The sequence below is a fragment of the Cupressus sempervirens genome, chromosome 3 (assembly GCF_028749045.1).
Source record: "Cupressus sempervirens isolate cs-2001-9-10 chromosome 3, ASM2874904v1, whole genome shotgun sequence".
Lineage (NCBI taxonomy): Eukaryota > Viridiplantae > Streptophyta > Pinopsida > Cupressales > Cupressaceae > Cupressus > Cupressus sempervirens.
This window is the reverse complement of record NC_143120.1, coordinates 331,837,104-331,981,282: the sequence shown is the minus strand read 5'-3', so window position 1 is coordinate 331,981,282 and position 144,179 is coordinate 331,837,104. Positions and strand designations below refer to the sequence as shown.

The 144,179-nt window shown below is 34.4% G+C and overlaps 2 protein-coding genes across 3 annotated transcripts; both read left to right on the top strand.

The window, feature by feature from the left end:
- The first annotated feature begins 35,938 nt into the window (after positions 1-35,938).
- On the top strand, positions 35,939-87,190 carry LOC149566335 (uncharacterized). 2 transcript variants are annotated; one of them, XM_089819741.1, is made up of 6 exons: positions 36,102-36,235; positions 37,669-37,814; positions 85,534-85,672; positions 85,825-85,941; positions 86,041-86,146; positions 86,344-87,190. In XM_089819741.1, exons 2-6 carry the CDS (start codon positions 37,804-37,806, stop codon positions 86,499-86,501), a joined length of 531 nt encoding a protein of 176 aa, XP_089675867.1. In that variant the 5' UTR covers positions 36,102-36,235; positions 37,669-37,803; the 3' UTR covers positions 86,502-87,190. The 2 variants fall into 2 exon arrangements, with proteins under 2 accessions (XP_089675866.1, XP_089675867.1); XM_089819740.1 differs by lacking the exon at positions 37,669-37,814 and having other exon boundaries at positions 35,939-36,235.
- Positions 73,763-75,261, top strand: LOC149566336 (uncharacterized). Its single transcript, XM_089819739.1, has 3 exons — positions 73,763-74,103; positions 74,226-74,624; positions 74,751-75,261. Exons 1-3 carry the CDS (start codon positions 73,882-73,884, stop codon positions 75,135-75,137), a joined length of 1,008 nt encoding a protein of 335 aa, XP_089675865.1. The 5' UTR covers positions 73,763-73,881; the 3' UTR covers positions 75,138-75,261.
- Positions 87,191-144,179: the final 56,989 nt, after the last annotated feature.

Genomic DNA, 144,179 nt, shown 5'->3' with positions numbered 1-144,179 from the left:
GTGAATTGTATAAATGAAAGGTCAAGTTGAGGATTGAAGTGTGGAATTCAAGAAGATGAATTAAGGAAGCAAATTTGGAAGGATATTTGTAAAAGGGCAAAGTGTCCAAGTTGACCAAGTTACAAAGAATATTTTGATCAAGGAGGATCAAGTAATCAAGCCAGAATAGAGATATGAATCAGTAAATTTAGTTGCATTAATAATCAATTCAATTCATTTTTACTCTCTAATAATTGTAGCAGTGAATCAAATCTCCTAATAGAGTTAGCCTAACATCTATTCAGTAAATCCTCTAACAAGGTGGCATTTCTAGATTGAAGTGTCTAAAGACCTCTAACAAGGTCAATCCTAATAGAGTGAATTAAATCCTCTAATAGGGTCACACATAATAGTGTGTTTTGTAACCTTTAATAGGGCTGGCTCCTAACACGGTTCACTTCAGAAGAGTGAAAAATAGTAACTAGTTGCAATTAGTGGTTTTCCCAAATTGGGTTTCCACATTAAATCTTGGTGTCTCTTATGTTCATGTTATTTCTTTTATATTTCTACAACTAAGTTATTAAAGGATAAGCACATTAAATATCTTAAGATCTAATTATCTCTATACTAACCAAGTGATAATAGAATATTCAATGTTAATCGAGTTTCAGCAAGGATTTGGTTTAAAGTTTTGTTGACATCTTAAGAGACTTGGATTTTTTAATTGTAGTAACCGATTCACCCCTCCCCTCTCAGTTACTCCTTTCCATTTCCAACAATTCACTCTTTTTATTCTTGTATTCTTGAACTAGTGTAATCTTCAATGTTGACTATTTTTAAATTACCAAATTCATAATCCTTTTGTATTGAAAAGGGGTCATTTATGGTACTTGAAAAAGGATCTTCACTAGTATCAATAGTAATTGTTGCTCTCCCTATCATCATGGTGTCATCTTGCGCATTGGGTGCATCTTCAAAGTCCATCACTATATCATATCAGGGTTCATCTTCTGTTGTTTCTGCCATTGATTATGTCATCACTTTTGCTATTGCCTCCTTTGTTTCTTTGATTACTTCTTCATAAAATCATCTCATTATTTGAATTTCTCTTGTTTTATTTTTCAATAGGGGCTCCAACTTGTTCATAATATCCTCCATTTAATTATCACTACCTAAAGTACATAATTTATGAATTACATTTTCTTGTATTTTCTTCTCTTCCTCGTTATCTCTTCTTCTTCCTTATTTTCAATCTTTCATATAAATCATTTGGTATTGTTCCATGCATATGTATAAAATGTTGCTTAAAATCAATCATATACCTTGTAAGTGCATTCTTCAATTGTCTCTTCTATAATGGGTCGTATAAATGATAATATTTCTTTAGTTGTGATAGATTTCCATCTTTGATTACCATTTGATTCACTCTAGCAATCTCTAATTTCCACATCTTTCTTTTCCTCATACTAATCTCTGCTTTTTGTGGTTGTGGTTGTGGCTACGACTAAGATTATGGTGGGGTAATCTGCCCTCTCATATTCTTTGGTGTGCTTGCTTTTCTTCTTTTGTGGTCTTCCTTCAGATATATGTCATTAACACCTTTGGTTTCTTCCTAGGTCCTGGCTCACTAGCCATTGCCTTGATCCTTTTAGATCTCTTAGGTGTTATTTCTTCATTTTTCTCTTCCTCCTTCACTTGGTTAACAAATGCAAAAGTCACTCATGGTGAGGTCCTTATATACATTCTTAAAATTGTAGGGGTGCTAATCTCATTGATTACTCTCGCATCTTCCTCTTCCTCAACTAGTTAAGCTTCTAAAATATATGGTATAGAACTAATAGGTGTCATAGGGGTAGGTTCTATTCAAGATGGACTGCTAGGTGCAACAGATAAAGGTTGTACTAGCAAGATAACTTACTCTAACCTCCTACCTTCATTTCAACTATTTTTTCTTAGCTTTTGCATACTATTCTTTTATCATTCTAGTATCATGCAACATCTTCTTTACAACATTATATACTTCCTTTTCAGCTGCCTAGGAATTCTTTGATTATTTTGCTTCATCCAATCTCTCTTTTTTTGTTCCCCATTTCTCACTCTCATCATCAAAATCTACCTTCAATAACTCTTTAGCATGCTCAATTATTTCTGCCTTAGTAACTACATAACCCAAGGGGTCAACAAACATGACTCTAGGAACAAATGTCTCCATACATGTCTTCTTAGTTTCCTCCATAAAACATATTTTATTCTTATATCTCTCAACAACTAACTTTGGTACCCTTACTCTTCTCTTAATGTCAGATTGGAATGTTCTTATAAAGTTGTTTATAATACTAGTCATGTAGTCTTCAAAGGTTTTCCTATAATAGTAGCTTATTAGTTCCATTGAACACTTTTTAAATTTCTATTTTGACAGTGGCATATTTGGGAATCTTTTCATGACATAAAATAATAGATATGTAATCAGAGATCCAAATATAAAGGTTGCATACATTTTCTTCTTGATTCTTTCTAGGTTATCAAAAAGTTGTTGTACATTAACTTCAATTATATCAACACACATCTTATATATTTCATTTATGAAACCTATAGAGACTTCACCTACTCTAGAACTTGAACTCATCTTGTAAGCTAAAATTTTATTGATAAATATGGCATCATCTTGTTCAATCAGGCTCAACTTCATGCCTCTACCATTCCACTTGATTTTAGTGTTTTCTTAAACTATTTTCTTCACATTCTTCTCATTTATCGATATTTTTCCCTTTTTGCTTAATCTATTCACCTCATGAAATAGGTCACTTGTTATGTTAGCTACTTATTCTCCTATCCAAATTTATTATCGTGGATTCTGCTTAGAATGATGCTTACCCACTCTTCATTGTCAAATTCATGGAAGAACAAAAATTGTCCAATATTTAGTTGACCTAAATGGTTGAATTCATCCTTAAAGTTCTTTTTTTTTTTTTGTAAACTAAGTCAAATTCCTTAGAAATATTTGAATCTCTGAGGGTTTCAAATTTACAATGTATGTATGATTACACATCTTCTACAATTACCACTCCATCCAAAATTTGTGAGAATTCCCTATTAGGGTCACCTCTTAATTGTGCAATTGAACTTCTCTTGAACTTATATCTAGATTTCTCCATAATATCATGAAACAAAGAGGGATCCATCTTAAAAATTTCAAATGAATTCACAATAAACTCTCAAGCTAATGCAAATAATTACCTTGAAATTGCAATATTAGGGCTTGTGCATAAACCTTGCTAAATTCACTTCTCAAACACTTAAAATGTCCTTCAAAATACTCTTCAATTTAATCTAGAAGTTTATCTTGGCTCCAAACACTCAAAATATGGCTCATTAGTTTGGTTTTAGTCCTTTTATTCACCTCAAATCTATTTAACATTAATTGTATTGGTATGCAAACTCAAAAAGTTGATTCTATAACCAAAAGGCTAAGTTCCTTTCTAAAGTTCACATATGATCTCATACATTTACATGCTCTTAATTGTAGCTTCTAAACATAATTTCCATGCTCCTCCTAAGTGCACAAAACTTTATGTCACCATTTAAGGGTCTAATGAATTTCTAGTGTGATATCCACTATTTCCTCTAATGAATTGATTGCTTAAATTGATAAGGGTTTATTGGCTACTATAATTGATTTCAACTTCTTCTTAGATGTGTCATTTGTCTTCTCAACCAATACCTATGTGCTTGTAGGTGTCTTATGTTTACCAAATATTTCATTGAAGTTTTCTACTTGTTCTTTCACATTTTTTTTATGCCTTTCATTACTATTTTCATTACTTCTTACATTGTTATTTGTATTACTTCTATAGTTCATGTTCCGCAATCTCGTACATGTTGTTCTCATGTTGTTCACTCTACAAAATCTTGTTGCATGTCCCAATTTTTTGCAAATCTAACATGATATCACATTGTTTCCATATCTAGGTCCAAATTGATTAGTTTGTAATCTACAATCCCTAGCAATATGTCCAAAATTGTTGCACCTATAACACATATCATCATTTCTTATCACATTTGTTTCTCCCAATGGTCTATTAGCTTCAAGGTTAGTACCTCCATATATTTCATTATTATTATTCTATCTAGGTTTCCCACATTCATTATCTTTATGTCCATAGTCAAAACAATTATAACAATAACCAGAAAAGGGTTTAGAATACTTATTTGAGCAATCCTTCATGTCCAAGTTGATTACATGCAAAGCATCTTCCATTAAATTGTTACTTCACTTCTTTAGGTTGTTTAGATTGATTGGGTTGATTAGGTACTTCTTTGTTCATTTATTATTGTTGCTCAGGTTGTTGGTTCACTAGAGTTGTTCCTTAGTAACCTCTAATTCTTTAGATGATTCTCCTTCAACATATCCAATCCCTATCTTGTTATAAATATTTCTTTGTGCCATAATCTTCTCATCAAGCTTCTCAATGTTGGAATACAATTTCTTAGTATGTTTCTTTGTTTGTGTAAGTTATTCTTTAACAATAGTGTTATACTTCTCTAGGTTAGTATATTGTAACTTTGTAGTCTCAAGTTTAGATGTCACCTTGGTAAGTTTGGATTTTATATTTGCATTCTCAGATCTAAAATTCGATTAACTTTTCTTCTCATCTTCTATCATGCTCATCTTAAGATTGGTAACCTAAAGTTCATGCTTTAGAATCTCATTCTCCTTCTTAACCTTTGAAGGTTCATTACTATCCTTGATATGATCATGTGACTCTTTTTTCTCAAATTTAGTTGATTCAATCCGCCCCTTCAATTTTTGAATGTAGTATTGTGCATCTCTAAGTTTGATCTTCATTTTGTTTCTTGCTTCTGTCACTACATCAAGTTCTCCAAGAGCTTCTACCAGTTATTTTGTAAATGATCCATATTCATAGAGATCTTACTCAAGTTGTTAGGCCTCCTCTAAGTAACTATTCTTTAATACCAATTGTTAGAAATAGGGAATATTGAGGGGGGTGGGGGAGGGGGGTGAATCAATTTTCTACAAACTTTTTCCCAACTATGGATATTTTTAACAATCTTCAAACTTGCATATATAATCAAACTAAAAATTAAACATAATAGTAACATAATCCAATTCATAACACCATTATTTGTTAATTAGGGAAAACCCTAGTGGGGATGGTACCCACAAAATGATTCAATAATCAAAAGTATCTTGTGAAATATATTGACCCTAATAGGAGTCTATTACATCTATATAGTGTTATTAGAAGCCTCAATCCTATTAAGAGTTGGGATTACAATAAAGTAGCAAGTTGAACCCACTGCTCAAATATGCATGTATACAATAATATAATCCATATACAAAAAAGGTATAGATACAAAAACCTTTCTAATTGTGTTGATATCTTCAATTTCTATTTTTCCTTTGTAGCTTTATTTACAAAACTGATCATATATCTATAATGTATTGTACTATCATCAAGTTCACATCAATATTGATTATACAAAGTGTGCATTCAACTATTACATCATTACAATACAATGCCACACTAATTACAAACACAAGTGTCTTATTTTATACCAAATTGCTTAACCAGTTAACCTTCAAAATCTTGCATGTTTCCCAAAACTTGAAATAACTTTGTGCTATCTGAGGATTAGCATCTAGGATGGCATCCCTACCTTGGTAAGTTGTTGTTTTGGTAAACCAAAACAATCCCTTGACTGAAATGTCTTTACTTTGTTATCTATTATGTTTTGTGTATAACCTAGACCTAGAAAACTTGCGATAACTCTATCCATACATCGAATATTCTTAAGTAATTTTACCCACATGCTTATAACCTTGTGTAATTCCTTCCCTCAACTATGCATAGTGTGAAGTGCCTCCAGTGAACCACACTAAAAAAATAGTATAATTGTTCCCTATTTTCCTAAATAATACTTAGATAATTATCTAAGTCCAAGCACCCAAAGCTTGGTATCATGTCTTTCCTTCTTCATAGTTGGTATATGTTTCCATAAATGACAACCCTATATCATCCTTATATATTCTCCTAGCTAAATTTCTAACATAATTGTGTATGAATGAATGAAATCAACAAAGACATAATTAATAAACAAAGAGGGAATTAAAAGCCCATCAATCAATTTGTATGCATGTGTACTCAAAAAAATGAATTTTAAATAGGAGAAAATATTTTTAATCACAATCTAGTAGTTGTGAGTGTTGTCTTCATCACAATTTTACCATGACAATCTATTAGTTGGAGGTGACATCTTCATCACAAGTTTTCCATGATAGTATATTAGTTGGAGGTTACATCTTCACCACAAGTTTTCCATGACAACCTAGTAGTTTTAGATGTCATCTTTATCACAAGTTTCCATGATAGTCTAGTAGTTATTGGTGTCATCTTCATCACAAGTTTTCCAAGACAATCTAGTAGTTTCAGGTGCCATCTTCATCAAAAGTTTTCAATGACAGTCTACTAGTTGTAGGTGTCATCTTCATCACAAGTTTTCCATGATAGTCTAGTAGATACTATAAAAGTACAAGGTGGTCTAGTTGAGAGAAAGATTTAGAACCGGTGACATCAATTGAGGTGAGATATCTAAGATTTTTTCCTTCTTGATTTATGAGCTAGGGTGATCCCTTCTATCCAAATTATACCATTACTTTTTATTAGGGTTTTTCCCTTTTCTCTCTCTCTCTCTCTCTCTCTCTCTCTCTCTCTCTCTCTCTCTCTCTCTCTCTCCCTTTGTCACTCCCCTGTACCCCTACCCCTAATTTTAATCTCTTCTTCCTTACCCCTATCATTCCTCTCTCTCTCTCTCTCTAGATACAAAGTCATTACAGATCCAATGTGTTTTTCTCATCTATTGACAAATATAAGTACTTCCAAAGACTTGTTGGTTCTGATGTGTCGAAAAAGGTCATGAGGGATCCTAGTGTGTCAAAAGGGACATTAGGACCCCTTAAGATCCCTTAAGATCCCATACAATCTCTTAAAAAATTATTTCTATGTGCATGTGCAATGAAGACCTTCTGTCACTACTTGTGCTACTAGTAGATGGTGAGTATTCATCATCATCATCTGGCATAGGATAACATGCATATCTTACTTCTTTCCATTACTAACATTCATATCTCACCCCTTAAGGCACACTTGATGGTCATAATGTGTTCTAAGGGGTCATAAGGGGTTAGGTAATATCCCTTTTGAGAAGTTATAGGGCCCCTTATGGCCCCTTTTGACATGTTATAGCCATCAAGTGTGCCATAAGGGGTTTTAGGACCCCTCAAGACACACTTGATGGATCTAATACTATTCTTCCACCAAATCTAGATCACAGTCCTTTAATGGATCTATAGGTTCAATCACAAGCTTAAAGGATTGGCCAAGAGAAATTTGTGATTGTATATCAATTGATTACAAAATGTTCAATTGAGAAGAAAATATTTTAGCAATCAAGAAGAAAACTAGCTATGGAGAATTTAGTTATGAATATTGTTAAGAATAAAACTATTGACGAATTACTTAGGATTAAGAGACAAAGCCCACCTGGTTTATGGGAAAGAGTGGGAAGTACTTCTTGGAACCATGATAAAAGATACAAATAAGGACCTGGAGAGCTAGGAAGTGGAAAACAACAAATGAAAGAAGATATGCATGTGAACCTATGTTAGATGATGATGATGAATACTCACCATCTACTAGTAGATCAAGTAGTGACAAAAGGTCTTCGATATACATGTACTCAAAAAAAAATGTTTTGCTAGAGAAGTGACAAGTGTTGTGGAATTATCTATAGAGCAATGTGAATGCTATCATTCCCCTCACCCTCACTCTCCCTCTCTCTACCCCCCACCCCTCCCCCCTCCCTCCCTCCCACCCTCTCCCTCTTTTTCTCTCACTCCTCCCTTGTATCTCCCCCCTCTCTCTATATCTCACTCTCAATCTCTCTCATTGAGCTTTTGGTTCTACATAACCTAATGGGGTCATGGAGAACTAGATGCAATGCTTCTAGTTCTTATTAACACGATCACATTTTATTAAGAAAAATATGATCACGTTATGTCTAATAGCTAATTTTTTAATAATATTTTCTTGGCTTGTTACTGATCCGAGCCCCATTTTGAAATTTGATGAAAAGTACACATAACATAATTGCATTATGTGTAGTTTTGACTTTTTTCACGATGTCCACTTTTTTGCACATCATCTTGGTGCAAATGCCCACATACACACACATAATTCAATCAATCTCTCTCTCCTCTCTCTCTCTCTCTCTCAATCTCTCTCTCACTCTATACATACATATTTTCACCTTCATATTTTCTAAATATGATGTTAGGTGACATATTACTAAAGAGACACATAACATAATTTTTTCTCAATAATGTTGATAGCTAAGTTTATACACACACATGTATGTACGTACATACATACATATTTTCACCTTCATATTTTCTCAATATGATGTTAGGTGACATATTACTAAGGAGACACATAACATAATTTTGTCTCAATAATGTTGATAACTAAGTTAATATTCATATATATATATATATATATATATGCACACACACACACACACATGTATGTATGTATGTACACACATGTATGTATGTATGTACATACATGTATATATGTATGTACATACATACATACATATATGTATGTGCATACACATACATATATATATACATGTGTATATACACATATATAGATACACACACACACACACACACACACACACACACACACATATATATATGCATATGTGTGTGTATGTATGTATATGTGTGTGTGTATGTATAAATATATAGATATACATGTATATATAGATATACAATATGTAATGCCCCACTCGAGAACCCAAAAGAAATAAATCTAATATGTTACAAAGTTTACTGATATATATATATATATATATATATATATATATATATATATAATTTAAACAACATCAAAGTAACAATAATGTGGAAGTAATATATACGTACACATCAAGTACACATTAGCAAATTATAATACAATTTACATTCTTCAAAGGTTCCTTCACATTGAGTCACATCATGAAGTTTGTATTAATTAGTTTAAGTCTCAAGTACAAATTCATCCAATCATAAAGAAATAATAGATACATCATCTCATAATAAAATGCATAAATACATCTAACACAATACATCTAATGAATAACATCCACTACACGTCATAGGGTATGCAAGAATAGATACAAGTACATCAATATACAATACAATATCCTGTAGGATCTCAAAACACATGATACATAGAAACCTCAAACAAATAGAAGTCTCCAAGATAAGAATATGAATGATAATGGTACAACTATATCAACAAGAATCAAACATATATCGATCTCAGGGGGACCCAAATGGTAAGAAGATACTACCTCTCGACCGCATGGTCATTTAATCAGGCTTCCACTCCCATCGTGCAGGATAGATAATGTACGATCCACACACAGATAGTCAAATCATAAAATAATCTTAGGTAAGGAATCCTTATAGCCAAATCTACCTCAAGGGTAACACAAACTACACAAGAAGAAGAGATAATCAAAATTTAAAGGACACTCATTCCAATACCAAAACCAAGTACAAATCAAATACCAAAACCAAAAGATACAACCACCTCCAAAACAATGTCAAGTGCCATAAGCACAATCACCAACAGATAATAACTATCATCAATAAAAGTAAACCACTAATCACTACCTCCAACAATAAAAACACCACCAACAAATAATTGATCATTCATTAATTAAAAGTCAATTGTCAACAATTAATGACATCCACTCAATGAGTAATAACTCATAATAAATACACCATCAAAAGTAATATCCAACAATTACACCACTAGAAAAAAATATTTTAAAAAAAAAACATAAAGGAGGTCCTTAGGCTACATACTATGGAGTGTCATCACATGAGCCAACTTTAAGGTTACCCTAGCAGTCTCTTAGGATCTTGGCCCCCTAGTGACTCTATGCAGAACCAGAATACCCTCTTATGAAGACAAGCAAACTAGTCATACCTCTCAAGGTATCTTCTCATTCTCATCCTTGGTCTATACAAGCACTCAAGGCATGCACAAGTAAACATATCTAACTTGTCTTAATTTATGATGCAGTGCAAGGTAGGAGAATCCCCAAAGGAAATGTCCTACCCCCAGCAAATAACCACACAATAGAAACACAACAATAAAGTAAGATTTGATACCAAACCACAACACTTTATTCATAAATATAACTATTTACATGTAATATGCCCAGTTTTATGGCCTCCCGGGTTACGGCCAATACAATAGAAATTACAATAACAATTTTGTAAGATCTCACAAGATCCAATCCCAACTCTAGCTAGTCTAGATCTATAACACAATAACACTCTAGAGTAGAAACCTCCAAGATCTCAACTTGTGCCCGCAAGTCACCAAGCAACTTCATTATTTCTAAACTGCAACCACTAGCTCTTCAAAGTTTGCTCCTACACTTCATCCTTTTCCCTAAGTTGAATGACCATGAGTAAACACTCCACAAAACAACTTACTTATACCCAACTAAGCCACAAGTCAGCCTAGTATGTTACAAACTTAAATAAACCCTTACATTAAATGCATGTTTAAGCCACAATTCGACTTACAAAAAACATTAAATACAAAGTTTTAACCCTCGTTTTAACCTACAATAACCACACGAAAATACTTAGGACAAGCCCCCAAGTTCGCAACCATGATTAAATGTACATAGGAGAGATAACCAAGATCACACATAGGTCCAAAAAACTCCTAGATCATTTATGCTATGATCACATGCTATATGCATAAAATGCACCAAAATGATTGAGAAAATCCATGAGAACTCTAGTCGGCACCAACACATTGCCAAGTGTCAACAAACTCCCAATGATCACCAAGATCCCACAAGAATAATTGAGAAACCAATAGATGTTGAGAAACCAATATATGTCAAGCACAATAGTGAGTGTCAAGCACAATAGTGAGTGTCAAGCAACAATATCTATCAAGCTCCTTCAGTGACCAATCCCCTTCAATGATTGAGCACCTCGGCCAACACTACTTTCAACAGCGACTGAGCACCACTCTTTGGTGACCGAGTCCACAATTCCAAAGCCAAACACCTCCAACATGTATGATTGCAAGTAAGTCTAGGATGCTCCTAAATTAGACACCCTAGGTTTGAAAAGATGTTCTAGTAGCTGGAAGAACATCTTCTTGGATTTAACACATAAATCCCAAACCAGTTCTTCACATACATATTCTCCAAGTCTTCAACTTGTACACTCTTTCCTTTTCTCTTCTTTTTCTTCTTCGCATCCATCTTCAATGTGCCACAGGTCTTCTTTCCATGTTGATTTCCAACCTTCTTAGAATCCTTCAACTCAATGCAACTACCAATACTCAGGTTCCTTCTACTAAGATCTTCATTATGTAAGGGAATCAAGGAATGCTTCCTGTCACCTTTCACAACATTAAACACATTCTTGACAAAATCATGTAGAACCCTACAATCATACCTGCTAAGGTCTACTAAGCAATACATGACAACTATTCATGTTCACAATCACACAACACTTGATCCCTATACTACCCAATCTGGAAATCAACAAGGCCTTGCTCCCTTACTTCCAAAACATGCTCACCTTACAACCGGTCAATCCTATAAGGACAAGGATGTCTCACTCTCTTCAAACCAATTTTTTGAACCATCTCCTTAGCAACAAGGTTATCGGTACTACCACCATCTACAATCACATTGCAAACTTTACCACCAAACTTACATCAAATTTTTAACAAACTAGTCTTTTGACAAGATTCTAGTGTCCTCTGACCAACAAGTACTCGTTGAGCTAGCATACTCTCTCCTTACTCAGGTTGACAGCCCTAATGCTCAACTTCATTCACAATAACAATTCTTTTGTCACCAACCTTAGGACTTCCATAAAATCTATGCCCTACATCTCCACATTTGTAGCAAGTACCCTTAAAATCACCTCTACATGTCCTTCTCTTCTGATCGAAAGGATTTGGTTCATCTTCATCACCAAGTTTAGCTTTTGTTGAGCTATCCTACTTCTCTTTCTCTCTAGCATTACCTTGAATTTTCCTTTTCAACTTATCTTCTACCTTCAAGGTATACTGATAAGCATCCTCAACTGTATCAATCTTCAATATACCAACTTCATCTTGGATATTGAATCCTAAACAATTAATGTACTGAGCTACCTTCTCCTTTGAAAATTCTCTATGCCCAGACTGAATAGTCAACTTGTAGAACTCCTCGATACCAGCTAATGATCTTCATTTCATCTTCCTCCTCTTTATCTCTTTGTAGTTCTTTCCACCAAAGAGTAGCATGTCCTTTCAATGTAGTTTGTGCCAACCTTACTCTGAGTGGATCCTCAATATCCTCAAGCTCAAAGTAGTTTTCTAATTCACCAATCCAATCAATCAAGTCTTCAGGATTAAAAGTACCTAAGAAATTAGAAACCTCTATCTTATGCTTCAACTTCAACTGAGATCCAAGTCTAGAAAATTCACCAACCCTAATTCCAATAGGTCTCCACACAATCAGTTTTGTCCTCACCACTAGATCTAGCAACTTCCTCATAACTACTTTCAGTACCCACATGCCTAGGTGCACCACCCAAAGCACTCACAATTCAGCAATCATGTCACTCCTCATCAATGCTATTTGAGATCTAAAATTGGCTTTAACCTCCTCCATTTCAAATCTAAAATCTACTTTAACCTTCTTTGAGATTCTTTCTTCCACATCATCACTAAGATCATCAATTTCCCTAGGGTTCAATCTTCTTGGAGGCATCTTCCAAGATCCTTTGCAAACCCAAAGCAATAGATCCCAAAATCCAAAAGATCAAACAACTCTACTAGATCAACCTTCTCTTCCAACTTTCACCCAAGTCCTAGTGCAAACTACCTCAACTTCGACGATTTGTCTACATGCTCAAGAAAACCATCTGATGTAGTGCAAGGTAGGAGAATCCCTGAAGGAGATGTCATAGCCCCCAACAAATAACCACACAACAAAAACACAATAATAAAGCAAGATCTAATACAAAATCACAATACTTTATTTATAAATATAATTGTTTACATGCAATATGCTTGGTTGTAATTAAGGCCTTTCGGGTTACGACCAATACAATAACAATTACAATAACACTTATGCAAGATCCAATCCCAACTCTAGCTAGTCCAAGTTTGTAACACAACAACACTCTGGTAGAAACCTCCAAGATCTCAACTTGTGCTCACAAGCCACCAAACAACCTCCTTGTTTCTAAACCACAACCATTAGCTCTTCAAAGTGTGCTCCTACACTTCATCCTTTTCCCCAAGCTGGATGACCATGACTAAAAACTCCACAAAACTCCTTACTTCTACCCAACTAAGCCAAGTTGGCCTACTATGTTACAAAATTAAATAAACCCTTACGTCAAATGCATATTTAAGGCACACGTCAGCTTACAACAAATATTAAATACAAAGTGCTAACCCTCATGTTAACCCATGATAACCATATGAATATACTTAGGACAAGCCCCCAGGTTTATAACCATGATTAAATGTATATAGGAGAGATAACCAAGACCACACATAGGTCCAAAAAACTTCCAAATCGATCCACATCATGATCACACACTACATGAATAAAATGCACCAAAATGATCGAGAAAACCTACAAGATCTCCAATCGGCACCAACACACTATCGAGTGTCAGCAAACTCCCAAGTATAGCCAAGCTCCCACAAGCATTGTCGTGAAACCAATATGTGTCGAGCAACCAATACATGTTGAGCACAATAATGAGTGCTGAGCAATAGTATCTGTCAAGCTCCTTCAGCGACCAAGCCCCTTCAATGATCGAGCACCTCGGCCAACACTACTTTGAACAACGACTATGCACCACTCTTTGGTGACCGATTCCACAACTCCAAAGCCAAACACCTCCAACATGTAGGATTGCAAACAAGCCCATGATGCTCTTACATCAATTTATCTCAAAGTATGGGGGAGGAAAGTATTTTAAAATCACTATGTTATGACTTGTTACACAACTTACAATGAGTTACCCTAACAGCCACTTTGGGCCCTAGCCCCCATTGCAAGTCACTCCCATAGACATGCACCTAGACTACCTTCCCAAAACTCACAAACCACAATTGTGTCCCATACCACAAAAGTAATATTGATTGAATTTTTTTTTTTAGCAGGAAACTCGAAAATAACATTGGTTCTCAAGACCCAAGTTCTCATAAATGCTCAATAGCATAAAGCTCATAAAACATAAATCTCAATTCAAATCATAAAGTTCATCATGGCATCCAGTCAAATAATCATAAAAGAATTCTCAAAAATACCTCTAGTTCACATCCTAACTTGGCCAACTAAACAACCCACAAAGAAAAACCATCACGAAAATAAATATCACAAGACTATCAATAGAATATTAGAAAACACATAATTTTCAGCCACATGATTTAATTCCATCAATTTCTCTTGTTTAGTTGGGTCATAAGGATGTGTTTAGAAATAAAGTAAGAATATACATGTTAATATAAATTATTATGCTCGTATACTTATTTAAATCAATAAGTATTTAAATGTCAAAACTATTTGTGCATATAAAATATCATGCAACATTATCATGTTTTTAATTTAAATAATCTTAAATCATAAATAATTTAATTAATAACATAATTGTATATTATTAGATTAAAAATTAATATCAATTTCATTTCTAAAATATTAATTTGACTTATACTAAGTCCATTATTAATATTTACTTTTCATTTAATTCGTGATGAAACTAGAGATAACTTAAATTTGCAATTATAATTTTAATTAAGTTATTTACAATTTCTCCTATAATATTAAATATTCATAACTAGAAGATTATATGATGAACTCCACTATAACTTATCTTAAAATATTACTAAATCACAATTATATATTTATTAATTTCCCACTTGCATTAATAAATATAAAATCATTTATATGCAACTAATAGTTTAACTAAACTTAAGAATTCTTTAATACCAACATCCACTTTATAACTAAATGAGCATTTTAAATTTTATTTTTGAAATTAATAAATAATAATAATTTTTATTTTTAATTAATATTTTCTAATTTTTAGAATTAATAAATAATTCCAATTTTAATTTTTTTTAAATAAAGCTAAAAATTGAATTTTTGAAATTAATAAATAATCATTAATTTTTAAATTTTTTTAAAAATATTTAAATAAATCTAAAAAATTGAATTTTCCTAAAAAGAATAGAATTACATAATTTTTATGTTTTCGCATGGCTAAGATCTTCTAAAGCATGCAATCATAATTTTATTTTAATTAATTCTCTCTGAAATGCATTTGTTTTCTAGAAAGATTCTCAACCAACAATTTTGTTTAAATTGGAGGCAATTGTACGTTTTGCTTGATGAATCTTTGTGAGGGTTTCTATTGAAGTTTTTAGAAAATTCTCTTTCAAACCCGAACTAATAATAATCATTGTTCTTTAAATTTTAATGTTGAATTCTCTTTGGTTTCTCGGATCTTGATTTTCTAGATTAATTTTCAATAGCATGATTCTATAGTTTACATCTGGCTGTGGTTTTAAAACAATGCATGAATCAATTCTATTTCTTAATTCCAAATCAAAATTCTCTTCCATATTTTATCTTATAAATTTCAACAAATAAATTTGAGCTATATGGAAGTCATGAGGTAAACAAATCTTCCAAAATAATTTCAACAAATGAGTTCTCAGACCCTACCTCAATCTGACAATTGAACTTTTGGACAATCTGGTAAATGCATGCAAACCCAAACCCTCTGAAACTTTCAAAAATTCTTTTACTTCAATTCTAATTTTTCCTCCTCAAAATATCTATGTGTAGAAATGAGCTCGAATCTCCTAATGAAGAGTCTAACTCTACCTAGGGTTTCTAGTTCTTGAACATACAAAGACCTATCCTTACAATAAAATTTTATTATTTAATCCTTTCATGCACACTTAAAGAACTTTTTAATTAAAATATTTGTTTATATTTTCTTTTATTCCAATTTATTAATTAGTACAAGCACTATTTAAAACATAGTCTATTATTTAAATTGATAATAATAACTAAAGCTCATTACTTAAATGCAACTCTAATTTAATTATTATTAATTAAATAATTATAACAAAATAATATCAAATCTTTTATAATTCTCGTTTTATCCAACTTCTTAAATTAGACTTTTAATTAAATCTTTTAAATTGAAGTACATATTTAATTAAGTTTTAATTAATTAAATATCATCATATTCTAATTTATCTTTAACCAGCTTTCCAAATTAGACTTTCAAATTAAGTCTTTCAAATTAAAATATATATTTAATTAGCTTTTAATTAATTAAATATTAACATATTTTAATATCTTGATTTTAATCAAATAATATTTATTAATTCTCAATATTATATGATTAACTCAGATATTATAATTAAATCATTTACCAAGTAAATCACATAGTCAAACCCACATAAAAGCAACATTACCAAAACATACCAAAACTTAAAATCAAACAACACATGCAAAGATAAACTTATGGGTTTAAAAATGGTGGAAAGTCAAATACATGTCCTTCTTAGGACAAGTAATTAGTTCAAATACATGTCCTTCTTAGGACAAGTAATTAGACTATGGTTGAGATTGGACCTGAATATTATCTCTCCATTCTAACCATTGAGTTATTGTGATAGGGCATGCTCATCGTAAAAATTCAAGGATGTCGATGCCCAGTACTTGTAATCTACATAAAAAATGAGCATGTATGTATACATATATGTCTAAGCTAAACAAGCAATGGAAGGGAGTGGTACATCGTGTAGATCCTGACTAGCAGGTAACTACGACTCCCTCCCTTAACCACATCAAATACGTTAGCCAGAAAAGTAAAACAAATATGCACACCATACACATGCAAGTACGAGGTAAGTACTATAATAAGTCTTGAGTGCAAATCATCATATATTCAAACATGGAAACTCATCATTGTGAACATAAAATACTCATCATTTGATATCATCAAACCACATTTACTAACTAAGAACCATTAAAGCATCATTAATGCACTAGTAATCATAATCATCAATCAACATGTGAAATATAATAAACTAAGTAATTCATTATTGATATGTATGTAATCCAAGTCATGAAATAATGTCATAATTATAAATCCAATATCCTTGAGACTAACACATGCATGAAATAGACATAAAAGAGTTTGGTAAATATAATGGAAAACAAACTATGGGTGGGCATTACACAATAATATAGATATATATGTACACACACACACACATGTATGTTTATGTATATGTATATGTATATATACATATATCTATATTATTATATATATATATACACACACAATAATATAGATATATGTATATACATATACATATATATCTATATATAGATAGATATGTATATATTTATATACATGTATATATACATACTTACATACATACATATATATATACATAATATATATATATATGTATATATATATACATAATATATATATATATATATGTATATATATATATATATTATGTATATGTATATATGTATATATCTATATATGCATTCATATACATATATTTGAATATATATACATATATAGGTAGATATGTATATATAAATACATATATAGATATACATACATATATATATATATATACATCTATATATATGTGTATATGTGTACATATTTATATATACATACATATATATGTATATATACATCTATATATATGTATATATGTACATTTATATGTATATGTATATGTATATGTATATATGCATATGTGTGTGTGTGTAGCGATGGAGATTAACTTAGTTATCAACATTATTGAGAAAAAATTATGTTATGTGTCTTCTTAGTAATATTTCACCTAACTTCATATTGAGAAAATGGAGGTGAAAATAATGGTGAAATTCATAATAACAACCTAATGAAAGGGGATTGTTTTACCTCCCAAATGGACATCAATGATTTAATATAGATTTGTATCCTCCAATAAGGATCAATATTGTTAGTTGTATTCATTTAATTCTTAGTTTTATTAACAAATTAACAACCAATAGCTAGGAGGTTGAATGTTGCTTGGACACAATTGGAGAATGTACATGAGGATGATTAATGGTCTTTGATCAAATGTCATTGTTGTTGATGAATTTTTGGAAGTAATTAATGATCTTGTTTTGTTAAAATATTTCTTTCTCCCTTGTATTTAGATTGTTCTTCGTGTCTTAGGAATTACCTCAAACTCAGAGGAATGTTAGATTTCCATGTATTGAAGTAATACATACATTCCAAAGATATATAATATCCAAGAATGAATACATACATACATACATATATACATATATATATATATATATATATATATATATATATATATATATATATATATATATATATATATAATTGTCTAATTGTGTGTTGTCTTTGATGTTACACAAATGTCATATTAGTTGTTAGTCAGTGCTTACTGAGCTCACTTGGTCAGTAAGATAGTTTTCCTTGTCTACCGAGCATTCCTGAAGATTACTTTGCGAAGACAGTGTCTATCGAGCTCACTCGGGTGTCGAAGGAATTCAGGCAGGAAATAGTGTTAACCGAGTTCACATGGTTAGCAAAGAAAAGTTTGACAGAGTCAGTGTTCACCGAGTTCACTCAGTTGCCAAAGGATATTTTTGTAAGTTCGCAGTGTTAACCAAGCTTCTTTTGGTTAACACGAGAAATCGTCTTGGAACCAGTGTTTACCAAGCAAGGTCGGCCAATGAAGGATTTTGACATAAGAAGCTTACTTATTTTAAGTATTATTTCTAGCCAACTATGGTGATAATGATTGGTTATTGTAATTTGAATTTGAGTCGACTTGACAATCTGGATGGTATAAATGAAAGGTCAAGTTGAGAATTTTAGTGTGTGTGCAAGTGTGTTGTTTGAATTGAGAAGGAAAGAGCGAGAACGAACTTGAAGGATAAGCAGCTATCCTTGTGGAGCAGAAAAGTGTTACTCGATCAGGAAGGATCAAGTATGAAGCAAAATAGAGATTTGTAATTAGCAATTCAGTTGCATCACAATCAAATCAGTTCATTGTTACTCTCTAACCATTGTAGCAGTGATCTAAAATCTCTTAACAAAGTTGGTTTAATAGCCAGTTGTAAGTCCTCTAACAAGGTGACAATTCCATTGAACTTTTTTAAGACCTCTGGCAAGGCCACTCCTAGCAGGGTGATTAAATCCTCTAACAAGGTCACACCTAGCAGTGTGTTTTGTAATATTTAACTAGGTTGGCTCCTAACAGGGCTCACTTCAGAAGAGTGAAAATAATAACTAGTTAGATTGGTGGTTTTTTCCATATTGAATTTCCACGTTAAATCTTGGTGTCTCATGTGTTCATGTTATTTCTCTTATGCTTGCAAATTAATCAATGTGAATCTTTTAAGATTAACTAAAAGTAAATCACACTCTGCATTTACCAAGTTACAACATTTTGTGTGTTTACCAAATAACAACAACAATCAGTTTTATTAGTCTAAATTTTTTTGTTGACATCTAAGGGATCTTAGATTTATTTTAGTAGTAACTGATTCATAGCCCCTCTCAGTTACTCCTTCTATATTTCCAACATATATATATATATATATATATATATATATATATATATATATATATATATATATATATATATATATATATATATATATATATATATATATATATATATATATATATATATATATATATATAGAGAGAGAGAGAGAGAGAGAGAGAGAGAGAGAGAGAGAGAGAGAGAGAGAGAGAGAGAGTTTTGCACAAAATGTGGCACATGCCACCCAAAAATCTACATATCTATATACAATATGACATACACCATTTCAAAATGTCCTATATGGTATTTCAAAACAAGAAAAAACTACAAATATTTCTAGGACATCATATTCTATATATGAATCATCAAAATGGAGCCTCTTCAAAGTATTGTTTGGTTTTGATGGACCTGGATGAAGACAAAACTGAAATCCTAAGTTAGATTACTTAGTTTATACGATTTTGATAAAATAAAAAATTCAAATTCATAGTCAACAATAATAAATAAACAAATGCATGGTGTAACTATGAATTTGATTGAGGAGTTCATTGCGGAGATCACTAGTTTTCTTTTGGGAGGGCTAAAATTCATAAAGGAAACCAACATTTCGAATTCAATGTTCAAGAAATTTTCAATAAATGATGTAGAGGAGAAAAGACTTGCTAAGATTGGGGATTTTTATGACCTAGACCAAATCAAGGCAATATGGAAGGATGTCTTATCCTACATTTGTGAATACTTCATACTGGATGGAAGATCTAAAAGGGTACATAAATTTCATTTGGTTTTTTAAAACCATTTTGAGAGTAAAGGTAGGATGTATTTTCCTTTTTATTTGAAGTTCTCTTTGCTTTATAGTCTTCAAGACCATAGGAAGGAGTCTAGACCTGTGCTCCATGAGGGACTTATTTTATTAATTGAAAACCACTGTAAAAATAATGTAGTAAAACGCTCTCCTATCACATAAATGAAGTGTAAATTGCTTGGTAGTGAGCCCCATCAAAATAGGAGTTCTGAGAGGATTAAGGTCAAATCTGAGGAGGGTTGTATTAACAGCAAGGGCTCTAAGAATGAGCTTAGGAGGGAGAAAAAGAAGACAATTATTGAGGAAGAAATGGAGTCTGAAAATACTGGAGATTAAGAGGATAAAATGGAAATAGGGGATTTTAGGTCCAATCTAGATGGGCACTCTGGAAGCAAGGGTATTTTTGTGGTTAAGCTTGAGGGGGAAGTAGTAAAGAAAGGAATGTGGATTCTAGAACTATTTATGAAGCCTCGAGGTAGAATGATGGGAACCCAAGTGATCAGTCACACAAAAATGAATATTATTGAGGTTAAGGGTCTAAGAACATGGAAATAGAGCAGTATGATGAAGGCAAAGCCCTAGTCATTAAAGATCAATGCCTAAATATGGAGAATCCAAAGGAGATATTGGATCAAAAGGGTTCAAATTTTTAGAATCAGCTCCATCTCAAGGAAACCTAGGAAATCACCAACGATTCTGGGAAAAAGTTTGGTGAAAAGACTAGAGGGGATTTAGTGAAGTTATCTTTCTTTCACAAAGCCAAGTTGAAAGTAGATGCCTCCCTCTAAGTAGAATCTCGGCTCTATAATGAAATTATGGTGCTAAAGAAAAAGATGGGTGACATGCAAAAAGAACTAGATCAAGAAAAAATTAAGAGAACCCAACAGGAAAATCAAATTGGGAACATTCTTGAGAAATTCAAAGAGTATGAAATAAAACTTTGACAACTGATTAAAGAAAGTGGGCAAAAATTGGAGATGGCGACTTCCATCTTATGTGTCACGATTGCCAATTTAGGGAAAAAGAGCAATAAGGAGATCATGTCTCCAGATGTTGTTGTGGCCAAAATCCCAGGTGGTCCCAGTAAATGAACGAGATAGAGTACTAAGAAGGAATTTTTTGAGGCTTCTGATTCTACTATGGAAGATATCCTTCAGAGTATAATGGACACTAGCAAGGATTTAGCTAAGGTCATTAAAGAGCTAGTTTAGTTGTCGATCTGGTCTATAGGTGTCTAGTCTCTAGTCGATTTGCTAGATTTGGTTTCCTATTTTTTGTTGTTTCTAGTTTTTTCTATCTTAACTCTAGGTTCCAGGTCCTTGTAAAACCTGGGTTTGAAGTTTTTTTAAAACCTTTCTGGTTTTAGTTCCCTATAAAACTTGGCTTTTTGATGTTGTGTTGTTAACTTCAGGTTTGAGGTCCTTGTAAAACCTGGTGATCCTTCTTGTTTATCTTTTGTGTTTGTAAGGGGTTTGAGGTCCCCTCAAAACCTATTTTTGCCTTAATCTAAAAATAAATAAACAAATTCTAGAATTGAACTCTTATGTACCTCACCTCTATACCTCCTCATGCAGTTTGAAACCCTAACATGTGACCTAGGAAATGAAGGGACAATGCCACCAATGTCTCCTCTGACCTATATATGTTTGCAACCGAGAGATTTATTTATGATTTAAACTATTAAATTTAAAATACTTGGTATGAAAATATATTTACAAAAAAATGAATTAACATTAAAATTTACCTATGGTGAACTTTTTTAGGCAATGTGGGTTGTGGAACCTATTTCTAGGGGTTACCTACAAAAGTAAAAATTTACTTGATTCATTCATGACTTTATTATGTATATACTTGATAGTAAAATAAAACCAAATAAAATTAGAAATATATATACCATGGGTCATCACTATGAATTGATATTTTTTTAACTCTCTCATGGTGAGCCAGTGTCATGACATAGTCAGATGTCACCCTCTAACAAATAAACCATGAAAATAAAAATGAGTACACACAAGTAAAAAGTATACATTTTCATAAATAATATAATACTCAATTACCTTCCCATTGTCAATGCATGACACATCAACCACTTCACATTTCCCTCTAGTGAAATCTGGTATAATTGGCAATAATATGTAATAACACAACCATAAAAATTAGAAAACATATGTATATTCTATTATAAAAAAGGAAAGAAATTAGTATATTATATCATATGTACCATAGAAGTTTCAAGGCCAAATGAAATGGCCAAAATCATGGAACCTATTGGCTCCTAATTTAACATTTTGTTAATAACCCAATGATAAGAACAAATATGTCTAGGGTGTAGCTAATTCCCATGCTCAACACATTTATTCAAACATCGGGGCCAACTATAAGGTTGAACTCCTTCTTCACTTTAGGCTCTACAAAACCTAGGTAGGTAGATCTTAGATTCTATTATGTGACCAATGCAAAAACCATAAATTAGAATCTATACAAAGTAGAATAAAACCCCCAAATCCTTCTATAGTTATGTAATAACAGAGGCATGAAACAAATAATAACATGACTTGTGCATTCACAAGCCAAGTGAGGGTTGACCTTTTCAGCTCTTACAACATGAAAGGGAAAAGATATTGATTATAAAATGATATCAGCATAACCCATATATGAGACAACAAAATCATAACCTCCAACTGAGATTAGTGCCTGATCCATTGGGAATCTCACAAAATTACAACATACATCATGATATTCAGATCTATCCTTTCACTTTGTGAATCAGACATTAATGTTCACAATGAATCTCCTACTTATCAAGATCCTTCTAAGAAATTTGCAACCTTGTCAAGATATATCAAGCATTTACTTGATTCTTTGAATCAATGGAAAAACATATCAAAACATACAACCCAAAGGAGTTGCAATTGAAATTTATGTTTTATGTTCATAAATTACAAAAGATTACAAACAACAAAGACAAGAATCATAATGAAACTAAGTTCACTTGTTGCTTTTGTATTCATTTCTTTGAGACAAATACATTCAAAATGCATGAAGATAACTCAAAAAATCCAAATAGATTAGAACTAAAACACTATAACTTCATTGTTGTTGCTCATACAAGAGAGAATACTGAGGATGTGGAAACATAGCTAGAGCTCTGCTCAATAGACTGGAACCAACCAACTCTTTACAATGAGAAAGAGAAAGAAGATATAGAAAGAATGGAGACTCTCGGATCTAATCTTTATGTGACGTGTGACCACTTGAAATCTAATCTTCTTATTTTTGTTGCAAAGCCTCTCTTTTCTTCCAACTACATATCAAATCTTCATCATTGCTATTGAAAAACAAACCTAAACTACTCAATGATGAAAACAAATAAATTGCCAAAAAGATGTCAGATCTGATACTAAAAATTTGTGCCAAAAAAAACACATCAAAAGGTTTCCAAGGTAAAATAACACTACTATGAACATCTCCATTAAATTGGGACAAACCTAGATAGTTTTTTGCTCTAAAACTAAAATTGAACCTCCAAGGTAAAACCAAAATTGTCTGTTGAGTAGGCCCTAGTTTTACAAATCTTCTAATAAATTTTATTTGGTTGGAGATACTCACAAACTAATGGAAAAAATGAATTCTTCATCTTCTCCCCTTTCCAACGATATTTGATACTCATATATCAGGATAAAAATGATGCCTTGGGTGTATGTTTGGAGTTTCAAGCTTAAAATTGATTACCATGCCCTTATTTTGCAAAAAAACATCACTTTATTATAAAGTCAAAACTTTGTAATATAACCCAGTTTTATTTAGAATTTGATGCACATTTAAAAGGAAAAAATAATAAAAATTATTATTTTGATCACTTTGATATTTTCTCTCATTTTCAATTCTAGGTCAAACTGGGTTGATCAACCTATAGGCGCCATGTGTCATCATTTTTTAGGCCCTTGAATCTTGCATCATCTCCACATCTACACCTCCTTCCTTAACTGTCTAGAAATTGTGGAAATTAAGAGATTAACCTTCATATCCAATTCTCCACTAACTGCATGCAATTGTGGATATCAAGAGATTAGCCTTCATCTCCACTTCTCCACTAACTTCTCCAAACTGTGGAGATCAGGAGATTACCATTTATCTCCACACCTCCACTTCTCCACGAGAATGAGAACTTGGTGATCCATGTCATCATTATTCATCACCATGTGGCACATTGGGATTGGTCCACATCATGCCAAGTCACCTCCAATCATTTGCCAAGTATTAGGTTGTGGTTGGTCAAAATTTCTTTACATATCCCACCAAGTCAACTAGGCTTCATGTGCACATGTCTTCATTGATAAATGCCCTAAGCTTTGACATTTGATGTGTTTTCACTTGCACATATAAACACTAATAGAACACTCAACTTGATGAATGTGGGATAAATCCATTGTACTATACTTTTATAATGCTGAAAAATAGTTAAGTAGCCTTTGGAAATGACTTTAAAAAGTGACCAAACTACATTGTCAAAAGTCAATGCTTTGCATGGTGATAGTCTTTCACATGGATAATCCACAGAACAAATGGATGTTCATTTGGATATTGGAGGGAAAATTTATTCACTTTCAAAGTTGCCCATTTAGCCATTTTTGCACATTTAAAAACATTGGTTCTAGTAACCTTTTTTTAAATGCATAATGTATGAGCTTCAAAAGGTTATCAAATGGAGAGTTGAGGGGCTAGAAATTGGACAAATGGTAGATAAGATAGTAGAAAATCATGGAGTATTATTGATTTTAGTTGTAGGTCAATATTGTGTGAGATAAAAATTTATGAAGAGGGTGTTTAAAATTCTGCAAAATATGCCAGCATTATATCCGAATAAATTTCATTTTAAATGGTCATAGGAAACCTATCAAATGAACTCATGAGGGGCTCAACATGCATACCAATAATGTCTCTCATGTCTAAAATGCGCCATTGAAGGGATTTAATCAATAGACTCAATTGGGCACAAGATATTAACCTTCAAAGTAGGGTATTCAGATTTGTGACATAGTCCAAACAACAAACCAACATGAAACACTAGACTTTGCACAATTGAAAACCCTATCAAAACTCATCATGAAGACTTGAAATTTGAAATGTAGTCTATTTGATAACCAATGTAAACATCTCCAAAGAGAAAAGTCATGAAACTCAATAGGGTCTGGATATGCAAAGTGGCCTTTTGATCGTTGTTTGACACTTAAGCAAATATTTGACAAGTGCTTAAAACAACACCTCATCGAATGATTCAAAACTTCAAACTAATAACCTAAGGTGCATGAATATAATGAGTGAATGACAACAAGAACTTGAAACACATCCCATGACTCAAAATGACAACCTGACATTTAGGCACAAAAGCATTTATAGGGGCATTTTTAGCAAAGTTTTCAAAATGGTACTCAAAATCAGTGTTGCAATTTTGAGTCCCAAGAGAACCCTCTACTTGTGTCATCTCCTCCTCTATCATCAATTGAACATAAATGGACCATATATATAAGTGGACAATCATTATAAGTAAATTTACTAAAAATATGAACTTTTGAAATTAAATATAGTATGACGAGTTAAATGTTTAATCTTATCATAATAGTAGTCCATTCCAAGGTTTTGTATGCCCCTCCTTGTTTTTTGTGTGAAGCCCCTCCCAATGAGGTTCTTCAATTCATGTAGCATCATTGTATCATTTGCCTCAAAGGCATAGTCATATGAATAAGTATCAATAAGGGGTCCCAATCACAAACTCTTGCACATAATAAAAGTATGGGGTGCTAAAAATATATGAGCTTATGGAGGATGTGGAAGGGTCAGCCTCATCAACACAAGGAGGAAATATTTGTATACTTTTCCTAATGACTAGATCACTCAAGGTTTGAATTTCTCTAATATTTAATGAGTCAGCCTCAATAATAATATGAGGATGTTGCACTATAGGGGGGTGAAATATTAGGGCTAGAGACATATGTGCGAGATTTTCCCAGTGTACAAATGGTTTGTCATGAGGAGCACCTAAGCATATATCATAGTTCAATCTCATGCTCCAATAGTTTACTTTATGAACAAGCATAAATTTAGCATACAATTTTCTTAAATAGTAGATTGGAACATCAAAGTTTTCATAGGCTGATTTGTCAAAAACCATCCACTAGTAGTCCCAATTGTGCTCATGGATTGCATCATTTGTGCACCACTTAGTTGACAAACTGAGATTTTTTGGGTCAACTTTTAACCTTGTTTTGTGATCCAGAAAAAGGTTACATATGTCATGTTGAGTTATATTTAGGCTCATAACTTGGTCATAATCAATCCCATTGTCAAACTCAGGGTGTATGGAATCACATCAAAGAAGTGTAGTATTATGTTGCTCGATAAGTGTCTCCATGTTTTTAGTAATAGAGTTCAAGGTGGGAAACATGGCTTCCAATGTGGGGATATTGGCATAGGTATCCTAAAACCATCTAATCCAATTTAGATTTTCTTAGATTTTCTCCTATGACATCCTCTAAAGGTTGACGATTGAGAAATGGTTCGTCATTTGGAAGTGAGGGATTGTTTTTAGTTAGTTGCAAGTTGTTTGGAGGTGGTTGTAGATTGTTTGTGGGTTAATTGACAGTGGTTTGTGCTTGGTTTGATTCCATGCATAATTGCAATACACATAGATATGCAATTACAAGCAATTTTTTTAAAAATCTAAATTAAATAAATTAAAACCTAGCTTTTTATTAAAAACCATCGAATTCATTTAAAAATTAATTAAAGAAAAAAAAAATTTTAAAATTAGCATAACTATTTAATTTTGGAAGAAAATTTCTGTGGGTTGATCATATATTTGTTTATCAATCTGATATCCAATTTTGTAGGCTACTAAGAAATGCAACCCACAACCTTATACTTTTACATTGGCATAAATTGGATGTTTGGTAATATTATATATACTATTTTATATCAAATATATGAGTAGGCTTGTGCCTTGGATTTTTCTTTAGTTAGTTGTATTCAACCTTGTGCCTACTAAAAAGTCAACAAGCTTTCTAAAGAACTTTTTGACGAGTGAGAAGAAGGTTTTTCACATCCCTACTTTTTGGCATATCACAATCCTACACATACCCTTACTGCTATTTCATATCATTATTCAAGAGGGTATACAAAAATAGAGAAGTCTGCCAATTGGTATGTGATCCATGAGACCTATCTTAAGTCTATGTGTATCTTTATTTATTCTCGTGAAGAATAACAATAGTACTATAACAACATGTATTGAGTAAATTAGGACTTGAAAAATAAGATCATCAAGGAAAGATATCTTATTTCAAGGACATATAAGCTTAGAGATCAATGTTGTAAATTTATTTGCTTCTCCAAGATTGATATGATATTAGGATGCCATCAAATCTTCATGAGGGATAAAGATTTGGAGAGGATAGCCTTCCCATTTCATTACATTAAAAAAATGGGTTTGCATTCATTCCTTTTATACTTACTAATGATCCATCAAGTTTATAGTCATGAATGAATCGTGCATGAAATTTGTTTTAGTTTTCTTTGAACTTTGGAAGGGGATTTTGGGAATCCTAAATGAAGCCTTAAGCATTTTGGAGAAACATTATTTGTTTACTAAGTTTTCCAAATGTAGGTTTGGTTTGAAGAGATTTTGTATATAACATAAAAGTCATAATTTTATAGGGTGTTTAAGTGGCTCAATAAAAGATCTAAGGTAACCCCTCCAACACCCCTCTCCATTTCCTATTTCATTGAATTAAGAAAATGAGTTTGCATTCATCCGCTTTATACTTACTAATGATCCATCAAGTTTATACTCATGAATGAATCATGCATTTAGTAAGAAAATCAATAAATTTGAATTAGTTTTCTTTGAACTTTGGAAGGGGATCTTGGGAATCCTAAATGAAGCCTTAGGTATTTTGGAGAAAAATTATTGGTTTACTATGTTTTCCAAATGTAGGTTTTGGTTTGAAGAGATTTTGTATATAGTAAAAGTCATAATTTTATAGGGTGTTTAAGTGGGTCGATAAAAGATCTTAGGTGTTCTCTAGTGGATGATTCCCCACCCACCAAGAACAAATTTACATATTGTAAAGTATTTTTTTGGATTGTGTTGTAATTTTGAAAATTTGTGAAAGGATTTTATCAATTGATTATTTTTAAATTAATCTAACAAAGAATGTATATTTTTAATGATTATGAAATGTCCAATAAATATTTGAAATTTTTAAGGAGGTAATGATCTTTTTCCAATTGCTCAAAAAAGAAGACCTTGTGTCCATACTTGTTATCTCTAAATTTTGATCATCATTTGACATTGAATACAATGCATCTAGAGAACATATCATAAATATTTGACTTACAAATAACATCCACTTGAATTTGAATGTAGAAAATACAAGGAAATTTTGATAATCATGCATGCACTAGACATGTTTAGACAATATATATTTTCTTATTTTTTTAAAAATGATTATAATGGTATGAAATTATTCTTGAGTCAAAAGTATTTACTTATCACAAAGAAAAATAGATAATAAAGATGCAACCTTATTCTAATTAATTATAAAATAAAAGATACAAAATCTAATTGGTGGTCACAAATCTGTACTTGATTGATGAGATAATTAACCTATAGACTAAACGCTAGCAATTTTTCCCTAGTTAGAAGCAAGTTACCCATTTATTTCCACCTATATTCAAATATACCTCCCTGGTCAAAACTTATTTAGGGGAGAGGACTCGATACTCGTGCACCTTAACTTCAAGACTCTCAAAATCTATTGTAACGATCAAAAAATTGGTTGAATTTTTTAAAAAAATCTCCATCACCTAGTTAATTACATATAACTAAGGTTTCAACTCATTCCCATCGAAATTGGTATCGTTTCTATGTGTCATACTAAAAAGTGTTCAAAATCTCATTTTTGGAACCTCCTACCTATCGTAGTCAATTCTTGCCCCCGATATTTAGATTGTTTTGCCCCAATACTCGTACGTTTCGTCATGCTACATTTTTATATATGTATGTTTAATATGAGTATAAAATATCTAACAATAGTATATTAAAGTATTAATATTTATATAACTATGTGTGTTATTTTCTTAGAACCTAACTACTTATTAAACAAAAAATATATTAAATTAAGTTTTTAATACTAATTATTAATATGTAAATATCTAATATCCTAAGTCAGTGGACCTAACCCTAACATTTTCTAACCTAACAATTAGTTGCCACTTGTCATTCACGCCACGTAACAACATGTTGTGGGTCATCTTTTTCAATGTGGAATACACCGCTTTGTTGAGGGCTTTTTCAATGTGGAAGATGTCACTGCTATGATTCCTTCCTTTGTTTTATCACAAGTCAATGTGGAAGACACCGTTGCCACGACTTCTTGGTTTGTTTTTTCGTAGGTCAATATGGAAGATGCCGCTGCCATGATGTGTTCGTCATTGCCACGATGCATTCACCGGTGCCATGATGTGTTCGATGGCCACTACAAGGGTTTTACCTTTTGTTTTTTTTCCTGCATTTTTGTATAAGATGTGTTATGGGGGTCCTAACTATGAACTTCTCTTATCCTCGTCAAATGGCCGCTGCCATGAGTCCTGTCGCCGTCACTTTTGCTAAGTCCTTCGGCCCTTTGCGTAGCAGGTATAATTTAATTTTGTTGGGTTTTAACTATCTGGGTAAGTGTTTTGAGAGGGGGTTTTAAACACATTTTCTTGTGCTCAATGTTTGCAAGTTTTGGTGTTGGATTATAGATGGAGCCAAATTTGTTATCAAATGTGTCTATTGACACAACATTTCTTATGGGAATTTTGAAGGAGCCAAATCTTGACCAGGTAAGGTCTTTCTTGGACCTTACTAGGAAATGAGCTACCCATTTTGTTAAACAATGTGTTTTTAATTATGTTGTTTTTTATTATCAACATAGTTTCGAAGTCTTGTTTCGAACTGGGGTTTTAGGAAGGATATGGTGCATTTGTAGGTAGTCTCACAGTTGTAGTCAGTTTAAATAGACTCAAGGGACCATGAATCCCATTTTATAAAAACCTACATTTGTAGGTAGTCTCACCTTTACCTTCCTGGCACATGCTACTCTTGGCAAAGCACAAAGCCCTCTCGGTACTAACTGGGATCATGGCAGTGACATCTTCCACATTGACTTGTGATAAAAGTGAAATCTGCCATATCCTTTGTAAAACCCCAATTAGCATGTGTGAGGAATTAAGAACCCTAGTTAGTATTATTACTAAGAACCCTAGTCAGTATCTATTACTATTACGATTTTTATGCTTGTAAATGTTTTTATGCAGAAAAATTTGAGCATTCGTATGGGATTGTGAAAAATCACCGACCTAAAATAATTCATTGAACCTGCAACCAATTTTGATTACTAGATAAACGTTTTGAGAGGGGTTTTCTTTGAGAGGGGGTTTTAAACTAGGTTTTTTATGGTTTAGGTTTGCAGGTTTTGGTGTCCATATAACATTTCTTAAGGGGATTTGCCCAATCTTGACCTAGTAAAGTCTTTCTTCTACCTTACTGGGCAATGAGCTACCATTTTTGTAAAACAATGTGTTTTTAATAATGATGTAATAGAGATTGTGCTCATGTTTGTGCTGGAAAAAATGCAGTAGACATTGGTATTATATTATATATATATATATATATATATATATATATATATATATATATATATATATATATATATATATATATATATCATATGTACACACACAGACATATATATGTATATGTATATGTATGTATGTATGCGTGTGTGTGTGTGTACATATGTATATATGTGTGTGTGTGTGTGTGTGTGTGTGTGTTTGTGTGTATGCAATATACAATATAACTATCAATTTCTATACCAAAAATTAAAATACAACATATCATTCATCACATTATATTTGGAATAACATTTAAATCACAAAATGCATATTCATGTATTTATATTTGGAATAACATTGATATTACAAAATGACCATATGATGTAATTGGAAAATCAGCATGGTCAGCTACTGGAATTACAAATTTATCAGCTATACCTTCACAACACTACATGTTATATGATTGTTTGCAGTAGATAAGTCAACCATTGATATTACAAAATCACCAACTTATGGATTAGGAAAATTAGCATGGTCTTAGAAAGATCAGATACCTAACAGGACAAGGAAAATTTTTGGTTCAACATAAACCCAGGGAAAGGTTCAGGTACCTCCACAAGACTATCTGTTATAGGATTGTTTGCACTACAGTAGTCAACTTGTGGGCTACTACGAGCTGTCTAGCCAAATATGTTTTCATCCAAAAATCTAGCAAAAATGAGTTGTTTGATTGGAGAGCGAGGGGGACTGTGGCTAGCAATAGCTTGGATGTTCTGAAGGGCAGCATAGGTAGGGGTCAAAATGTTGTACATATGTCTCAAAATCTAATGATATATAGGTAGGGGGGTTATGGGAGTACTATGGAGACTTCGAAATTGATGTTGTTCAAGAAAAGGTGTTAATAGATTGCTCTCCTGGGGTATACTGTCCAACATGTCTGTAACAAGTAAAGGTGTTATCAGACTACTCCCCTCTCCAACAATAGCTCCAACAGTTCCAAGTCCATGTCCTATGTTCATCTACTTGACTAATATCTTACGTTTTCTACATTCTTGTCTTTCTTTCTTTTTCAACTCTTTCTCTTTTTGTTGTTTCTCCCTCTCCTCTTGCTTCCTCTGTTTTATTGTTTGTCTTTCAAGCTTCTGCTCATGTTTCCTTTTTCTAATCTCAATTTGATTAATCTTCTTTTCTTCTAGTTTCTTTTTCTTCCTCTCTTTTAACTCTTCAAGTTCAACCTTCTTTCCTTCTTACTACTCTTGCAATATTATGTACTCATTAGATGTTAGTATTTGGGATCTCCTACCCAGTATAAGAGTAGTATTATGAGAAGGAATGGATCTCTTTATAACACTCTCAATTGGTAGCTTCAATTTTTTTTGTAATGATCCCTTACCACATAACATTTGTTCATCTTCTGTCTCAGAAGTTGCAGATGTATTTATTGCATCTAGATTATGTTGCTCTTCACCATCCTAATTTGCAATATTTTCCAAATTTGAAGCGTCCTAATCTGTTGTTTCTGCATAATAATGAATGACTTCTGATGTTGGCAGTGGAGGTGGAGACAACATGTTCAATGAAACATCTTCATTTTGGAAATCAATCTACACTCCCAAGTCCTTTGCTCCTTCTTTAACCCAGCTAGGTGTATCAAACTATGTTGGCAAAGCCATTTCATCATGCAAGTCACTTTCATATTGTGTCTAGTTGACATGTGTTGGTGAAGTTATATCATCTGTTGGTGAATTTCTATTTTCAGTTATATCATCTCTTGGTGAATTTCTATTTTCAGTTATATCATCTGTATGTTCTTTTGTGAGATGTGCTAAACATTGTTCAATATCATCATCTTCATAACTAGCTAACCTTAAGATGCTTGCAATGCTTGCAGCATCGTTTTCATCTTCTACATTGAAACCATCACTTGGCTTCATGTCATTACAAAGTGCATCTCTATCCAAAGGCCAAATTCCAGTCCTTCAAAAACCAACCTTTATGTTGTCAGACGCAAGGGCAAGTTTGAAAGCTTTGCTTGCAAGTTCTGCCAATTCTATTCTCCTTATCTCTATATGCGGATGTTTGGCCATCCATTTTGACCTCTTAGATTTGAAATATGTCTTAAATGGAGAAAAAAAACTTACATCTAATGGCTGTAGTTTATGACTAGTGTGAGCAGGAAATGTAATAAGATCTATGCCTAGAGACCTTGCCTCTTGAATTGTTGCAAATGCAATATGGCTTCCATGCCCATCAAATATGAGGAGATGCCTATTTTTGGATGAAGAACCACTTGGTACAGACCTGGAAAAATGATGCAACCAATTTAAGAATAACTCTTTCGTCATCCAAGTATGTGGTTGTGTTAGCATGCAAGCTCCCGGTTCACATTTAGCAATGTAATTTCTAAGTGTTCTTTTTGCTTTGAAAAGATAGAAGCCTAGTATGTTGTGACCAGCTGCATTTATACAACACAGTACAGTTATCCATTCATGGCTTTTAGATAAGACTTGGGGCACACTTCTACAACCCATCTTTGCAATCACACGCATCCCACAATTTCTGCCTGCTTGGACCCCTATTTCATTGCAGTTCCATATGTGAGTTCATTCATAGTGATTATCATTATACAACTTTGTTAAATTATCATAAAAATCTGCAACAATACTTGGTCGTAGCATCATTGCTCTATCCATGTCTAGACCCTCTGTAGTCCTTATTGTCAAATTTGGATGGCGTTTGCGGAATCCCATCCACCATGACCTCCCTGGTAAGCCATTCTTGAATGGATTTGGCCTTGTTTGACAAATATGTGCAACATGTGATTTGAGTTGAATTACCTCCAATCCACGACCAAGCTGAGTTAAATCTTTACACCACTAAACAACCTCCATTTCTTCTTCCAAAGACAGAATTGTTGGTGGCCCCTTTGTTTTTGTTGTTGTGAGTCTTGATAGCCAATATGTTAAGCTACTAGCAGGAATCCCCCACTTTTTAGCTGCTCCTCTAATAGAAAAATAATTGTCTTCAACATCTTGAATGGCACCTTCCATCTCCTCCTCTATCCACTGATTTCCATGTAATATTTTTTTTTCTTTTTGTTATCTTTAGAAGGTTTTACAACATCATCTATAAGATTGCAAACTATTTTATTAGGAGTGGGGTTGGTTGATTTAGCAGCAAGATTGCAATCTGTGCTGTCAGTAGTAGGGCTAGCTGATTTGTCACCATCATCAGACTCAACCACATGCAACTTAACACCACGTGGATAACGTGTTCTTTTTTAGATTGTTCGTTTGCTTCTTCTCTTTCCTGCTGTCATAGTGTCTGAACAAAGAAACATCAAATGTTAACCTGCATAAAACACTCTTGAACCATTCTTAACTTGGGATACAAATAAATTAGTAATATAGAAAACAACATGTTAAAATTATTTGGGATACAAATAAATTAGTAAATTATTTGGGATACAAATAAATTAGTAATATAGACAACAACATGTTAAATTATCGATTGTAATATAGAAAACAACATGTTATATTATTGATTGTAGAGTATCAATAAACAACAACATGTTATAAAGACAATAATATTAGTAATACAGACAACAACATGTTATATTATTGATTGTAATACAGACAACAACAACAATAATAAAATGTTATTATTTATTCTAACAAACAACAACATGGTATAGCAGAATGATGGTAGACTTTTATGGAAAAAATACTTGGATAAAGCCTTCTGATATCCTTAGTACTCTGATATTCTCTTCTATGCAACCCCCACTATTCTGTGCTCACACAAAGCCTTCTGATATCCTCAGTACTCTGATATTCTCTTCTATGCAGCCCCCACTACTCTATGCTCACACAAATAATAATATCAATGCCAATATTTTGTGCTCACAGAGAATGTAATTGTAATTGCAAAAGGACTCTTTCACAGTATATGATATAAATAGATAAATTCTCCCTCCAACAATTTGAATTTCAAAACTATATTTTCATGATCCATGGCTTTCAAACTCTGAGTTTTCATTGGCTGCTAAATGCTGAAGTGGTTGAATGAGCAAATACTTAGTGAATTGTTTTGCATTTATTGTTTGATTAGAAAGGATTGGTGAGTTCAGACCTGTCCATACTTATGATGATGGTACTCCATTTGGCTTGTGAAACACTCCAATTTTGTTTATCGCAGGTTCTCAAGTTGAGCATTTATTATGAAATATTGTTTGATTTGAATGGTTAGTGTGAGCTCAGACCTCTCTGTATTCAGCATTTATTATGATACATTGTTTGATTTGAATGGTTTTTGTGAGCTCAAACCTCTTTGTATTTATGATGCAGGTACTTGGATGGGGTTGTCAAACTGTCTAATCTTGCTTGTCGATGACTCAAAGATCAACAGTTATTATACAAATTTGGGACAGATTGGATGAGTGATAGCAAAAATGGTTATATATTTGTATTGTAATGCCATTGCAAGTTGAACACGTCTACACCTGTTAATACTTTTGGAATATATAATGTTTAATGTCTTGTCCATGTGTTTGGACAACTATTTAGCAATAACTATATAATGTTATATACAATATTTTGTTTCCTTTCTTTATATTGAGTGAAATGTAATTTGATTTGAGTAATTAAATGGTCTATGCATCATAAATTTTTAATGATTTCATTTCATATAAATACATACAAATAAATAAATGGTTAAAAATCTATAATTTCTTGGTCAATTAATAGACTCATTTTGATATTATTATTGAATCAGTCTCAACAACGGTCACAACTATTCATACATGCTCAAGTTTCGGGTCATCTCCCTATCTATGGCTGGTATGCCCTTTTTTGAGCAGAGAACAAATGAGCTGAACCTCAGGGCAATTTTCACTCTTCTTTGCTATATAGAAATATTGGGTGATCTCTCTGTATTGGGCGTAAATGTTGAACAATTGGTCTTTACACATCCCTGTGATGTCTTCTGCTTTATTCGCTTTTTGGGCTTTGCTGGTGTTCCTTGAAGGGTGCCCTGCTCACGCTACATCGTTTCCCCACACTCTAGATAGGTAAGTTACTTTCATTCCTTAAGATAGTGAAATGTTGTGGTCGATGACATTGTTCCCAAGATAAATTATTAATGAAAAGAATCTACCAAAACAAAAATACATTGCCGAATTAGATGGGGCATCATATTTAGAAATTCATCGTATGGCATTTTCTACGGCGCAGGCATTTGAAGACAATTTTTTTCCTTAAATTTCGTTCAGGGAGTTTTCCTGTGTGGACAATTAGTCTACAAGATGTCAACACTTTGTCATGTTTCATATGGTTTCAACTTGGGCTTATGCTTTCAAAGCATTGATATCATTTTATTTAATCTCTCTTACCAGTTTTTTTTCAACTCTTGTGTTTGCGCTTTTGTAATTGGTAGATTGTTGAATCTTTAACTGCATCAGAGGACCTTCCTTTGGTTTGGCTTCTATAATTGTTGTATAGCTATTTTATTAAATTCCGACACAGAGATTTGTCATATCAAACGTGAGATCTATCTATGCTGGAAGGTGGATATAGAATTTGAAGTTTTTATTAGCTCCCTTGTCATCTCAGCGGCAGACAAACAATTAAATGTCTCCCTATAACCTTTCTGCCTGCAACAAACCCTAAATCAACTCTCCTTGATGCAGCCCCGGCAGAATCTCATCTTCTATTTAAACTTTTTTCACCAGAGGTATGACCGCTACCCAGCCCAGCACCTAACAGTCTCATCCCCTATTACGCCTTCCTCCTCCATGACCTCATATCCAGTACGTCCCTGTAGTCGACAGCACAATCGGTCAGATAGAAGTAAAATTCTTATTTTACACCGACAGAATCCTTTTCAACTTCTGACTCCGAGGATTTAATTCTGGAGACTTCATTTTGTTTTTGTTGTTGTAAAGCATCTCTGAGGAGCACAAACTGCAGACAACCACCTTAAGATAGAGAAAGGTAGGAGACTTTTTCACCAACCAAGACAATAACTATATTGAGATGCCAATTAGTGTACATAAGCCTTGCTTATTAAGGAAAGGTTGGAACTGGTAAATTAAAATAACTGACAACCAACTGCCAAAATTAAATGCACTAATAATTAAAACTTGATAATAACTACGTAAATTTAAGCATGGGTAAATAGGATAAATCCATATTTACTCCAACACCCGCCCTTAAGTGCAACTTAGGGAGTGAGATTTTTTTATGCAATCATAGTTAACTAGTTCTTTGGAGTGGAATGCAGTCATGAAGTTCCTGTACACAAAACTTGTTTGTTACATCAGAGTTGCTCGTGTCTACATATGCCGCTGCCAATAAAGCTTCCAATGATTCGTGCTAGCAGTAGATGTACCACTTTCATCCATGCCCTAAAAGCATCATGGGAACATTAGTTATCTTAAATATAGGTTCTTGTAAAACATCATGATCTATCAACCTAAACGTGCTCAATCCTTTTTGATAGCAGATAAGTTGCCGATTTGGATTCTGGTACAGATACAGGTTCGAAAGTTGTCCAAGCTTCTTTTGGGTTCGTCCGTAGAAGATAGATATAGAGCTCCAACCCTCAAGGGTAGCTTGTGTGGAACTGCAACTACCTCTCATGGTGATGAGGTAAGCAGTTATGACTGGAACTGTATGCATCTTCTCCCATTCCCACCCTTCATCTATTAAAGAATGTGAGGCATAGGCGAGGCACACAATTATCTTAGTTAGTGCTTTACCCTATTCTTTATTAAGTTTTCATTTGCGACAGAAAATAAGCTCATACACCACTATGCTAGAATTAAAGCAACATGGCGAAATACACTACCCCATATATTAATATTTTAATCCAAATGACATAGCAAAATGCCAAAATACACCAACATATCGTTGTTTTGGTTCAAAATTTAAAAACAATAATGTCAACATTAATAATCAGCCATCAATGAGCAATATCCTCAAAAACCATCAAACAAATCATCATCATTTAGCTGCTGCAGATTAGAAGCACAAAAAGTGCCACTAGCATCGGTACTATCAATGCCAAGCTTATCCTCAAGATTAACCTCAACATCACTAGGTAGCTCGTGATTATCATCATAAAGTGCAAGTGCATCAAAGTGGGCAATTGAATCTTCCAACTCCATCATAAAATGCAAGTTCAACGTTCCAATGCTTTGCCTCCCTTTTTTATGCAAGCATTTACTTTGTGTGTTGTGAGCCTTAAACTTGAATGCACAAAAACCAAGGTATCTGCCTTCTTGGAATCTAGTCTATCGTGTTTTATTAAGTGGATAGAGTATGTGCTCCATTTCCTCTTGGATGATCGTGTACTAGCAACCTATCAAGATTTTCAATTTTAAATTAGAGTCAAGAGTTTTGAATAAAAAATTTAAAAATATAAATTCAATATTCATCATTTAGAAATTAGAGTCTTAAGAGTTATGAACTTGTGATAAAATTTTGATGCTAATAGGTTGTAGCTGTTGGTAGATTTGTCCATGGAAGTACCACCATTAATTAGCACCAACATCGCTCTTGTTTTCAATAACCTCAAGACCACAATCATCGTTGCTTGCTTAACTCATGAATCTAGACCTCACTTTAGGTCGTATGTGATTGGGAAAGAGTCTTTGAAGGGCTGACTTGTACCCTTGAAAAACTTCATTGTTTCTTAATGGGGCAACTCTAATGGTACGCTCCTTGAGGACCAATTGACTATAGAACCTGGGGCTAATTCAAAGGCAAAGGAGATGCAAAGGGGTTGTCATTTTGTTACATCTCTCTACCTTGATTATTTGTAGTTCCTTGAAGAACTTTTCTTTAGGATCTTGTTTTCTCTCATGTATGATCTTTTTTAATATCCTCGGTCATGGATTCCATGTCATCATATATCTCACCCAAGCAAGGCCTATCTATGTTAGTTCATTGAATCATATGCTCAATATGGGCTTAGTGAACGTGAGGAGGTACTCAACATGGTCCCACCAAGATTCATCCAGTATCATTGCCTTAATGGCCGTTGTCCTCGTACTTAGGTTGCCCTTCATATGCTCCAATTGCCATTGATTACCATTCTAGATAATGCCTCTTTAACCTCCACAAGGCGTCTCAAAACAATAATGTTGGAGGCAAAGCATGTCTCAATAACCTATACTAAAATCAAAACATCAATAACTTAAAATCAAGATTAAAATTAAAATTTAAAAATATAGAAAGTTCACTAAGATAACATCTAAATTTCTAAAACATATTTGTATTTTAAATAATTTAACTTACCTTCAAGAGCTCCATTTTCTAGAATTGTTTGAATATGGCTAGCATCATATGGTGATTTTTGATGAACTTTTGGATCTCTTGTGCATCTTCATTTTTTTGATCTACCCAATTTTAGTACCAAATTTTTGCAGCATTAGGTTGAGTGCATGGACAACACAAGGTGCCCAAAAAATGTGTTTGAACACTCCTCAACTGATAACCTGCCGACCCTACAATTCTTGGCATTGGTAGCTATTAATTGAAATTATTTTTGAGGGTCAACTTACTCAATGGCTTGGATGTGACTGTTTGCAATGGAAGGACCATCCTTTACCTTTTGTTTACAATCCACAATTTTCAAAAACATTGCACCTCTTTTGGACATTACAATTACATTGACCGAAGGACGATTTCTCTCATCTTTCCCATCCATTGGATACTATGGTCATACCTGCTTCAATACATGAATCCTTGATGAGCTGCATGAGGGCCTCTATATAAATCATGTTTGTATCCAATAAAGTGGTGTGCACCCTCTCATAACTCAGGCCCTTGAACCTCCTTCGAGCCTCATTAATTGATCTCACCATTTTTTTCAAATAAGGTGAGCAAACAACGTTACATAACAATCCATTTGCATAAATGCATCCTGCTATGTCTTTCTCGGGAATGTCTCTAGTTTCATTCTAAAATGATATTTTCAAGGGCCCTTTTGCTCTCTTATTTGTCAACGGTTCTTGAGGAGCATGCAAGAATGGATGGCCCTCTATAGGTGATTTGTTGAGAGTGGAAATTGAAGCCATAGATGTTTGTGTTTTATTCTTAGACTTTTGCAAAGGATGGGAATATGCATTCCCAGTGGCTTCGTTTGCTTGTTTTTGCCCTTAAATATATTTGTTGACAATTCGGTTTTGAAGAAGGTGTTTAGTTAGTACCCTATTAACTCTTGGCTTTCCTGTATAAAATTTAATGCCTTTTTGAGAAATAAAGCACAAATGTGCTTTCACGCTACTATAAGAGCTACTATATTCCTCTTTGCAATGGTTGTAAATCTATAAACAAACCTCCTTCGCTTAGCAGTGGTTGAAACATTTGCACATATTTCGATTGTGGAGAGCATTTGTCTATTTTTTATGTGGGACTTTCTGGTGCTAGAAACCTTGCCACTTTATGAATCTACACGCAACACAAAGAAAAACTAAAATGAAAATAAAAATGAAACTAGAGAGCTCATTTCATTTTGTATAATAATTGCAAAAAAGCTAAGTAACTTGGGAATTTGTCCTCGCCCAAAAAGGCCAAGTTTCAAAATGGGGACATTCCAAGATGGGAGGACGGGTATGGGACGCCCGTCCTCCCCGTCCCCCTTTTTTGAAAATTTCCAAGAAACGTCCCGAAAACTTGGGGACTTTGAGAAATTTTTTGGGGATGTTCGTACGTCTTGGGGATGCCTTGGAAGTTCTTGGGACGGATCGGCGTGCCCAAATTTATTGATAACATGAGCACTTATAAAATATTTTTCTTTTATAAACATTTTCTTTTTTAATTTTAAAGTGGGCCCCTCCTTCCAAGTTCACCCTAACACGCTTATTATTGTTTGGTAGATAATTCTCATTGTTTGGGACCCTCTGATTAGTATTTGACAACATTACGTTAAGAATCATGGAATTGGTATTGCTGTTACAGCCATGCTACACGCTTATAATTATATAGATGCTACATGCTCATAATTATATATTGGACTGTTTGCAAGGTGTTGGGAAAGTTTGAGAAGTGCATTATAGACCTAGAACATGCATCTTTATGTCATTTTTGGCAATACATCAGTGCTTGGTTGGTCTTGGGTTGATCTGGGTCCTTTGTGGAAGATATGGTGAATATTGGAAGTTGCATTAAGATACCGTCTTATTGTAACAAACCTATATCATGATTAGAACTGTGTAGAGGACATTTTTGTATTAATTCAGTCTACTTACAATGAATTGGAAGTGTGGTTTCAGAATTAAATAATAGTAGTGTGTTTCAATTTGGAAGGTGGGTTATTGTTCTTGTTGCTTTTGAAAACGAATTCTAAACCATGTTTTTGGGTATATTTCAAGATTTATTATGTTATTAATTTAATATTACATGCACATTGACAATGATTTCATATTATGAATGCATTAGCATATTGAGCATTGAGTTTGATTAGTGAAATGTTGTACGTTAAGGTTCTATGATGTTTAAATGGCATGGTTTATCCATGTCTTCATATGAATGTAATGTATATGTGCAAATTTCCCTATATATTTTATTTTCGCCTATTTTTATATAGCTGTCCCTGATTGCCATCCCTCCTCGTCCCCAAATTTCGGCAAATTTTTTTGCCGTCCTAGAAACCCATCTTGCTGTCCCCGTCTTGGAAATTGGGGGGAACATAGCAAAAAAGATTTAAAAAAAAAACAAAACCCTACCTCTTTTGTTGAAATCTTTCTCTTCAATATCTTTGAGGGGTTCTCCACACTTTCAACCATGTAGAAACAACTCACAAACAAGCTTAGAGCATGCAACAATCATCTCTCGACACTCCTTCAACAATGGCAACCGAACAAGAAAGTTTAGCAATGGAGGCAAGAAGTTTATCTTTTCATTTAAAAATGCACAAATGACAAAATATATGAAATAGAAAAGACACTTTTAGGGTTGAAGGTGTGAATCGACCCAAAATGACAAAAAACCTTTATTGAAAAGTCATTGAAATGGACTATGTAGAGTTGAAATCAAGGGGTTTGTGATGAAATGAGTTAGAATCCTTGCAAAGTCCTTGCTCTAATATCAAATTCGTTTTGGAAAGTCAAGAAAAGGTTGTGGTAGGTAGCACTGGTGAAGGCATGTTGATTCTTGAAATTTGGCCAAGTCTGGAATTTTTTAGAATCTCCCAAATCCTGAAATCTTTATCATAACTTCAATGAACTTGCAACCACTCTCAAACATCTTGACAAATTCATATTAAATATAACTTAGAGTATAAGTGTTATATTTTATATAAATTATTTTGCCTAGTAAGCTGAAGAAATTGAAGATCACACAATGGAAGCAAGTAAAAGTGCCAAACTTGACATTAGACGGAATCTGCCCAATTTCAAGATTCTTAAATCTCGAGATTCCTGAAATTCTGCTCTTTTCCTAAGCAAAAGTCTTGACGATTTGGCCCAAGTCTAGGGACAATTCAAGATAAAATTTCAATGCCAAGTTGATGTGAATGATAAAAATTGTTGATGAAAGGAAGAAGGAGAAAAATGATGAAGATGAGAACCATAGTCTCCAAATCTAAGGACTTTTCGCCTCTTGAAAATCTCAAGAATTCAAAATCTCCACCCAAGATTGAAGGCAAGCTTAGGTGAACTTTGAAAACCAAGTTGATGGAAAGTGATATAGGTGATGATGAAAGAATGAAATCAACTAAAACCTTGGAGGTAAATGATGAAAATTGAAGATGAATGTGGATTGAAAATTGAATGTTGAGGAGTTTTGATTAGGTAAAATACAAGTCATATAAAAAATAATGTAGAACAAACCTTGGACAACATTTTCAAACATGAGCTTGAACCTAAAATTGACAAAATGGAACATGCAAATTGAAGGTCGGTAGTTGTCAAAACTTAGGATTTCTGCTCTTGCAAAATCTAAAGAATCCAAAAATCTTTCCCTAGCGTAATAGCATTTCATGATAATTATCAACTCAAAATTGATCAGGAGGATGAAAAACAAAGTTTGAGGGGCAGGTTTGATGAAATTTGAGGGAAAAGATGAATTCTTTGTGAGCAAAATAGGGTGAAACCGAGTTGGAATGAGCTTTTATCAGCTCCAAATGGAAATCGCAGACCGAGGATCACCATTTGCGAGCATGGAGTAATGTTGGAAAGAGTAGAAAGGAAGTTAAAGTTCATGTAAAAATCAGATTTAATTTTGATATTGGGTGGAATCCATCCAATGTCATTATTTCTAATTTCCAAATTCTCAAAATCCCCACACCCTTGCTATATCATGACTAGTTGTCGAGTTGTCAAAATTTTAACTCCAACTTAAGGCATGATTTGTTCATGTTGAAAATTGCAAAGCTCAAGATCCTACTATTTTCAACATGACTATAATGATGATGCAATGAATTTTGAAGTGTAAACCAAAGTCGAAATGCTTTGTGAAAGCTTGAAAGGAAAAAGCTGGTGTTGCTTCTTTAGAAAGTTGATCTAAATTATAAATTTAGGAAAACTTATGATCTCCAACTAAGGCAAATTGCTTGCAAATTCAAGATCAGAAATCCCAAGATCTTAGGATTTTTGCCATGGTTTTACATCTCAAAATTTGACCTAATTTTAAATTTGCTCATAGTTGTTAGATTGAATGGATTTTTCTTTCATAATCATGTGAAGTAGGTTGGTTATTTATATCCGTTGTATTAATTGTTAATGAAGATGGTCGTTATCCATTATTTGTCATGTGATGTTTAGCAGTTGCTTGATTTTGGAATTATGTTTGATAATTAAATTCTTTTAAATATTTATATGAAAATTATTATGGAACTTATACTGTGGAAGTATTTCACAGGTGATTGCAAAAGAAGATGAAGGGGGGAAGCATTGCTAAATGGGATCAACGGATTGACAATTATGACCTTAAATTGCCTTGGTAAGGACCTAGCAGCTTGAACTTCAGGATACAATTGAAGGACCCGCATGAGCTATTAAATAAATATTCAAAACATAAAATAATTTAATTAAAATATAATATGTACCTCAAAGGATTTTGAATGATCTTTTACCATATTATTTTAATATATACTTATGTACATACATGCAGATATAAATATAAAGTGACACCATAATATTATTTTCTTTATAATAAAATGATGTCACCTTATTAATATATCTATATGTACGTAGATAGATATAAACCATAATATTTTTTGATTTAAAACCTTCAAATCTTCTTCCATCCTTTTATTCTTTTTCTTGTTTGAAACTAATTGAACACTTGGCACATTTATTTGGCGTCCGAGAGCCAATACATTTCCTTTATGTTATGGCTTCTTGGAAGCCAAAAGGACATAATACCTCTTTATATTTTGAAGTTGAGGGAGACAGAAGGCATCATTATTCTTTTTTTTACATTACCCGACTTCCTTGTTTATACATTTGACTTTTGTGTTCATCTCCGCCTTCTTCCATATCACTGAGTTGCATTTTTTTAAGCTCTGATATCACCACTGTTATCAATTTATAACCATTGCATTTTTCCTTCCCACGATTTCTTAAATATACAATTATTTTGTCGGAAATTGTGAGCAATCTCATACTAGGATTTGCATTCGAGATCTTTGCAAGCAAAAGTGAGGCAGGTTGCTAAGCGTCCAACAAGATTCCATTTTCAGATTATTCCAGGTTATGTGGATATCCAAATCCAACATTGCAATATGATTTCTCATGATCAGTTGTTACAACAAAACCAAGTTACATAGCAGTAAGCTACAACTTATATCACGATAAAAAATATCTTGTTTGATATTAGAGGATAGACCTTCTCTAAATTAGATTTGTTTATGGCAATTAAAAGCCATGTAACCATGTTATGAGATTATGATTTATTATGCCATTGGAGATTAGAGTTAAACAATATTTTCTGCAGATTTTTAAGAATATCTTCTTCAAATCACAGATTCTGATGAGCTGGAATATATATATTAATCATGAATCAGTTGAGAATCAATGGACAGAGCCGCTTGTTCTGAGATTCGGGCACCTAGGACTCACCGGCTGTATAGCCATGGAAAAGGTTAGATGGAATCTGCAATGACATAGAAATAGAAGTCAGATATGATGAATTAAAAAAAAACTAAAATCATTTTATTAATAGCTCATGCTCGTCCTTATTGTTGTTTCCTATTGTCAAGTTGAGTGGTGGTAATCAGGTCATTGAACCCATCAGAAAACCTTGCCCAAGGTCGTTTAAAGGCATGTTTGCCATCTATGATCACTTGATGTTAGTGGTGTCAGTTATGCAGATATGTCTGTCCATAACTGTGCAGACATTCTAAACACCAGATTGCTTAGGTGGCTGGACTAAAAGTATCCCAAGTCCGATTTTGGGGTAGGGAGGGCCTTTCTAATTTAATAGATTGTGTGGGGATAAGTATGGTCTGAAGTTGGGAGGTTAAGCCTAAGTCAATGCTTCTCCTCTTACCGAAAGCCAAGGCTTGCACAACCAACTAAAGTCCCACCGGATAATTCTTGTATGCTTTCTTTTTCTTCTTTCCATGTTAATTAAGCATTTACTTGTATGTAGAAAAAGATAGTTAATCGTTATTATAGTTATAGTTAAATTCAGTTAAACTGATCATTGATATAGTTATTTCAGTTAATTGTTATTCTAGTTATTTCAGCTGATCATTGATATAGTTGTTTCAGTGAATCTTTATTCTAGTTAATACAGTTATTTTCAGTTAATCGTTAATCTAGTTATTTCAATTGATCATTGATTTAGTTATTTTCAGATAATTGTTAATATGGTTATTATAGTTAATCGTTGGTAGTTAAAACAGTGAATGTCCTATGAAAAAGAATTCAGTTATTTGTTCAATAATTTGTTGGGAAAAACTCTTTATAAATCGTATTTGTTTGTGTTATGAAATACTGTTTGTTACATATGGTATCAGAGCACTGGGTTCAATTAAACCTATAAATTCTTAAAAAAATTGTATAGGATGCAAGTACGTAAAACACCCTGCAAGAAGGCTCGACATCCCATCTTCTTGTACTTAATTAAAAACATGCCAAACTTCGACTACACTTGCTGCTCTATGCCCCAAGACAATGAAACTCTGAAGCAGGCCTTGCAACGAATGAAGAAGGAAAGAGTCAGTGGACTCCTGCTAGTAAAGCAACATATAGGAACAAACTAATTCAAAACTAGAATGCTCGTCAGGGCAACTCTCTTCTGCATTTCCACAGATCCTGGATGGTGTGGGATATGTAAAAATCTAAATCAGAACTGAATGCTGAAATTTAAATTCCATAATGTAAACATCCTTAGTAGAGGAAATTATTGTAAATAAATCTGCCATGAATGCAACAGCAAAAGTATTAAAGTTAATTAAATAAATTGGTTTATTTGTGTGTTATATTCAATCGCAAACTCTTTTAATTTGTTGTAGGCACTTTTAAAAATATGTATACAATGAATTGACACAAAATTTTATAAATTTTCAAGTTAAACTAGTAAACAAACAAAATGAGCAATGATGAGAACGTTGCAGGTCATGACATGGTCCATGAAAACACTGATTTATTACTTCAAATCTTGCAAGAAACGCAATTGAAGTTGGAAAATATGGAAAAAAGCATGAACGAGATGGCAAGCCAGATGGGGCAGAACCAAGAGGAAATCCAATCCTCCCCTCCCCTTAGAACAGAGACAGAAGTCTCCGGACACAATAAGAAAACCTCACAAGCTTCACCCACTCAAATTAAAAAACAAAAGAAACAAGAAATCTTGAGTGAATTGTCCGCAGATACTAAGAAGATCAAACCACCCAAATTTGTCAGTTTTGAATCCAGAGAGGATGCAGAGGCTTGGTTAATTGAAATGGAACAATACTTTGAAATTTGTAACTTTTCAGAAACCTCAAAAGCGGTTTGGGGAATATATCACTTTACTAGGGAAGCTGCTACATGGTGGGGATACACAAAGGTTGAGCAAAACATTAAAACCATTGAAATTACTTGGGAAAAATTGGTAACCATATTTAGGAATCGTTGGTTACCTCATACCTTTTATGACAAAAAATTGCTGGATTTTCAAAACCTGAAGCAAGGAGGCATGACTGTACACAAGTACCGAGAGAATTTTACTCGACTATTGAATTATGTACCACCATATCAACAAGATAGAAATCTAGAAGTGACAAAATTCATTATGGGTTTAAATAATAGAATAGGAGGAGCAGTTGATGTTCTGACTCCTCAAACCATGGAAGAAGCTTTAGAGAAGGCTATTCTACAGGAATACAAAATCAAGAGAGATGACTCCATTCAGGATAATAAAAGGAAAGCAAATTGGAATACAAAAGGTACAGATACTGGATCTCAGAAGAAACAGTTTAAGGATTATAAGTTTAGTTAGCCAGAATCAAAAGGAAATGGAATCAAGGATTTTGAAAGTAATTTCAATACAAGTAAAAATAATAAGAGCAATGAAGAGAAGGGGCCACTTTCAAGATGTTACAATTGCGGGGGAGATCATTATGTTAATAAATGCCCCGTCAAACCCAACATCAATCAGCTGCACCGACCACCTCTTCCACAACAACATGTTTATCAACAAAGAATCCACGCAGCCCTTGACAATAGAGAAGAAAAACAACAAATAGGCCTGATTGAAACTTCGGGTAAGATCTACAGGAACCCTGTCTCTATTTTAATTGATATTGGAGCTTCTGAATGTTTTATATTGCCTAAACTATTAAGTAGATTTCCAAAGATATCTAGTTTTATGGCGAAACCATGGACAGTCAAGTATGCAAACTAGTCAAGGGTTAAGGTAGAGCAGTATCTGTTTGAGGGTGTTGGGTTGACTTTCCAAATGTCTCCACTGAGTTGAATCTGTATGTAACACCTCTTAGGTCTTACAACATTATTATAGGCATTAATTGGCTCAGTGAGCATAAGGCCAAGGTGGATTGTCTTGCTAAAACTGTAGATTTTTTGGATGACCAAGGCAAACTTGCAAACATTATAAGGATTAAACATGAAATTAAATCAAAACAAATATTTGCCATGCAACTTAAGAAATGTGGAAGAAAAGGCTATGAGATTTTTCCAGTAAGAGTTGAAGATATGAGAGATCCTATAGACACCACTTATGGAGATGACTACATTTTTGAAGATGGGGAAATCAGAGAAAAAGGAATCTTTCGAATAAAAATATCCCTACCTAAAGAATTATCAGGATGTGTTTCCCGAAGAACTCCTCGGTCTTCGATTTTACTATAGATTTGTTACCAAGAGCCAAACCCATTTCTCGGGCACCATATCGAATGACCACCACCGAATTAATGGAGTTGCAAATACAATTACAAGATATGTTAAACAAGAAACTGATTCGGCCCAGTTTATCACCATGGGGAGCCCCAATATTATTTGTTAGGAAGAAGGACGAAACTAGGAGATTATGCATAGATTACAGAATGCTCAATAAGGTTACTATCAAGATCCGGTATCCACTTCCTAGAATTGATCAAATGAAAGGAGCAATAGTATTTTTAAAAATTGATTTGAGGTTAGGATATCACTAGCTTCATATTAAGGATGAAGATATTTGGAAAACTGCATTTAGAACCAGGTATGGGCATTATGAATTCATAGTGTTACCTTTTGGGTTAACCAATGCTCCAACGACTTTTATGAACTTAATGAATAGCATTTTCTAGAATTGCTTAGATAAGTTTGTGCTGGTCTTTATAGATGATATTCTAATCTATTCAAAGAACGAGGAAGAACATCAAGAACATCTGGAAAAAGTTTTACAAAGGTTAAGAGAACATAAATTATATGGAAAATTGTTTGAGTGCGCTTTCTATCAAAAGGAAATTGAGTATTTAAGACACATTATATCAGCTCAAGGAATAGCTATAGATCCGTCAAAAATCAAAGCAATTAAGGAATGGCCTATCCCTAAAAATGTGACAGAAGTTAGAAGTTTCATGGGATTGGTAGGGTTCTATAGGAAGATTGTCAGGAATTTCTCCAAGATAGCCTACTTGATGACATTACTTCAGAGAAAGGGAAGGAAGTTTGTATAGACGCAAAAATGTCAATCAGCTTTTGAATACTTGAAGGAAAAGTTAAGCACAACACCCATATTAAGAGTACCTAACCCACAAAAGAAATTTGTTGTTATAATTGATGTATCAGAAGGAGTAGGAGGTGTGCTAATGCAGGATGAGCAGGTAATTGCATACGAATTTAGGAAATTGAAGAATTACGAGCAGAATCACGCCCCTCATGATCTGGAATTAGCAGCTATTGTTCATGCTCTTCAAATGTGGAGACATTATTTGATTGGAAAACCTTTTGATCTTTGATCCAATCATCATGGCCTAAAATATATTTTTACTCAACCAAATCTTAATGCTAGACAAAGAATATGGCTAGATTTTTTAGCAAACTTGAATTTGACATAAGTTACATCAAGGGCAAGGAAAACAAAGTGGCAGATGCTTTAAGTAGGAGGAAACACATTTTTGCAATGGCTACTATAAATTTCAGATTAAGGGACCTGATTTTACAACATCTAGAGCATGATGAATTTTATGGAGAGATCAGCATAGTTCTCATCAGAGACCCACAAGACCCTAGGTATTTAGAATTTAGGATAGAAGAGGATGGATTGTTAAGATATCATAACAAGATTTATATACCTAACAAAACTGAGCTTCGGAGAATGATTTTGGAAGAATCTAATTCAGCTCCATATTCAGGACAACCTGGGGTAAGTAAAATATTGTCAGATGTAAAACCTCTATATTTTTGGAAATGAATGAAAAGGGAGATAGCAGAACTTGTGGCAGGATGCTTGGAATGCCAAAGAGTAAAAGCAGTTAATCGATACCTAGCCGATCTTTTGCACCCAAACGAGGTACTGGAATAGAAATGAAAGATAATCTCCATGGATTTTATATAAGGATTACCTATGACACGAAGTAGACACAATACCATTCTGGTAGTATTAGATAGATTGACAAAAGTTGCTCATTTTATACCAAGAATTCTAACTGATGGAGCACCAGAAATCACTCATAAATTCATAAAGGAAATTTTCAGATTGTATGGAGTTCTAGAGAAAATTATTTCAGATAGGGATGCTAGGATAACTTCCAGATTTTGGCAAACATTATTTTCAGCATTAGGTACTAAACTAAACATCAGTTCAACTTATCATCCTGAGACAGATGGTCAAACAGAAAGAGTAAACCAAGTATTAGAAGATCTTTTGAGAGTTTACTATATGAATCGGCAATACCAATGGGAAATGTATTTACCTTTGGTAGAATTTGCTTATAAAAATTCCTACCAATCCACGATTAAAATGGCCCCTTTGAGGCTTGTTGATGTTAGTTTTGTACCACTAAATAACATATAGCAATTGAACACTTGATATAGAATATCAAATCTTCAATTCCTCTCTTGAAAAGTTAATACTGATGCGGACATAAGCAAAACTCCAATGTTCCTTACACCTGTGAATACTAACTCTGTATATCGATGTGATTTGCTGGGAATCACGTAGGCGGGCTTACGTTATTCATTTGAAGATAACTTGGTCTTTGGTGGAATGATGGTGATGGAGATTCGATGTGAATGCCAGATGATGTTGATGGAGAAGGTGATGGTGATGGAGGGTGAATGTTCTTATGACTTACGCCTTTCTAACTTTCCTCGTCAAAACTCCAACTCCTAACTACTTACTATTCTACTCTTACTCCTATGAATGGAAAGATTAGCAAATGGACGGGGATCAAATCTAATGAAAGTTAACTAGCGGCTCCACCTCCATAGATGCAATGATTCAAAGGAAAATGAACTAGTTTACCACACAAGGCTTTCAACAAGCCACTAGGATGCTAGTGGCCTAGTTATTGATCCCTATCAAACATCCACTAATGCTACCATGTAACTATCCATCTACTCTTAATCTTATGTAGCAACTTGAAATGCAATCCACTTTAACAACTTGAAAAGAAATTTTATTCTAACTATTTGGAAGTAGAAACCATGCAACAATACCAAAAGCTCTTAATCACCATGCAAGTCACAACAATGAGAAAGAAAAGTGATTTTTTGGCATTATTTTTGCAACAATTTTCTCTGACCATTACAAATGAGAGCAAATGGCCATATATAGAGGCCAAAATGTACAACCAACGGTAGAGATAAAGAGGCAAAATCGACGATCCATATTGAATCCTAGAAATCCTAATTAGGGTTGCCACCCCACCGGCCAATGAGAAGATGCCACCTTGCTAATGGACCAATGAAAAAAGTGGAAAAGTAGTAACCAATGAGAAGGCACCAAAATAGTGGCCAATCAAAATTAGACACTTGTCCTACCCTAGAAGAAAGAGAAATTGCCACTTAGGCTTGCATCACATGATCTAATATAAATCTCCCTTTCTCTTTCGTTCTTTTAGTGAAGGCAATGAACCTAGCTAGCCTTTCGTTGACTTCCTCCATGAGGGCAAGGTGTATGCTTTATCTTGAGCTTAGCTGATTTCATCATGCTACTTGCTGCGGCATAGTGTTTTCTCATGGTCCTTTTCATACTCTTTTGCATATCCGATAAAGGCATTGAGGGAGGAAAGGGTGCCCAAATGTTTCTTCTTGATAGCAACCTTTCCTAACTCATCCAATCTTGATCCAAGTCTTGTCTCATCAATGTCCTCTTCTCTGATGTCTTCAAAATCAAGTGTCACCCCAACGTCGCTCATCATGGTTGAAATGGAGGTGTCGACGCCTGGGCTGTGATGTGCAACTGCCTTCTGTATCTCCTTGAGTGTTCTTAATCTGGTAGTCAAGGCAACAAACCAAAACTCAACCGTACTCAATCCTCTTTCATCAAACAACTTAGCTCTTTCCAAATATGTCTCTAGTAGCCCAATGAACGCCTGTAGCCTGGGAATAGCTAAATCCTTGACTATAAGGAAATCCTTCCACTCTTCAAATATTTTGAATTTGTTTCTAACAGTTACTAACAACTGGAATGTCGAGATGAGGGCAAGAAGTTCTGTCCGTCTTGGATTGTATCATGGATCCAATCTTTGACTTCATGGAGCTGAGCCGATATCTCTTCTAGGTTTCTCCCACTGTCTTGAAGAAGGGTTGCCTAGTGCAACTGTTGGATAGGCTGGCAATCTCTCCAATATTTGTTCTTGGCCTCCAACTTTATAATCTTTTCATTTGCCTTTCTCAACTTTACTCTAATTGAAGCTATACCCTCCTAGATCTCTTCACATTCCATGTCATCTGTGTTTCTTCCCAAATTATGCTCCACTATCTCATATTCTTGGGCTGCAATCTCATCCAATGCCTTGTTGACTGTTGGTATAGCAATATGTACCTTTTAGTGACCATCATTGTCGCTTCTAATTACCTTTGCCACCATTTTTGCCATTTGTTTTTGGTTCTCGCTATCACCCTTTTCTATTAGTCCTTGGATGTCTTCAATTGTTCGGGTAGTTACTACCTCACCCCTTGGCATAAGCATTTGCCTTAACAATAGTGGTGCGGTGCATCTCCCCAAATCTAGATTTGATTCGACTAACAGAGCATCACCAACGCCCTCGGGTGCCTAACTTATTGCCTCAATATCAATCGGCCCATCTCCTTCTTCACTAGTAACTGCCATGTCATCTCCACATTGATTTTCTGAGAGAGGAGAGTACTCGGTGCTATTACTGTAACCACCTGACTCTGAATCAGAGCTCACTTCTACCGCGGTCCTTTGTTCACTTGTGTTATCTTCTTGGCCTCTAGCCTTAGTTATACTTACCCTTGACGGTGCTACGTGTTGTCTCTTTGTTGGAGGTTCCTAATGTTCTTTTCTTTTTTCAACCTCCAAAGCTCTCTTCTTGCTCCTAACTGTTTCTAGTTGCCCGTTACCTTCTTTAGCCTTTTGTCCGTTGGACCTTCTTTTGGCTTCATCTTCTCATAAGTAAGGGGAATCCTTTGACTTTGTAGCTTCCTTAATCTTTCATTGTACCATGACTCGGTATGCAAATCAACTGCTCTTGTAACTGCCTCCAAGGAAGGATCTTGATGATCATCCCAATCTACTTGATTCAATTCTGTTCCTTCTACTGTATTAGAATCTTCTCTCAACACATTTCCATCATCATCTGGTTGATCGGGAAATATCAAGTCCTCTCCATCTGATATCTCTCATCATGTTCACCGACAATTTTGAGAAAGCTAGCTTTCTAACATGAAAGTCATCCTTGGCATTGGCCCAAAAGTCTTCTATAGTGGGAACATGTTTAAATACATTTCCATGAGATACTTTGATAAGACCATTAGGATCGAATCCTTGCGTTGCTCTGTACCATCCTAGATGATACCATTCCAATTCCTTCTCCGCAGCTACGAAGGCGACACGATTGGGGCAACTATTATTGCCAATTCCGAATGAGAAGGTAATCCCCGTCTTACCTTCTAGTCCCATTATTCAGTCATAATACTCAAGTTGCCTAGCGAATTCCATCAAAACTACCTTGTCGGGTGGGTACCTTGGAAGTCTCTTGGGACAAACTGTGCTTCCTGCTACTCTAATGTATGTGAATTGCGAAAATTGGATGAACCAACTTCCATACTTCTTTATCTTTGCTTCTGCTTCTGATGAGAGTCTCTTAGCAGTGTCCCTTGTAATACCCTTATTGTCTTCATGGCAAAGGTGTCACAAAATATTTTGTAATCTTTGTTGTTGTGCAAGTGAAGTTGTGGATAGCATTCATGCACCAAATATTGCCTTGACCCACTACCAATTTCTCCTAAGGCCTTAAGTCCTGGACTTTTATACAATCTAGCAATTAGTTAAAACAGATAAGATCCCATGTAGAATTGCTTTTGGTTTTGTACGGTTTTAAGTTGCAACTCTAGATTCTCGCTTATGATCCTAGCCTAATCAAATCTTCTTTTTTCTTTTTCAATTTCATCAATAAAGAAGTACATCCAGTTTTTGAATTGCATACCTTGAGCTAGGCCTATGATCCGGTTGAGGAGCACAATGAGATCGCCATATTCTGATTTGAAATCTGCCACTGTGAGCCTTGATGATCTAGTTACTCCTTTATTTCCCTCGTGTAGTCAATCTTGTTTTAGATGTGTGAAATAAGCTTCCTGGTTATCTTGAAATGACTTGGTTGCCTGATCGATCATCACCATTGTCATGTTCTTGTACTAGGGAATGTTGAATGCTTCTTCGATCGCCTGTCCGCCAATGTTGGCCAACACCCTCTTCCCTTCATCAAAAATGATGGATTTACTGATCAGATCAAACCTGGATGTGCACTCTATAACCAATTCTGGACAAGGTAAGGTAGGAGAAAAAGTTGCTATGTGTACAATTCGGCTCCTGTATATCTTCTTTGCCATAGGGGATTGTCCTTCCTTTAGTTTGTCCTTTACCTGTATCATATTTACTGTACCAACATTGGTATCGGTTATTCGCCTCATTTTCGAGAAGAAAATTGTTTTGGGCATCATATCCTCTTTGTCTTTCATAGTATTTGTTCCCTTAGGGTTCTTGCTTGCACTAACATCTACCATCCTAAACACTTATTTCTGCCCCTTCGTTCTAAGTGATATAGACTACCCTTATCGATCTCCAACCTTCTTTCTATTGATAGATTCTACACTTATTTCTTCCTCGCCAAGTCTTGTCATTACACTTATCAATCTCCAATCTTCAACATAGGATGGGACTAACACTTATTTTTGCCTTGCCGTTACCTTATGATGGACTTCACTTATTTCTGCCTCGCCGTTACCTTAGGATAGACTACACTTATATCTCCCAACTTCAACCTAGGGTGGTCTAGTTTATTTCTGCCTCTTCAAATGTCCTCTCATGGATTCTACCCTTATCAATCTCCAATCTTCAAAGAGAAAAAAAACTAGACAAGAACAAAAGAGCGAAATCTGCTTAAGGACCACTTTCAACTCTAAATGAATTGAATTTACCTTTACCAATGGTCGGGTCTTTTTTTGAATTTCGGATCAGACCTAGGAATTTCAAGCCCCTTGCAAATATTGATGCCCTAGCTGAAGAAATCAGAATTCTGTCCACTTGAAATTGCCCATGCATGTGCCAAAAAATTAGACTTTATCACTTGTTTTCTTCACTAACAAAATCGTCCAATCTCTAGGAGAAAAATCACAGCGTCTCTAGAAAATCAGAATTTTGTCTTCCACAAATTTCGGCTCCATAAAAATTCGGCTCCACAAAAATCGCCTTAGGGCAAGAAATTCTGATTTGCCACAAGAAGTTGCCTAGGGCAGAAATGCAGCCTTATGGAAAAAAATCAAATTGCCAACAATGGAAATCCACCTTTGCAAGAATGCCAAAATCAAGAAAAAAAATTCGCCTTCTTTAAGAAAAATCACTGCCTTCCTCAAAATTCGCCCAAGCATGGAAGAGGAGGATGGAATGAATGAGGAGGCAAGGGGAAGGAGATCCCTTCTATACCCAATTCACTTGCCTTCTCTAGCTAGCCGAGTTGCACCTAGGAGGGAAAAAAAACATTAATTAATACACAATTCTGGCCCGGATTAAATGATAAGCTAAAAATTAATTTTGCCACAATAAAATTTGCATTTTTAAATTGCCAGTTAGACCAAAATTGCAAAGATAAAATAAATAAAGCCTTGGGAATGCTAAATGTTTTCATTTAATAATGATTTAGTAGTTAATAAATCATTAAAAATTGGATTTGGCAAGCCAAAATTGATTTTTTCAATTTTAAATTACCGATTTCTTTAAATATTTTAAAATCTTCAAGGTAGATTTAATCCATTTAATGCCAATTTTTGCAATTTAATCTAAATTGATTTTGCTATGCAATTTTAATTTTTTAATAGAAATAAATCATTTCTCTAGAATTCAAAATTGATTTTGCAATTTGATTTCATCATCACAAAGTTCATTTTTTTTTTCAACAAAAAATTCAAGATTTTCCAAAAAATCCAAATCTAGCAAAAATTTCATTTTTGAAAATTACTCAAGTTTATAGAATTATATCCAAATCTTCAAAAAAAAATAGTTAAAGTACAAAATTTACAATTTTATCTTGCCAAGTGTTGTTCTTTGAAACTTGTTCGGCCTAAGGATAAAATTAGTCATTTTGGAAAATCAAGCTCAAAACCGGGTGAAAAATAAATTTAACCTCCTCCCTCTTGACCCGAAGGCGTCCAAGAAGTAAAATTTTCTAAGACCGGAAATTTTTGGACAACTTCAAAAATTATTGCCAAGGCGATAAAAAAAGGGGTCCCCAAATTTTTTTGGGGCGATGGTGTGAAAACCTGACAACAAGGCTCTATATGGTTGCAAATGTAGAACTCTTGTAAGCTGGAATCGATTGGAAGATAGAATTATTGTTGGGCTTGAAATGCTTAAGGAAATGGAAGAACAGATAATCCAAATTTGTCAGAGATTGAAGGAAGCCAATGACAGATAGAAAAGTTATGCAGATGCGAAAAGAACACTTAAGGAATTCTCAGTGGGAGAAAAGGTGCTATTAAGAGTAAAGCCTCAAAAGAGTACTATCAAGTTTGGTAAAAATGCCAAGTTAGCCCCAAGGTATGTGGGACCCTTTGAAACATTGGAAGTTGTGAACCCAGTAGCCTATAGAATTGCCTTACCACCAGCCCTTGCAAGGATGCATGACGTCTTCCATGTGTCATACCTTAAGAAATACATTACTCATCATGATCATATAATTGATTGAAACCTATTACAGGTGCGAGAACTAGGGGTGGTGGAAATAGAACCACTCAGAATACTCGAGGTGTGTAAGCTACGCTTACGAAACCGAGAAGTGACTCAATGCAAGGTCCAATGGGATCAATATGTAGAAGATAATGCCACCTGAGAAGATTATCATGAAATCTTTCAAAAATACCCTCATCTTTTATCCAGGACTAGAACTTGAACCTTCGCTTTCTTGAAATAATCTGAATAGATATTGTTTAAGTTTTGTTGTGATGTTCATCGAAGACGATGAAAATTTTAAGGGGGAGGGTATGTTACATCCCAAATTTTGACCTAATTTGAGATTTGCTCATAGCTGTTAGATTGAACGGATTTTTCTTTCATAATCATGTGAAGTAGGTAGTTATTTATATCCGTTGTATTAACTGTTAATGAAGATGGTCATTATCCATTATTTGTCATGTGATGTTTAGCAGTTGCTTGATTTTGGAATTATGGTTAATAATTAATTTTTTAAAAATATTCATATAAAAAATTATTATGGAACTTGTTATTATTGTGGAAGTATTTCACAGGTGATTGTAGGAGATGAAGAGGGGAAGTATTGCTAAACGGGATCAACGGAATGGGATACTAGCTTAGTCCAGTCATCAGGATTGACAGGTTGGACCTTAAATTGCCTTGGCAAGGATCTAGCGACTTAAACTTCGAGATACACTGAAGGACCTGCATGAGGTATTAAATAAATAATTTAAAACATAAAATAATTTAATTAAAATATAATACGTACCTCAAAGGATTTTGAATGATCTTTCACCATATTATTTTAATATATACCTATGTACCTACATAGATATAAATATAAAGTAATACCATAATATTATTTTCGTTATAATAAAATGATGCCACCTCATTAATATATTTACGTATACGTAGATAGATATAAACCATAATATTTTTCGATTTATAACCTTCAAATCTTCTTCCATCCTTTTATTCTTTTTCTTGTTTGAAACCGATTAAACACTTGGCACATTTATTTGGCATCCAAGAGCCAATACATTTCCTTTATGTTACGGCTTCTTGGAAGCCAAAAGGACATAATACCTCTTTATATTTTGAAGTAATTCTTTTTTTTTACATCACTCGACTCCCTTGTTTATACATTCGACTTCTGTGTTCATCACCGCCTTCTTCCATATTATTGATTACATTTTTCTTAGCTTTGATATCACTGCTGTTATCAATTTATAACCATTGCATTTTTCCTTCCCACGATTTCTTAAATATACAACTATTCTACCGAAAATCGTGAGCAATCTCATACTAGGATTTGCGTTCGAGATCTTTGCAAGCAAAAGTGAGGCAGGTTGATGAGCGTCCAACAAAACTCCATTTTCAGATTATTCCAAGTTATGTGGATATGCAAATCCAACATTGCAATATGATTCCTCATGATTAGTTGTTACAGCAAAACCGAATTACATAGTAGTAAGCTACAACTTATATCATGATAAAAAATATCTTGTTTGATATCATAGGATAGACCTTCTCTAAATTTTTTTTTTTATGGCAATTAAAAGCCAAGTAACTATGTTATGAAATCATGATTTATTATGCCATTGGATATTAGAGTTAAACAATATTTTTTGCAAATCTTTGAGAACATCTTCAAATCACAGATTGTGATAAGCTAGAATATATATATTAATCATGAATTTGTTGAGAATCGATGGATAGAGCTGATTGCTCTGAGATTTGGGCATCTAGGACTCACCGGCTATATAGCCATGGAAAAGGTGAAGAGGTGAGATGGAATCTGCAATGACATAGAAATAAAAGTCAGATATGATGAATTAAAAAAAAATTAAAATCATTTTATTAATAGCTCATGCTCGTCCTTATTATTGTTTCCTATTGTCAAGTCGAGCGGTGGTGATCAGGCCATTGAACCCATTAGAAAACCTTGGCCAAGGTTGTTTAAAGACATGTTTTCTATCTATGATCACTTGATGTCAATAGTGCTAGTTATGCAGACATGTCCGTCCATAACTGTGCGGACATTCTAAACACTAGAATGCTCAGGTGGCTGGACTAAAAGTATCCCAAGCCCGATCCTGGGGTAGGGAGGGCCTTTCTAATTCAATAGATTGTGTGAGGATAAGTATGGTCCGAGGTTGGGAGGTTAAGCCTAAGACAATGCTTCTCCTCGTACCGAAAGCCGAAGCTTGCACAACCAACTAAAGTCCCACCGGATAATACTTGTATGTTTTCTTTTTCTTCTTTCCATGTTAAGCATTTACTTTACTAGTATGTAGAAATAGATAGTTAATCATTATTATAGTTATAGTTAAATTTAGTTAAACTGATCGTTGATATAGTTATTTCAGTTAATCGTTAGTCTAGTTATTTCAGCTGATCATTGATATAGTTGTTTTAGTTAATCATTATTCTAGTTATTGATACAGTTATTCTCAGTTAATCATTAATCTAGTTATTTCAGTTGATCATTGATATAGTTTTTCTTAGATAATCATTAATATTGTTATTACAGTTAATCGTTGGTAGTTAAAATAGTTAATGTCCTATGAAAGGGAATTTAGTTATTTGTTCAATAATTTGTTGGGAAAAACTCATTATAAATCGTCTTTGTTTTTGTTATGAAAAACCGTTTGTTACACATGGTCTAGAGAAGGTTATAAGTTGGGATATGAAAACAGCCTTGTGATGTCGCCTCTCCTTTTAAATGAAGACCAAATAGCATGAAGATCAAATCTCCATTCTAGGGCAGAATTCTTCCAAGTTTGAGATTTCTAATCTCCAAAACTCAAAATCTCTACCATGAAGGTCATGTCTTGAAATGTGGAAGTGAAAATGTGTGAAAGGAGAGTGCCAAATCCCCATCATAGGGTGGAATTTTCTCAAACTTGAGATCCTCACTCCCAAATTTTCGAAATCTCCTCCTAAACTATGATATGAGGTGTTGTGCTCAATGATAAAATTGTTTTGGAGTTGATAAAAAACCAAAAACAATAAAAGGAAATTAGTTTCACTCAAAAGATATAAGGCTGGATGGATACAAATTGATATGAGCAATTCAGATTGCTAAATTGACACTTTCAAATTAAATGAACAAGTCGGCCTTATGAGACAAATTCAAGTGTTTAAATGAAATTGATTTGATTGGCCAAATAATAAGCAAGTCGACCTAGACCATGAGACACAACTTTTTACCTTAAGTCGCCTATATGAAGGAGGAGGAGATGGTTTGCAATTTCACCACGTACAAATCAAACTAACAATTAGAGGCAGAAAATTATTAGTAGTAAGCACCAAATTTTGTGGAGTAAAAAGGCGATTTTGAGAGGGATTTTAAAGGATAATTCTCTAATTTTTCACAAAATTAAAATTTGGAGGTTATAAAGAAAGCAATCAGACATAAAAAGCAAACAAAATCAAAATTGAAGAGTGCTAAAGAGAGAAATCTGGGTAGAAATTAGAAAACTCAGACCTTAGAAAATTTGAGAATTCTTGATCAAGTAGAGGAAAAAGGCTAATTTAAAGCTTTAGAGACAATTTCATATCATGTTAACTTTCAGATTTCCTTAATATTGTTTACGCTTGTTATTCTGTGAACTTCATAAAATTTCCTTTATTTTGCAAGGTAATTGTTGGAGAGGGAGGAAAAATGGTTGCTACAAGATCAGTCTCAAAACTTAAAGCAAGAAGATAGTTTTATGTCAAAGATCTTCAAATGGAGTTTAAAAAGAAGAAAACAAGGACAAAGAACATATTTGCAAGCTTACAAGTGAAAGTATTACCAAAACTTAAATTTCCTTTAGAAATCCAAGTTCACTTTAAAGGATCCAACTATATGAAAGATTTCACCACCAAGAAGATACATGGAATCAAGATTTCCAAAACCAACAAGTGCAATGAGAAGATTTCTGAATTAAAGATGGAGAAAATTTGAGAAGATGAAGCAATTTGGGACTAGGCCATCACAATTGGTGGCTTGATAATGTTGAGTATCAATATATATTTTCACATCACCAAAGAATTGATGAAGTGTATGAGATAAGGAAGCTTATGTGGCACCCACTCCGTTCCCAACCAATTGGAAAATTCCAATCACACGTGTTCATGGACATTCAATCGTATTATGCAAAATATACATATGGAAGGCATCTGGGGCCTCTACCTAATCTATTTTCTCGTAGGCTTTCAAAAGCATTGTAATTTTGTTATTGGCCCACAAGGTGGTGGCTTCATGCAATTAGATGATAGTGGTGGAAAATCTAATGAGAGTTTGTAATGGGTCAATCTTGGCTCATGATCTTGAATCAATCTTGATTCTTCACTGTAGTTGAACAACATTAAAAGGCCAAGGCCTTCTTATTTGGAGCTCATCAGAGTAGGATAGGGGACTTGTTGAGATTGTTGGTCTTCATGGTAGATTACTTGTGTTTCTTTGGAGTATTGCATGGTTTCTACATTCTCTCGCGTAGAGTAGATTCATGGTTAGAAGTAGTGTTTATTTGGATGGAAGATATTTTAGATACATCTGTGGTGAACTAGCTTAGACCGAACCACTAGCTGCTTGCTATTTGTAAGTTTGCCTTGTGTGGTCGAATAGCAAGTTTATGAACTTAAACTTCGACTCTTGCTTGCACATTGATTTACATCGGTGGATGATGTTAATCAAGTGATGGTAATTTCAACATCTTACAGTTACTTTAGGAGATTGTACTAGCTTGGTTTATGTCAATGGCTGTAAACTTATTTTATTTTAAAATAATAAAAATACTGGCTAGTGCAATTATGTTCCTTTATTATGTGAGATATTTAGCTAAAACCAGCACTAATATTATCATATCTTATGATAATATTGTTCTATTAGCACATAGGCTTTCCTTCTGGAGTTGCCTCCAGCCGGAATTTGTCTCACGCCAGATAACTACTGCCGATAAACGGTTTTTGATTGCCAGTAAACAGTTTTATACATGGTTTTATCTGCAACATAGTTTTATGTACTGTCAGAATGATAATAAATAAATGTACACATGTAGCCCAGACATGTTTTCATATACGATAGAAGTTCAAAGAGTTCTGACTTGCAGACGCTTCTTGAATACAGGTCAGATCAGTGAATACAGTTCAGACCAGAGATACAGTACAATGATTAGATGGATAAACCAAGACCAAAGTGAACTGTGGTTTGTAAAAGCTAGGGTTTTTGCATCTAAATTTTTTACATGATTGCTAGAATATGTGGTTGAGCGTATGCGCTTTTCAGAAGTATTGGGAGTTGCAAGAGTTGTCGTGGCTTTTTCTGGCAGTGATCTTCTTGTTGGTTCTGTTGACTGGGGCTCATGCCCCATTCTCTGCACCTCCAGCCATTATTTACCTTTTCAATAAATCTGGCCGAACTGGCGATAGCTGTTCAAATTGAATGGGCTTTTTTGTTTAGCATATATTTTTGGTTTTGGCGTGTTGAATGTTTTCTAGCTGGATATTGGCATTAAAGATCGGTTTTCTCTTTTGTTTTGTTTTGTAAATAGATTTGTGGTTTGATTGGGGCGGTGGGCTTGGAATGTTTTATATTTTACACGAAGCTCTAACTAAATTTGGAATATTTACATGTATGACTAACCAATTGTTTATGATCTTGTCTGTGGAAGCTGACATATTAAATCATTTTTACAAATGGAATTTGGGCATATCTTGAAAAACTGTCATTCCATAAGACCACATCTCTTTGAGGCATTCAGTCAATAATTTAATGCGCCTTGTCTATCCTTACTTGTTTTGCATACCTGTCTAGAAAGGCAGTTGTAAATTTAATCTGCATTCTTTAACATTTGTGCATAACTTGTTCCCAAGCCCATTTTTGCACAGGCAAAGGAGATCATGTGAAAGGTTGTGGAATTTGGCTTTACACCTTTCAATTGCATTTGCTTGTGAATTTTCAAAGCCTTTTCAACAAATCCATTTTGTGAGTACATCTCTTTGAGACATTTGGTCAACTTGATCACTTGCCTTGTTTATGATTTTGCATTCTTCCCTTGTGAAAAGAACTTGTGGAGGCTACAAATCTGCATTTATTTTCTAAAGAATCCTTGAATTTCAAGGTTCTAAATTTTGAATTTGACAGATCTAGACGTGACTATTGCTGGGTTTTGGTTTTTAGAAAGTTTTGGGCTTTGTTTGGTGGATCCGTAGTGATTTAGAGATCCAAATTTGTGGGGTTGATGTTCCTTTTCAGAGCTTCTTAAAATGCTTTAAAGAATTTTATGTTACACAATAATATAAGAGGCGATTATTGTGAAATTGGTGTTGGTGTCTTGGAAATAAAATAGGATATGATTTCAAACATTTTAAAATTGTGGAAATGTAGATTTGTCTTATTGGTTAACATTGTTAATTTGTCTATAGGTGAGTATAATTAATTACTTGAGTTGTATCGATCAAATTGGCTCAATGTCTTCAGAATGAGAGTTTAGTAAGTTGGGTTTGAGGATTCCATTTTAATTTTCTCTTCCTCTGTTGTGCATCTCAAGAAAATAATGTTCTTGCTGATGTTTTGAGTTTGTTTGCTTTGTTCTCAACTTCTCGTGAGCTTGAAGAAATTTTCTAGTACAAAAAGTTGTGCAAGTATCTGTATGCATTGTGGGTTTTGTGTTCTTACCCACTGCTCACATTGATGCGCATACCCAAAATATTTAGAGGCATGTTTATTTCCATATATTAGATTTGTTTTACTTGTATTAATTTGGGTCATGAGGCTTGTTTTTTAGTGTTCTAGAAGTCACAGGATCGAGTTCAAGAATCTTAATTCTCACAGTTTTATAAAAGAAGGGGTTGAGCTAATGATCTAAAGGCTGCTGTGTCGAATCTTTTTTAAGGCAGGACATTTTTAGAATTATCTTCAATTTCTTTTGTATCTTATTTTGACTTGTTAGTTTTTTTTTTGCAAGAGTCTTATTTGTTAATGTTTGGTAGCTTCTGTCAAATAACTTTATGGTTATTCATATAATTATATATGAGATATAATATTATGTGAGATATAAGCTTATATATATATATATAACATAAGTATGTTTTTATTACGAATTATATGTGTATTGAATAGACATGTCTATTCATTTACCCATGCTCAATATAAATGAGAGGATGTTGCATATGGAAAACATATACCTGATTACAAAGCAATGCCATTACATTTGCAGCAGATCCTAGAAACTTAACATGGTATCAGAGCCTAGTTGCAGATGTGATTGACAATTGCATTGAATTGAAATTGACTTGCACATAGATGTATCACCTCACTATTGTAATTATTGAAGAACACTCATAGTTCTAGTTCTCCACTGGCAAACCAAATGATCGTCCGTGACTGCAATTTTTCGACAGGGATTATAAAGGTTCAAATGCAGTCTAAAAGAAATCATGTTGTTTCTACAGGCATTCACGTGATGTTGGCGGTGATCCACATATGCAAATGACTCTCATCTTTTATATGTATTGACTTTGGAAATTTCAAGACGTGTGTTGTCAGTCCTTTGACTGTAGTCACTATCCGATTCTGCGATTTTTATAATATTGATGCTTACTATCTATCTAGGATGTGCTTGTTAAAACTTCAGACTACAAATAACATTCAATTTTAAGAAATACACAGAGCGTAAAAGAATTGACAGAGGCATTAATGCTAATAAAACACAAATTCATTCTCCATGGAAACCATTTGACGAAATGCTTGGCAGATATGACATATAACATGGAATGTGTTGATTCAGAGGTTTCAATGTCTGTTGGAAACGCTCAACCAAGCCCACTTCATGCATACAAGAACTCATGGATGTTGATGATAGGAATGCTCGCTCAGGGTTATTCTATAGTCCTGGATCGTCCATATGTTGCGATGGTAGACAATACTTTGGCATTGATGCAATACAAGATACTTGAATAATAATCGAATATGGTGAATCTGAGGAAGCCCATAATTATTTGATGAAATACTTCAAGCATGTCAAACTAATTTCATTCACCTTGCTGGCAACATAGCATGACATAGTGGCTCTCCTATGTGGTCATGGTACCTGTTCAAATGGAACTAATAATGAATAGAAAGTAAGCAACCAAAAATCATCTGCATGTTAGTTAGATACTTTAAAGTTGAAGACCGCGGCATACAATGTTTGGAGCAAGTGATAGAGATTTATTGAAAGCATAAAATTGTGATATCAGCACACGTGAATTGTTTGAACGAATACCTCTGAAATGTCTAACTGCTCAATCTTTTTAAGATAGACAAGGCACATGAACCGTTTGACTGAATTCTTGCTCTCATTGGTTGCTTGATAATTGTTTCATGAAATCCAGTCCGGATGCATCTGGGGGCCACTTTCATCTATAGATGCATTATGGTAGAGACGCCATTTTGAAGAACAAAGTGATTTTAAATATCTAAATAAATGATACAAAGCATTCTTAAGACAAGCATCAGGTGAGACGTGAAGGGACCTACCTTTAAGGTAAGGTAAGGGTCATATTTAATATTAAAGTAAAAATATATACTTAGAAGATTGAATATATACGTATATATGTTCAAAGTATATATTAGTATTAGATCTTTGTTTTTATTACATTGAAATGATCTTATATCATTATGCAAAATTATTCTTCAGTATAATAGTAGTCTCCTTATGAGCATTTGCCTTGATCTTTTCCTTCGAGAATGTTTTATGCAGGAAGAGGGAGATTAAGATTCAGAGAGAGCCTGACTATTTATTAGAAGTGATCTTGGAAAGAGAGGGAGAAGACTGTGAATGCTATCTAGTTAACCTCTGTTATCTTGATCTTATTGAGAGGGAGTAAACCATATTGATATGGATTCCCTAGTGATCTATAAATTGTGACAGTCATGAGGACTGTGGTTCATAATTTGTGACAATGTGATTTCAATGGGCCTACCCCTGTGTAAATCATGAGGAAGTGACGACTTCTACATGATCATCACTTGTATTTGGAGAAGTTGTTGTAAGGTGACGATCTTACAATAACTTGTATTATGAGATAAAATAAATTGAGTAAATGGTGAATGTCTTGTATCTCAACATTTTGGGAAGCCATTACTCTTAGAGTACTTGGTGAATATCATTGATATTATGGGAGGCCAATACTCTTGATATCAAATGTGGTATCTAAAAATGTGCTGAGTAAGTGGTGAATATCTTTGATATTCTGGGAGGCCAATACTCTTCATATCAAATGTGATATCTAAACGTTTTGAGTAAGTGGTGAATATCATTAAAATTCTAGGAGACCAATACTCTTGATATCAAATGTGATATCAAACCTTGTTTTTGAGTACTTGATCAATATCGGATGTCGATATTCTGGGAGATCAAGACTGTTGATATCAAATGTGATATCTTACTGTAAGTTTGATTAATTGATGAATATCATATGTTGATATTCTGGAGATCATTACTCTTGATATCGTATGCAATATTAATGATGGAAAACTTCTGAGATATTACCAATAGTGTAATATTTGTCTTGTGTTTATCCTCCTTTGCTAAGAGGGAGTGTTAATGTTTGGTAGCTTCTGTCGGATAACTTTATGGTTATTCATATAATTATTTATGAGATATAATATTATGTGAGATATAAGCTATAATTTGATATATATATATATATATAACATAATTATGTTTTTATTATTAATTATATGTTTATTGAATAGACATGTCTATTCATTTACCCATGCTCAATATAAATGAGAGGATGTTGCATATGGAAAACATATACTTGATTACAAGGCAATGCCATTACATTTGCAGCAGATCCTAGAAACTTAACATTATTTGATATGTATGTGGCTTGCAGGTCCCTTGTCCAGAGAAATTAAGAAGAATAGGGAAACATGTAGGCCATTAGAGAAAGATTGTTATAAAGTAAGGTCCACCAACACAACTGGGGGGGGGGGGATCAGAGGGAAAATTCTAGTGGGGATGGTACCCACAAGATGATTTACTAATATAAAGGTTCCTTGTAAGAGGATATGACCTTTTTAGGAGCCAATTACATACAATCAATACACGAGTCCCTGTTAGGAGACTTTGAATCACTGTTAGAAGATTCCAACCTTGTTAGAAGTTGTTCCAACCTTGTTAGGAGTTGAGAGGAAGACAACTGAATCCACTATCGAAATTGCTTCGGAATTGTTACACAAAACAAATCTCTAGGATAACATATCCCAATAGTGACCTGACCAATACAACAATTTCTTTGCCAATACAGTTCCTTTGAAGTTCTTAACACAATGTCAACATCATCTGCTTCTTTGCTCCCATCAAATGCATCCTCAACATCAATACACACACTTTCAACACAATTTTACACAACCAAGGAAACAACCTTTCCTTTATACCTTGCCCTAAAAACTAATTGAGTCAGCCTTGAGGGCTTTCCCAATATACAGTGAGTAATATAGGACCTCAATAAGATATTACAATAATTCCACATGCTACAATACACTTACACAACTTCCAAAATAAATCTCAATTACATAGTCGGTTGCCAGTGAACATATCACACGTTACAATTTCAGTGACTTCTATCGAATGATCTCCATAATCTACTATCACGAATATGTTTTTAACCACGATCTAAGCTCACTTAGCCTCATTCCATCTCGCTTAACAGACATAATTGATTTACAAGTAAACTTTTTTATGCATACCGGTCTATATCCAGTCTTCACTAAATCAACTATAACTCATTTGAACCCTTATACTAACTTGAGCGAACATAGATGTGGCATCTAAACACATCCATAAACACTAATCTAAGCCCACATAACTTAACTAGCTATACCCAAACACATCCATAGCTTAACTCGGTCTATCATAAACCAGAATACAAATATGTTGACATTAATGACAAACGAAATCATGAAGGCTACACATAAGCAATCAATCCAAGTGCCAACCACTCAAGAATCTCTCCCTTTGGTATATACTCAACATTCATGCCAACAAAGATTTGGTCTAACAATGGGGGGATTGCAAGTGTACGAGGTTTTCAAAGTGCAATTGAATTCAAGGTTAAAAGAAATGTCTCCGTGTTGACAAATGCCTCATTAGAGTTAAGAAGGAAAAAGACGCTCCTCAAATAGCCAATTGCCTAAAACATATATTGACTAGGGCATCAAATTCCCAACTAGAGGAGAACATCAAATCCATGGCATGGGAGTGCATCAAAGTCGTGAACAATAGTGGCCATTCCTCACCTGAAAAGAGTACAAGGATTCATACCCACGTATTTGAGAATAAGGCAAATGCTATTAATAGTAACTTTAATTTTTGCTCCTTTACAATACAGACAAACAAGATTTCTATAGAGGTAGACATCATGCAATAGAAGCAAGTATCATATTCTATTCAAGTGAAATTTATTGGAAATCCGATTTTGTAATCAGATATGACTAGACTTGTTAAGTAAAATTGATAGAATAAATTATAAATACTATAGTGTTCTACTTGTTTGTAATTGTTTCCTGTCTCTTTACTTAAGGCATAAAATACATTGTTTTTAAATTCAACAATGCAAAGTAAAAACCACAACGAAGAGCTTGAGAATATGTGCTTGATGGTTGAGATTTATTTATTACCACATTCAGTAGAGCCTATGTAAACTTGCAAACATAAAGTACATAGACAATCCTTATTGCTTCATATTAGTCATTTAGTGGAGAGTAATTTTTATTAGCTAAGGCTTTTGTCTAGCCTAGGAAATACTAGCCAGAGAGTATGCTTGTGGCTTAATTAAAATATGAGATATCAAATCATTAAAAGTAATTAAATTATTACATTTGGAGCAGCATATAAGTTTGAGAAAATGTAGTATAAATATGATGGTTTACAATATTGTGGCTTCCACAAAAAATGTGGTTGCGGAAAATTGTAATCTCAGTGCTTGTGTTATATGAAAAATACCAAAGAAAGGCAATGAAAACAAGTTTAGTATCTAAGGTATAATATTTAAATGATCTTGGTACATTTATAACTAGTTAATGTATGTTTATGCTATAATTATGTATTAGTAGGTTTTTCCACATACATTGTCACAATTGTTGGAGATGTGGATGTTATGGAAATAACAATGGAAAATTGGAACATACATATGGTTACATGTTTATAGATGTTTTGCATGATAGCTTCATAAGATATATCAAGACTATTAAATCATTTGAAATAAGTATCTTGCACAAGTATCAAAAATAAAAGCTCAAAAAAATAAAGCACCAAGTAAGACAACATATTTCTCACCAAAAACTGCTTTAGATCAAGTAATTTTTTAATTTAGACTAGAATTATATTTTCTATTGCTTAATTTGATTCAATTATTTTTGCTATATTTCTCTATACTATTCCCCCATAAATCAACCTCGTACTTTAAAATTTTGTTAGGATGAAGAGCACAAGACCTGATTTGAGTTTAAGTGGGATATAGGCTATTTTAATATCACACAACTGATCTACACTAAAGTGCATGTAAATCTTGTCAATAATCCTTTACTCTTAACTACAAAATTCTCATGCTTTAATATTGCTCTCAATCTAATGTTCTATTTGCAAGCAATGCATGTTACAAATAAAAAAATGAAATAGAGTACATTTATCATCATGCTCATGGTTACATGTTAAGCGTGCTTGACTTGAAGTAGTACTGGATGGCCAACCTCATGGGAAATTTAGGTAGTTCACCTTTGTGAGCATTGGCTAGATGCAATGAGTGCTAAGTATTCCATTCATTCTAATGAGGATGGGTTCTTGTGAGTCACTACTCATGAAATATGGGTCAACGAGTTTGACTCAAAAACTATGTAGTTGAATCTTTATAGCAATATCACAATTTGACTTGCTATGGAAAATATGTCCTGCTTATCAATGGATGAACTTAAGTGACATTCTAATGAATGGTTGACAAGAAACAACACTTGCTGAAGGTTTTGCAAATTGGTTGCAAGAAAATTGGGCTTAACCTTGGAGGAAACAAAATAGTTAGCAAGAATACATTTTCTAATGCATTTGAATGCTAATTTTTTTATGGCAACCTGTGAAAAACACAAAAATACACTAGCGTAATCTAAGTCACATGATACATCAAATTTCATCCACGAAGTTCGAATTTTTACGCTTTTTGAACTTCATCCGAATTTTGTGATATTTGATATAATATTGTTATTTATAATAATACTATTATATTTCAAAATAATATTAAGTTATTTAGTTTAATTGTTTAGCAATGCTAGACTATTTTGATAATTTTATGGATATAATACTTATTAAAAAATAGATAGATTTATATAAGTTAAATTTAATGTTGATTTTTTATGCAAATTTTTACCCTTTTTGAATTTCATCCGAATTTCATGATCAATGAACCTGAATTTGAATTAGAACCTTGTGAAGTGTAACTTAAATCATCCAAAATGATGCTAATTGTCTAGAGATTTGCCTTATGCAATAACACATATTTAAGATCTTCACTTTGCTACACTTCCTAATATAATGTTAAGCTTCATTTAAGCTTTCCACATATTGAGGATCTTCACTTTGCTACACTTCCTTATGTACTGTTAAGCTTCATTTAAGCTTTCCAGTTTAACAACTATCGGTGTATCCCTTGCACCTACTTTGGGTGCAAGTGCTAGTTTTAAAATAATGTTGAGATATTTAGTTAAAATTATCAGCAATGTTAAAACTATTTTGACAATTTTGTGGATATGTTATTAATATTTAAATTTAAATAGATTTATATATTGTAAATCTAATGTTGATTTATTTTATAATTTTTACCGTACTTCATCCAGATTTTATCACCACCGAAATTGAATTCAAGTTTGAACCTTGTGACTAGGCATGCAAGCTATGGAGCATATGTATAAGTTATACATAATAATGGTGCTTGTGGAGTAACATGCTATGAAGACATGTGATGAAGCAAACACAAATGAATGTATCATGAATACACAAGGCATACACAAGAAGGGCACACCCGTAAAACATAAATGGGGTAATCATTTTGAAAACAACTTAGGCATAGATCAAATGAAGTATATGAATCATACATATGAATACATAAGATTTAAGCAGTACCCTTGCCAAACTTAATCTGATTTTTATGATTTTTTTTGTATAATATTGTTTTATTTTAAAATAATAAGCTTGTCAAGGGACTTAAAGTCTACCAGCAATCTTGGGAGCCCTCACTGTGTCTGCATACTCCTTAACACCCAAGGGCATCTCAAACCCAGCCGAGCACCCCTCTATTGTAGGCACCATGTAGTACTGCTGTTTGCCATGAAGCCAAGCATTTTGAAAATGACCATCACTGCCATGCCGAACATTTTTTTCTTTCTCCCATGTTGAACGCACCTTCCCCATATTCGACACTCTTTCTTTCAGACAACTAATGCCTTTAGCCCTGTCACAACATTAGCCTTGCACAAGCAATCTTCCGCTTGTATAGGGGCTTGCAAAGATGAGGAAACCCTAGCTGTCTCAGAAGCCAATGGTAAAATTGCAGAGCTAATTTTCATCAACTATTTTGACAATTTTGCAGATACGTTATTTATGTTTAAAATCAAATAAATTTATACAAGGTAAATTTAACATTGATTATTTTCAAACTTTTACATTTGCCAAACTTCATCCGGATTTTATGGTTGTCGAACTCGAATTCGAATTCAAACCTTGTGACTCAGCATGCTAGCTATGGAGCATATATTTGAGATACAAGTTATACACAAAAATAGTGCTTATGGAGTAAGCATGATATGAACACATATATCATAAGAAAACACGCAAATGCACATATGATCAATACACAAGTCATAAATTACAAGGATACACCCATAAAACATATTAAGTTTTAGAAACCAGGATAGAAATAAAACTAAGTTACCGGATTCGCACCCTGGAGCTCGGGTCCGGGTCCGGATTCATTCGGGTCCGGATCCGAGCCCGGGTCCGCGACCGGTCCGGGCAGGGTCCGCATTTTGGCCTGCGGGTCCTCCCGGGTCCGTGCTTGCACGGACCCGGGAGGACCCGCAGGCCAAAATGCGGACCCTGCCCGGACCGGTCGCGGACCCGGGCGAATCCGGGCGGACCCGCGGTAGGTGGGGCCAAAAAGTGGCCCAAAAAAGCAATAAAATAATGTTTTTTTCATTATTTTTTTTGCCAAACCCTAAAGTAAGGCCTATTAGATGCATTTCATTCATCTAATCTCTCATTTGCTTTGTCATTTTGCTCTCTCATTTTGGTGTGGCCATTTTGCAAGTTTGAAGAGAAGGTTGTAGAGATTATTTGTGGAGTTTCAAATCCTTCAAATAATCAGTGTTGAGTGTTCCAGGTATGCATTTGATCCTTCCTTTTGCTTCTTTCATAGTTTGTTTTTAGTTTTTTAAATTTTTTATATTTATTGTTCTAAATTTTTATCAAGTTTTGTATAAGTTTTGAAATATTTTTTTAAATTTGTTTTTATAGATTGCAAGAATCCAAGAATGAGTAGTCAGGGTACAGTGGGTGGGGTGGGATCCCAAAGATTTAAAATTGATAAAGGCTCTCCTTTGTGGAAGTATACAACAAGAATTGAGCAATGTGCTGGTGGGGGAGGGTATATATGGAAATGCAATTTTTGCCAAAACCAATATAGAAGCTCCTATTTCCGGGTTAAACATCATTTGATAGGTCCACCAGGTCAAGGGATTTCCATGTGTGAGGGGCCCCCAGAGGGAGGTAAAAAAGGGTTGTCAGCTCCTCAAATAGCAGGCATGTTAAAAGAACAAGAAGAGGCTGATAGGTTAGTGTCAAAGGTAAAAAAAGATAAGTCAAAGCAAATACCACCAACACCACCCTCTCAAACAATTAGTAAACCACATCCCTTCCTACCTACCCCATCTATGGATGAAGATGAAATAGAAACACCCGCATCCCGCAAGAGAGGCCCATTAGATACGGCATTTGAAAATGACAAGAGAGAAATTGCTGACATAAAGGTTGGGCGTTGCCTCATTACAAATGGTGTTTCATTCAATCTAGTGAGATCCCCTTATTGGAGAGAGATGGTGAAAGCAATAAATGATGCACCTCATGGTTACCAATCCCCTGGATATGAAAAGTTGAGAACCACCATATTGCATAAGGAGAGAAAGAATGTAGAAAACCTCCTCAAACCAATAAGAGATTCTTGGATCCAAACGGGGGTGAGCATTGTCTCTGATGGATGGAAAGATTGCAAAAACCGTCCTTTAATAAATGTGATTGCTGTTTGCCCCAAGGGGGCAATGTTTTTGAAGGCGGTTGATTGTGAAGGGCAAGTAAAGGATGCAAATTTTATTGCCCAACTTCTCATTGAATCCATAGAGTCCGTGGGAGTTGACAATGTTGTCCAAGTAATAACGGACAATGTTAAAGTTTGTAAGGCTGCAGGTGCTTTGGTAGAAGCACGATATGAGCATATCTTTTGGACACCATGCACTGTCCACACCTTGAACTTGGTGATGAAAACAATGGGCAGCCAAATTGAATGGATGAAAAATGTGTATGAGGAGGGTGAGCAGATCCAAATGTTTGTGACAAACCACCATATGTCACAAGCAATTTTCAGAACTTTCTCCCACTTGGAATTATTGAAGGTAAATTTTAAACTTTATTTAGCTTCATTTATCATATTAATTTTTGTGTCATACTTTACAAAATTTAATACATATTCTTAAATTTTTGTGTTATCAACTTATCATATTAACTTACAATTTGAATTAACATGGTAATAGGTTGCTGAAACAAGGTTTTCTTCACACACAATCGTCCTTAGACGACTTGTGAGGGTGAAAGAGGCATTGGGTCAAATGGTTATTAGCAACAAATGGGGTGGATGGAAGCAAGCTGATACAGAAAAGGCCAAAACTGTAAAGGATTTGATCTTGAGTGATAATTTTTGGAATAGGGTGGAATATGCATTAGAACTCACCGAGCCCATCATGTCTATGCTTCGGTATGCCGACACAGATGAGCCTTGTTTGGGAAACATATATGATGCCATGGACTCTATGCTAGAAAGAATGAAATCAGTAAGTTTAAATTTTTATACAATACTTTATCCTTGTTTATTGAGAGATTTTGATTTTTGATTTTAATTAAGTTATTAACACTACATCAAGATAACTTACATGTACATCATTTGACATCCCAGGTCATTCAGAGGAGAGAGCAGGATCCTGATACCTTGTACACTAAGGTGGAGAAAATTGTTCTACATCGTTGGAACAAGATGACTACACCTTTGCACCTCTTGGCATATGCACTTTCTCCTAGATATTATAGTAGTGAGATACTTGCGATTCCTGGTAGAGTGGCACCATATAGAGATCCTGAAGTTGCTGCTGGGTATAAGAGGGCACTTAACAGGCTCTTTAGTGATCCTGATGTGGCATCAAATGTTAGGAGAGAGTTTGTTGATTTTGTCTCAAGCAAAAATGCAGAGCCTGATGCAATCAATGACCAAAGTAAATTGGATGCCATTGGATGGTGGTACTTACATGGGGAAAGTTACCTGTACCTCCAACCTCTTGCCATTAAGATCTTGTCACAAGTATGTATTTAAGTTTTTTTTCCTTTTCTTATGGCTACTTAGCTTGTCGAATTAGCACTCTTAAATTCCTATTGTATTGTAAAATTACTTAGCTAATTTTTTAAAATTTGTTGGTTGTCTCTCTAGGTTGCAAGCTCTTCTGCTGCTGAGCGGAATTGGAGTACATACTCCTTTATCCACTCAGTGAAGCGTAACCGGTTGGGTTCAAAGAAAGCAGAGGACTTGGTATTTATTCACAACAACTGGCGCCTCTTATCACGCAAGGATCCAGGATATAAGAAGGGACCAGAGAAGTTGTGGGATGTACTACCTGAGACTTCTAACTTGGATATGACTGTCCAAGATATATCTAGAATTGCCTTGCTAGATGTTGAGGAGGACGAGGAGGAGGATGTGGCTGCATCTGGGGCTAGTGGAACCGGTTTGGGTTCCAATGATGTGGAAAATGTCAATGATATAGATGAGGATGAAGCCATTGATCCCTCATATTTTGATGACCCATTTGACCCTTGAAGGGCATTTGCATCTTTGATAAACTATGTTTAAACATTTGTCATTGACTCATTGAGTCATTTATGATTTATCACTATGTTTCACAGTTTCAAACTTTATTAAGTCATAATTTATTATCTATCAATCTGATGAAGTAGTCTATGTTTTGAAATTCCATTTTGCATTTTAGTAATTCAATGTATGATTTTATTTACAACATTAGCATAGATTAATGAGTGAGTATTTAATGTTTATCTTTGACATTTGGCATTGATCAATAATCAAGTAACATTGATATATTCATACTATGGAATGACTTAGTTTTACTTTTACAACTATATGAGTTTATATTTTTTTTGCATATATATATATATATACACTAACGAACCCACCCACGAACCCAAATGGGGAAAAAAAAATTGCCCGAACCCACGAACTGAACCCCGAACCCGAACCCGTCCCCGAACCCGAATCGGCAACTTAGAAATAAAACAAATAGCAGATAAAGAAAAACACATGAACACTTGAGATACCCTGGGAAAAACCCTCCTGCTTGAGAGAAAAACCCAGCCATACCAAAGAAATCCTCCTTAAATGAAAATTAATGATCAGGACTGAATACAGAGCTCACAAGCTTAATCTGATGGATGACTTTTTTACTAAAACTGTTATCACATAACAGTCATCTTCACAGAATATGAACTGCTTCATTTGAATCATAGACAAATTATATAAAGCCAATCACGCGGTGATAACACACATGATAATTACCCAGAAAATGGTATACTGCTGATTAATATAATTTAAGAACTACAAAATATTAGAGCACCATCATGTGCAAATGTCAGCCTTTCTATGTCAGCTCACTGAGCGGCTTATGAAGATACAACATGAAGAGAAACTTAAAAACACATCTCATATGTAAGGTAACAACTCTACACATAGGCGCGCAATGCTCAAACTTTTAGTAGGCGTTGTGAGGATAGAAAAAAAAAACACCAACACTGATTCCCTTGCCTGAAGACATTTAAAAACAATGGGATGAAGTATCGCATCAACAACAGGAAGAAAGGCCTCCTGAATATCAATTGAGAGCTGTTATGGCAGCATGAAATATGAAACAGTGCCAGCATTAAAAGATCGTTGACATGGGAATGAGAACCGTTGACTGAGCAAATAAACTGGCAATACAATTAAAGACTTTAATGACAATATGCTCTGACAGCAATACAAGGAATTACGTAAGCTGCCAAGATAGAATAAATGGCAATACATAATGCCAGCAATTTCATAACATGTGCTGGTGTCAAATAAGCACTCGCAACGAACATGAATAACATATGTGCTCAACATATTTGTGATAGTCTTCAACCGCTATATAACTCAACAATAGGAGGTAAAATATGATTACGAAGAGCCGCCATGAATTGAAGTCAATTCAAATCATATTACACGAACAAGAGTTTTCCAAAAGATAACACAATCCACATAGTTACGGAGGAGCTCTCTTGCAACTACCTTAAAACATTAACACTCCCCCTTAGCAAGACATAGATCATTCATATGACATAGAGTGTCTTAACCTGACAAGCACAATAGAGCTGCAACAAAAATGTCAATAACAAAATCCCATCTCAATTTTTCTCTACATAATATTTTCATCTCAGCATGGCATTCATCATGGCTATTCTCAGCATTGAAAAGAAGAACAAAAACAATTACTCATCACGGAATCTCTCAACGTGATGCCAACATAATGTTTATCATGAATACTTACAGAGGGTGAACAAGCATAATGATGAAATTTCTTCCATGACATTCATCATACCTACTCATAGAGGGTGAATTCATCATGCCTAATCGCAGAGGATGAAAAGGTCTTACACCTTAAATTTCTCCCAGGAAAAAGTGCATTACCACCTTGCCTACTCGCATAGGGTGGTTCCACCATACCTACTTGTAGAGGGTGGACAAGGGATTTCACCTCGAACTTCTCCCTCTCGGAGAAGAATTCATTAACAAGGGATTGCACCTCAAACTTCTCCCTCTTGGAGAATAACTCATTGACAAGAGGTTGCATTGCAAACTTCTTCCTCTAGAGGAGAACTCATTAGCAAGGGATCACACCTCAAGCTTCTCCCTCTTGCAAAACTCATTAGCAAGGATTTGCACCTCAAACTTCTCCCTCTTAGAGATGAACTCATTAACAAATCTTTATGATGATATGCTTCTTTCAGATTTCCTTGTCAAAGTCAGACTCCTTTTGAATGGAAACTCCTTGTAGTTGTCATACCCTCCTCATAGAAGAGTCATGCGATTTCAGATAATTAATTCACCATACTTCAACTCCTTGATGAATCCGGCAAACAAGAGAGATTAAAAATAAATTCCTTGAATCAAACTTCCTAGTAGAGATACATAAAGATCATCGCTAAAAGAAATAGAAGAATTACTATACTAAAGAAGAACTTTGTAGAAGATTTATAAACATTATTCAGGAAACAAAGACTTATCTTTTGGTTATGATTGTAGATGGCATCAACTTCCCTTTTGATCAAAGAATAGAAATTCAAGCTAGTACAAGATTGAAGATTTGACCAACACCTCTGAGGAACATAATCAAATCTTTAACCCTTATTCAAATTCATAACAGAAGACTCATAGAAGTTTGAACGACAATCTGAACACACTAAGATCATACTTGATCTCTTAGATTCATATGGATCAGCATATAGATCCTTGCATCTGGTACTAAATCTGTTAGAAAAAGGATCCTTCAGATTTGACATCGGATTCTTTATGTGCAACAACAACATCAACATTTGCAGCATGTAAGGTCCCCACTATTAGGGTTAGTTTCGGGACAGTAACGACTACGAGAAATTGGTAAGCTCATAATAAATGTAATTGAATATTTCTTATCTTTAATAAGTTGTCTACTTGAAATGATTAACATTCATAATAAATGTTCTCCACCCAATTATTGGATTGTATTATGACATTCATGATGAATGTCTTGCACCAAGCTTTACTTGGATTGTTCCACGACATTCGCAATGAATGCCCTCCACCAAGTTATACTTGGATCATTCTCCATCAAGTGCACTTGGATCATATTATGTCATTGACAATGAACGTCCTCCACCAAGATTTACTTGGATCATTCTATGACATTCATGATGAATGCCCTCCACCAAGATTTAGTTGGGTCCTAAATGTTATATCTTTCTATTTAATCTCAATTTTATTATACCTTTCCATTATGATAATTGTTTATTAATTCATAATTTATTCAATACTACCATATACATCAATCTCTATAAATATGTTACCTTTTATCTTTCTTAATATAAAATACCTTATGAGTGTAGGGCCTGAGTATATACTAATGTTGAGTGTGGGGCCCGATTGTTTTCCTATTAATTGGGTCTACCCCTTTTATTCTGGTCATACCTCCTCTTGTGTAGGCCTTTAGTATTCTATTCCTATCTCACGAAATCCACTGATGTTTATTGTGCTTACACTTGTGTGGGTGCTTAGTACTCTATTCCTATCTCACGAAATCCACCAGTGTTTATTGTGCTTACATCTGTCACGTCAGTGATGAAGATTATGTCAGCGGGGATGCAGTGGGCAATGTAATTCCCATGCTTGTGTGTTCCAAAGGCGACCCTCCATCTTCTGACATGGCCTCCACCTAGCCTGTTTCCTTTGCAGTATTCCCTAGACAGCTATTCTTTATTGTACTTCCTGTTCCTGAGCCTTCCTCATGTGCGGGTCTTAAATATGTGGTGGGCCTGCCACCCTGCCACCCTTCTAAGGATCGCTATTTTTATTTATTATTAAACATTTTATAAGTTAATAATAAATATATAATATATGGGTTTTATTTATATATATTCAACTATTATGTTCCTTTAATATATTTTTGTTAATTATCATCACTTGGATAGTATGAAGTTGTCTAATTTACTAATCATTATGAGTAATGAACATATTGACAAATAGATGATGATTCGAATATATAAATGTTATAGATATTTAAATATATTTATGATTATTACATATCAATATGGGGTTATGACACAGCAGCAGCTTGATGTTTTGGTTTTGATTAACAATCTCTGACAAAGTGACCATACTTGTCTCCTCTGAAGCATTTAACCTGGCAAAATCCTTTCGCTTCTTTGGTTCAGGAGCTGAATCAGAATCAGAATCTGTATATCGATTAAATTCTTCTTTCCTCTATTCACTTCCTTTCTTTTTAGATGTATGAACAAGAACATGATCTTCTTCATTGTGAGATTTTCACCCAATTCCTTTTGCCTCCAATCTGCATTCCTCTTGAAAATAATGATCAGGACTGAATACAGAGCTCACAAGCTTAATTGGATGGATGACTTCTTTACTAAAGCTGTTATCACATAACAGTGATATTTACAAAATATGAACTGCTTTATTTGAATCATAGATAACATATATAAAGCCAATCATGTGGTGATTACCCACATGATAAGTACACAGAAAATGGTAACATGCTGAATAATATAAATCACGAACTATAAAAGATCAGAGCACCAATCATGTGCAAATGTCAGCTCACTGAGCGGCTTCAATAGATTATGAAGATACAAAATGAAGAGAAACTTCAAAACACATCTCATATGTAAGGTAAGTATTCCTCACATAGGCGCACAATGCTGAGACTTTTAGTAGGCAAAGCGAGCATAGAAAAAAAACACATCAACACTGATTCCCTTGCCTGAAGACATAAAAAAACACAATGAGACCAAGAATCCCATCAACAGCATGAAGAAAGGTCTTCAGAATATCTCAACTGAGAGCTGTTATGGCAGCATGAAATATGAAACAGCACCAGCATTAAAAGATCGTTGACATGAGAATGAGAAGCATCAACTGAGCAAATAAACCGCCAATATCATTAAAGACATTAATGATGATATGCTCTGACAGCAATACAATGAACCACGTAAGCTGCCAAGATAGAATAAACAACAATACATAATGCCATCAATTTCATAACACGTGCTGGTGCCAATAAGCACTCGCAACGAACATGAATATGTGTGATAGTTTTCAACCACCATATAGCTTGACAATAGGATGGTAAAATATGATTCCGAAGAACTGCCGTGAACTGAAGTCAATTCAAACTACAATACACAAACAGTAGTTTGCCAAAAGATAACCAATATAGTTATGGAGGAGCTCTCTTGCAGTTACCTTAAAACATTAACAAAACATACATGAGGTTAACATTTGAAAACACACTAGACAAGGATCAAATTAAGTATGTGAATCATACATATGAATACGTAAAATTATACACTTGAATACACATGATACATGAATACATGAGCATGAAATACTCACATGGATACATATTGATACACACGTGGCATCAATCATGCACATGAATGCATTTAAGGCATGAATTGTGAGAATATACACTTCAGACATGCAAGGCATGAGGCAATACATAAAGGCAAATGGCATACATGAGAAATGTTCTCATTGAGTAATCATGATAAAGTCAATTAAAGAAAGAGCATGCATAAATTAGACATAGAGTAATCATACTTATATTAGACACGAAGAAGTTACATACATATAGAAATGTTGGCCTACTCTATTTTATTTTTGACCTCTGACTTGTTAACTCTAATTAGATGGTCAGTAAAGTAAGCTTGTCCTGCAAGTTAGCAGGATTATTGCTCTGATACCACTTGTAATGTCTCCTTTTATTAACGTCCTAGTGTTTTCCTTGAATAGTCACAAATTCCTAGTAGAATAGAATTAGTAGCATCATATACTTGGTTGAAATCCTTCAACATGTCAGGAAATCACTAAAACATAATCCACAAAATAGATCTTTCTTATTAGAGACATAAAAATGGATAAATCTTTCCTACTAGGGTTGGGAACATTAATTCGCTCATAAGATATATTTAATTTATTGATGGAGTTCAACATAGGAGAGCTAGGAGAAGAGGAATATTAGAGTGCCTTAATGATTCTCTACCTTAGGCTTAACAACGGATATCATGCCTCTTGGCCTTCATGTGGCCCTTTTTCATCCATATGAGGGGTGTGCCTTGTGAGCAATTCAATAGCCGTTTCCCTCTTCGATTGCGACACTTAACCTCTTAATGATTAGAGTTACTTAAGCTAATAGCCAACCATGGTAAGGGTTTGGGAAAACTACAACAGGGAGTCTGAAAGGTCTTTCCTTTCTAAGCCCAAGGATAGGGCACTCCTTACACACCCTTGGCCTCAAAGAACATAATGTTAGAAATAGGCATTACTTGGGGGGGGGGGGGGGGGGGGGGCGAGGGGGTGAATTAGTAATCTATAAACTTTAGTCACTAACTGGATAATATTTCTTACTTTAAACCATGCATAATAAAGCAATAAAGTAATATTGAACGGTAACAATAACAATGCACAAAGATAACTCATAACACCATATATTGTTAACTAGGGAAACCCTGGCCAAGGGAAAACCTCGGTGGGGATGATACCCACTAGATAATATACTAATATATAAGTTCCTTGCTAGAGGATGGACCTTGTTAGGAGCCAATGAGCGAATTCAGTATAAGGAGTCCCTGTTAGGAGTTGTGGTATAGTAAATGCAAGATGAGCCCACTGCCCAAACATGCACTTCTAATTACAAGAAGAGCTTACTGCCCAAACAAGTAATCAGACTTTTGGAATAGGTATTGTATCTTCTTCCTTGATTGATCTCTGATCTTCAGCTCGATCTCGGATCACAAAATAGCTCATATAAAACTTCGCATATATCGCTTTCACAAAAGTTCGCATATAATCACAATTACAAGATAGCACTTGCAATCATAATCACAAATCACTTACACTTCTTATCACAAGATGTCCTTTGCATAAATACCATGCCTTTGCACAAATTGCTGCTGGGTTGGCTAAGACCACAATCTACTTTTCCAACTTAGAGTAAACATCTAGGATGTCGGCCCTAATTGGACAAGTAATTATCTTGTAAACAAAATAATCCTTTCCTTCAATTCCACTGTCTTGTTTCACTTTAAACATGATTATCTCTGTTCCGTATAGTCCATACAGACTTCTGAGGTTATACATGTCATCACCAACATGTATACTATCTCCATCTAACTTTGCTAGTCATAAGATCTGTCTTCTATCTTCATAAGATCTTTCGTCTCTCGATGTCCTTTCATTAGATCTTCTATCTGCAAGGTTCGTATTTCTAGACATTCTACTATTATCATACTTAGGTTTCCTACAATCAATTGTATTATGACCCATACCATGACAATAATGACAATAAAAGTCCTTAACATGATTAAATGACTTATTAGTACAATCTTTTTTCATATGACCTATTTCATTACATAAAAAACACTTACCTCTAAATTCATACTTGATTTCCTTAGGAGATTCCACTTGCTTTGGTTCATCCAAGATTTCAACTTTCTTGCTTTGCTCAATTTCTTTGGATTTATCAGAAGATTGACTGGATTCAATCTTATCATTAGATTTATCTTTCAGATCTGATCTAATCTCAGGTTTCTTCACAGACATGTTAATTAGATAACCAAGATCAATCTTATCATAAGTAGGTCTCTGTATTGACATTGAATCGTCAAGCTTTTCTCTGCTAGAATAAAGCTTCTCAAGCTGTTGTTTGCACTGAGTTAATTCACCTTTCACAATAGTATTGTACTTATGGAGTTCTTCATGATCTTTCAATGTTTCAAATTCAGATGTTTTCTTTGCCAGACTTGCTCTCAGATCTGGATTTTCAGTCTTCAAATCAGATTCAACTTTGCTAGGATCATTTCTCAAAATCAACTTCAGATTCGTAATCTTCAATTCATGCTTCAAGATTTTGTACTCTGTCGTGAACTTTGAATAATCATATCACTAGTTCCAAATTCAATAGATTCAGGTTTGGATTTGAGATGTTCAATTTTTTTTTTTTCAATTGACCAATGTATACTTTGGAGTCTTCATATCTGTCCTTCAACTTATCTCTTTCTTTAGTAAGGAGATCAATTTGTTCAAGAGCTTCTTCAAGGTTTTTCATCAACTGTTCCATATCCATTGAGATCTTACTCAAGCTGTTAAGTCTCTTCAAAGTAACTGGGCTTTGATACCAATTGTTAGAAATAGGGATTACTAAAGAGGGGGGGGGGGGGGTGAATCAGTAATCTACATGCTTTAGTCGCCAACTGGATAATATTTCTTACTTTAAATCATGCATAACAAAGCAATAAAGTAATACTGAACAATAATAGTAACATTGCACAAAGATAACTCATAACACCATATTTTGTTAACTAGGGAAACCCCGGCCAAGGGAAAACCTCGGTGGGAATGATACCCACTAGATAATATACTGATATATAAGTTCCTTGTTAGAAGATGGACCTTTTTAGGAGTCAATGAGCGAATTTAGTATAAGGAGTCCTTGTTAGGAGACTTTGAATCCCTGTTAGGAGTTGTGGTACAGTAAATGCAAGATGAGCTCACTGCCCAAACATGCACTTCTAATTAAAAGAAGAGCTCATTGCCCAAACAAGTAATCAGACTTCTAGAATAGGTACTGTATCTTCTTCTTTGACTGATCTCTGATCTTCAACTCGATCTCGGATCACAAAATAGCTCATATAAAACTTCGCATATATCGCTTTCACAAGAGTTCGCATATAATCACAATTACAAGATAGCACTTGCAATCATAATCACAAATCACTTACACTTCTTATTGCAAGATGTCCTTTGCATAAATACCATGCCTTGACACAAATTGCTGCTGGATCAGCTAAGACCACAATCTACTTTTCCAACTTAGAGTAAACATCTAGGATGTTGGCCCTAATTGGACAAGTAATTATCTTGTAAACAAAATAATCATTTCCTTCAATTCCGCTGTCCTGTTTCGCTTTAAACATGATTATCTTTGTTCTATATAGTCCATACTGACTTCCGAGGTTATACACATCATCACCAACATGTATACTATCTCTATCTAACTTCGCTAGTCATAATATGACGTTAGCAACAAGTTATAAACAAAACAATACACTGCTGTAAACCAAATTCTATACTTCGACAATTTTCTGATTACCAAATACTAAGTATCTTTATTTCCGAGGTTTCCTGTAAGCATGTACATCACGTGTTGCCATAAATGGCAACAATTACATCACTATTAGCCAATTGTCAACACATAAACTGCCTGGCACTGGTCCACATGAGTAATGATTGCAGTCAAAAACAAGAAAAATGGAGCAAAAATAGGATTAAGGCCCATCCATGCTACTGATCAAAAGTAAGGAAGCCACCAGTATTCTCAATCGAATTGCCTGACAAGACAATCTAATCGGCCAAACTGCCTTCTAAACGATAATAACACTGCTCTAGTTTTGTGCATCCAATGTAATGACAAGCAGATAGAGATGTCTAATACCCTCTAAGGGCACGAGTCTTAGAATCTCATAGAATGTGATGAAAATTCTCAAAACTAGAAGAGGTAATAGATTGGAGGCTCTAATACCACGTTGGTGTAAACCATTTCCTAGGAGCACAATCTGTAAACAACCACCTTAACACAGAGAAGCACAAGGCTTTTTCACCAATGCAGACAATAATTATTTTAAGATGCCATTTAATGTACATAAGCCATGCTTATAAGAGAGCCAGTAGATAACCAACAACCAACTAGCGAAACTAAATGAAGTAATAATTCAACTCTAATAATGCCTAAGTAAAACTTAAGCCTGGTAAATGGGATAAATCCATATATTTACTCCAATAATTGAAAGGTATAATCTATTTCTGGTTGTATCTGTTTTTTAGTCATCTTATTTAGTGAGAGCATCAAATATTGAAGATGTCAATAATCACTTGTATATGCTAATATGCTTGAGTTTCAGAAGTTTTGCTAGTTATGAAGAATTGAGCTGCCATACTTGTAAATTGAACAGTTATAAGTTTTCCACCAGTCCATTCTTTCTGAAAACTTTTGGCATATTTGATGTTGTAAATTACTTCAGAACCCTTTCATTATATTACATTAAGAAGGGGAAAGGGTCGGTCAACTGAATCTGTATTAAACATAAGATTGGTTGCAAGTGTTCAGAAAACATATTCCAATTCATTCTATGCTGAATATCTCTGTATATGTGCTATATTTTTGTTCACATGCAGTGATTATTATGATCTTTCTTTTATACAAAAAATGGGGGTTTGGAAGTCATTTTCATTTTTAGTTCCTATAAGGAAAATTAACAAAAAGTCCAGTTATATTTTCATGTACCCTTAATTGTGCATATGATTTAGGGTTTATGAGAAGAAACTGAAGGTTTGCTAGTTTCCCTTTCTGGTTGTGCAGATCAAGGGCAAAGCTATTAAATGTTGGGGAAGAGCTGATGCAGGAGATTCTCCCACTTAGCTTGGGCCAGTCCTTGTATGAATTACACGGCCTTAAAGCACCCAGGTGGTATGAACTGAAGATTTCTTACCCAGCCTCTGTATGTACTGACCCTAAACCCTTCCATCTTATTGGCAACAAAAGAGATTTTAGCAGGAGCGATAATGCATTGTTTTTTAAATACATTTTGGATATAGCAATTCCTTCATGAAAGGACACTAAAACTTGCCAGTGAACATAGCAATATTACAGATACCAGCCAGATTTTCTATTGCAATTGTACAAGACAATTCTACTAAGGGTTTTAATCTTGGAAGAAGACTGCTGAATACAGAGAAGCTAATGTTCAAGCCAGACAGTATTGTTCTGGTAAAACTCAAGATTTCATATTGAAAGATGGCACTTTTTTTCACTATAGTTCTTTTAATAGCTTATATCAGTCTGCTTTATTGTTTTATGTTATTGCAGGGAGCTTCTCAATATAATAAAATTGTTGCAATTGTTTCAGTAGAACCTGCAGGCATTGTTGCAAAATCTCATTTTAGAGAGCAGAAATTTGTGATATTTAACATTGGTAAGTGAAATATAGGATGATACATCTCTCCAATAAATGAATTGCATCAATCAATACAAAACTATTTATTTGGGATAATTCTACTGATTAGTATACAAAAACATATGCCAAGTGGTTTAGTGTTCAAGTTCATTGTTGTTTCGGGTATTTAACTGTTTCTCCAAACCTTAATCAAATGTTTCTAATTTTGGATGCAGTTTGTGATGAATTACTGTTTGGAATACCAAATCAAGCATGGTGGGTGGTCTTTCTTGTAGTTTTAGGCATTGCCATCATTTTGTCTGTTCCAAACTTCTTACCCCCCGAGTGGCTTCCAAGGGAAAGTAGCCAGGAACATATGAAGCGAATCTCCTAGGTTTTTCACAGTTCAGATTGAATGAAGCAGTTCATGTGTTTAAACCTGCTTGCATTTTGATGCCTACTTTGGTAGCGTTAGTTCTTGTGCACCTTCGTGTACCATGGGGAATGAAACATTTTTAGTCAGAGTTCATTTCAGAGTGAGAGGTTGATATGGGAAGTTGCTAAAGCAAGAATGTGGGTCTTCAACATGAAATATTGTAGTAGCTTCCAGTTAGAACTTTATAGAAGATGAAATCATTCTAAAAGAGTGAGCCAGAGTTGTTTTATAGAAACTAGGCCCTGTTTTCTTAGAGAATAAATGTTGGTTAAATGAAAAAACACAATTCTCAAACAGATTTTTTGGTCTTCTCAAAAACTTTCTCCTGTTTCAACATTTTAAAGGCTGCAATAAAAAGTTCAAGGTTGTAGTTATGAATGGGAAGGTTTGGCAGCGGATGTAGGGACAGCATGTTTAACATAAATTTTTTTGAGTCACCATTTGCACATTTGTAATATTTTGATACAAACAGGTTTGTCTTTCAGTTGCGGCATATTGTTTCAGTATTTAGTTGCCGAATAATTGAAATTGCAGAAGGAAATCACAAATACCCTGAAAGGTTTGTCAAGTGATATCTTCCCAAGTTTTATTAATGACTTACTTTGTGGTCACAGTTAGTGAATTTTTAAATAAATACTTTTGTAACATTGGACAATTTGTCAATTAGATATCAGTAGATTAATTAAGTATTTAGATTTCTGTGTAAATGTATTCTAAAAGAGTTTTAGTTTTATTATAAAAAGAAACAAATTTATCATATGATCCACTCCAAGAATCTAATAGTTCCTAGAATCTTGTTGATATCATGGCTTTCTACTAATAAGTGCTCACAATTGCTCAACTGTTAGTAAAATTTAGCTTTGGGAGGTTCTTTTGCTTTTTACAATATTGGTGAAGCACTAATGATCTTTTTGAGTAGTATTTCAGAAGTATTTACGTATTCGGTATAGTTAATCCATACAATCTGGAGGCTTTGGATGGTTTTATTGAGAAGACTGGCTCATTTGTCGTTAATCTCAAGAACCTTCCTTAGTTCTTTATGAGCTTGATTCATGATACTAACTGTTGTCTGATTTCTGTCTGGTATCATCTCTTTTGAGCAAGTCGGCATTGCAATATTTTAGGATTAGTTGTACTTGTTAATCCAAAACATATGCAATTTCCCATGTCAATATCATTCTTTGCCAAGAGTTTTATTTGATTACCTCAATATCTCTTTCTTAGCTCCTGAGCTTAGGGGCTCGGCTGTTCTTCATGAATTTCACTTTTGCTCTCCCAAGATCATAGGTGATGAGGTACATCTAATCCAACGAGATACCAAATTGACTTTTGATTATCTTAATAGCTCTCCTTAATCCTGAGTTATGTCCATGATATCCAAAGCATGGAAGAAAACCAACTGCTGATAGAACATTGGAAGCATGATACAAAAAAAAAGGGTTTCTAGACGCTCCTGCTATGTTGTGGATACGGCTCATGTCCGTTGTACTCTATGCCAGATAAAACATTAGTTGAACGACTTCAGGAATATGGCTTTGAATATGAATTTTGCTGCTCCATATGAGGTAAACATATCCCTATACTTGCCTCTTCTGAAAACCTGTGACATTGGAACAAACCCATACAAGCAAAAGCCTTCAGATTTTTCTGCTTTCGATGAAGATTTCTCTGTGAAAGTGTGTGCACGCGTTGAAGGTAAACTATGAAATTGTTAATGAAGGTTTGGGAGCTTGCCTGCTTGCAAGCCAAGGATATGATAGAGGATTTGTGATGTCTGCAAGGTCATAAGAACCCTATTTAAATGCATTTACTTGATCTGTCAGCCATACTGCAGGTAGAGGTGAGGTCTTTGGTTGCACCACTTGTATTTCCACTCTAGGTTAAAATAGTGTATAGTAGATTGAGTATTACAGTTTAATTGCTTGAAAGTAAGTAAATATGTTTTTGATTAAGTGGAAAATAAGTTTTGAAGGCACCCGAAACCCTTTCCAAAGCAAGTTTTGGAGAGATGTGAAAACCCAATTGTAAAGATATTTAAGACTATGCACTTAACTGAAACAAGACAAAGATGAATTGAGGCAGAGCTAAGACAAGCTGAAAGATAAAAGAAATTGAAAGCAATGTTTCTGGATTAGATTGTGTGAGTTTTTTGAGCATCAACGTTTCGGATCACACTACATGATCCATCATCAGGATGAGAGAATGCTAGAATAGGAATTATGCAGACCAAGAAACCACAAGCAGTCATAAAAGGAGGGGAAAGGAGGGGCGCAGAAACCAAGAAGACCATAAATAAAGACAATACTAAAAAGAGAATAAGAAAAGAATAAAAAACTAAGAAAGTGAAAGTGAAAAAAGACTAGCCCAAAGGCTAATAATGGAAAGAAAGCTACAAACAAAGACAAGCAGGATTTGAGAGACAAATTAAGAGGCCAAATAAAGAAAAGGGAGAGATAACAAAATGGAGGACCATGCGAAAGAAAGAGAGACTAAAAAATAATAAGCATGAATGCAAGGAAATAAATAAAAAATGACTAAATCTACAAATAAATACACGAGACAAAAAGGAGAGCCTTAAAAACTAAGAAAGAAAAAATACATAAAATACCAAGATAAAACTCTACTCATGCATCAAAATGCATGCATAAATATATAACTATTTGTGCATATATATATATATATATAACGATAGCTATATATTAAAGAAAACACATACATATATGGAAGTACTTGCAAGAGAAACAACGATATATATATGAATATACCAATAAATAAGAATACATATCCATACATGAATATGTGAATGTGTATATATATATTGATATATGAATGTGAACCTAAGAATATGCAAACCTATAAACACTAAAAAGGAAAAAGCGAAAAACCAAGAAAAATGGTAGGAAGATGGAAAAAACTATGGGAACGCTGAAAAGAAACATGACTAAAACCCAATAAAAAAAATTTTAAAAATGAAAAGAATATATATGATAATAAACAAAATAACAAGCACCAAAATACAAGCCTATATAAAAATAACTCACTATCTCAGAATATATATATGTAAATACATATATATAAGTAAGTATATATATATATGAACCAATGACAAAAGGTACATAAATATGGATGGCTATAAACATACATACATACATATATATGTATATGTGAATATGCCCCCAATGTATTAAAAAAAAAGGGGGAAAAAGGGAAAGAACGAAAATAAAAATACAAACTAAATATATATATAAAAACAATCCAGGGATCAAATTACCCGCCTCCCCAGTTTGCCACCCTTTCTTTTGTTGATGGCATCTCTCAAAAGTTGGCCAAGATCTTATATAAAAAGGGTCTTCGTATTGCTTTCAAACCCCTTTCGTGGTTAAGTAATCTAGTCCCTCCCCTTAAAGACACCAAAGACTCTTTCCTTGACTCGGGAGTCTACAAAATTGTGTGCTCTTGTGGGGCACCATACATAGGGGAAACAGGTCGCTCTTTTCGCACCAGAATCCGTAAGCATAGTGCCGACATTAGACAGGATAGGGTCCACAAATTGGCCCTTGCAAAACATTCCTCTTCCACTAAGCATCACATTTGTTTGGAGAACACCCAAATTCTTTCCAAGGAGGATAACTTCTTCAAAAGAAAGCTTAAGTAAGCTATTGAAATCAACTACCATCCCTTCAACCTCAATCGGGATGGTGGGTGGTCCATTAACTTGTCTTGGCAACCTGTTCTGGGCTCGCTTAATAACCGATGTCACCCTTAATGCTTCCCGTGTTTTTCTGCCCCCCTGGTGCATTTCTGGGTCTATCCTCGCCCTTCCCCCTTTCTAGTTTCTTCAGTTTTGGGGGACTCCCTCTGTCTCTAGTTTCTTGGCCCTGCCCTTAGTTTTCGTTCCGGTGCTCCTCTCTTCCCGTGTTCTCTGAGTTCTTTTTTCGGTTTGGTTTCTTGTTGTTTCTCCTTTGTTTGTTTTTAGTTTCTTTTTAGCCCTCCAGGTCGCCCTAACCTTTCGCCCTTCTCCCTCTCTCCTTTCATCCTTTTGTTGTATCCTCGGGCTCTTTCATTTGCCGTTGTTTTCAGCATTTGGGTCCTCCTCTTGATTTTGTTTAGCTGAGTGTTTGTTGTGGTGCATTTTTTCATTTTTCCATCTCCTTTTTCTTGTTTATTTTCATTAGGTTCTTGTCCTTTTCCATTTGAGCCTATCGTTTGATTCTTCGATTCTCTTGTCTAGTCTTTTAGATTTTTCTCTTTTTCCTATTTTTTGTATTTGTTTTTGGTTTTCGTTTGTATATATATGTATGTGTGTGTGTGTGTGCGCGCACGCGCGCGCATACATTTATATAGGTTTTTTCATTTTTTAGCTCTATAGTTGTGTGTGTCTATATATATATATATATATATATATATATATATTTATGAAAATAAATAAATAAATAAATACACACACACACACACACACATATATATTTATTTATTTATTTTGTATATATATATATATAGAATTTTTATTATTTTCGTTCTTTCCCTTTTTTCCCTATTTTTTGTTTATACATTGGGGGTGTATTCACATGTGTATGTATGTTTATAGCCATCAATATTTTTGTACCTTTTGTCATTGGTTCATGTATATATAGATTTATACATGCATATAATATATATATATATATATATATACTTACTTATATACATGTATTTACATATATATATTCCGAGATAGTGAGAGTTATTTTTATACAGGCTTGTATTTTGGTGCTCGTTATGTTGTTTATTATCATATATATTCTTTTCTTTATTTTTATTAGTCGTGTTTCTTTTTAGTGTTCCCATAGTTTTTTCCATCTTCCTACCTTTTTTCTTGGTTTTTCACTTTTTCCTTTTTAGTAGTTGTTTATAGGTTTGCGTATTCTTAGGTTACATCCATATATATATATATATATATATATACACTCGCATATTCATGTATGGATATGTATTCTTATTTATTGGTATATTCATATATATCATTGTTTCTCTTGCAGGTACTTCCATATATGTATGTGTTTTCTTTAATACACACACACACACACACACACACACAGAGTTATATATTTATGCATGCATTTTGATGCATGGGTAGAGTTTTATCTTGGTATTTTATGTATTTTTTCTTTCTTAGTTTTTTAGGCTCTCCTTTTTGTCTCGTGTATTTATTTATAGATTTAGTCATTTTTTATTTATTTCCTTGCATTCATGCTTATTGTTTTTAGTCTCTCTTTCTTTCGCATGGTCCTCCATTTTGTTCTCTCTCCCTTTTCTTTATTTGGCCTCTTAATTCGTCTCTCAAATCCTGCTTGTCTATGTTTGTAGCTTTCTTTCCATTATTAGCCCTTGGGCTAGTCTTTTTTCACTTTCACTTTCTTAGTTTTTATTCTTTTCTTATTCTCTTTTTAGTATTGTCTTTATTTATGGTCTTCTTGATTTTTGTGCCCCTGCTTTCCCCCCCTTTTATGATTGCTTGAGGTTTCTTGGTCTACATAATTCCTATTTTGGCATTCTCTCATCCTGACGATGGATAATGTAGTGTGATCCAAAATGTTGATGCTCAAAAAACTCACACAATCTAATCCAGAAACATTGCTCTCATTCTAAATGGATTGTGGAAATCTGATAATGTTAATAAAAGAAATTTCTTCCCACCAAACCAAAGGGTTGTTAGAGAAAATAATACAAACCCATGAAAGTCTAACATGGAGCCCAAGGTAACCAAAACAAATTTAAATTGTACCAACAATTTTGCCTTATGAGAACGAAGCGTCATATCAATGGCCTAAGGGAATTTAGTTTTTTTACTTTTAGTTGTGGCCCACCCCTCTTCCACCTTAGCAACAACATTCTACAAGAGATAGAATCCAAATTGAAGTACGCCCCCCCCAGGAAGAAAGAGCAACAAATGGACCCAAGGCAGGGCTAGCATAAACCTAAGGAACAAGATCAACGTAAGTCTAAGAGGCAGGACCTAGGATAGGTCCAATATTAGTCTTCAAAGTAAGACCTGTAGTAGGCAAGGTGGAGTAGCCAAAAACCATCACTCGATCACTAGTAGTACTAGTAGCTATACCCTCATTAGAACCAGTACCACTAGTATGAAAAATACCAGTTGTTGGAACAACATCTAAGTCAGATGAGCCTACATCAATACCTGCACTAACAAGTTGAGGCTGATAATCCTCAGCTCTTGGAGAATTCTGTGAAACCACTAGGGAGAAACTTTTTTTTTTGAATAGAGTAACATTCAGAAGAAACACCCTTCGACCAAGAGACAAGTCTTATTTTTCTCTAATTCACACTAAGCAAAGATGTGTTTAGTTTCAATACATCTACGACATCTGAATGGAATGTCTTCATAATCTACTTGCTAAATCTAGAAACCTGAAGAAGATAATCAAAATCTTAGCAAGGAGCCCCATGGAGACATCCACAAAAACTAAAATGCTTGCATATGTAGAATGAATAATAGCATACGACTCTTTATCCAGCATCAATAAATCATTCCTTAAAGCATCACCCACTCCCTCTATGAGAGAGTCAACCCATAAATGAAGGGGAAGGTTATAGAGCCTAACTCAAATAGGATTTTTGTTGAATTTCTTAGAAGAGAGGGTTAAAATTTGGATGCCAAGGTTTAACCATCAACAAGAGCTTATCATCTCAGCTAAAAAAATGTTCACCTAAAATCATAGTTCTATCTTTGGTATTATGAAGAAAGTAAATAAATATGTTATAAAAGTTGCAAATGAAGGATAATGGTTGGTATACAACATAAATTGGCAATTTAGGTTTTGGTTAAAAGTTTGGGTGTGTAATAGTGTGTGTAAATATATAATACTTATCAATTTTCCAAAAAAGGAAATAAAAGGAAGACCAAGTCTCCCTTGACCCATTTTCATCATTTTCCTAGTAGTTGTTCCATTTCCATTTGTCAAAGTCAATAAAACTTTTTATGTAAACAATCTTGAATCCATTAATGCTTTAACAAAGTTTTGAAATTCTATTCTAAACTCATAAGAGGGGATTTCTAGATTTAGTGGCAGTGTCTGGCTTTGAACTAATGCATGAGTTTTCTTTAAGACTTAGAAAAATCTTTTCATGAGAAGTTTGAGCATGCTAGGAATATGTTAATGTCAATCTTGATAAATGGAAATATTCAAACATCTATTGTTGCCATTAAAGCTCTATTATCAAAATTAAGCAATTGTAATGGTCGAGGTGCTAAGATAAGAGCTTCACTACATTGAGTCAAGGAAGAAAACAAGAGGTCTAATTTCTTCTCTCAATATCTCAATTACAAGCACTAAAAAGAGACAATTGGTGTCATCAAATGATCATGTCTTACATAGTGATCAAGCTGATTTTTATATGGGACCCCAATTTTTTTACAAGAATGTATGTAGGGAAGATAGAAATTGGATGGATATGCAACAAACTTTGGGAGAGATAAAGTAAAGAGCATATCCCTAATAAAATTGATCATGTGCGTGCCTTTATTCACATCCCATCATTTTCTTTGAAGACATTGAACATGTTTTCTTTCCCATCAAACCTTGTAAGAGCCTAGGAGTTGGATGTTCTTCCTTTTGAATCCTATCAAATTATGTTGGGACCAAATTAAGGAAGACTTTTATATGTCTTATTTGGAAGCCTTTCATAATAGATATCTGGGACATGATTAATAAAGAGTTAATTAAACTTGTCCCTAAAGGGAAGAATGAAAATATCATCGTTGGTTAGAGACCAATTGCATTACTAAAAAATAGTATGAAAGCTTTGACTATTAGGACTAAACATGTAATTCAAACAATTGTTATATCTAAACAAGTTGATGGATCAAAGACAAATATATTTTGGACAATCTAATAGGAGACTCTTGAATAGGCTTAACAATCGGACATGAATAAGCTTGTTAGTCAAGTTTGACTTTAACAAAGCATATATAGGATTTATCGACATTTCATTCTCAAAATGCTACATTGGTTGGGTTTCAAGCCTAAAATACAAAAAAATAGATGTGTATGTTGTTTTTAGGTGGTCAATACCCAAATTGTAATTAATTATACATTGACAACACCATTTGATTTGCAAATGTCAACTAGGAATGGATGTTCATTATATTCCTTCTTATATGTGCTTATAACTGACACTTTGGGTTATCTTCTTCAATGTATTAATCATAAAAAAATGATTGACAAGTCTCTTATTATTGATTATATTGCACTTATCCAATAATAGAAGAGTTAAATAACACCTTGGACATCTTTGACTTACATTGCACCATTTTTGGTTCTTAATTGGCTCACAAGAGGATGAAGTTATGATAACTCAATCTAGGCATATCCTAAGTGGATTCCTAAGGAGTGGAGGCATGTTAGACATGGGCAGATAATGAGATTTTTGGGAATTTCCTTTGGTGTAGGGCTCTCTCTTTCAAATGTTGAACTAGTCTCTTTTTTTGTGGATTCTTATTCATGATAATAATGGAGCCAATGGTTTTCTTGTGTTGATTTGATTGTGCGATCTTTTAGTTCTGGTGTTTGCTGCATGTTGACGAATTCCTCTAATGTACCAAGTTGGAGAAGAGATCACCCTATTGTTCTTACATAGCTTCTTGTCTCCCATGAGTGCACTTTCCGTGGCCTTGCGATTCGATAAGAAGTGAAATATCTTTCGGTTTTTGCTAAGTTCTTATTGATGATTGCATCAGTGGATTGAGGAAACGTTGCTTCTATTTTTATTGGTTTCCTACCGGATCTTTTTGATGATTTAACTCGCAGACGTGTTGTTACGATGGTTTATGTCGGTTAGGAATCTCCCTTTCATGCTATTTTCTTTCATCTCTCATTACCTTATCTTTGTTATTCTCTTTACTGACACTTGGTTAAATTAGGAATTCATATAATTGCATTGTGGATTGCATTCATTTAAAAAAATAGAAAATGCAAAAAACATATATCTTTTGTGGTTACTTTTGAAACAACAAGCAAATTGAACATCTTATCCAAAATTGGTTAGAACCAACAAAGGCCTCCTTGTGAACAAACACATTTATCTTCAACTAAGCAGATTCCAGTAGGTCGCAAGATTGCCCAAAACCTTGGAGTTGATCCCAGATTAACTTTTCAAGAGAGGATTTCGAAAGCATTCCTATCATTAAACATTATGCAAAATGACACCTCAACAATATGTATGTATGAAAAAGAATAATCTAGCTTCATTAGCAAGAGGTTCACATTATGTATTTAATTAGGGAGGGAGGAAGAAGTAGAGTTCGAAAGAGTGTGAGAGAGAATGGTAGGACATGTTCATTGCAATTTTATTTGCTAGTTTTTGTTTAAGTTCTCAATTCTTGCCGTTATATAACAAAGCTTGATTGTGTTAATTTCTTGTTTTCGCTGCATACAATATAAGTTCAACCCCTTTATTGGAGTATGGTATTTGTCTATTTTTTGAGATTTTGTTCTAGTTTGTTTTGAGTATTGATGTTTCCTATGTCTAGGATTTTCCATTGAGCTTAAAGTATATTAATCTTTGTTGTGATATTTAGGTAATCATGGTCATGCTTTCCATAATTTTTTAGTTTTGAGTTTTGCTCTATGTTAGTACTGGAATGCATTTCAACAATATATGTCTATCCAAGGAGTTTGTCCAAAATAAAGCATATTGATCTTTACCAATTTTGTAGCTTACTTGATTAGTTATTAAACTTTTTCTTTGAATTATAAAGCTCCATATTGTTGAGCCCTAGGTTGCTACCGATTGTGAAGATCCTTTTTGGTTGTGTGAAGTCTAGACATTTACATAAAAGTAGTTTACTTCGTAGAGCATTTGAATTTTTGAAAATGCAAATTGATAGCTTTGCACCCAATGCTAGATTTTGTAACATAAGATCTTTTATGTTAGCTCGTCCTTGTGCCTTGTCGTTAGTACTATCCAAACTCTTAGTTTTATGACTAGTTGAACATACTTGTGTTATTGTTGGTTGTTGATCAAATTTCGTTCCATTTATAATTTTAGGGTATGCAAGCATATCCATTGCATCTATTGTTCAAGATTTCTTTGATTATTTTAGCTTCTAAATTGTTGATACTTCATAAAGTAATGTATACTTTGCAAATATTTGATGTGTGTTTCTTCTAATTTGTTTTGTTCTATTTTTTCACTATGGCTGCCTCTTCTATGATAACAAAAACAATGGGGAGAGGAGACCCCCTTGCCTTATTTTTTTGTAAAGCTTCCCTAGGGAACCCAATAGAAAACATATTATTGAGTTTACAAAATATTTTTTAAAAAAAGTTAACAATGATAACAATGCAGAAGCAATACAATGAGATACAACACGAACATATAAATGCGAACTCAACCACAGATTGCATAAGAGTTCAATAATGTTGAATCACATACATGTTATTTAAATATTATAAGTATGAAGTCTCAGTTCCATAAATGAAAGTCAAGTACATCATCACATAAGTGAATGCATAGATACAAATGATACCATAAGGTAAACACAATGAAATGACATCTACTTTACAAGTCACATAGTATGTTATAATAATCCAAATACAAATGCAATACTATATCCCATAAGAGTCACAATGATACACAACACAATGTACAACATCTGAAAGATAAGAGCAAGACTCCAATAATGATGAATAAGTACAATTGTTGCAACAATCCTCTAAAATTGGTATAAGTCCATTAGAATCTCAAATGGTAGTAGAATCACCATCACCCAACCACATGAAGCCAAATGTCTTCTCCAACCATGTTGAGGAGATAACATTAGGTCCCACTTGGATTATCAAATCATAAAATCAATAACAATACACAACCTAGGCTACAAATCTTGAAAAGTGTTCTACCTCTAAAGGTGCTACAGAACCTGTAAAGGTGAGAAATACTAATCCTAGAGGAAACTAACACATGTAGAAGACCTAATATGTATACAGAGAAGTGTTATCACATACATCTAACTCTTGAGTCACCTTGGCATCCCTTTTGGATCCCGTGCCCAAGTGACCATATGTGGATATGGTCACTTCTCATAAACACTATTAATATGGCATATCTAGTACTTGCATGATGAGAAACATCTTCCCACACCATCCTAGCATGTACTAGCACTCAAGACATGGGTGAGGTACACAATTATCATATTAATTCATTTTTTTAAAATTCCCATTTAACTTGTAGTGTTATCACTTAATTAAGTCACTTGCAATAAGTTATCCTAGCAACAACTTGTGGGCCCCAAAACCTATTGTAAGTCACTCCCCTTCTATAGACTCAAATAACTCAACCTAATACTCCAATCAAAATAAACTAGGAGAAGGAAAAACCTAAACCACAATAGTTTTTCATAAATCACAAATCATGAAAATCACCAAAGCAAATGTTGGGGCATAGTACAAGACATATAATCTTAAACAGGGATCCAATTGTTCACCCCACAATGGACATCTCAAAAAATCAAATGTGAAATACACATGGTTACCAAATCATCATAACACCAATAACATCTCTCTCAAAATATCTAATAATACAAAAACCAATTTCATCATCCAGATTATAGAACAATTATGAAAAAAGAGACAAGGTGATCAAGTAAAATATCAACATAATTATAGTCACCAACTTTCATGATAAAATAACATAATAAATTGAGACACGTGACATTACTCATAGTTGCACCCAAAATCACACATAAGCCAATCATTACACAAAAATGGTTATCCTTCAAAGTAGAACCCAAATAGTAAAATGTATGAAATCATTAAAATATTTCAAGTCTTCAAAATAAAATCTCCACCTAGTGTAGCACTCTACTTAAACAAACAATTCATAAAAAAAAAAAAAAAAACATGACATAAAACATACATATGAAATATATTTAATATCTTATCAATTCTGACTATATAATATTATCATTTCTTAAATGATATTTTAATTATAAATGACTTAATTAATAACACAAATCTCTTTAAGAGATGTCTTATTATGAGGTTATTTTGGAAATCATTTGGGTAGTTCTTGAAGGCAGGTGATGTTATAACAACCTTGGGCCTTACTACTTTCGCTCGTATTTTGTAACTTGAACTTGTCTTAGCCACTCCTTGGTGATGTGGTGCTCATGATTGGGGACTGACCATGGACACAAGTGTTGGACTATGAGGGCCTCCCCTTCCACTATCAGTGTTACTTTCCTGCCAGTCACTTGGCTTTGGATTATGCTCTTTTGCATTGAAAATATGCTACTACTTGGTGGAAGGCTTCTTGTTCTGAACACTTGACTCCTTAATTTGTCTGAAATGTGAGCTCTTCTCCAATTATTTGAAAATGTGAGCTCTTCTCCTTAATTTTGTCGCCATCATTTTCTCCTTCAGAACCTTTTGTTGTATGAGTGCTTTAGATTCGGTCTTGGATTTGGTTCTAGGAGCCATAATTTAGTTAGGAGATGATGCTCCTTTTGCTTCTTGGAAGTCGAAATGCTACTTGCAACATGAGATGAAATTTGGATGTCAAAAGTTAATGTTTCAGAGAAAGAAACCACCTTTGGGGATTTTGTAATTTATTTTTTATTGACTGCTTTCATGTTTTTTCTCCTAGCCAGTTATCTATATGTGTTAAAATGGATCTAGTTCTTACGTTTATATCATCTTCTTCACCCTGGCCCTAGTCCACTTCCAATTGCTTTTGTTCACTTGCCTCTTCCCATCCTAGTTCAACAATATCTGAACCATCTGTTGGCATTATGATACATTTTTGTCATTAGTTACAACACTTATTGGATTATGAATGCTTACCGAGCTCTCACCGGACATTCCTTTGTAAGCCAAGCTTTACCTAGTTATCAGTGTTTACTGAGTGATCAAGGTGAACAAAGAAGTCAGTGTTTACCAAGTGATCAAGGTGAACAAAGAAGTCAGTGTTTACCGAGTGATCAAGGTGAACAAAGAAGTCAGTGTTTACCGAGTGATCAAGGTGAACAAAGAAGTCAGTGTTTACCGAGTGATCAAGGTGAACAAAGAAGTCAGTGTTTACCGAGTAATCGAGGTGAACAAAGCAGCCAGTGTTTACCGAATGTTCGAGGTAAAGAAAGGAATCAGTTTTGACCGAGCGAAGATGTACTTAGTATTAACCGAGAACTTCGTGATAACTGAGCTCCTGAGGTTATCAAGGAAATTAATTTTTACCGAGCTCAGACGGATATCAAGAAAACTAACTATCACCGAGTCACAAGGTTCTATCGAGTGTTTCCTTTGATCACCGAGCTATAGTTCAGATAGAAGTATTCACCGAGTGTCATCTCTTCTACCGAGTCTCCAGTGGTTACCGAGTTCAGAACTACTCGAAGTGTATAGTATGGACCGTGCCTTCACTTCTACCGAGTGCATGACGATGCCGAGTAACGCAGTGGACGCCGAGTATCAGAAGGACACCGAGTCAGTTCAGTGAACCTGAGTTTTTACCTTGGGCCGACTTTGTATAGAGATTTGCACTTGTTGTTTTGGCCGACCTTGCATGTATTGTTTATTTGGATGGTATACATATGCAATGTATTGTATCATTCAAAGTAAGAAATTAGATAAAAGCAATTGTAATGGCAATAGTAATGGTAATGAATGAAACTGCGAAAGTGTGAAAGAAATACATGCGTGCGAAAGTATGTGTGCTGAGTTGTGAAGGTATTCAGCAAGGTCGAGTTTTGGAGCAGAAAAGTTTTATCTATCACATCAAGGTAAATCAGAGCATAGCGGATCTTATCAGCAACCAGTTGCAATCAGATCCACTGTTTCATTCTAACAGGTGAATCAGTTTTTGTAAATCCTTTAACAAGGTAGACTTAACAGTCTTTTGTAAATCTCCTAACAGAGTGCATACTTTATTGTATGTTTGTAAATCCTCTAACAAGGTGGATCTAGCAATCCTTTGTGCTCCTAATAGGGCAGATCACCAGAAGTGGTCATTATAAGCCTTAACCGGCCAACTTCATACTGCAGTAACGAAGCTTTGTGGGTTTCATCCCCACCCCAGTTTTACTTTCTATTTGGAAGGTTTCTGGGTCACCAAATCTGTGTGTTCAAGTGTTGCAAATGATTTTGTTTCATGCTTACAGTAGGTTACTTGGATGAATGGTGAATATATCAGTATGCAGTTTTATTGTTTGAAATTTTAGAAGTTACTGATTCACCCCTCCCCTCTCAGTAACTTGTCATATCTTGAATATTTCTAACAATTGGTATCAGAGCTAAAAGGTTCTCAAGATAAAAGTTTCACAGCTTGAGCAAAGATCAAGGACAATGGAGATATTCAGACTTGACAAAACTATTGAGAATGAAAAGCTAGATCTGAAAATGGCCATGGCTCAACTCAATGAAGCAAAAGAGCATCTTTCACAATCCTTGAAAAGAAGAAAAGAACTTGCAAAGCAAATGAATGACCATCAGTATGTTGAAGAAAAGATTGAAGATCTCTCACCATCAAGTAGTTCAGATGAAGTTGACAAAGCAATCAAAGAACTTTTAGAAAAGAATGGATCTCTGCAGGAAGAAGTAAGAAAGCTCAAAAGGGAACAAGGAATCTAGTCCATCAGGCTATGCGAAATCTTGGAGCAAAGGAACAAGGCAGTTGAAGACTTAGAGGTAAGGAATAATCAATCCTCTCAGCTTGAAAATCTTGTAACTCAATTATCTAATGCAAATGAAGAAATTATGAATCTGAGATCTGAGAATGAGAATTTGAGAAATGACTTAATTACTGAAAGGCAAATCAATGCAAGCTTACAAAGTGATCTAATCTCTGAAAAACAAGTCAATGAGAGAATGGTAAAATCTCAAAAGGACATGGATCAATTGAATCTGCAAAATGAAGAAAACTTTCATAAACAAAATGGTAAAGCAGGCCTTGGATACAAGGAAGAAGGTGAATCCTCCAAACAGGGTACTCAAAAGAATCAAAAACTTACTTGCAGCCACTGTGGTAAGTTAGGTCATACATCTAACAGATGTTGGAGCAATGGAAAAGGCAAATTTAATGGAAAGTGCTACAATTGCAATCAGCATGGACACAAAGCCAATGAATGCAAAGAGAAACCAAAATTTGAAGGTAAATGTCACAAATGCCAAAAGCAAGGTCATAAGGCATCACAATGCAAATCCAAATCATTTAATCCAGCTGAACAACTTGTCAAAGCAATATTTGGTTGGGACTACAACACTTGGTGCAGATGTCATTATTGTGGAGAATATGGTCATACTAGCATAAACTGTGCAAGGCATCACCTAAGAAAAAGGGATACCACTGTAAGATGTTATACATGTACATAACTTGGTCATATATCTAAAAACTGCATGAACATAAAGAAAGTCGAGGATGAGAAGAAAATCAAAGTAGAAAATATTCGGAAGCAAATGAAGCAGTAATGGATTCCAAATTCTACCGAGCCAGATAATTCAAGTAATGGAATGGTCACTCAAGAAGTGAGTGACTACCATTTCCAATGAAGACTCATCAGGATAAGACTAGGACTGTATCTACAAAGCAATATCCTAAGCAGTCCTAGAATAAAAATATGATCAAATCAGTATTTCAGATACATCAGGATCATGGTCGGTACATGACCTTACCGAGCTCAGTCGGGTGCAATAAGGCTTCTTTCACCAAGTTGCACTTACCGAGCATGGTTGGTTCTTCTCTTACCGAGTTAAGGGCGGTTTAACCTATTTTCTTTTGGTCACCGAGTTGCGAAGTTTAAGCCGAGCTAGTGGATGACAGTCTGTCGATCGCAGCTACCTCCGTACTGAACATTAATAGCGAATTTTTCATTAAAAGGGCAGATTTCGACCTCATTTTTCACCACGAATTCAAGTTTTACACAAAAAAAAAAGCTTTCAAGTGAGTTCAAGCGATTTGAAGAGATTTTCCAGCGAATTATTCTTACGAAATCTTTTCACTCACCGAGCAGCAATGGCATTCACAAGCACTAGCAGCAGCAAGGCGAAGAGAGGTTATGAAATGCTTGTGAAGGGAGTCGAATGGAAGGCGCCCAATTTCAAAATTGTTCCTGCCATCGCTGAATTACTCGACCCGCATGGAGCTCAATCGCAGATCCCTCCAAAGGTACTTCTAATTAATGATATTCGTACTCACTTCAAGTGTACTGTGCCAGAAATTGGGACACTAGATATGGATAGTACCCTAGCCGAGTTATGCGTGGATGGAACCCTAAAACCTGAGTTCAAACATTTGGAAACCAAAGGCTTAACCCATATCCCGCATTTGCCAAGGAGTTTCCAAGTGAAATGGGTGAGGTATATCTTAAGTCGTGTGCATAATGGTCAGTTGTGGTTGGAACAACCCGTTTTGATAACCAAAAAGATGATTCACAAAATCACGGGTCTTCCGATGCTCAGCAAAGCCAAAACCACCAAAACCCTAGGACGGGATGAGTTACAGAGGAAAACCCAAGCTGAATGGGATGGCAGAGGTTTAAAGCTCAACAATGTTTCAGATATAGAACTGAAATTCGATATTTGTGTTATTGCATACAAACTGTATAGTTCTAGCAGGCTAAATAGTGTACCCTGTGAGGCTGTAGATTTGGCATATAAAATTGTAAAGAAAAATATGGAGTTTGACCTAGCTGATGTGCTATTAAAACAATTCAATAAAAACATGGAAAGCATAAGGACTGCAAAGACAAACCCTTGTAAATTTGGTTCTTTGCTAGTTTGTTTATTTTTCTATGTACAGAAATTCTTTCCATCTAAGGGTGCAGTTGTACGGAGGAAAGATACTCCAATTTTGTATCAAATAAATGAATTCATAGTAGAAATGGGTATGAATTTTGACAAAGTAATGGATAATTATTTTGAAGATTTCAAGGAAAGGATGAACAACAGATTCAGAATACCTCCAAAACTTGTTGAAGAGTATAAGGATGATGTCTGTTTCATGGTTGACTGTGACAAGGTGTACATACAGGCAGTTAGACCCCGAGTTGCATGGGTGAAACCTCTTCCATATGAGGTAAATATTGATGAAACAAGGGATATCATTGAAGCACTGGTAAATGAGCCAGTAGACCCAAGGCAATGGATTTTTGGTACTTATGATGAAGCAAAGGCCAGAATTGAACTGAAAATCAAAATTCCATAGGCCATCAGCAAAGGTAAGAGGAAAGTGGCCAAACTGAAAACTGCAATAGGTCCTCTTATGCTCACCGAGGGACAAGGTGAAGATAAAGAAAGTGAAGGAGAAGAAGAAGGAGAAAAAGAATAAGAAGAAGAGCAACCGACAAAGAAGAAAGGCAAGGTAATCATTACCAAGCCCAAGAAGCAGCCTACTGCAGTATTTACTCGGAGGAAAAGGAAAGGTATTTAGGAAACTGTATTGGTCAAGCCTGCACCTACATTCGAGCAAAGGCTCAAATCATTGGAAGAAGGAACTGGCATCGCAAATTTCAAGGCATTGAAATTTGAGACAAGGACTGATGCAGAGAAAATGCAGATTGAGGAACTGGTACTTAACAAAATGGAAAAATGGAAATACTCCCCGGATCAGATTGCTCCTCATATCTCTAAAGAATTACTGGAGAGAGTACAGTCAAGATGGGAGTTAGCCACCAAGACGGTAAAAGATATATATGAGCAATCCCTGAAGAATCTTCGGCCTAGTCTCACTGGAGCAGAGGTAAAATCTGAATTGAAAACCCATGAAGGTAAAATGATGATCAGATTTCACACTTGTTTGATTTTGATCAAAGATATAGAGCATGTTGTAAATGATGCTACAAACATGTGGAAAAACATCTATCATCTACATAAGCCCAGTGTAGACCCAGTAGAAATAAAGGATGATGACAGCAGCAGCAGTAGTGATGAATCAGATAGCACTCCATCCATCACAGTTACACCAGGAGAGTTGCATGCAATGATGGAAGAGAAAGAGGAAGAAGAAAAAGAGGAAGAAGCTGAAGAGGAAGATAAGGAGGATGATACGGTAAAAATTGCAGCAGCAGTTATTGCATCCCTTCCTCACTCCCCAACTAAACCTGTGACATCATCAAGGTTGGAGTCAGCTTCAGCAGGTTCATCTACACCAGATTTGCCATCTACACCTGCCATATCTCAGCTCCAGGTATCATCAGTGGAAGTGACTACCACTTCATCTACCGAGCTACATCCCTCTTCATCTACCGAGTTGGCCTCCTCGACTCCATCATCATCAGTTGGTATTGCTGTGAGTTCTCCAATTTTGACTACTCCAATTTGTTCTACAATTTTTTCGCCATCTACTTCAGGCACAGTGAGCTTAGATACTATATTACCGAGTGTATCACCATTTTTGGCCAGTACTAAATTTTTTGACCCTGTACATACTCCTATTGGCACTCAAATCTCAAGCATCCCAGTTTTTACTGCTAGTCCTTCTGTCTCTACTGTTGTGTCTATCCCAAAGGTCAAACCAGTCATCTCAGAAGTCAAACAAAAGCAACCATTAAGACTTATGATCACTGGAAGGGAAATTCCTGAAGACATTGACTTGGACATAGAGATAGTAATTCCAAAGATTGACTTTGATAATGCTACCATTGAAGAAATGAGGTATGCTAGTCAACTTATTGAGAAAAAGGCTACTCAGATGCAGTTAAGATCGGAAAGGGATAAGGAATATAGGATAATTGAGGATGCCTGAAACATAATCACTGAGGCTATAGGTGTTGATGTTGATACTTCTCAACACATTTTGATTCAATTGGAAGAGGCAGTTAATAAATTCAATGAAGATGCCTTCGGACAAGAAAAGCTAATTGAGCGTGCAGAAAAGAAATTTGATAATAAGATATTGGGGCACATTGCCCAGAACATTGCAATAAATCAGGTTGCATTAACCTCAGTTTTGGCAGATATGGAAAATTCTTTTAATAATGTAACATCTCTTTTTGCTAAGCTTTGTGATGTTACCGAGTACACTAAGGGAATAAGAGAGAAACTAAACAAAATTGATGAAGATCTGAAGGTGAGCGCACAAAACTTGAAGCTTGACCCCAGTTCAAGCTCATCTCATCACCTCAGAATCAATTTTTTGTCAGAGAAGCAGGCAGAGCTGTTGAGAGAAGAGGCAAGGATCCGATCTACATTGATAGATATCCAAAACATGATCCTTCCCATCATGGATTCAATGCAGAAGCACATTGCACATTCAAAGACATTAATCCATGATAATAACTTCTCCATTGCAGATCATGTGATTGAACTTTCGGCTGAAGTTCAAGTAGCTCTTTCCACCTGCAAAATTTTGCAAGAGAATTGGGATAAGACTCTCCAGCTTATTCTCCAGGTACATTCAGAGTTCATCTCTCATTTTGGTGTTTCTATATAAGTATATATATTCCTTTATTCTTTGGCATTATTGTCAAAAAGGGGGAGATTATTGTTGGATATATATACTATATGTGAATAAGTGTTTTCGGAAAAATTGTACAAAGGAAGAGATATACAGCTCATGTAAATAATGTATGTACATTCTATGGGGGAGTTGTATATAACAAAGCTATTCTATGGGGGAGTTGTATATAACAAAGCTATGTATATTCAGAATCAGTCATCAGCATGTCAGATAAATTTTGTCTCATAAGTGTTTTTGTCACTAATGCCAAAGGGGGAGATTGTTGGCATTATGATACATTTTTGTCATTAGTTACAACACTTATTGGATTCTGAATGCTTACCGAGCTCTCACCGGACATTCCTTTGTAAGCCAAGCTTTACCTAGTTATCAGTGTTTACCGAGTGATCAAGGTGAACAAAGAAGTTAGTGTTTACCGAGTGATCAAGGTGAACAAAGAAGTCAGTGTTTACCGAGTGATCAAGGTGAACAAAGAAGTCTGTGTTTACCGAGTAATCGAGGTGAACAAAGCAGCCAGTGTTTACCGAATGTTTGAGGTAAAGAAAGGAATCGGTTTTGACCGAGTGAAGATGTACTTAGTATTAACCGAGAACTTCGTGATAACCAAGCTCCTGAGGTTATCAAGGAAATTAATTTTTACCGAGCTCAGATGGATATCAAGGAAACTATCACCGAGTCACAAGGTTCTATCGAGTGTTTCCTTTGATCATCGAGCTACAGTTCAGATAGAAGTATTCACCGAGTGTCATCTCTTCTACCGAGTCTCCAGTGGTTACCGAGTTCAGAACTACTCAAAGTGTATAGTATGGACCGTGCCTTCACTTCTACCGAGTGCATGACAATGCTGAGTAACGCAGTGGACACCGAGTATCAGAAGGACACCGAGTTAGTTCAGTGAACCTGAGTTTTTACCTTGGGCCGACTTTGTATAGAGATTTGCACTTGTTTTTTTGGCCGACCTTGCATGTATTGTTTATTTGGATGGTATAGATATGTAATGTATTGTATCATTCAAAGTAAGAAATTAGATAAAAGCAATTGTAATGGCAATAGTAATGGTAATGAATGAAACTGCGAAAGTGTGAAAGAAATACATGCGTGCAAAAGTATGTGTGCTGAGTTGTGAAGGTATTCAGCAAGGTCGAGTTTTGGAGCAGAAAAGTTTTATCTATCACATCAAGGTGAATCAGAGCATAGCGGATCTTATTAGCAACCAGTTGCAATTAGATCCACTGTTTCATTCTAACAGGTGAATCAGTTTTTGTAAATCCTTTAACAAGGTAGACTTAACAGTCTTTTGTAAATCTCCTAACAGAGTGCATACTTTATTGTATGTTTGTAAATCCTCTAACAAGGTGGATCTAGCAATCCTTTGTGCTCCTAACAGGGCAGATCACCAGAAGTGGTCATTATAAGCCTTAACCGGCCAACTTCATACTGCAGTAACAAAGCTTTGTGGGTTTCATCCCCACCCCAGTTTTACTTTCTATTTGGAAGGTTTCTGGGTCACCAAATCTGTGTGTTCAAGTGTTGCAAATGATTTTGTTTCATGCTTACAGTAGGTTACTTGGATGAATGGTGAATATATCAGTATGCAGTTTTATTGTTTGAAATTTTAGAAGTTACTGATTCACCCCTCCCCTCTCAGTAACTTGTCATATCTTGAATATTTCCAACACCATCTTCAATTATTTGCTCCACTTTGAACTTCAATTTCAAGGAATTAATTTGAGGAAGTGTTAATCTTCAATGGTTCCCTTTTACCACTTCTTTCTCATCATTGCAATCTTCCCACAAATCTTCTAAATGAGGGACTGTTGGTGATTGACGCTTCAGGCCAAGTACCTTTGTTATCAAAATTTCTCCTTCCCTAGTAGATCTAAAGTTGAAATTGATCAAGTTACTTCCAATCATAGAGGCATTAATCATATTAATACAAGTTAAATAATCGAGTTTGATAGGGAAAATAGACTCCCACTCCTCCTGGGGTAGATTATCCTTGATCATGAAAAATAATTGCCTACATATCTCGGCTATAATAAAAAAAATTTAATGCATACCGAGGTAGCTTCACTGGTTCTTCTTCAAATCCCCCTATTCTCAGGTATGTAAACTTAGGAAATTGAATGAAATAGCTTTTTTACATTTGAATCATCTTTTGAACCTCTGGGGTTATCCTCAACATCAATGCTTTTCTAAGGTTCAAATGCACAATTTCTATCAATACATCATGTGTTTTCCTGAATTCTTACAACACTTTGTCTTTTTGGAGTAGGAGACATATTTCCAAGGTTCATGGGGGAAGGGAAGTAATATTACTGACACATGCAATGCAATAGGTCAGGTAGGAAGACATATGGAAATCTTCTTTTGATATCTTAGAATGTTTGAGCTAATTCCTCAGTGAACTAGCTATCAATTCTACGCAATCTAAAAACTATTCTTCTTTTAGGATAATCTCTATGTAGTGGAAAACATCTATAGACCCTTTAACCTAGTGTAACAAAACCATGAAATCATGAACATGGGGCTTCATGTGGTCTTTAGTAATTATTTTGGGTAGCCTTGAGTCCATTTCCTAACCAACATGTTATGGTACTTGTCTAGTTTATCTTGGTATTCAATTAGAGATTGGGTAGGGCTAAAAGTAGCAAAGATGCACTTAGGCAAATGCAACACTGATGAGATAATCTCCCTAGAGATGGAAAAAATTGGTTCTTTGTTCTTGTCTAAAATACTCTTGGTTCTCACATCATAGTGATCAATGCATAACTGAAGTAGTTCAGGACTTAAAAGAGTGGGAGCAAAAGTAACAAATTCGATTAGACCACTCATGAGGACTTCTAAACAACCATTAACTCAAATTTTCTTATAGCTTCTAAACCTTGACTTCTCAATTAGTGTCAGAAATGATGGGTCTCTTACACTGAAGAGTGGAAATATTCCCAAAGAAATGCAAAATAGACCTCATCTAAACAAAGGAAAGAAAAGCCCAACACCATTCTTGTTCTTCAAAGTAACACATAGAAGAAAGGAGAAGGGATTTCTTGTGTTCTCACTTGTAATCACCTGCAATAAAACCATAGCTCTTCTCTTTGCTTACTATTGCTCCACTTTTGATTCATCTTTGCTCATGATAAAACAATTAAATGGGAAACTTAATGTTTTAAAATGTAAAGGAACATACTTGCAAAAGTACCACCTCATAATGAGGTATTCATGGCAATTTTGTTGTGGCTTGATTTGCACGCTTGAAATTGTGACAAGACACCTTCATTAAATGAACATCCAATTCAACCTCCAAATGAAATATTTGCCTTCCTTAATCATGATGACAACTCATCATTCGCCTCAAACAATGGTAAATTAGACACAACTCCTTAATCATTACTCTAACACCTCATTTAATTTCTCGAGAACTACTGTCCTTTGGGAATCATTAACATCTGGGTGAAAAATCTTCAGTAATAGAACTACTTTGAACTAAGGTTCAAATAGTTTCGAAGTGGTTCAAGTAAATGTCTCCACTACACTTAGTAGGTCTCACCTGTAGAAAAAGATTAGTATCAAAATGCTTTGGTTGAACTGCTTTGAACTACTTTGAACTAAGGTTCAAAGAGGTTTAAAGTGGTGCAAAAGCAAGATTTGTGAAAGACATTATAAGACCAACTTCAATATGCAAATCACAATGACTCTTGGAAATAAGAAACCGAGAGGAATTTTCTTGACGTAAGATTTTGGGTTTAATGGAACTAGAAAAAGTTAAAAAGGTGACTCAAAACTAAGGCTAACACATTAATAAATACAAAATAAATAATATTCAACTAACAATTCAACTGAACTTAATTGTATAAATAACAAATTATATTAAACTTGCTAATATTTTATTATTATTTTTTATTAATTTTTGAAATAAACAAATTTTTTTAATTTCTGAAATTAATAAATAATTTAAATTTATAATTTTAAAAATTAATAAATATTAATTTTTAAATTTAAAAAGAAGCATACATATATTATTTAAAATTAAGGAATTATGAAATTTTTCTTTGATTTATGGGGTGATTAAGCTTATCAATTACATGGATGAAAGGGTAACTCCCCTAGGCCCTCAATGGGTGTGGAAGGATATCTCTACCCTTGGTTCAAATCCTCAGCAAGTAGTAGTAATGCAAAGGATTTTTTTGAGAGGGAGTCTACCTTGATAAATCAAAGGGACACTCTTATATGGTGTGCAACTAAAAGTTGGAGCCATTTGGTCAAATTGGGTTATTGTTGGCTTTCCTCTAGTAAATTTAATGATGAATGACATTATAGGTTGTGGTGGAATATAAATTGTTTTCCTATGGTTGGAGCCTTTGCATGGATTGCCTACATAGAGGAATATTAATTGAAGAAAATAGAAAGAGATGATTACATGAATCCAACTAAGTGTGTTATGTGTGTATATTCAATTGAAGATGCATATCATTTGTTGGTGAAGTGTGAGTTTTCTCAATCATGTTGGATAGGTTTTAAAGAAGTTGGGTTGGTTGGGACCTCCTTAGAACCCCTACTCGAGCTTTTAATGTGCATGATAAAATGAAAGGAATGTTAATAACAACAAGAACAAAGTTTGCTTGAATCTCCAAGACAACCTACAAAACCACTTGTTAGTAATCTTGCAATGCAATTTTGACAAGTGAACCTATAAGTCAGGTCATATAAGATCAAAATAAAAGCACAATAAACTTGTAAAACCACTTGATTAGTTGTTGTGATAAAGCAAAAAAATAAATTGCACACTAATGTAAGTGTTGTGGTATTCACAACATGTGCCCCATTCCTCGCTAGGAATGGGGACCTCCTAATTTTTTTGACTCGCAGACTCATGATTCGAGAGTCGGGAGAAGAAAATTTCATTTAAAAGTTAGTCTTAGAGTTGAAAAAAATCGAAAAAACACAAAAAAAGAAGAAAAGTCAAAAAATTAGAAAATTTCAAAAAAAAAAAAATCTCTCACCCTTTGAAGCACACGCGCATTGAGGCATAGTGCACGCAAGGGGAGGAGGGTTATAAAACCCACCCTCCCCTCCTCCTTCCTCATTTTCCTTTTTCTAAGGTGAAGAGGAGGAGAGGTAACCCCCCCAGTCACCATAGCACCATGCGCAGCATTGCATTGGCTGTGCTGGCTGCACGGGCCGAGCGCAGGCCACGCAGGCTGCTCACGCTGTGCATTGAGTGCATGGGCCGCACTGTGCCACCCATGCGTGCGTGCCTTAGTGCGCATGCCCATTTTTTTATATAAAAATTGTTTTTAAAAAATTTATGTTTTTTTTTTAAAGGGATATTTAAAAAAAAAGGGAAATATATATATTAAAAAATAAAATTTCAAAAAAAAGAAAAGTTTTTAGATAAGAAATGAATAAGTCCCCAAGGGGGACATTTTTTTTTCTCACTTGTATTTTTCTTGCTATCCGATGACTGATCATATTTTCTTTCTTGTGATGCATAGCTAATTAGATGGCATCCACATCTAGGTTGGTAGTGAAACCAATTGTTTACAAATTTCAAGGCGTGAACCCAAAATCAAGATTACATAATGAGTATGCTGAGATCAAAGATACTAACCTCAGACACACAGACTTAGGAGAGTTCCTAAGAGTATGCAACAATCCGACACAAAGGTCAACCTTGGTGTCCGCATTGATCTGATCCAAATTAGTGAATGCAGCATCACATTCTGTGTCGGTACAATTAGTTGAGTTGATCATGACCTTATCTTGGTATTTTGTTCCTGATGAGAGGGTAGTTAAGAGCATCATCGGAGAAGTGGTCTTAGATTTGCGACCTGACAACATTGAGAGAGTTTTTCATCTACCTAGAGCCAATCAGTTCATCTGACTCTCCTACAAAGCAGCTGAAAGATGGTATAAGGATCATCACCAAGAAGCCATCGACATCATACATTCCTTGTACTTCATTGAGAAGCCACCTCAGGAAAGACAATCAGCAAAGTGGATATGACTCGAGGATACATGAAGGATGACATCAAATACTCAATCATTCTTTTGAGCAGAGTCATGGGGTTACCCACAGCAGGTCATCTCGCTCCATTCATGGTCAACTTCATTGAGACTATCAGGCATGCAAAGATACCATTGGATTGGGCCACCATGCTAAGAGAAAATTTATGTGACTAGCTGAGGATGGTAAAGGACAAGAAGAAATTCTATGACTTCTTATGTGGTGTACTTACTTGTGGCAAGGGCAACCAACTATCTTGGGTTATACAAGAAGGGTAGTATGTAGGACCGTAATGCATGGCCATACATAGTCCATCCTCAGTTGATGAAGAAGAAGCTCTTGCCACAGAGCAAAGAGTACAGGATTGTAAATGACGCCTTCATCTTTGCCATCATTCGATTCATAGAGGGGGACTATGGGAAGAGATTATCCAAGGAAGCCAAGGCACAAATCACACCTCTCGAAGCATATTTCATCTAGTTCTAGACATTTACATACATTCAGGTAGGTGGTACATCTATCAATCTGAAGAAACTCCCAAGCTACCCAAGTGACAAGTTGGTCCTAATGGAAATATCTTGGCAGATTGAGTCAGCTTATGAGAGGATCAAAAGACAAAAGAGACCTTATTGGGATTGGCCTTTTGTAGTAGGAGCATATCAAGTGAAAAGAAAACAAGATATCTTGACTTTTGAGTGGGAATGGGAGAACTACCCTCTTGAAAAGTATAACTCTCCTTGGCCATTCTTTGACAATGTTGGTAAAGTGGAAAACTTGGCAGGACAGGAGTTCTATCATGAGGATGCCATTGAAGATCATTGGATGAACACCACAAATGACTATGATGTCTGCATCAGAGACTATTGTAGGACGACTTTGTATCTAGTAGAAAATGCTCTGCATTTGATCATCCCTGATGAGATAAGGCTACAGGACTCCAAGGAATTACTAGATCCCCTATTCAATACAGATAAAGTTGGTGAGAGACCCATTTTGAATGCAAAAGTTGATAGAGAGGAAGGAGATGATATTAATCATAGAGTGAGACATGTCATTTGAATGACAAAGAGTTGGATTAAGAAACCCTTTCCACTTGATCCAATTCCAGATACAGTGATCTTCCATGCACATGCTCACCCAGAAAGGGGTAAGGGAAAGAAAGTCATGGTTCCTATCTTTGCACTCTAGTCTCCTATTAGGCCAGAGACAGTCTACTAGCTTGATCACCTAGTAGGATACTACCACCCTTCAGAGAGGAAGGGAAAGAAAAAAAGAGCCTCTCCTTAGAGGATTTAGATGGAGCATGTTGAAGAACAGGTCTACTCCCAGCAATAGGAATCCAGTCTACAAGAGCCCCAGGATGGTGGAGCTTCTCATATCCAAGTTGAATTTCCATTGCCTCCTATGTTGTCAAATCAATGAGAAGAGGGAGAAATTTTAGAGACCTCCATTCCTTCGATGCATGAAGAGCCCACTTCTCCTATTGTTCCATAGAAACAAAAGAGGATCAAGGTTAGAATGAACAAGAGGCAAAGAGTCCGTAAATGATTAGTGCCTAATCCATCTATTCCTGAGACCATTCCAAAGGAAGAATCAGATGAGGAAGAAATGAAATCAGATGAGGAGGAAGAACAAGTGCCTCAACAAAGGAGAACTCGATTGGCAAAAGCCACAGAATTGGAAAGAAGGAAGAGTGCCATGAATACCCTGCCTCCCACCTAAGAAGAAACTGTAGAACTCTCTTCTTTGGAAGATGAAGTGCAACGATGGGTGAATGAGAAAAGGGAGCAAGGTGAAGATGTTCTCTCCATCTCGGATTTTGATTTCATACCTGTGGGTATGGAGTTAGTTGGAGATAAGATCAGAGACACCCCTACAGGTGAACTTCAATAGCAAGACCAGATGCCACCAGAAACACAAGGTCCTCATCTCACTCCTCCATCTCCACCATAGGTCATGATGGTAGACAAGGGTTCAATCACTCCTCCACCTCCAAGTTTAGAAGAGGAACATGTTCAAAAGGAACCATCATTACAAGAGAAACCTAAACCAAGGGCTATTGATGAAGCATAAAAAGAGGCACAGATAGTAGAATATGCACAACAACCTTCTCAAGAAGTTGAGGATCAAACTATAGGATCTACAGAGACCGAGACTACAGAAGAAGAGTCCTCACAACAAGAGACTCTAAGAAAGAGTGATAAAGGGAAGGAAGTAGTTGAACACATCCCTTCATCATCTAGAGCCAAGGTTGTAGAGAGACATATCCCAAGATGGTTTTAGAAAGAAATAATGAGAAGTGCCAAGCATCAGTTCTGTGCTTCAGAGGATGACATTTGTGATATTATAGAGATCTTAAACAAGCCTGAGTCTCCCTTACATGATGCAATGCCTTTTGGGTTCGTCACTACTACACAGAACCAAGACTTATTTGCACAAGTGGGTCACCCTCCTAAAGGTATAGATGCAAAAGCTAGTAGTCTTGAGGACTACGAAGTGAAAGATATTATGTTGGAAAAGGCTACATGAGATACATCTCGATAGATGATGACTATGGGAGTCAAAGAGGTTCTCAACCACATGGAACATGATGAGATTGAAATCAGAACACTTCGTAGGAAAGTTGAGATCCTAAAAGGATATCTAGCCAAAGTTATTGGTCCTATTGATCCTGAATGCCCAAGGAGACTTTGAATACCATTCTTAGAGAAGGGGAAGGTGTATAGCTCAATCCATTTTTGAAAGCTTGTTAGGATTGGTGAGACAACCTTAAGGATAAAGGTGTCACTATAATCATAGGAAGTTTGAAATTGTTAGATGCTATGCAAGAGAATGTTGATAAGATCATGGCAATTTTGAGGCAAGACTTCAATATCATGGATGAGGTACGGGCATGGAGCAAAGATTTGCAAACTCTACAAGTCATAAAAGGGTAGAGGTATCACATTCTGATTGATGTATATATCGGAGATGAGTTAGACATGATAGATGATTGGATAGAGAAGATTGCAGATGGAAATAAAGTGATGGAAACATTGCATGATGAGATACATAGGCTCAAGGACCAAGCCTGAGAGAAAATTTTGGAAGTAGAAAAGTTGTACAGTGATGCATGCTTGGATATCTTTGAAGATGAAGAATGAGAGAAGCTATTGCCAGTGTCATGGAAAATTTTAGGAAGACTTTAGAGGAAGCATCCAGTGATGAAGACATTAGACAAGCCTTTAGTGTAGAGGAAGCACTATTAGAGTTGGACACCAAACTCAAAGATTTTGCAGAGACTCGAATTGAGGTGGACAACTACAGGCAGAAGGTCAAGGACAAGTATGAAGCTTTAGATTTTCTAGATGCGGCTAAGATTACTGAGATGATAGAGAAATTCAATTGCAAATATCCAAACATAGCTTTGGGGTGAAGATGAACAAAACCAAGATTCCATAATTTCAATTTTGACACTTAGTAAATTTTTTGAGATTTTGACCCTGTTAAGGTCTGTAGCTCCATAGCTCCATAGCTCCAAAAGTTTGCAGATCCATAGGTCCCCAGCTTTGCAATTCAGAGATGCACCAATAGTTGACTACCAGTTCCAAAAATAACACTTTCCATGCATTGAGAGTGCATTTTGATGGCAAGTTAACTCTAACACACGCCTAGTGAAGGGCTAGCTTCTATTTTTGGCACCTCCATGTACTTTCATTTTGACTGATGGCTTCCTCCTACTTTCTCTCTCATGCTTTCATTGTTTTGAGATGTAAAGGGCTCATGCATCCAATTAATGAATAAAATATGGATGGATTCTTTCTAAGCACCAGTTAGATTGTTAGTTTGTATATATTTAGTTTGTTTTAATGTTTTAAAAGTATTTTATTGCGTGAAGATATCTCTCACTCTCAACACAAATTGAGGAGATGATTTCTTATAAATACCCCATTGTAAAATGTAATGAGGTCCACCATTATTATGCAATAAAATTATGCTTTTGGTGCTAGCATTCAGAGTGTAGTTATTCTTTCCTAAATGTGTCATTGTTTTGTGAATTTTATTCACGAGATTGTGATTGAGCCAAAGGTTTACTATGTTGTTTCTAGTTGTGTGATCTTTTAGTTCTAGTGTTTGCTACAGATATACGAATTCTATTGGCATAATGAGCTTGAGAAGAGATCACCTGTAGCCTTTTGTCTTGCATGAGCACACTTTCCATGGCCTTGCAATTTGATGAAGAGTGAAACATCATTTGATTTGTTAAAGATTCTCACTGACAATTGCATTAGTGGATTCTAGGAAGCGTTGCTCCTATTTTCATTGGTTTCCTACCAATTTCTTCAAAGGTTTAATTCACAACGTGTTGTGTTCTATAGCTTATGTCCGTTTAGGAATTTCAATTTCAAGTCATTTGATTTCATGTTATTTTCTTTGCTAACCCCTTGTTAGAATAGGACCTCATAGTAGCTGCATTGTTAGAGTTGCATTCATTGAAAAATAAAAAATACAAAAATATTGTTCTTTTGGTATGATATTTTGAGACATCGAATAGATTTACTTTGATTATGAGATAAAAGAGTTTTAGAACTAGCAAAGGCCTCCTTGTGAACATTCACATTTATCTTTTACTGAGCGGATTTTGGTACATCGCAAGGCAAATACTGAACCTTGGAGTGGATCCTTAAAAATATTTTCTTTTTAAGAGAGGAATTATGCAATGGATTCCTACCATTGACCTCATGCAAAATGAACACCCAATAGTAAGAAAACTAAGTTATCAAACTCAAGAAATACAAGAAAATTGATATGTATAATGAAATTGACTTCACTAGATTATTCTAGAATAATGTCCCATAAGCCAGGTGATAAAACTTGCATGGGCAATAGAACTCTAGAACCCAAATGATAAATTGCTAGAAACATAATGATAATTAGGAAAATAGGTAGGTGAAAAAACTAAATAACAAAGTATCCACTAATTTCTAGAGTTTTATCACATAGAGACTAGAACTCTATCATATGAAATTTCATACTAGAAAATAAAAATGATAGCCTTGTGACAAGAAAATCCAAAAATAACACAAAATAGAGTTAGAAACTTGGTTCTAGCCTGGGCACCAAAAATGTATGCTAAAAAGGGAGCACACTTCTATAAACTATTATTCTCAAAGAATCTTACGGATTAGGAAGCTTGAGAGGTGGCTTATAACTCTTTATCTATGATATGATAGTGGCTCTCAAATGAACCTAAGGATTGGAAACCCTTGCAAGGTGCAACATATAATGAGAGATTCAAGGAGTACAAGCAATAGGAATGCTAGTATCCAAGATCTGTAAGTGAATGCAATGCAAAGTAGACTAAGATGAGAACTGCAAGTACAAGAAAGAAGACTAAGCTAACAAGATGTAAATTACTTCCTCATAATTAAGCTATATGTAGTAATCTAATTCCAATGAAAGGAAATGCTAAGCTAAAATGTAAGTATGTAAGTGTGAGAGTGCAAAGTGCTCAAGAAATAACATTAGCTCAAATAAGATGGATATGAGAGAGTGAGGAGGGAGCCTCCTTTTAAAGAGATTTGGATGATCAAGATTAAGAGGGAAAAAAATGGTGGATATTTTTTCTTTAGTTGATCCATGTGCTCAAAAATTCTCAAAAGGAAAAAGGTGTGGATGAGATAAAGAGGCAAAATAATGAGTGGTGGAGATAAAGAGGCCACCAAACTAGTATGATTAAAAAACTCTAAAGGTCTCCTAGGCTTTCCTTTGAAAATTATTTGAGAATAACCTTTAATGGTAATAATAGGTTTAGCATGAACAACCACTTTAGATGCTTCAATGTTGAACACAGTTGTTTAAAGGAATTAGAAGAAGAAACCTATTGTAAAGACTTACTTTAAGGGATGTAGAGGATGATGAAGTAGAGATTGATTATGAGGGATCTCATCCAACATAAAAAATTCACTACAAGACACCTCATTTAGGTAATTATCATTAGGCACATGATAAGAAGAATCAAAGTACTCATAACATAAATCATAAATGGTGAAAATTTTAGAAAAAAGAACAATGCAAATTTATTTATTTTTTCGTTGAAATGCAAAGAAAATAATTATTATTATTTATTATTTTTGCCGGGGGGGAGGGGAGGGGGTGGGGATTTTTTCATTTAAGGTGCAAAAAGAACTTTAAAAAAATATGAAAAGAAAGATAACTAAATAAAAAAATTTATATCTAAGCACTAAATGCAATTGTGGGTTTTGATAAATGTCAAATGAATGTAATATCTAACCAACCATTCAAAAGTCACTAAATGCATGAAAGATATGTGTTCACCAAAATATAAAGGAGAAAATGGTGTACATTTTCTACCATAATATTTGGAAAGTCTAGAGGAAGAAAACCCACAAAGTAGACCCAACAAGAGCCACTAAGAAGAAATGGGAAAATCATGAGACACCAACCTTGGAATCTTAGGAATCTTCCTTGGTATTGAGCCCCAATTAGGAAGATGAGTGATATAAAAAGTGTTTGAATCTAATATAGGAATTAAAATTCAAGAAATAAGGATAAGAATATGTGCACCTTTGAGATAAATGAGAGAAAATGGTCAAATAGTTGATTTACTAATGATTGGAAGCCTAAAATGACTTGGTTCCTACTTTGAACACTTGAAAAATGTAAAATTTGAACTGGACATGGACAACCTCATCCTTGATCTTGGATAAAGAATGGTCTTGTCCCTTACCATAGCCACAAATTGGTGCCTAAAGGCCTAGATCTATACTTTGGACTACCAAAACTGTGACTTTTCTATGAATAAAAGGTCTTCAATTTGGGAAAACCTCATCTTCAATCCTAGAATGTTGAAGTACATAAATGAATAAGGATTTGGAAAGAGCTCAAAAAGTAGTCCTTGGATTTTTTCTCAAATCTTTACTCTAAATCCTATATATCTGAAAAGTGTGTGTGTGGGTGGCTATATAGGGGTATGCCTTAGTTAATCCCCATTTTTGGTTATTTCCACCTCAACAAACACTCATTGAGAGTAATGTAGTGTAGATAGAATTCGTGAATATAGAGTGTGGATCTATAAAGAAAAGAGCTATGCAATGTAATGTAGGAATGTCAAGATTTAACTTCATAGAGTGAAACCCTAGCATGTAAATACAATCAATATGTGCTTGAATGATTTCCAATGTATAAATATGAAGAGACCAAGCATAAATATGAAAATAACATAGAAATCATACCAAGCTTCCAAGGGATAAAGTACTTTATCCATCTTTATAGTTTGTTTGCATCTCCTTGATGTTTTGAATGCTTGTTAGAAGATTGTTTAGTTGAAGATGTTGATCTTGTCTTTGCTTCAATGGATGAATCATAAAGCCTTTGGTCTCCACCTTTCCATTTCTTTGATGTCGAATTGGGGTATCCACAAAAGTTTTTTTTGTAGCCTATGCACAATTCCATTCATGCATAGATAGCCAAATGAATCCAAATAGATTTTTTTATAGTGATTTGAAGATGAAACCTTATATGATCTGATAAAAATGACTAGAAAAATGCCAAATTTGGAATAGCCCCAAGGGGAGCAAATTTAAGGACCAGGGTAAGGGGAAAAATCATTCCTAACCCTAGGTAAGGGATGAGTTTGTCCCTCTCCCTTGATGATTTTCAAGAAGTAGGCCCTTCAAGATCTCAAATGCATAGTTGTTATCGAGTTTTTTCAAACATATTAAGGAGATTGAAATAAGAGGGGAAGAATATCCCTAGAGATCATATCCTACCTCAATTTGTGCACAAGAAAGAAAGGGAAATCAAGGAGGAAGTTTTAAGTCCTACCTCAAATTCACTTGAAAAGAGAGGGAGATTGAGACAAGTGTGTGCAAAATGCAAGTGTATAATAAAAACACACTAAAGAGGAGCTAAATAGCACTAAACTATAGTGCTTCCAATTTAGGACAATATAGGTAGTTAGAGTCCAAGTTGTCCATAATATATTATCCCCTTTTGCTATCTATTAATCTTCAACCTAGCTTTTTGTTAATCTTCATTTTAACAAGTTAAAAATATATATATCAGAGACATTATGATCGATGGTAAGGGCAATAATAAAATGCATTTTGTCTCATGGAACTGGTGCTATATACCATAGGCACTTGTGGGTTTAGGTCTAAAGTATCTAAAATTATTAAAAATGGTGTTAGCCTTTAAATGGATATTTAGAGCCATATAAGTAAATGAAACTTCTAAGGTTCTAGTTAAAAATAATGTCTTTATCTAAACCAAAGAAGGGTAAGCTATGGATCTTATCTCTATGTTTGACATTATCTTTGGTCAGTTTGAGATCAAAATGTATGGCTTGAAATGTTCTCTCATCTTCGTGAAAAGCATGGACTCTAGTGAGGATGTTGGTCTCCCATATAGATATTCTTTGCATTGATCTTCCATACCATGTAGCTGAAAATTTTCTTAGTGGATCTCAATTAAAAATGGTGAACCTTTGGCATTAAATCAAGGTTTCTCCTAAGCTCTAATATCTATGTAAATTAAGACCTTGAATGATCTATTGATAGGCAAAAAGTTTGGGAAGTGGGAGTAGCTAATGCAGGGAAATGGTTTGTGCAAATATCATAAGAAAATCTCACTTGTGATCTTCAATGTTGTGGGGGCTAGTTCCCTAGAAAATTCATGAATAATCTTGAGCTCATGCAAGATATAAGATAGCAAGATAGATCCTTGTTTCTTGAAGTTTATACAAAAAGGATCTATGAAAAGCTCACTGATTCTATGAAAATTCATTATTGGGATAATAAGGCTTGGAATTTGTTAATTACATGTAGGAAAGGTTAAACACATGGGGGGTGGGGGTGTTGGGTGGGTTTGAAATAGTACTTAAATAACATTTTCATTTTTCCTATTTAACCGATAGTATTTTTTGTGTTAGTCCAATAACCTAGATCTAACTAATAGCACAATCATTTAATCATTAATACTTCATATGCATAAAAGTAAATAAAAATTCTTGAAAGAAATGCATACATACATAACACATATATTTTGGTATCATAAAAAACCCTTGGTTAGAGGGTAAAATTGTGATGGGGATGGTACCCACAACTTTTTCTCTACAGTCAAAATGATTTCTCGATTAGGCATACAATAGTATTTCTTTATGATAAAATCACTATGTAGGGAGAGAATGATACAATGTTAATTGTATCTTTATCCTACTAAAACTACTTTGTTAAGAGATTTAATATTTCTTATTTAGGAATTTACCTTATTAAAGGATTTAATAAAAGTTAATACACAAACTCAATGGTCTTGCAAAAGACTTTGTAAAACTTGTAAAAACTAATTAGATATTATACATGATATCTATACATGTTTAATGCTTCTTCTTAAGCTTATCAGATCAACTTGTTCCTCTATCCTTTCACTATAATGATCATTGTTGATGTTCTCCTTTTTTTCTGTCTATATCCATCTCTCTTTTGTTCTCTCTTAGTCCCTTTTTATCACTCCATGTTTGATAGCCCTAGTCATAATCCTAACCATAGATATTAGGGTTATTCCCAACTCAACACTTCTTTCATAAGGTTCCAATAATATCACTTATCCTTCTCTGATAATCCTACTTCGCTAACATCTTATACACTCTAATAGTAATCCTTGTTGGAATAATTTAGAATAACTGAGAGGGGGGGGGGGGGGGTGAATTAGTTATCCAAGGTCCATATGTATAAATAAAACTTTTCACAATTTAGTAACCCATAAAACATTTATACCCATTTATACCCATTCATGCATCCATTACGCAATCACTAAAACTTGTATGTTACTGTCAAATCAACTTGCAGAAGTGTAGAGCATAAAACACAATAGATTCAAAAACACACTTGACACAATGATTTACATGGAAATCCAATTTGGGAAAAACCACCAATAACATGCTACTCCATTTCACTCTTTTGAAGTGATGCCCTATGAAAGGCCAACCTTGTTAAAGGTTACAATACACACTGTTAAATGTGACCTGGTTAAGGGATTTCAATCACCCTGTTAGGAGTGAGCCTTGTTAGAGGACTTTAGTCCATTAACTTGGAATTTCACCTAGTTAAAGGATTTACAAATGATTGTTAGGTCAACCTTAATCCAAAGGTTTTACCCTAGACTGATAAAATTGTTAGAGAGTAACAATAGAGCTTTGATCTGATACAACTGACAACTTCTCTTGCAGATTACAGATCCCTATTTAGTTTTCTATTCTTCTTGGCTTTAATACTTTGTAGCTCTAGTAACTTGTTCACCCTTCAAGCATTCATCTCCTTAAGCTTTCTTGCTTAACTTGTCATTGTAGATTTTTCTCTTGGATCACTTGATGAAGCAAAACCCTTAACTCCTTCTTCTCCTTAGGTTTTCGCACATGAAAACTTTTCTTCATGACCAAACATTCCTATAAATAGGAAATTAGGATATTTTCCCACTCATTTTCCATCATCCAATTTAGGGTTTTTGGATGTATTAGGTAGGATACAATGTATCTACCCCATATGTTGTCTCCTCTAGAAACTTCTCCTAGAATCCATTTGAATTTGCCTCAAAAATGGTTTACATTAATTTCTATGCCACTAGCTCATCAACCTTATCTTCCTCCTAGTTCACAAGTTTCAAGAACATAAACTTGTTAGCTTAGATTCAATGAATCTTCAATCTTTAACATAATGTAGTAGCTCGACATTATCAATCTTCTGATGCTTGACACATACTGTGTTGCTCAACATCAACTATAAGGTCACTTGACATCAACTACAATTTATTGATGCTCAACATCAACTAGACTTTACTCGGTATCAATGGTCTTGCTCGACATCTACTAGAATTTGCTTTCACTTGGCTCCTACTAACTTTTTTCTCAACATCTATTATCTATTCCATCAAGCTTGGTTGACAAACTTTGTGCAACTTGTTCTTCTAAACTATCTTAGTGTAGCCAACATTTGTAACCTTAAATAGATTATCAATACATCATGTCATCATTGTCTTAACTGATCCTTGTACTTCATTATATAATCATAACTCAACCTTTCCTCTAGGTGCTTTTGTTACCTCTTATTGATTAAATCCTCTTCATCAATCAACTAGGTGATAGTACTGAAATCTTATAAGCATTTGTCTTACCAACAAATAGCAAGTTTGACATCAGTGACAAAACAATGATTAAAACACATAGTCTTCTTCAACAATCTCCTTATTTCAACACAATGATCTTTGCAATCAAATTTCAACAATCTCCCTCTTTGGCATTGATGTCAAACCAAACTAATCAACCATTTCAATCAAATGATTAACATCTTGTTCAACCAAACTGACTCAATTAAAATAGTAAGACAATACCAAAAAGAAAATGTATATCAAAGTTCTTCCTCTATCAGCAACTTCCATCATTTGATTAGGTTACAAAACTCTTTCTTATAACTCCCTCTAAGTTCCTTCTAGTATCTCCCTCTTACTAGGTAGATTAGGATTTCTCCCTCTGCATTTATAAGGAATATCTCCCTTATTAAACATGTGTTCACAGTAACATTAGCAATTGTCTAATCTCCCTCTAAGATCAATAAAAATCTCAACTTTTATACTTTCTCCTTCTGATGATGATCTTTCTTTCTTTCTGATCAATAAATCTCTCCTTCTGATAATGATCAATTTTAACGTATTTTGTCCCTCTTTGTTTTAGCGGCTCTTGATCAGTAAATCTCTCCCTCTTTGACAACAATGCCAAGGAAATATACGAAAAAAGACTTGTCATCTTAAAACATGCAGATATAAGCTTTTACAGTTTCTTCAATTTCTCCCTCTATCACCTTGCTTGTGACTAATTTGTAGTTTCAGCTCTATGATTACTTTAGGCAGCTCCTAAAGTAAGATCCTCTGCATCAATTTGTAATATATGAACATCAGCTTATTTGATGTAGGGCACTCCTCTTGTTACTTAAATAGCCTTTGATAGGGGTACTACCCCTAGTTTACCTCTTAGATGTTCATAAGCATCCTTAGGTAATGGTTTTATGAAGATATCAGCAATTTTCTCCTTTGTGTTAACATATTCCATCTTCACCTCTTTATCTTGAACTAATTCTCTTCAGTAATGATACTTAATTTCAATGTGCTTTGTCTTTGTGTGCATCAATGGATTCTTTGATATATTGATAACACTTGTATTATCACAATAAAGTATCACTGGTTTTGTGATCTCTTCCTTCATTTCTTCAAGTAGTTGTTTGATCCATACAATGTTTGTGCAGTTTACAGCAGCATTAACATATTCAACTTTAGTAGTAGATTGTGAAGTACAACTTTGTTTCTTGCTAGTCCATGTTACTAGTCTCTTGCCTAAGAAAAATTTCCCTTCATTGGTGCTCTTTCTATCATCAATGTTTCTGACCCAATTAGCATTAGTGTAGGCTCTAAATTCAAACTTTTCATTCTTCTTGTAGTATAGACCAAACTCTTTTGTTCCTTTCAGATATCTCATTATACTCTTCACAACCATTAAGTGATTTCACCTGGGATTAGCAGAGAATCTTGCAACTATCCTTATAGATAATGAAATATTAGATCTACTATGTACTACATATTGCAATTTTCCAATCTTAGATCTATATAATTTTTTATTCACCTTAGTTGAATCATCATTTTTTGACAACTTGTGTCCTATCACCATAGGTGTACTTACTAGTTTAGAATCTTCTAATCCAAAAGTCTTCAATATTTCTTTGACATACTTTGAATGAGTGATGTATATACCATACTTCATCTGATAGACTTGCAAACCCACAAAAAAATTGATCTCTCCAAACATAGACATTTCAAAGTCTTGCTTCATTTGATTTGCGAAATCCTTACATAAAGAATCTTGTCATCCAAATATGATGTCTTCAACAAATATTTCAATTATATTACCTTTTCCTTTTTCTATCTTTATGTACAAATTGATATTATCTTCAGTCCTTTCAAATCTAATCTTCACAAGATAAGTATGAAGTCTCGCATACCATGCTCTTGGTGCTTATTTCAAACCATATAGTGCTTTGTGCAATTTACATACTATGTTCTTATTGCTATCATCAACAAAACCTTCTAGCTGTTCTATGTAAACTTCTTCTTCTAGTATGCCATTCAAAAATGCAAATTTAACATCCATTTGATAAACTTTAAAACCTTTGTGTGTAGCATAAGCAAGTAGAGTCTTACTTCTTCCATTCTAGCAACAGGGATAGTCAATTCCTTTTTCTTGTGCACATCCCTTGCAAACTAATCTTTCTTTGTTCCTTGTGACTTTGCCATTCTCATCTAGCTTTTTTTTGAATACCCACTTGGTGCCAATCACATTCTTGTCTTCTAGTTTAGGAACTAAACTCCAACTTTTGTTCTTCTCTATCTATTCAATCTCTTCTTCCATGGCTTTGTACCAGTCCACATCTTCTAATGCATCTTTCACTATTTTGTGTTCCTTCATGCTCAACAAGCATGTTTCACTTTTAAATCTATTTCTTGTGATTGGCTTAGCATCTTTGTTTCCAATGATTTGATTAGTAGGATGATGTCTTTTGACATATTTGGACAATCTTGGATCAACTCTTATTTCTTCACTTTGTCTTCCAAATTCAAAATCACTATGTACATCTCTATCAGGTATCACATCTTTTTCATGTGTACTACTCTCATAATCAAAATGTGCATCTTCTTCATTTTGCAACGCAAGATCTGAATGCAACTCGGTTCTTGAATGCAACTCATTCACAGGATGCAACTTGATAGTTACTGATACTTGTTGTTGATTTGTAACTTGATTTGCAATATCTTCTCCAATAGGTATTCCTACATAAAAGTATACAAATGATTTTTATTCTTTTGGTTCTTTCATATGTTCAGCCTCATGTACTTCTATAAATTTATCAAAATTCACATTTGCACTTTCCACAATTTTGTTAGTGTTAGTATTTAAACACTTATAAGCTTTACTTCTGGTGGAGTATCCAAGGAATATACCTCCTTCACTTTTTGCATCAAGCTTTCCATTCTTAACATCTTTAATAATGTAACATTTACTTCCAAATACCTTAAAGTATTTTACATTGGGTGGATATCCATACCATAGTTCAAAAGGTGTTGAATGAGTACCTTGCTTGATTTTTACATGGTTTAGGGTATATATATTAGTACTTATAGCTTCTCTCTACTATTTTAGAGCAACATTTTTCTCCATCATGAGTGTTCTGGCACAGTCCATTATAGACCTATTTCTTCTTTCAACTATTCCATTTTGTGGAGGGGTTCTAGGAGCAGATGTTTGTCTTTTGATTCCTCTTTCACTACAGAACATCTCAAACTTGTTTGATGTGAATTCTCCTCTATTTGATCTCAAGCATTTTAGACTTTTACCTTTTTCTTTCTCAACTCTTGCTAAGTACCACTTAAACATTTGAAAAGCATCAAATTTCTATTTCAAAAACATAACTGTCATCATCCTAGAATAATCATCAATAAATAACATTATGTACTTATCTCCTTTGTAACTTTTCTCTTCGATTGGCCCACACAAGTCAATATGAACAATCTCTAGTATTCTTTTAGAGGTGTAAGCTTTACTGTTAAAGCTTGACTTTGTCATTTTGCCTAGCTGACATTGTTTGCACACTACATTATCAGGTCTCTTCAACATAAGAAAACCTTTAACTTTCTTCATGTTACTGATACTAACCAAGTTATCAAAGTTAACATGACATAATCTCTTGTGCCAAAGCCATACATCATCAAATTTTGCGACAAAACAAGTAGCATCCTCTATATCAAGATAGAATAGATTACTTCTAGTTTGATCACCTTTTTCAATCAGGTTCCTATTTGTGCCATATATCTTAGTAGTCTTGTTTCCAAATTCAACCTTGCATCCCAAATTATTCAATTTGATACACTCAACAAGTTATAGTTTAGTCCTTCAACATAGAAAGCATTATCACATGAAATCTAGTTTGAGAGTTTGATAGAGCCTTTTTCCTTTATCAAACATGGTACATCATTACCAAATCTTACACTATTTTCATCACAACAATTTAAGGTAATGAACTTACTTTTGTCTCTAGTCATGTGATGTGAGCATCCATTATCAATGATCCATCTATCATTTTTGTTCACACAAGTCACAAGTGCAGTTGCCTCATCTTCACTAGATTTTTCCTTCGTTGCAACATATACTGCTTCATCATCATGTTCATCAGAATCATCCCTGAGTTCGTCTTCATCAATGTAGCATGACTTCTTGCCTTTGTCTTTGTAACCTTTTCTATCATCTTCTCTTCTATTTTTATACTTGTTTCCATCTCTGTAGTTCTTCTTCTGTGTACATCTTGTAGCAATATGACCAACCTCATTGCAATTAAAACAAATGATGGGTAACTTACCTTTGAACTTGCCTTTAATTCTGTGAAATCTTCTTGCCTATAGTGCTTCCAATTGTTCAATATCTTCCTCATCTATATCACTATCACTTGATACATATTTTATCTTTCTCTTCTTTTGCTTCACCTCATCAGAGTCCTTCAATAACAACTTATCTTTGAATAGCTCAAAAGCAGTGAGTCTACCTACTAGACATTCGAGGGTTAGATCATTTCTTGGAATACATCTTAGTTCTTGAATTATAGTAACTCTAATAGCATAAACATGCAATAATATTCTCAAGACTTTTCTTAACACAGTATCATCATCTATGTGACGGATAGCTCCTCTTATTGCACTAACAACTTCTTTTATTCTAGCAACATATTGAGCAATATTCTCACCTTCTTCCATTCTCATATCATCAAACTTACCTCTAATTGGCTCTTTGAACATTTTTATCTCCTCCATAGATGGTGTGTAGGGCATCCCACATTTTCTTTACAGTGTCACAATCTTTGATATCATCAATTTATAATAGCTTAGGGCTGAGGCAATCTCCAACATCACTTGATTGTACTCTTTCTTCTTCTTCATATCTTTAGCAGTTAAGGCTCTGACTGGATCAACATGCTCTACTATAATGGTAGATTGTGCTTGATCTCCAAGTCCTCCAAGGTGTAGCTTCATCAAACTTTTCCATGCAGGATAGTTATCTCTATTGAGCTTGGTTACTTCTCTTTTTGACATCTCAATCTTTGTGCTTCTAGTACCTTGAAATTACTCCTCTTAAGTAGATGGCTCTGATACCAATTTTTGGAATACTTTAGAATAAAAAAAGGGGGGGGGGGAGGGGTTGAATCAGTTATCCAAGGTCTAGATTTATAAATAAAACTTTTCATAATTTAGTGAACCCATAAAAAATTCATACCCATGCATGCATCCATTATGCAATCACTAAAACTTGTATGTTACTATCAAATCAACTTGCAGAAGTGTAGAGCATAAAACACAACAGATTCATCAACACACTTGAAATAAATATTTACTTGGAAACCCAATTTGGAAAAAACCACTAGTACCATGCTACTATATTTCACTCTTCTGAAGTGATGCCCTGTGAAAGGCCAATCCTGTTAAAGGTTACAATAGACACTGTTAAATGTGACCTGGTTAAGGGATTTCAATCACCCTGTTAGAAGTGAGCATTGTTAGAGGACTTTAGGCCATTTACTTGGAATGCTACCCGGTTAAAGAATTTACAAATGACTATTAGGTCAACCTTAATCCAAAGGATTTACCCTAGACTGGTACAATTTTTAGAGAGTAACAGTAGAGTTTTGATCTGATACAACTTACAACTTTTCTTGTAGATTACAGATCTCTATTTAGTCCTCCATTCTGCTTGGCTTTCATACTTTGCAACTCCAACAACTTGCTCACCCTTCAAGCATTCATCTCCTTAATCCTTCTTGCTTAACATGTCATTGTAGATTTTTCTCTTGGATGACTTGATGAAGCAAAACAATTAACTCCTTCTCCTTGGGTTTTTTCACATGACAACTTTACTTTATGACTAGACATTTCTATAAATAGGAAACTAGGATTTTTTTTGCTCATTTTCCATCATCCAATTTAGGGTTTTTGGATGGGTTAGGTAGGATATAATGTATCTACCCTATATTTTGTCTCCTCTAGAAACTTCTCCTAGAATCTGTTAGAATAATTGAGGAGGGAGGGGGTTGAATCATTTATACAATATTCTAAAAGTTAAACCTCTTAATCAATTCTTAATCATTCAACCAAGGAAAAAAATAATTATAAAGAAATGCGCATACACATTTACACCAGATATGTTGATTAGGGAAACCCTTGATCAAAGGGAAAACCCTACTAGGAATTATGCCCACAAGATAATGTACTAATTTGAATATTGCTTGTTAGAGGATGGACCCTATTAGGAGTCTGTTACAACACTTACTACAAAGAGTCCCCATTAGGAGACTTTGAATCTCTGTTAGGAGATTCTAACACTATTAGGAGTTTGTGGAAGGTAGCTGAACCCACTATCCAAACAGTTTTCAATGAACCCACTATCCAATTGATCCTAGTACTATTCCTTTTAGAATAATAGATGTGGAACAATCTCTTACCTCTTCCTTTATCTAGTATTTCAGACTTCTTTACCCTCAGATCATGCAATTAGATCTAGAACTCGGCAACAGTAACCCTTTAGGTCACTTACATGCATTAGCATATTACTCTGCTCTTCTAGTTTTCAATTCACAAGTCTTTTCACTCCTCAATCCTTTTCCACACTTCAAAGCTTAGAAAAAATCATTCCTTTATACCACACTCAACATTAATTTCTTGAGTCAACTCCATACACTCAACATTAATTCCTTGAGTCAGCTTCGTATTCAATTAAATGAAACACACATTTAATTAATGTTGTCGGCTCTCAATTGTACACAAACTTTCACATGTGTGACTTCTATATCTACTAATATCATAAATGGTTAGATACTTCCTCTAGTCATCTATGCAACCCTTCATTCCAAGTGCATAGCTCTACATTGGTTGTATATAAGAAACTATTTTTCCACTATTTTGTTTCCCTGCGATTCTTTGTAAATCAATAATATCTTTTGTAGACTATCAATTTAGGTTCTAGACACTTGCCCATATGTTAAATACATGTTTTAGTATATGTTGGTAATTGTACATAAGTAGATACGCAAATGTGATGTCTTTAATACACAAATCTTAGTCAATTGCTCTGTCAGTCTTAAACAAACTTATTGCTATGTTGTCATCAATGACAAACAAAGTTTTGTGATGCTCCCCCATAGCATCAGCAATTATGCTAACAATCTCCACCTTTGGCATCGATGGCAACATAGATGAAAAAATCTAGTTCCAAGAATAAAAATATTTTTTCTTCATCACTCAAATCTTCATGCAAATATTTTATTGCAACATTTCTCCCCCGTTGTACAAACTATTTCAAGTGTTTTTCATGTCATCTCTCCCCCATTGACATCAATGTCAAAGGTAGTACAATAATTGAATATACAACAATCTATCAGCGCAACCACAAGCTGGTCTATTGCTTTACAACCTTTGCATATAGTTTTATAAATATTACAAGTGTCAAAAGACATAGTTACATACTAATTACCGATTATCAAGAGTCCTTTATTGACTCTATTCATCATAGATACTCCCTCATTGAGGAAGCATCAGCATTCAATCTAGTCTAGCCATGGTGTTGTGTTCCCTAGATTGATGCACTTCTACATCTACTTTGAGCTAGGTAGGGGCATAACCCCAAGCATACTTGTCAGGTACTTAAATGTATCCTTTGGTAAAGCCTTTGTGAAAATGTTTGTAATCTATTCCTTAGCGTTGACATACTCCAGTCTAATTTCTTTCTCTACAACTTTCTCCTTCAGCACATGATACTTTATTGAATTATGCTTAGTTTTAGAATACAAAATAGGATTCTTAAACATGTTGACAATACTTGTGTTATTACAGTAAATGATAACAAGTTTTGTGAATGTAATTCCAATATCTTTCAACATCTACTTCATCCATATGAATTGATTATAGTTGTTTTCTGTTGTAACATATTTTGCCTCTATAATACTTTGTGAGGTACAATCTTGCTTCTTGTTGATCCAAGAAACTAGTCTTCCTCCAAGGAAGAATGCTGCACCACTGGTGCCTTTTATATTATCTCTATCTCCAGCCCAATCAACATTTGTATAAGTACAGAGAGTAAAGTCATCGCTTCTATCATACCAAATGTCATAATCTGATGTTCCTTTTAGATATCTGAATATCCTCTTTACTGTTGCATAGTGATATTCTTTAGGATCAGCTTGAAATCTTGCTACCATTCCAACTATATTAGCTATATCTAGTCTGCTATGAGTCAGATACTGCAATCCTCCAATCATAGATTTGTATTTCTTCTGTTCAATAGTAGGCATCTCATCCTTACTTGATAACTTATGACTAGTTACCATAGGAGTTCCAACAGGTTTACAATCTTCTAGATGAAATATTTTCAACAAATCTTTCAAATACTTGGTCTGAGAAATAAAGATACCTTCTTTGTTCTAAACAATTTGCAATCCTAAGAAGAAATTCATTTCTCCTATCATGCTCATCTCAAACTCATTCTTCATGTCTTCTGAGAATTTCTTATTGCCTTCATCATTTCCACCAAAAATGATGTCATCAACAAATACAATGATTATTAGCAAACCATCTTCTATTTTCTTCAAGTACAAGTTACTATCTGTTGTTCCTTTTGCAAATCCAAGCTTTGCTAAGTACTTGTCCAATCTTGCATACTAGGTTCTAGGTGCTTGCTTTAATCCATACAATGTTTTCTTTAGTTTTCAAACCATGTCCTTTTCTTCTGTTAAAGGAAAACCCTCTGGTTGTTCAATGAAAACTTCTTCTTCAAGCTCTCCATTCAAGAATATTGACTTAACATCCATTTGATACACCTTAAAATTCTTATTTTCTGCATATGCTAGAAGCATTCTAACTACTTCCATTCTTGCTACAGTTGCATATCTCTCCTCATAGTCAATTCCTTCTTGCTATGAATAGCCTTTGCATACAAGTCTTGCTTTGTTCCTTATTACTTCTCCCTGTTCATTCATTTTATTTCTGAATACTTATTTCATGCCAATCACATTTTTTTTCCTTTGGTCTAGGAACCAATTCCCATGTGTCAATTTTGATTATCTGCTAAAGTTCTTCCTCCATTGCTTTTTATCCAATGATCATCCTTGATTGCTTCATCTATGCTTCTTGGTTCTACTTGAGATATCAAATATATCTCTTCATTAATTATGCTCCTTTTCATTACTCCCTTTTCCTTACTTCCTATTATTTGATCGGTAGGATAAATTCTTATCAAATTCCTGTTTGGGGTAGGAGTTTCTGCTTCAACTCTTATTTCTAATATTGCACTTTGTTCTTCTCTCACATCTTCAACTTGCACATTATTTTGTAAGTCATTATTAGTCTTGAAAAATAATTCATTACTTCTATTAGTTATTTTGGAATAGTCATCTCCATCAAAGTTATAGTCCACTATCTTTTCCTTAGTGCCAAAATTTTCATCAATTTTAACATTTGCGCATTCTACTATAGTTTTTGTTCTATAGTTGAAACATCTGTAAGCTTTACTTTTCAATGAGTAGCCAAGAAACATACCTTCATCACTCCTTGGATCAAACTTACCAATATCATCATCTCTTTTGATGTAACATTTGCTTCCAAATATCCTGAAATATTTGACTAATGGTGAGTGACCAAACCATAGCTCATACAGTGTTTTGTCCATACCACTTCTTATCTGCACTCTTTTTAGTGTGTATACTATTGTATTGACTACTTCTCTTCAAAAGGTCTTTGGTATGTCATTCTCAAATAACATGGCTCTTGCTACTTCAACAATTGACTTGTTTCTTCTATCAACAATCCCATTCTGCTAAGGTGTATGGGGTGAGGAGAGTTGTCTCTTGATACCATGCTCTTCACAATAGATATTGAATTCTCTAGAGGTGAATTTTCCTCCTCTATCTGATCTTAAGCTCTTGATTTTAACTCCAGATTTATTCTCAACTTTGTTCTTAAATATCTTGAATTTCTCAAAAGCCTCTAATTTTTCTTTAAGAAAAGCTACCCACATCATTCTAGTAAAATCATCAACAAAAATCATAAAGTACCTTTCTCCATAAAATCCTCTTGTTCTTGCAGGATCACTCAGATCTGTATGAAGAAATTCCATCTATTGTGTAGTACAAAGCTTTTTGCTAGGAAATGAGACTCTCTTCTGCTTAGCCAAGATACATTCCTTACAAATAGTGTCAGTGGGCTTAGTGATATTAGGTAAATCTCTTACATCAAATGTATTATTGCCTTTCACAATGTTATCAAAGTTAATGTGACAAAATCTTCTATGCCATAACCAACTGTTGTCAATATTAGCTTCCAAACATGTTATTTCAATGGAGTTTAACTAAAATACATTACCTCTGGTTCTTGTACCAGTACTGAGTATTTTTTCTTTCTTGTTCTTGATGATGCATGTATCATTACCAAACTGCAGTTGGTAACCTTTGTCCATAAGTTGTCCAACACTCAACAAGTTATGCTTTAGTCCATCAACAAAATAAACATCATCAGTGTATGTTTTACCATTAAGTGTGATAGATCCAATTCACGTGATATGACAAGCTACATTGTTCCCTACTCTGACAATTCCTCCATCATGGCTTTTGAATTTGACAAACTTCTTCATATCACCAATCATGTAATGTGAACAACCCCTATCAATGATCCAATCTTTATTTTCAACTTGTGAGATCAATGCACTTTCTTCTCTGATTTATCTATCAAGATCATCCTCCTTTATATCTAAAAATCATAATTTGTCTTCACTCATTTTTTGATTAGAATCTTCCTCTTCTTCTTCATTAGCATATAAACAATTTATAGGTCTTCTAGATTTGAATCTTCCTTTAAACTTTATTTCTCTTTTAGGACACTAAGATGCATAATGACCATATTCATTACATGTCCAACATTTAAAGATATTCTTACCATCTTTTTCTCTTTCTACAAGAAGAGCTACTCCCTCTTGGATCTTTTCTTCAATGAACTTGCTACTGCTAGCAATGTCTCCCTACACTTTTGTGCTCCTTGCTAAACCAGGTTTGATGTTCAGTGCACTTAATGTTGTCTCAACTTTTGTTGATTCTCTGGATTGCTTTAGATCAAATTCTTCAGCTTCCAATCTCCCAAGCAATTTTTCTTTGGTAAAGTTAGTGGTGCAAGGTAACATTACTTGAATATCTGAGTTACTGTCTTGAAGGGTGGTGTTAGACTTTTCAAGATCTTCCATATTACTTCATCATTAGATTTCTTTCCATCAAGAGATGTGATTCCTGCAACAATCTCAATTATTCTACCAACATAACTTCTTACAGATTCATCTTCCATCATTTTAGCATCTTAGAATGCACAATACAAGTTTTGCAATCTAACCTTCTTAGCATGAGCGTCACCTTCATAATTAGCCTCTAAGGTTTTCCAAATTTCATGAGATGTTTTATATTATTTTACCTAATTGTACTCACTTTTTGGTAATGCCAAAAATATTGCTTCTCTTGCTCTTATGTTGCACATAAACACTTCTCTTTGTTCCTCGGAGTAAGTTTCAAGATTGCCTTTTTCTGCAATATTCTTAGATGTCTTGGTTACAAGCCAATATCCTAGACCCATGCACAAGAGAGGAGTCTTCATTTTATCTTTCTAGCTATCATAGTTCGTGCCATCAAATCTAGGACTTTCCTTCCTAAACAAATTTTCCATGGGTCTCCCAAAGTTGTTAAACTTTTCTTCAAGGACTTGATTCTCTAATACCAATTGCTAGAATAACTAAGGGGGGGAGGGGTGAATCAGTTATATAATAATATGAAAATTAAACCTATTAATCAATTCTTAATCATTCAACCAAGGTAAAAAATAATCATAAAAAAAATGTGCATACACATTTACACCAGATATGTTGACTAGGGAAACCCTTGATTAGAGGGAAAACCCCAGTGGGAATGATGTCCACAAGATAATGTACTAATCTAAATATTCCTTGTTAGAGGATGGACCCTATTAGGATTCTATTACAACACTTAGTAAAAAGAGTCCCTGTTAGGAGACTATGAATCCCTATTAGGAGATTCTAACCCTGTTAGGAGTTTGTGGAAGGCAGCTAAACCCACTGTCCAAACAGCTTTCAATGAACCCACTATCTAATTGATCCCAATACTATTCCTTTTAGAATAATAAATGTGGAACAATCTCTTATCTCTTCCTTTATCTAGTACATTGGACTTCTTTACCCTCAGATCATGCAATTAGATCTAGAACTCAGCAATAGTAACCCTTAAGGTCACTTACATGCATTAGCAGATTACTCTGCTCTTCTACTTTTCAATTTGCAAGTCTTTTCACTCCTCAATATTCTTCCACAATTCAAAACTCAAAAAACATATTTCCTTTATACCACACTCAACATTAATTTCTTGAGTTAGCTCTGTACTATCAACATTAATTCCTTGAGTCAACTCCATATTTAATTAAATGAAATACACATTTAATTAATGTTATTAGCTCTCAGTTGTACAAAAAATTTCACACATGCAACTTCTATACCTGCACACTTGTTGATGTCATCAGTGGTCAGTATACTTCCTCTAGTCATCTAAGTGCAAAGCTCTATATTGGTCATATATGAGAAACTATTTTTCCACTGCCTTGTTTTCCTTTGGTTCTTTGTAAATCACTAATATCTTTCGTACGATGTCAATTCAAGTTCTGCACACTTGCCCATATGTTAAATACATGCTGTAATATATACTAGTAACTACACATAACAAGATACACAATGTGATGTCTTTAATACACAAATCTTAGTTAGTTGCTCTATCAGTCTTATACAAATTTATTGATATGTTGTCATCAATGACAAACAAAGTTCTGTAATTCTCCCCCATAACATCAGCATTCATGCTAACAGAATCCATTTGAATTAGCCTCAAAATAGTTTACATTAATTTTTGTGTTACCAGCTCATCAACCTTATCTTCCTCTTGGTTCACAAATTTCAAGAAAATAAACTTGTTGGCTTAGATTTTGCGAATCTTTGATCTTTAACATAATGCAACAGCTCAACATCATCAATCTTTTGATGCTCAACACATACTGCATTGCTCGACATTAACTATAAAGTCACTTGACATCAAATATAGTTTACTGATGCTCGACATCAACTAGACTTTACTCAACATCAACTATCTTGCTCGACATCCACTAGAATTTTCTTTCACTCAGCTCCAATTGACTTTCTGCTTGGCTTGCACTAACTTTGTTCGGTACCTACTACCCACTCAGTCAAGCTTGGAAAACAAACTTTGTGCAACTTGTTCTTCTAAACTTTCTTAGTGTAGCCAACATTTGTAACCTTAAGTAGATTATCAATACATCATGTCGTCACTGTCTTAACTAGATCCTTGTACTTCATTATATAATCATAACTCAACCTTTCCTATAGTTTCTTTTGTTACCTCTTATTGATCAAATCCTCTTAATCAATCAACTGGGTGATAGTATTTAAATCTTGTAAGCAGTTGTCTTGCCAGAAAATAGCAAGTTTGACATCAGTGACAAAACAATGATTGAAACCCATAGTCTTCTTCAACAATCTCCTTCTTTCAACAATTTCTCTGAACAATGATCTTTTCAATCAAATTTCAACAATCATTTCGTGTCGCGTAAATATTCTTTTTCAGAATCATAACTTTCTCTTAGAAATTTTAACATCAATGAAAAAAAATTAGTTAAGAATTATCCATGACAATTCTCATTAACTCCAACAATCTCCCCTTTGGCATTGATGACAAAAACAAAAAACTTGTAAACTATATAGCCCCATTCATATTTATTCTATAGCTTGTTTTGATATTTTCATCTGGTTCTTCTCTTATCTCATAATCTCTTCAGTAGCTCATCATCATTTTTCATTACTCATTATCTCCTCATTATTACTCCCCCTTTTTGTTTACGGTAGTCAATACCATTAACATGAAAAAATATAATAAAATATGTAATGACAAGTTCATATTTATCTTACAATTTTCTTACAATAGTTGTATATTTGGAATCGACAAGTTGCAACAACAATCCCCATGTTCTCTTCAATGCTTGAATAGTGAGAATGCATTTCTAAAATTTTGTTGGTAAATTTTCCATTCCACATGTTGTCGTGTCCTTCGGTGCTTATACACTATTATGTGATTCTAATAGACTTTGGTTCATAACATCAATGTGCAAATTTAGCATTCCTTGCAGCACCAAAATTTTTGTAAGTACTTTATCTCATTTAGCTAAAATTTCTCCTACTCTTCCAATTAATTCCTCTAGTTTCAATGAATGTTGTATAGTAACTGATGAGTCCAATCTTTTGATATGACTTAGTATTTCCTTTTTGGACTCCAATAAGATGAGTGTCTATTCTAGAAGTAAATGTGTCATGATTGCACAAAGTAGTATATTTCCTTAATATTGTGTTGACAATCTCCTATAGTGCGAATATGTCCTCATGCAATTTACCTTTTAAATTTGTAATCTTTGTTTTTAAAAAAAATTGTCCACCCTTCTAATATGCTTGCAATTTCTCTTTTTAGTTGTCCTTCCAAATTACTTCTTGCTACCTCCATTGTGTCTAGATGAATTTTCAATTATCTTTAGACTAGTTTCTTTTTATCCACTATAACATCTAGCCTAAGGTTTTCAAAAATTCATAAGGTTGTGTTCAATACTTTCCATTTGATCCTATTTGATCTTCTTTGGTCAATCTCTATTTTTAAATCAAATTCTTTCTTGAATATTAATCTATCTTTCTTCTTCAAACTTAACACTAGTTGCTTCAATATATCAAATAGGGGATCATTGTTTGGTCGATCATTATCTTCTTCTTCTTCTTCTTCTCAATTCCTCTTGCCTTCGACATCAATTGGATGTATGCTTTTATCATGATCCTTCTTTTTTTATCTTTATAGTTATCTTCATCATCATCACCATCATTACCTTTGTAAATTATCTTCTCTGCTCTGATAGTTGTCATCTTGGATGCGTTAAGTGCTTGAGTATTGATGCTCTCACTCTTCCCTTGTTCTTGTGAAGTGCCAAAATCTTTTGAGTGACTCCTTGCATCACCATTGTCCTTTTTCTCACTAGTGTTACCTTTTGTAACTATCGATATTTCTGATGTTTGTATTGGGTGTTGTTCAAAAATTGTAGGAATTTTCTCCTTCTGTTTGCTCATGGCATTCGATACCTCCTCTATTGATGCTAGTGATCGAGTAGTTAGGTTAAGTGGTGGTAGACCTACACTACTTATCAATATAATAGAATGTTGGACTTTTGTAGTCTTATCTGATATATCCACTCCACTTTATTTAGTACTAATAGCAACCACTGTAGGGTAAAAGCACAAACCTGTGTCACCCTTTTACAAAGGAAAAGGCTAACAAAAGTATAACTGTTCACCTTCAATGACATAAATCTTGTATTATTATTTAGAATTTGAAAATGAAGTAAACTAATGAAATGTGTAGAAATGGATGAAATTTAGGATTATAATTTTAATGATTATTTAGAAAAATAAATGATATAATTTACTATTTTTTAAAGACAAATTTTTAGTTGCCAAAAAATGCTGGAAATTAGGGGTTGAGTTCCTAGCACAAAACTACATAGAAATAAACTTATTTCCCTTTGATCTTAGATTATGTTATAGATAACATATGTAGCTAGAACAATCAAAAATAAAATTGGCTTTAGACCTATATTTTCTCTTTTATAATGATTGAAATTTCAACTTATTCAATTTGATAGTTTTCATCTCCCACCACATTTTTCAAAATAAATCTATTGCAACCCAAATAAAACTTATAGATTCTTGAAGAGTACTCTCTCCTATAGAATATCATAAAAGTTTTAAAAATTTTTGATATGATATAATATTTTTTCTCTCAAAATCAACATCTTCTCTAGTGTTAAAATACGTACTTGTACATTTTTTAAATTATAATATACTATATCTAATAAAAGCACTATGAAATATATATGAGAATATTCTTGACTTTGAGCTCTATAAAATGGTGTTTATATGTTATTAAAAAAATGTCATAAAAAATAGTAAAAGTTATTGAAACATTAATTTTTTGAAATAATTTTATTTTTTTAGTAATTGGATACTAACTACTATAAAACATACATTTAATAAACATTTCTAATTGGAAAAGTGTAAGACCATATATAATTTATCTATAATAAATTTATCAAGGTCATATGTTTGAACAAAATTGATTTTTAGATAATAATACTCAAATTTTGTCATTCTGGTAAGTTAGCCTAAAAGGTGACACAACTTTGTACTTTCACCCTGTACCTATTCTTTGTGTACTCATCTATACTTTTTTTCAATTTTTCTTAATTATCATCTTTAGAATCCAATTCTCCTTATCTATCTATAATATCTTCAATAGTGACCTATTTATTTGACTTCATCTCTGTGATAGTAGTTCCAAGTACACTTACAGTAAATACATCATTTACATTTGAAGTTTTTACTTCTTCATATGATTGATTTTTCTTTTGTAACTCCTCAATCCAAACTTCTCTAATATTTTAAATCAAAAGAGATACTTCATCAACTAATACCATAGTTGTTAATACCTTTGTTCTAAAATATTTGTGATAATTGGGTAAGTGCATCAAGATGGTGTATAGAAAGGGGGTATAAGTGGACACCTTTTTTTGAAATCAGGTAAACCTAAACTTGGACGAGACGTTTGGAGATCATCCACTCAAAATGATAAAATGTGTAAAACATATAAATTGTAGTAATATGAATCTACTTCTAAACTAATATAGATTTTACAAAATGGATAAGATCAGGTGGGTCAAACCCTGCACACACAAAAAAATAGTTCCTTTTTTATTTAGAAAACATAACATAGTTATTTTTGTGTTTAGCATAAAAGACATAGTTATATTCTATATTTTATAAATCCCTTTGGTAGGATGATAACTAAGAGTGATATCTAGAAGTTGTATATTTTTTTGTAATTTTTTGATGAGTGATTTTTTTAATGAATTATTTAATTGACTATATCCTAAAATCTTGGTCCCTGTTCCTGTGTTGAGCATAACTTGCATCAAAAAAAATAAAAATGTAAACCTTTTTCTAAAAATGCGTATAGATTCAAGTGTAGAACAATAATATATAATTTATTTTTAATTTGGTTAACTATATCAAAAGTTATTAAAAAAAGGTAGACATATATGTCTATGAGGACTATCAAAACATTGGTAAAAATAATTAAAGTTTAAAATTTGTGATACTGCTATCAAGATTTAACTATGTAGCTTTGGAATCAAACCCATTGACCCATGTTTCATGAGTAGTGATTCATACATGAATACATCTCTCATGAGAATAAATGTAGCACTTAGCACTCATTTGATCTAGGTGATGCTCACAAAGGTGAAGCATCAAGACTTCCTAGGAGGTCACCTATCCCAATACTAATCTAGCTCAAGTGCACTTAACCACGTCCTTTCCTCCATGAAACTCATTTGTAGGAAGAGTGGGTTTAACCATGGAGGAAAGTGCATAGTTAAGCGTGCTTAAGCTAGAGTAGTATTGGGATGGATGACCTCTCGAGAAGTCCTATTGCTTCACCTCTATAAGCATCACCTAGATCCAATGAGTACTAAGTGTTCCATTTATTATCACAAGAGATGGATTCATGTATGAATCACTACTCATAAAACATGGGTCAATGAGTTTGACTCAAAAGGGTGACCTCCCAAGAAGTCCCAGTGCTTCACCTCTATGAGCATCACCTAGATCCAATGAGTGCTAAGAATTCCATTTATTCTCATGAGAGATGGATTCATGTATGAATAAATACTCATGAAACATGGGTCAATGAGTTTGACTAAAAAACTACACAGTTAAATACTGAAAGGAATATCACAATTTGACTTATTGTGGAAATATCTCCTACTTATGAAAGTTTACAATGTTAATGTTGTTCAAAAATAGGAAAATTTATATGATTAGAAAGATAAGAAGATATGTGAGATTATAGTGGTGATCTTAGAGATACACAATTCACCATTAGCAAACGTAATGAAGGCAAAGACGACAATTCATCTCAAAAGATGAAAAAATATCTAAACAAAAAAATGGAGGGAAAACAATCTCCCAAGCCTTTGGGTCATTTCCTTAAGCTATTACCTATCCATAACCCAATAAAATTTATAGGATTCAAATAACCCAAGCGGGTTATGAAAATTAAAAAATTGCATTCAAAACCTAATCAATTTTTGAAGAACTAAAAGTAGGCTTTACTCTAAAAGTCATAACTTTTGCATACGAAGTCTGATTGAGTTCATTCAAAATGTGTTGGAAATATATTAAAGAGATATATGACATGATATAGATAAACTAATCCTATGACATCAATTTTTTCTTCCATCAATTTGAATTAAGCATGGTCTAAAATAGGTAGTCATTATTTCCCAAATATACAACCAATAGGTAACACAGATGCTAAAATATTTCTAATTCTCTCTCTCAAAAATTCACTCACACACATAATCAATAACTCACTAACTAAATCCTAATATACCCATCTTAGTAACTCCTAACCTCTTGTATTATCTTACTACCTCTTAACTTCTCTCTCTATGTAACTTGTTACCCTTAAGTTATGTCTCTCTATGAGTAACCCCTAAAATCTCTCTCTCTCTCTCTCTCTCTCTCTCTCTCTCTCTCTCTCTCTCTCTCTCTCTCTCTCTCTCTCTCTCTCTCTCTCTCTCTATCCATCCTATCCCATTCTCTAAATATCTCTCACTCTCTATGTCCATGTCCAATACCCTCTACATATCTTCATCTATGTCACACACTCTCCATTATATTCCCTAATCTCTCTCTCTCTCTCTCTCTCTCTCTCTCTCTCTCTCTCTCTCTCTCTCTCTCTCTCTCTCTCTCTCTCTCTCTCTCTCCATCGGTCACTATCTCTCTCTATCCTATCCCATTCTCTCTATCCATGTCCAATACCCTCCAACTCTCTTCATCTATCTCTCACTCTCTTCATAATATCCTTCTCTCTCTCTCTCTCTCTCTCTCTCTCTCTCTCTCTCTCTCTCTCTCTCTCTCTCTCTCTCTCTCTCTGTCCTAACCTCTCTCATTCTCTCACTAACTATTAACATATCTCTAACTCATAACTCTTTACATTTCACTTTTCTCTCTCTAACTAATTGATAACCCCCTCTCACACTAAACCCTAACCCATCTCTCTCACTCTCGCATGCGTGCACGCACACGCACACACACAAACACACACACACACACACACAAAATTCCAAGATCCCTCAATCTCTCACTAATTCATAGTCTATTTCTCTCTCTCTCTCTCTCTCTCTCTCTCTCTCTCTCTAAATTGTAACACTTAACTTCTCTATCACTCTAAATAAGATAGAGAGCGAGAGAGGGTTAGGAGTTACTAAGATGATTAGAGAGGTTAAGAATTAGTTAGAGACAATGAGAGAAATATTGGAATTTAATGAGTATGTGGGTGTATGGAAGAGAGAGATTTTAAGAGTTAGTAAGAGATATCTTAGGATTTATTTAGTTATTTATTGTGTGTGTGTGTGTGTGTGTGTGTGTGTTTGTGTGTGTGTGTGTTAGGAGTTACTAAGATGATTAGAGAGGTTAAGAATTAGTTAGAGACAATGAGAGAAATATTGGAATTTAATGAGTATGTGGGTGTATGGAAGAGAGAGATTTTAAGAGTTAGTAAGAGATATCTTAGGATTTATTTAGTTATTTATTGTGTGTGTGTGTGTGTGTGTGTGTGTGTGTGTGTGTGTGTGTGTGTGTGTGTGTGTGTGTTAGGAGTTACTAAGATGATTAGAGAGGTTAAGAATTAGTTAGAGACAATGAGAGAAATATTGGAATTTAATGAGTATGTGGGTGTATGGAAGAGAGAGATTTTAAGAGTTAGTAAGAGATATCTTAGGATTTATTTAGTTATTTATTGTGTGTGTGTGTGTGTGTGTGTGTGTGTGTGTGTGTGTGTGAGAGAGAGAGAGAGAGAGAGAGAGAGAGAATTTATATTTCTCTATAGATAATTCCACAACACTTGTTACTTCTCTATATAAAATTTTTGTTTCTGACTACATGTGTATTGAAGACCTTTTGTCACTACTTGAGCTACTAGTAGTTAGTGATTCATCATCGTCATTGTCATCATCATCATCATCTAACATAGATTCACATGCATATATTACTTCTTTTATTTGTTTCTTTCCCATTCCTATCTCTCCAAATCCTTATTTGTAACTTTTATCATGGTTCCAAGAAGTTCTTCCCACTCTTTCTCATTCACCAATTGGGATTTGTCTCTTAATCTTGCATAATTTTTTAGTAGTTTTATTCTTAACAAAATTCATAACTAGATCCTCCATGGCTAGTTTTCCTCTTGATCGCTACAATATTTCTACTCAACTAAACATTTTGTAATCAATTAATATACAATCACACTTTTCTCTTGGCCAAACCTCTAAGCTTGTGATTGAACCTATAGATCCACAAAAGGATTGAGATCTAGATCTAGTGGAAGAATGGTATTAGATCCATCACGCATGTCCTAAGGGGCCATAAGAATGGTATAAGACCCCTTATGACCCACTTGATGGCTATAACATGTTGAAAGTGGCCATAAGGGGTCCTATAACTTCTCAAAAGGGATACTACCTAACCCCTTATGACCCCTTAGAACACATTATAACCATTGAGTGTGCCTTAAGGGGTAAGATATGTATGTTAGAAAAGGAAAGAAGTAAGATATGCACGTTATCCTATGTTAGATGATGATGATGAATATTCACCATTTACTAGTAGCTCAAGTAGTGATAGAAGGTCTTCATTGCACATGTACTTATAAATAATGTTTTAAGGGGTCTTATGGGATCTTAAGGGTTCTTAAGGGGTCCTAATATCCCTTTTGAGACACTAGAACCCCTCATGACCCTATTCAACACATTAGAGCCAACAAATCTTTGTTAGGATTAAACCTTAGATAGAAATA

Excerpts from the sequence above, each read along its gene's own strand:
- LOC149566336 (XM_089819739.1), top strand. The coding sequence starts at position 73,882 with ATGGTTATTAGCAACAAATGGGGTGGATGGAAGCAAGCTGATACAGAA. Across the intron at positions 74,104-74,225 it reads TGCTAGAAAGAATGAAATCA|GTCATTCAGAGGAGAGAGCA; the intron begins GTAAGTTTAAAT and ends TTGACATCCCAG. Across the intron at positions 74,625-74,750 it reads CCATTAAGATCTTGTCACAA|GTTGCAAGCTCTTCTGCTGC; the intron begins GTATGTATTTAA and ends TTGTCTCTCTAG.
- LOC149566335 (XM_089819740.1), top strand. The coding sequence starts at position 36,111 with ATGTTGAACAATTGGTCTTTACACATCCCTGTGATGTCTTCTGCTTTA. Across the intron at positions 36,236-85,533 it reads TTTCCCCACACTCTAGATAG|ATCAAGGGCAAAGCTATTAA; the intron begins GTAAGTTACTTT and ends CTGGTTGTGCAG. Across the intron at positions 85,942-86,040 it reads AGCCAGACAGTATTGTTCTG|GGAGCTTCTCAATATAATAA; the intron begins GTAAAACTCAAG and ends ATGTTATTGCAG.